The 121,896-nt window shown below is 41.5% G+C and overlaps 6 protein-coding genes across 7 annotated transcripts; 2 read left to right on the top strand and 4 right to left on the bottom strand.

Moving 5' to 3' along the window:
- Positions 1–1,358: 1,358 nt before the first annotated feature.
- Positions 1,359–20,309, bottom strand: esrp2 (epithelial splicing regulatory protein 2). Of its 2 annotated transcripts, none has more exons than XM_070832466.1 (17): positions 20,200–20,309; positions 19,878–20,030; positions 19,283–19,411; positions 13,382–13,495; positions 13,058–13,172; positions 12,824–12,919; positions 12,261–12,315; positions 11,692–11,802; positions 10,639–10,771; positions 10,280–10,322; positions 8,313–8,614; positions 7,127–7,360; positions 6,594–6,792; positions 4,270–4,474; positions 3,947–4,145; positions 2,757–2,857; positions 1,359–1,490 (listed from the first exon to the last, which is right to left on the bottom strand). In XM_070832466.1, the coding sequence occupies exons 2-16, from the start codon at positions 20,007–20,009 to the stop codon at positions 2,771–2,773; spliced, it is 2,154 nt and encodes a 717-aa protein (XP_070688567.1). In that variant the 5' UTR covers positions 20,010–20,030; positions 20,200–20,309; the 3' UTR covers positions 1,359–1,490; positions 2,757–2,770. The 2 variants fall into 2 exon arrangements, with proteins under 2 accessions (XP_070688567.1, XP_070688575.1); XM_070832474.1 differs by having other exon boundaries at positions 11,692–11,799.
- A 3,479-nt stretch (positions 20,310–23,788) lies between these two features.
- Positions 23,789–25,097, bottom strand: LOC139203708 (leukotriene B4 receptor 1). The gene has a single exon (XM_070833555.1). It carries the CDS (start codon positions 25,083–25,085, stop codon positions 24,000–24,002), a length of 1,086 nt encoding a protein of 361 aa, XP_070689656.1. The 5' UTR covers positions 25,086–25,097; the 3' UTR covers positions 23,789–23,999.
- A 1,212-nt stretch (positions 25,098–26,309) lies between these two features.
- On the bottom strand, positions 26,310–27,335 carry LOC139202850 (leukotriene B4 receptor 1-like). Its single transcript, XM_070832443.1, has one exon. The coding sequence runs from the start codon at positions 27,333–27,335 to the stop codon at positions 26,310–26,312; it is 1,026 nt and encodes a 341-aa protein (XP_070688544.1).
- A 3,844-nt stretch (positions 27,336–31,179) lies between these two features.
- On the top strand, positions 31,180–41,902 carry LOC139201043 (E3 ubiquitin-protein ligase AMFR-like). Its single transcript, XM_070830260.1, has 14 exons — positions 31,180–31,326; positions 31,853–32,176; positions 32,269–32,361; positions 32,459–32,623; positions 35,167–35,319; positions 36,159–36,199; positions 36,977–37,109; positions 37,225–37,358; positions 37,483–37,593; positions 38,014–38,210; positions 38,319–38,422; positions 38,844–38,978; positions 39,222–39,412; positions 39,842–41,902. Exons 2-14 carry the CDS (start codon positions 31,922–31,924, stop codon positions 39,996–39,998), a joined length of 1,869 nt encoding a protein of 622 aa, XP_070686361.1. The 5' UTR covers positions 31,180–31,326; positions 31,853–31,921; the 3' UTR covers positions 39,999–41,902.
- A 398-nt stretch (positions 41,903–42,300) lies between these two features.
- gnpnat1 (glucosamine-phosphate N-acetyltransferase 1) lies at positions 42,301–45,760 on the top strand. Its single transcript, XM_070831139.1, has 6 exons — positions 42,301–42,429; positions 43,339–43,502; positions 43,651–43,713; positions 43,958–44,085; positions 44,295–44,356; positions 44,559–45,760. The coding sequence occupies exons 2-6, from the start codon at positions 43,349–43,351 to the stop codon at positions 44,704–44,706; spliced, it is 555 nt and encodes a 184-aa protein (XP_070687240.1). The 5' UTR covers positions 42,301–42,429; positions 43,339–43,348; the 3' UTR covers positions 44,707–45,760.
- A 447-nt stretch (positions 45,761–46,207) lies between these two features.
- Positions 46,208–50,459, bottom strand: styx (serine/threonine/tyrosine interacting protein). Its single transcript, XM_070856470.1, has 11 exons — positions 50,273–50,459; positions 49,885–49,917; positions 49,376–49,429; positions 49,185–49,282; positions 49,038–49,098; positions 48,894–48,930; positions 48,767–48,806; positions 48,508–48,558; positions 48,317–48,389; positions 47,430–47,523; positions 46,208–46,788 (listed from the first exon to the last, which is right to left on the bottom strand). The coding sequence occupies exons 1-11, from the start codon at positions 50,330–50,332 to the stop codon at positions 46,715–46,717; spliced, it is 675 nt and encodes a 224-aa protein (XP_070712571.1). The 5' UTR covers positions 50,333–50,459; the 3' UTR covers positions 46,208–46,714.
- Positions 50,460–121,896: the final 71,437 nt, after the last annotated feature.

Raw genomic sequence — 121,896 nt, 5'->3', positions numbered from 1 at the left:
AGCTTGGCATGGAAGGGTCGGTGTCTGGCAACAGGATGAAGCCGCCGCCCAACCCGACGTGCACGAAGGTGTGGGCGTCTTTAATTATTGGTTTTATTTGCATCTCATCTCTTTAAATGAAACCAAATTAAACAGATTGTTGTTTACATTTTTATTTATACACATTGCTAAATTCATACAAGTCAAACTTGCAACAAAAATATCTCCTCTGCCACCAGAGGTTGACCTAGCCTTGTTTGGGGCCAGTATTGCACTCTGGGTAGTGTAGGCACAGTAAAGAGGAAAGAAACTAAGACTGCTGTCAGCAGGCCTGTCACAGGAGAGACTAATGCAGCTTTTACACAGTTCTCCGGTCACGAGCAGGAATTAAAGCATGCTACAGACTGATCGTTTAACTGAAACAGAAGACAACTGTAGCTCAGGTCCATCGTTAGGAAAGGCTTCAGGGTACACCTCTGTTCTTCTACATTTAATAACCAAGTCTCCACGTTTGGAAGGAGCTGGAACTAATAAAACAGAATAAATTAGTCATTCTACTCCGTTAAAAACGGTCCGTCACTTAACACTTTGATTTGAGCACATAAATGTGTTCTTTTTACAGAAAAAAAAATAATACACAAATTAGACGCTGTACGTTGAGCCGATAGTCGTTGGATAGTTTTAAATGATTCCAGCTGAGAAGTACAGTTCGATATTCCCTCTTGTTTCATTAATCAAAGTCAGTCTCAATGGCTTTTTAATCTATTTTAATGGCACCACTACACTGCTAGAGGCCATCAAACCAATAAACATCGTGCATACACACACACACTTTGAAAAGTCAAGTCCTGTAGTGGTTAAGAGTGAAAGTTTAGAAGTACATAGAAAAGACTGTAAGCAAAAGTGTTACGGTGTGTACGGCCTCAAGCATTCCAGGATGAATGTCTGTACAGATTTCTAGGGGGGGGGGGGCGGCACACATATGTAGAGCATTTAACTATACATGCATATTTGGCTATGGTTTGTACAGGCTCAACACCATCTCTTCTCCACAGCCAGCTATTACAGTAGGGGGATCCACAGGGTCAGCAGCCCCACATGAAGTTTTAATGACTTCAGCTGCTTCACCAGTGAATGTCCTCCGAAATCCAACAGTGGCTTCAGGAGTGTTAGGCCAGCAGTGTCAGATATGTGCTGATAAATGGTAGCTCATAGGAGAGGGGCATTGGCATTGGCAGTTCAGAGTGGCACTGGAACGTGTTCAGTTTGATGGAAAAACTGAGATGCATTTGGGAGGCGACCTCTTCAACAGGCAGTCGGACTGAGGGAGGAGAGATGAAGGCTAATGGTCAGTTACAGAGGACCAAGTGCACCTGCTGGCCGTAGAAAGGGTGGTTGGAGCGCTCAGCTACGGCCCGCCGGGCCATCTCCTCACTGGTGAAGGTGATTAAGGCCTCGCCGCTGCACTGGCCACTGAAGTTGTACAAGATGAGAACGGCGTCTGGCTGGAGCTGCAGAAAGAGACAAAACGTGCATGGGACAATAAGCGTCACTGGTTTGAATGCAGCTACACCATGAAAACACCAGGGCGAGCCCACAGAGCCGAGGATGGACAACGCCCTGGGGAGGATGGGCTCATCGAAGAGGTCCGGTTAGGTGGCGAAAAAGAGATTAAAAGGGCAGAGCTGAAAGAGCCAAAGCAGAGTACATGCTGTTCCCAGAGGACCTGAAACCCACGAGGCACCACACACACTTATGATCTGCTAGTTTGCATGCATCAAAATCAAGCATGATGCAAAATATTTTCCTTCAGACATGCAGATATGAAACAATTCACTGATCATGTCAACAATGACAGTAAAATCCATGAAGCCTACATGTTAGAGAATCACATGTTGGAGCAGGAGAGAGGGAGGCGGTTAGTGGGGGAATGCACTCAGAGCCTTCACTGGAAACAGTGGAGGTAGTGAGGTAGGCCCCGAGCTGAAACCATTTCTAGGACGTGTTAGGGATGATGATCTGACTCCACCTCACAGAACGTACAAATGATCAGACATCTTCATGATATGGCCTTACAACACTTTAACTTGGATCTGATCATTAGATTTCGGTGGCCTATTATTTCTTCTTTAGCTTGGTACAGACTGGTGGTCATCTCGTGCAAATCATGTGACATGCACATAATCTGCAGGAGGCAGCAGCGCCACAAGTCTGAGCTGAAAAACTGAGAAGCCTCATTTATGAATGAGGGCACAGAATCTTGGTGCTGAAATATGACTCAACTGTTGTTTGCTCCATTGTTCTTTTTTGTCGTCCCAATGTCCCTCACATTTCAAACATTCTGTGCAGTGCTGTGACTTCGGTTATGGGGCTGGTCTGGCTGACATGCCGGGTCAGGAGCTCAGAACCTTGATGGCCAGATTGGACATTCCTCGTCAGATTATACTGTCAGAGCATTACTGTGTGTAATGGTTCATATGTTGGGATTTGTTTTTGCGGCAAGGCTGACACTGCTCTAGTGTACTGTACTGGCCATCTGCTTTTAATATGGGATGTTGTGTCTCACAAATTGTCCATAGTGAGCACAATAATGTGTGACATGACATGCTATCCTTAATTAGAAGCTACGCTAAAGTGCTAAAGTGTCTCTACAAGAGGTCCATCTTGACAGTTTGCTGCCAGCCTACTCTGCATGCTGTCCATCAGCCTCAACATGCAGATGTTATTTAAGTGGAGGAAGTGCCCTCTCTGGCCTCTGGTCTGGAGGCTCTTCTTACCTTGGGGTGAGTCCCTAAAGACAGAGCCATTCTTTGGGCTGAATCAGACTCCTGGCCTGTTCGCTCATCTGAACCATGCCGCTGTACTCGTCAGGGGCGTACTACAGACAGCATAATAATGAACGGACAGTCAGGGTGGAGGCCTCACACATCACAGCACAGTTTTAGATACACGCACAATATCAAGAGTTATATACACTCTCCCTCTAGGAGGAACACACACACACGCTGAACAGGCTTCATATGAGCCACACTGTGGGATTAAGTGTTGGAATTGTGTGGTAAAGGACACCGGCACTGTTGTGGGAACTGTTTTCTCACCCAAGGCCAGTGTGAGCGACACGACAACAGCCAGAAAAAAAAAACACACTCTCACTCCATTAGGGATATAGTTACAGTAGTTCAGCCAACAGTCAGGACTGGAGTCACAGTCACACACACAGTCACACACAGACACACACAGTCACACACAGTCACACACAGTCACACACAGACACACACACACACACTAAGTTCTGCCGTGCACAACTCAAAAGAAGTTCATATTTGGTGTGAATATGATGCTGGTTACCCCTTCAGTAATGCTCCCTCTCCCTCTTTCCCATACACACACACCTACTTCAAAGTACAGGGACTGTACTAGTGCTGCCATGTGGACCAAAAGCAGACCCAAGCTCTGTGCTACACCAGCACAACTCCTCCACTTTAAACTCCACCCCTCTCCCTCCTCCCTCCCCCCTCCCAGACTTTGCACACCGTCTGGAGCCACACCTGTCAGGGTTCATACCTGCTTCAGAGGACTCCACCTATTTTGGACTGGCTGCGAAAAATACAGGCAGCACAGAGAAGGGGGGAGAACATAAGTGCAGTTAAACACTACTGTGGTGTGATTTTGCAATAGAGAGCACCAGGGGTAAATCTCTCTAAGTGGTCCAACAGCTCTAGACTGAGGCTATGCAGGCTGTGGGAAGAGTTCAATCAACAAAATGTATGCTTGTCTGCAAAGGCCCTTCTGGACACAAGGTGCAGTTTTAATCCGTGTGTGAGCATTTTAAAACCATCCCACAGCTACAATTACTTTACATGCAGAATAACACACAACACTTTTGCATGTTTGAGTGCATGTCTCATCCTTGCAAACAGCAATGCACTTTCACATCTGTGTCTTCATTGGAGTGCTACATGCTGACCTGGTATCCCTGGAAGAAGCTGAGAATGTCCTTGACTCCAGTGTTGTAGGGCAGGCCCTGCATCCTGACCAGGGCGCCGGGCTGAGGCAGCACCGAAGAGGCGCTGGCTGCAGCGTGGTGGGGTTGGGCTGCCACTGCTGCTGCCACTGCTCCTGGTGGAGCTGCAAAGTAACCAACTGTGGAAGGAGACACTGGGGGGCTGGAGAGGGAGTACGTTAGGTGAAGGAGGGGACAACAGGTAAGAAATTAGAGAAACAAAGCAAGTACAAATAAAGACAGATGTGGTACGTTTTATGGTAATCCGTGGCTGGTGATACACTAACCTGGGGTAGTAAGCTGTGTAGTTCATGTTCATATTCATGTACAGGTGTGGCTGAGGGGGGTAGTAGGCCAGAGTGTGAGCAGGGCCATGTGCTGTGGTCTGAGGAGGTCTGGGAGCTGCCAGCAGGGGGGGCTGGTACAAGGCAGCCTCAGAGAGAATGGCAGGTGGTGTGGGGAAAGCAGCATAGGCTGTGGGAGGAGACAGACCTGCAGAAAGAGACACACACACACAGTCTGATCATTTACATGTGCATGCACAGCCCTGCATATAATATGAGTGGTTACAACATGCTGCACCATGTTAAAAAAATACTCCCAATCATGATAGCACCATGAGTCACCATGAGCCCTGAGGACACATTAGATCTCAGGGTTCAGACTCCCAGCCTAACTATGACACTTCTGATGAGCAGCAGCAACAGCACCCTCTGCTGACACATTTAGAATTACAGGACACCGGCACATTTAACCCTTTATAGGGCACTCATTTGAAAATCTTAGAAAAGTCATTACAAGACTTTTTTACTTTTGTGAGTTTTTCAAAAAAAATTAATGTTATGGTGAAAATCAAGGTCAATGAAGTTACCATATATGATTTTCTTTCTGTCATGTAGCCTGAGTGTTGCTGATTGGCTTGGAGAAATCTCGTAGTTCTACTGCCTCATGGTGAGGCAAGGGGCGGCATTTTGAACTCCCACTTAAATTACTAAATACGGTGCCTTGCCCGATAAAGGGTTAATTCTGTTGATGTGTGAGTGGCGACGTGTGCTGCACTACTATGATGAGAGCAAAAATATACAGAGGGAAACACACCTTGACAGGCTGGAGAGCAAGAGAAAACAGAAAAAATCTGCACTCTCAGCAGTTCGATCTGTAATTCATACCCGCTCTACCCAAGTTAGATTAGCAGGGTGGGGAGGGGAAATGACATAGGAGCCAGTCGCCTTATTTCAAGTCTGTGTGCCATCAAAATGATTTGAAGCAGTTATTCTAAAAGCTAAACCTGCATAATGCTGCTTTTAGCTGGTCAGTTCTAAACTGTTAAAACTGCATGAAACCTCGACAAACAAAACCAGTTTAAGCTTGCAATAGATAATTACCATGCCAATGAAATTGTCCATTCTAATTGTCAGTCTACAGAATATCATTGTAAACTGGGGTTTAGATTAACAGTTAAACAAAATAATGTTCACCTAGGACATCTATCACCATTTTCTAGCACTTCAGAGATGGATTTTTATCAATGAATTAAAATATAATGAGCAGATTAAATGATTAAAAACAATCATTAATAGCAATCGTAGCATTAATTATTAATTAAACAGCCAGTGTCTTGTTATAGTTTTGGCCATCATTATGATGACAGTATGATGATTTGGGGACACAGTGACATTGCGAGCCATCTGTACACGAGGGAAAACAAGCAGTCAGACAGGTGTTAAACAAATCCCAAATGTAACCCAAAACACTTACTGTATAGTTATTAACAAGCAGTGCAAAATTAGATTCTGTCAATGACGTATAAAAATAAAAATCCAAAAATGAATAAAAACTGATTTTTCCTTTAAACATCACAACTGACAAGAAAGCCGCACAAAGCCACCTTCTGTAGGTAGACATTTTATTTCAAATGCTTAGTGTGTCCTTCAGGATGTCATACTTACACACACACTAATAACAGTATGGTCGTATTTACATACAAACAGCCACTATCCGTGCGAGGCTGTGGGCAGCTGTGGTCTACCGCAGTGGCAACACAGTGACACATGCTGCTGACCTTGTGGAGGCCGAGAGGTTTCCAGGTTAGTTGGGGTCAAGCAATATGTAAAAAGCAATCACCATAAGTCTTTTTCTAGGGAACATAAACCCTCAAAAACACTCTCAGGAGCCCATTTAATATATTTCAGAAGGGTCTGTTAATGAATTGTCATTACGGAGAAAAACACACATAGAAACACAAATTAAAAGGTGCTCTCCAGTGGCTGCCAATCCCAATCTAATCTAATCTCCAGCAGCAATGAGCCATTACAGAGCAAAGTACATGGTTCGAGTTGCATTCAGTCCGGTCTAAGCTGGCATCACTGTCTCAGAGGAAGGCAGAGATGAGAGTATGTGTTTTACTAAATACATACCAACAGGCTTTGCTGCACTGAAACATTCAAATATTGTGATGTTTCTAGGAAATTAAATTAGAGAAATAGGTTTGCTTGATTCCAAAACTGAATCCAGTATTTCAGCCTACTCATTCAGGTAGGATTTCTACGTTGCACAGCGAGCAACAGGCTGAGCTGGAGGCTGGGTGACCTGTCTGGTGGAGTTCACTTACAGGGAAGCTTGCAGGGTGGAGGGGAGAGGCCACTGCGGTTCAGGGTTCCCCCCATCAGCACGATGCTCATCTCCTCTGTGGAGCACTGGAACACCTCCACATACCGGTCCTTCATGGTCTTTTTATGGCACTTCTGGGCCACCATAAACGCCTTGTCAGGTGACTTCATTTGGATAAACGCATCACCGGAGGGCCGACCCTGCAGAGGGGAGAGAAGCAGACACAATAAGTCATGAGATGAGAGTGAGCATGAGAATACAGCAGGAACAGTTATAGCATTTTACATCAAACATTATATGATGGATTTGGCTAGTATTTAGAGAAGGATGGGGCTGGGGGATCAAGTTAAATTTGACCAAAATCTGTTAAAACTTGTACTGTATTTGGACAATATCAATACGTTTTATTTTTGTTTTGTCGTGGAAGGTTTTCTTTTCCTAAAGCTCCTTCTGATAAAGAGATACTTGACAGAGGGCCTATGGTGATGACATCTAGCGGTTTGGCAGCTGTGCCTCAGTCCCCACCAGTCTGACCTGTTGGTTGAGGACCATATGGACTCCGTGGGGTTTGATGTCAACGGTGTGATCTCCCATGAACTCGAGGATATCCTCAATGCCGGCAGTGTAGGGCAGGCCACGCAGGCGGACACAGTCGCGGGTGCTGCTGGCTGCTGGAAGGTAGGGAGGCGTGGCGAGGACTGGGACAGGCATGATGGGTGCCGGGGGTAGTGTAGAGATCAGAGGCGTGGACATGTAGCGGTTCAGGACCTGGCAAACACAAAAGAGGAACGATGATGAATCAAAAGACATCACTATTCATTTTCTCCAACTGCCTGAAGTCTCCTTTGATTAAGTGTCCCGAGACAAGGACGACAAATTTCCCACAATTCTCCAGAGGAACTCAGGAGGCCTGACTGCAATCATGGACATTTTGTGGATGTGAAAGAGACAAATGGACACACAACAAAGTTTAACAAAAACAAACTTGAAAAGATAAAAAAGGTTGAATCAAGTGTGGTCCATTTGTTAATAACAGTTCACAGCCAGCAGGAACAAGCTGAAAGACAAAGTTCACAGCAAAAAAAAACAATATACATACACATTGTGCAATAATATAAATATTATTTTCAGTTGTGTCGACTCCATGGTAATGTGATTTATGGGATGTCTTGGTAAGTCACACACTTTCAACAGCATGTTTGCTCACTTCTCTGCGTTGTCATGACATCAGTTTCTTAGAAAGCCTCTGACAGGGGAAGCAGCTGTTGTGGACCACAGTCCTTTTACAGTTTAAGGGGAACTTTGATTATTTATCGATAACTAAAAGGCTTTCTCAAGAGCCTTATCTGGAAGAAAATGCAGTGCATGGATTGTCCACATTTGATTTTTGTTAATCAAATAGTGTTTCATGTTTGCATCTAAAATACCATCTAAAGACCCCTCTCTTCATATTACCAAAATGTTATTTTGAAATGTTACACAACACAAAGCTATGTACATGAAGTGCAGAGGAGCTTAAATGCTTTTATATGACGACATCCTGTTGCATACACACCAGTGGCCTCTTCATTTCTTGCATCCATTTTAAATCCTTTGATGCTGCATGTCAGCACATTTCTCAGCAGTGGTCTTAAGAATGTGACAGGATGATTTTTTTGCATGTCATGACAAAAATTATAACTCAAAGATTTCTCCAGTTCATACAACTATAAAAACTTACCTGCTGCACCTCAGCCGCAGTACTCCGAAACAGCTCAATGTAGCGCTTCCCCAGGATCTGCTTATGCTTCTTCAGGGCATTCTGTGCGTACTCTTCACATGAGAAGAGCACAAAGGCGTCGCCAGTGGGCCGTCCGTCAGGGTACTTGACAAAGAGCAGCCCCTCAGAACCATCTGTAACTGGGCTCTCCGGACCAAGGAAGGACAGCACTTCCTGCGGTGTGGCAGTGAACGGCAACCCCCGCATGCGAATAATCACCTGGTTCTCTTTGGACAGGAACTGGGCCACCTCGTTAGATGTGCCTGGTGTAAGAGCACAGCAATGATTAAACACCTCCCACCATGGCAACATTCAAGTGACATTCATCATTTTGTTTCAAGGTTTACATTTTTCATGTAGCTGTTCGAGGGAACAAACCACCAACTAGGGATGGACGATGTGGCTTAAATGATCCATCAGGATCTAGTTTATTTTATACTGCGGCATCGATAGAAGAATACCTGCGTTGGCTAATACAGCAGATAAATACCTCACAGATTAAGCTGTTTCATCACATTGACCCTCTAACAATCATAGAAATCAAGGTTTGCAATGAAGGAATCATTCTAATTGATTTGCAGTACTGTATTTGCAGTGCCTAATACACCTTGAGATATTGACAGGAGATACACAATGGTATAAAAAAGCAAGCAAATATTTCAGTTGGCACATTTCAGTCTTCCCATGGGAGATGTATTGTCATATCTCCAAACCCTACCAGCCTCACTTCTTTCCCCAAGACAACTACAGCATGTCAGCATGTGTTCCCAGGGGGTCTAACAACTCAACAAACTCCAATGTCTATACCAAAAATATTTTCAATTATGTATTCGAGTCATTGTTAGGTTTTTTTTTCTAGTAACATATTCTTAAATGTTATGAACCATTTGGAGATGGTATGGCATATCTGACATCCCTAGAAAACAGTGCTAGGCAGCAAAGTAACAAACAATTTTACAAATCTGGTTGCAAACTAAAACTAAAAACCACTGGCTTTGCCCACTAATGCGAGCATATGTCAGATTTCTTTACCCCCCCCCCCAGCTTTATTCGCTAATCACACATTCACCTACATTTGGTTTGCGGTTTGTTACGGGCCAGGCAACTGTGCCAGTCCCCCTTGTTTTTACATGCATGAACAGAAAGTTTGCACATAGCACCATTAGCCCACACATTCATTTACATGTTCACTGTGAACTGCTTTCATTTCTATTGATAATGCAGCTGTGTCTTGTCAGCTTGAACTATTTGCCTAAAGTCCAATGTGCTGTCAGTCTGTACAGATCTTAACCCTGAGTAAAGTCCACAAACAGACTGGCAGCCACTGTAAGTTATCTGCTCCAAGTGACTGTGTTTCTTTGTCAGCTATCTCTGTCCTGTGTTTCAGCTGGCTGCCGCTCTATGGTCCAGACGCCCCAGGCCCTGGCTTTGTCTTTTCACACCCCCTTTGTACCAGCACTGAGCAAGTCCTTTCACCGGCCATCAGCCCTCTCTCCCCCAGGGGAGTGGAGTTCAAGGCTGAACTGAACAGGTGAGCTGCTGTTAGCCGAGAGTGAAATTTCTCTCCAACTGGCCTCTGAGGGGTTGGGCTGGGGATGAGGAGGTGAGGAAGTGATGGGGGGCAGTGGGGGATGCTCCTCACAAAGCGTCTTTCATTAGTCTAAGATAAGCTCCTGGGGAGTCACTGGGATGAGGCAAAGACACGGGTAATTGGAGAGAGAGCCAGAGCGCAAATGAGATCCCTTCTTTTACGGTCACTAAAGAGCTGCTCTTTTACAGATGTGGAAAGGTCTTGTTTTTCTTCAAAGATGCGGGAAAGCCATGAAATAGGAGTCTACCTCACACTAACAGAAAGCCTTTCAACATAAGTCTTCATACAAACATGGTGAGAAGAGAGGAGAGGAGAAAAAAAACTGATGAAATCTGACCTCCAGCAATCTTGAGGAATTCCTCTCCTGTGGCCTTGTAGACCTAAGACAAGAGGAAAACTGGTTTAAGCTATAAACAACAATTAAACAAACAAACAAATGTGACAAATCTCCCCTCAAACGTCAAAACTGACAAACTCCACTTCAATAAAAAACAAGGACAGCAGTGAAAAAAGGCAATGGGGTTTTTAAGTGATATTGAGCTTGAGGGAATTTGTAATATGTCTAATTTTGTTATAATTTAGTTCAGAAGACATTTTACAGACTCACACTGAATACCTAGGGGGTTCATCTAAGCATATTGTAAAACACACACAATAAAATGGCAGATTGAACAAGGATTAAGTGCTGAGTCTAACCTCGATGTAGCGGCTGCCCATGTGGTGCTTGTGGCGCTCCAGGGCCAGGTCCCTGTGCTCTGAGTTGATGAACCGAACTAAGGCCTCGCCATTTCTCCTGCCCTGGGCGTTTAGACACAGGGCCACGCCACCCCTGAAACACAGGTGTACGAGTATGAACACAGTTAGTCATGTGGAACCAGTCAGGAATAAACTTCTGCAGCTGCTACTTTACAGGATAGTTATCAGAACTGGATTCAAAGGAATATCTAATGGTCTTGTGAGGTCAGTTAAAGGAATAGTACAACAATTTGGAGAATATGTTCATTCACTTCCTTGAGTAAAGGAAGATACCGCTCTTGCACTTTTATGGTAAATATGTAGCTGCAGCCAAAGTTGTTAGTTTAGCACAAATGCTATAAACAAGTGAGATGTAACATGTTAATTATTGGGCAGTGTTGGTAGGCAGATTTTGCCATCTGTGGGCAGAGTTTCCAATCTTTATGCTAAGCTAAGCTAAATAAGCTCCAGCTACATATTAAATGCACCAGTAGTGATGCACTTGTGTCAACCTGCAGTGATTGTTTTGCCAGAGCTAATGGAGGGGAGCCATCGTAGTGATGGAGTAGGCTACGACAACTAGGAGTGTGGGCGGATTAAAAAAAAAAACCTGATGTAAACACAATATAAACAGATAAAAAGAAAGAGAATAAATAAATACAGAAATCAAATCATAAAAGTGGCATAGTTCAAGCATGCCTTTTTGACCTAGTCACTGCCAGAAGCGGGTGACTAAGGTTCCACACTGCATGTTTAAGCCCTTTTATGAGGATATTTGACTAAGATCAGAGTCAAGTTGAAATGGTATAAACCCATTTTATTTTTAACACTTCTCTTGGAAAATTACACTGGACATTATTAAGATTTATATTCTACAAACATTGGACATTTGAGCCGTTTAAAAAGAGGGGAAAAAAAAGCCTCAAATCTGCATCCTGACTAACATGCTGCAGCAGAAGTTTAAATTAAGTTCAGTGAAGTAAAGGGGCTGTTGGCCCATCAAGTCCGACCTACTTGGCAATACTGAGGCCTTTAAAGAAGCGAGCAATGTCTTGGTCTGAAGACTGCCAAGGAAGCCCGCGCGCTCTGATCACTGTCTCGCTGTCCACTGGCTCTGTCTTACTGCTGAAGAGACAGGGGGAAAAACATGAAGAAGATTCTGACTCATTTTAAATGAATGAATAATTAGAACAGATTGTTTGACTGTAGTTTTTAGAAAAAATACCAACACCATCGCTCTTAAATTTTGAACTACTCACTGTGAGGCTACTCACAGTAAGTGCTTAACACAGTAAAACAGTCCCAAGATTAAATGTCAGGGGGTTGTCAAGGTAATAGGCTTTTGACTGTCTGAGAGCAGCAGGATTTGGTGTTCTGCTACTAGATAGCTAGGTAAGCACTTGATGGCAAAGTTGGACAGCTTTAATAACACACTTGTGGTTTCCTTGTTGCTGTAATCAATGCTCAGGGCCTGAGGTCTGAATATGGCTGGGGGGGGGGGGGGGGGGGGGGGGGGGGGACCACACTGCTGGCCAACAGGTGTGGCAGTGACAATGTACATCTATTGAAAGGTTCATACATACCATGTGCCAGAGTCAAACTTGTACTTCACCGTCTCAACACACGTGAACTTGTGATCTAAAAACGGAAAAGAAAATTGGATTGGGTCTTTTTTTCTACGCATTTTAAACAATCTTGTTATTTATCACCAAAGACATGCCTGGCTGAGGCTACTGCAGTCAAGATGGATGACATCAGATCAAAGTTTGCAACATATCTGGAGACAACGTACATCCATCCATTTTTCAATCATCAGCAAACCACCACAACTTCTGATTAACATTTTAGCTTTGTTCCAGTTTTCAATTGGAAAACAAGCAAGACAGGTTCTAATACAAAGCAAACTTCGTCACAGTGTTGCTTATGTAAACCCAGTCCATCAGGTAGTCAAAGTAGGTTAACACATAACAGCTTGCAAACAGTGCATGCCACTTGGTCTTCATAAGGGCCTGGCATTTTTCTGCTTTCTCTGCACAGGTAGTTCACAATTTACAATCAGCTTCTAACAGCGCTGTAGGAGCTGATGGGCACTCAGCATCTAACTCAAAGTCAGATCATTTAAGTAAAAAGTCTGGTGGTTTCTTACTATAGGGCTCAGCCAGGACGCGGAGTGTCAGTTGCACCATGCTCCTCACCTCCCTCACCCCCATCACCTGCTCTGACACAGCAGGAAGACCCACATCTGTACACACAGTTAAGGACACTGACCAGTTTATGTGTTCCTTGTATCGTCCCTGAAATATACAGTCAAAAGGAGTATTTAACACCATATCAATAAGACTACAAAAGCTAGTTTAGAGCACAAGCGAGAAAAGGATACATTCCAGCATGGAGGCTAGCGTGAGCTTCTCCACAGGGCCAGCGTTTGGGCAGCATTTCCTAAACTCCTTCCTCACATCCACAAATGAAAAGAAACATTCTGGAAGGACCAGATTCTGAAGAGGAAGAGACAAAAGAAGTTTGGCAATCTGATATGGATATTGGATACAACAGGAAGCTACACGGTGCTGACATCGTCGTGTGTAAGTTATGACCAGGGACACAAAAGAAATGTATACAGGTCACTGGCCTGTATGAAGCTACTCACATTAAACTCCAACAGTATGTGTCTGCAGTCTTGAGACACAACAGTGGGGAATATTACCTTTTGGGAAGCTTCAGGGTGGATGGCCTGTCGGATGACCAGTGGACTGTCTACACAAAGTGTGTAAGAGCTTCTGCCAAGGCATTTCAGTTCTGTTGACACCGACTGCTGAAACTGCAGAATGAAAAAAAGTTACTTTTATTCGAAGAATATTTCAGAGTCTGTACCCATCACAGGAGAGTGGGACTGTCAGAGCAGATCTGAGCATGCCTAAAATATCAAATAAAGTATTTTTAGACAGACACAGCCAAACAAGGAGGCGATTTATTTTGAATCAATTTGCACACACGGATTTGAAACATTAAAACATTTAGTGCCTTCATAATAAACAGGTCATGGCTCATGTATCTGTTGTGCAAACACCATCCAACATGTTGAAGTGAGAATTAGTGTTCTAAAGGCAGAGAAGTGCATGTGGTTTTGCATTTGACATTTGTGTTTGTTTCTCATGAAGAATGACGCTCGTCTAACAGGTTTCAGTGTTTGCCTAGCAAGGGAGGGAGCAGGCAAAAGGGAGGAATGATCACACCACTAATCACCAGGATCACAGTTTTCTCTTAGTGCTACCAACAGTCACAGCCCCTAAGAAAAAAAACACACAACCCATACAAGTCCAACCTGTTTGACTCCGAGGGCTACAACACCTAACCCTAAATACCAGCAACTCCCACATATGTACATGTTTATTTATGACTACCTGATTCAATGAGCCCCATTCCTCGTGTTGTGTCAACCTGTTGTCGGTGGCATTTAACTGTCAGAGATCATCACTTCAAGATTAACATACACTGAGGCAATGACTGCATTTCTAAGAACATTATACATGATGATTCATCTCAAAGGACAGCCATGTTTAAATGGTTTTTTCACAGGTTGAATGTTGTGTTAAGCAATTTTGACCACTCACAGCAACAAAGCCTCCAAAAACTATTATCTTATGAAGTTGAAAAAAAAAAAAGAGATTTTATATATATATATATATATTTTTTTTTTATTGAATTTATTTTTTTTTTCCCAAAACCTTTCTGAAGTCAATACTTGCTTGAATACCACTTGTATTCACGTGCTGCTCAGTGTTTCCATGCAAGATGGAGACTACCTTTGGGTCATGTCACTGGCCTCTTCAGAAAGTGGTATTGTTGGTTTTAGCCTTCCTTTTCCATGGTCCCTCAAAGTCATCTCTGTAGCTAAGTGCAAAGTTAGACTGTCTGGGAACACCTGAAATCCAGTGACTGACTGGTTTCACATGGCCACTGGCTATGTATGACAGATCTTTAGATGGTGAGGGAGTATTAGAGGAGCGTGTTGAGGCATGCTTTGGAACAGTCAGAGAGAAATGCAGGGCTATTTGACAACGCCAACCAGCTGCTGACAAACGCTTCAGGTTAGATTAAGGGGGTTTTGAGGTGGTTGGACAGAAACCTGAAAGAATTATGGATTTGAGGAAAAACAGTTTGGGTATTTGCAGTGGGCCCATGATACCTAACCTAAACCTATAGTATAAAATGTTAAATGTCATTATTATTACTTTAACTAAGCCCCTCAGTCTCTTTCCACCTTACAGTCTTAACGTTACATTGCAACTTTCCAGGTCAAGGTCATGTGAAAACAGGAGCTGCACTTCAAGCTATTTGCAAACTCAAGGCCCTGCACAGGTTCCAAAAATGTTACCATGGCTCTGTTGAGAAGGAAAACAACAACCACACAGTTCTTGCATATAACTGTTTTACTTTGAGCAACTGAGTATATCAAGAGACGCAGATGGCTTGTGTGTTAGAGAGACTCAAACATGTGAGGCATGTTGCTTGAAAATTAAATACAAATGTTCTTTGCAGCAAGAATCACATCTACCATAATACACATTCAAGGCTAGAGAAAAAAAGAGCTGTTGAATAAATGAATAGCCATGTTGGCGTGCTACCTGGATCTGATGAAGGGGTCATTAGTTCACACGGCTGCCACAGATGAACAACAGGATACTTGAATACAACTGGTATTTTAATCCAAACCTTCAATTACTTCTCAATGTGAGGTTATGATTAACTGTGTGCGACAATCATTGAACAGGTACATTTTGGTAAAAAGCTGCACCACATGCTCAACTCTGTCACTAAATGTTATTCTTGATTAAAAGATGGATCCAAGAAATTATTTGTAAAACAATGTACACAGAGGAAAGATCTATTTTAGCTGCTTGAATGAAAAATATGAAAACCATTAAAACCACCTTTGAACATAGTTAGAAATAGTTCAGAGTATGATAAACATTTTTAGCAACTATTTGGACATCTCAACATAACTGACTTTACCTTCCCTTCAGAACGATAGACACTGACGGAGCTGTAATTGTCAAGTAAGTAGGGAAGAAGTAGTAAACAGGACGATTGCGAAATTTAAAGTCCATGACTTTGAATTCCCACCCTCAATGAATTAGTCAAGACCTCTTTTGTTGAACATGCATATATTGTGTATGTACAGTACCTGTACAGTCTTTACTGTATTTGAATTTTTTCACTGAGTTGCATGTCAGAAAGCTTACAATATCTTTTTTTCCTCATTAATCCAACTTAATATCTGAAGTTTTCATTGTGCAGTAGAGACAAAAATTTAAAACTATGGTACTCCAAAATGCTGTAGATTAATTTAGCTGCACAATTTAAGCACAGCCATACTGCACACTAATGTTTACAGTGATAACAGGACGAACATTTGGTGACAAAAAAACAGGACTAATGTTTGCTCATAGCTGTGCATGCATGCAGCCCCACCTTGGCCAATTACTAAAGCCGGATTACTGAGAGAAAAGCAAATGTTTTAGAAGATGTAGCGACACACCCTCTCCCTTTCTCCACTGTGTCACTTTAAATTGAGCAAACAAGCTGAACAGAAGACAAATCTCGCACTAACAACAGATTGGTGGTGACAAGAGGCCGCTGAGCAAAATTCAGGAACAGACCACAGAAGAATGGTCAGAGCATGTCTTCCTTAAATCAGATACATTTCATTCTCAACAAGTAGCATTGTAGTAGATGCAGTTCTTTAGCATGAAAAGACTAATGTGCACCATGTGAAATACAACACAACTACCAATTATTGGCCAATTAAGTTAAGTCATTTTTGCAACTTCTTGTCAAAGTACCTGCCAATAAACATAAGTAATTAAATAATGCACAAACACAATGGTTTTATTCTAATGATAAAATCATCATTATCATACTTTGCTGGCAAAAACTGTCAGCCATTACCAATTGTGATGTGATAACCCATGTCACACTTTCTATTTGATAATGCACTCTTACTGTCTGGTGAAAAAAAGAATTTATTTTTGTTCAATTCCAAATAAAAATCCACTCCAACATACAATGGACACATTTCTATGTCTCACTGTGCCCTATGAAAGGCATTTCCATAGCTGAGGGGGAGGAAGTGGCCTTTGAACATGGTCCTATCAGAGTTTGCTCTCCAGTGTAGCAGGACTGTTTGTATGCAGAGGTGAGGTAAGGAAACAACCTCTGATAAGGGCAGCAGGGAGTGTCAGGAGCAGTCCCTGTGGTAGATGTTTAAGGCACCTAAAGCTAAACACACACTGCCACCACAACACGTTGGCATGCCTCCTGACACGCGGGAGTTGGACAATGCTTGTATTCTCACTGATCATTTCTAACAGGTGAGATGAACACAGATATAAATTACCATACGTTCTCCTAACCCAAGGTCTTCACATTGTTTGCATGTACAACACAAGAAGAAAATCATCAACAGTGGAGTGAGACGAAAGTCCATTAATAGCTGTACACCCAAACTGGAATCTACTGTACATGTCTAAAACTGAAATAAAATAAAAGGTTTCCTGTGTTAAACAAGAGGTTACCAGCGCTTTAACAATGGGCATCATCGTAATCATCACCACCACAGGTTTGGGTTCTTACAAATCAGATGTTTGTGTGTCATATTCATGCAGTCTGTTATTCACACACCAAGGAGTGTGAATCACTGAGATGCAAATGATTTAACTGTCACAACATGGCTGCCTTTGTGAGAAGGCACCACATACCAATAATATAACGTCATGTAGAACCCAGTAGTCAGCATTTCTGGCGCAGTTTAGAAAATGATTCCAAAATAATGATATAGTGAGTATAAGAGGATGCAACGTTTCAGTTCCACAATAACAACAACAAGGTGTGTGAGGTCTCACATCACATGCAGCTCCCTGCAGGCTGCGGCATGCTGTCACTGTCCCACACTGAAGCCAAGCCTGGACAAGCAGCCTGACTGCAGCTAAATCATCCTCCAGCAGCGTGTGGGTGCACATGTCAAATTTTATTGTACAGCAGTTAGTGTGCAAGGGAAAAGCATTAAGCAAAACATACCAGTACTGGCATGTAGTGAACAATGTAAATGAAGTTCTACTTGACTTACTGATGGGGACATTATGGCACAGACGGCATGCACATGTACAAAATACAAAGCATTCACAGATCCAAGTGCAATGTGCAAGAGAAGCTCATGAAATTAAATATTACGTGTTCACAATCACAAAGTTATGCAGTTTAGCTGGCAAAAAAATACGGACGCCGAGTGGAAAACAGCCCTGCTTAGCCTTCTCTAGCTTGATGAAATCTTTCAAAGAAAACAGACAGGTGCCCTTGGGAGGGTCTAACCACATACGCAGGGCCCACCAATAAGAGGCAGCTGCTCTTTTCCCCACTATCACTGAATAAGCTGAAATGGGCTTCCCAACGTAAGGAAAAACTGTGAGCCAAACTGCAACTCTATCCAAACACTCACTCTATCTGGAAAAGTGCCCATTTCCTTTTCTTCCCTGTATCAAAAAGGACCAAAGTAATCTACAAATGACCAATGGTGAGAGAAAGCAACGGGTGAGACAAAGGTATGAAAAGAACAAACTGATTGCTTGGGTTAATATTTGAAGGCTCAGCACACAAACTAACCTAGAATGGAGCTGAAGTCTTAACAGGTCTGTGCGAGACAAAGGGGAATTCACCATTTAGACCAAACTCCCATGAACTTTTAGCTGTCTTGGGCTGTGGATAGACTGTCAAAACCTCAGCATCATCATTGCTATAATGCCCCAAAGAGAATTTTAAGGAAACCTCATTTTCAATCCATTACCCCAACAAACCTGGTTGATAAACACACAGCTGCACCAACCCCAACACACTGTTCCAGCACGGCAATGAGTGGGTATTAAACTATGAAATACTTGGAGGAGTTGGAAGGGTGTATCCAGGTATCCAGTGCAAGCAAACACTCTTGCGAGGGTGGCTGAGAAACATATTTGGCAACATAGGCACTGTGTCAAAAACACACCTCCTGACAGGATGGAACTGGAGAGCAAATCTTGGCCATAAAGAAGTGCCACTGAGGATGAAGCCCAAGACCTGAAAGCCTCCCCTCCCGTCTGTCCTGCAGCCTAAAACAGAGGCGTGGTCCCAGGTAAACATTCCACCTTCCAGATGTCTGCAGCGTGCATCAGGCTGAGACAAGACCAGACCTGTGACTCCTCCTTATCTCCAGGCCTCAGGCTGTGCCTATCCTCGCCTCCCAGCTTCTCCCGACTGTCAGCAGAGTTTAACTGTCAGGGCCAAACCAATGGCACATCTCAACCGGGCGGGGGACCGTTTTTCTTAAAAGGTCATGGGGGAAATTTGACACCCCTTAAGTTAATTTACAGCTCACTACGGAGTCAGGCTTGTCGCGTCTCATCTCGCTGAGGGCAAAAACTGTCAGAGGGAAGCGGTTTTGATTTAATTAGCTCCTGAATTTCTTGTAATGTTGCATCTGACAAAGGTGTTAAGAGCTGGTGCTGTGGTTTTCATAGTGAGCACGAGAACTCAAAGGCCTGTTTTAGATGGGAAACGATTGAAAGTAACTCACCTGTTGCAGGACTTTGTCCAGGGGTTCAGCTTTGAGGACATCATCCACAGTCAGCCCAGTCTCCTCTTTGCACTCCTCTGTCAGCTCCAAAGTGTCTGGCTTCACAAGACATCTCTGAAGCTTACCAACCTGCGAAGGGATTTAGCGTTTCATGGCGCAGAATAAAGCGTGAGGGGGGAAAAAAAGGCTAATTTATGGCAAATCATAAGCTACAACACCCACATTCAGGACACTGACTCCTAAAAAAAAAGTCTAACTATTGACAATTGGAGTCGCAAAAAGCACTTAATTGTCAATGAAGCGTTGTTTACATCGAGAAGCTGACATGCCAAACCAACAAGGTGTGTTTCCTCCATGAGCTTAACACTCCGCTCCTCACCTGCTTGGTCTCTTTTGGTCGCACACCTGTGAGAGGGGAGCTAATCACACAGGGCACTGATGTAGCGTTAGCTAGCATGAGCCAAGCAGGCTACCGAGGGCTCCGGGGGAACACACCATGTTGATTTAAATGTCTAACACACTGTTCCACTACAGCTACACACTCTGACTACATTAGAAACCGAACTACGAACGAACGGGTCACAAAGGTCCGTACCTTTTTCTCATGTAGATCCACAATTTGCCACACCAAGAGAATTATTTCCCTCTCATCCGAACCCAGTTTACCCCCATTTGCACCAGCTGTTGCCCCAAAGAACACCACCAGAGTATCACTGTGCGAAGCCATCAGGGACCACAAGGGTAAAAACTACAATTAAAGCAAAGATTAAAATAAAAATAACACGAGGGTTCACCTTTTTCCAAGTGATAAGAAGAGCGAACAAAAGGGCTGGAAACTCAATTGAGGTAAACGGAGAGAGAAAAGGGGAGATTATTTTCAGAGGAGCCACGAAAGAGTTTGCGGTCAGACACTCTACCTGTTGGAGTACTTGAGTGTGTTCTATCCAGAGATACTGGTTTAACTGGTAAAGACGGCAGGAATCCGTGTTTCTTTCACACGAACTCCATAACAAGCCCTGGAGTTTTTTTTCCGCCTCTCCTTTCTATTTTTTCTGAGTTACCTGTGTGGCTCGGCCCTTTGCGCGAGGGGAGTTACAGACGCGTCGTCTATTGGCTGGTTTGGAAAGGTGAGGGCGGGATGCTGAAGTGAGAGCTGCAATCTCATTGGTCAGACCTGTTGAATCAGGAAGTAGTGCGGCTAAATGGACTGTTAAACTTCCATGAGGCATAAAGCCGAGTGGTGTTTCACAATGATAGTGTGGGGTGGTCTGCTGAACACAGAACACCCGGCAGACACAGGGTAGCAGATGAATGTTTAGATAGTGGACCTGAACCTGTACTTCGTTCCACTCATTTCCAAAAATGTAACCGAGAGTTGAATAAATCTTTTTCTAGAAAGAGTTTAGACAACATGGAGGTGTAGATGTAGCATGTGTGTGTCCTGTTGTTGCATACCTCCTATCCCACCTTTTTGTCTGTTACTATTTGATAGATCGCAGCCCCTAACCCCAGAGAACATGTGCTATGTGCTTCCATTGTCCTGGAATACATGTTTTAGCCCTCAAATTAAATGTTCCTATCTCAGTTAGGAGTTTAAGTTTTCACTGACGGTATGCAGATGCAGAGCTACACACCTGCACTACATAAGACCGATATCCACTAAATGCTTTTAAGTTGTACACTTTGGATGATTGCTACAGCACCATCCTAATGAAGATTCCCCCTCATTTACATGTAAACGTTTCTACGGGTTTGGTTATGGTAAGGTAGAAGGGAATGCAGGAATGAAAGGAGGGAGGGCGAGAAGATGGAGAAACAGACAGACAGAAATGACGATACAGATACAGAGAGGATAAATAAAGAGTGCTGCAACCAGCCTGCTTGTAATGGAAAATTTATTGTTTCTTACATGTTTTCAATTTGTGATCCTTATTAATTACTCTGAAAACCCACAGTGCTTCACACTCACACTGTGATATGGTACAACTTACTATAACAATGCGGTATTTTTCCCTCTTTTTTCACACACTCTTTTGCATGGCTGTATATCCATCCAGTAATGGCTCTCATATGAAAATGACACAGAGCAACAATATCCAATCTAAAGTTTTCAATAGCTTCACAGGTCCTTACTGGCCTGCTGGAGTTTTCAGCAGTCTTTGGCCCAGTTCCCAGAATGCCATGTTTTGTTCCTCCTGACACTCCCATCTCTGCTTGCTATGGGCCAGCAGACTGCAGTAAATGCAAGGCCTTTTGTCTCCCCGCTGTCTTTCACTCATGTAAATCCCTCAGTTAGAAGGGTAATTCTTAAATGTCTTCTTCTTCAGGTGGACTTGTTCTTTCCAGCTGAACCAGTCTGATTAGTTGAGGGACACATGCTGGGAAACACTTCAGCTGAAATCCTAGACACACAATGATATTCCTCCACAAGAACAGCAAAGAACGTTTGTCTTTATGACATCGCAGACAAAAATGACAAGTCTTTCTTTCAGCACATGTAAATGGAAAAAAAAAGAAGTGTAATTGAGAGGGCCACCTGTACGAGCCACCACCATACCTAGAGAATAGCTTCAGTGTCAGTGGTATTATCATGTGGTGTGAGATGTTCCTCTACCAAGTCGGTGTCAAATACAGTGTGTTATGCCAACTAACACTTCTCACTGAATGTTAGAGATAGCGAAGAGTCATGGCTTAGTTATCCCTTTGGCAGGTCCCGTCCTGTGGTGTGCTTTTAGCTGGGTGAGGTATGGGTTACATTTAAATGGATTACAGTAATCTAAATATATGTGAGCACTCATACAATAGGAGCACTGGACAGCAGATTGACCCCAGCATGCCACAGCATGTTTAATACCAAGGGTATATGTGTGCCTACCTTGTTGCTTATTCGGCAATTTTATTATTTAACAAAACCTAAAAATCATTCAGAACATAAAGGACAAAGTCAATTCAGTGAAAGAGAATACACACCACAGGCATATGCTCATGATGAAAGGAATGATTAATAGGGCGCACACACCACATTACTGCTGCTGTCTCATAGACACCATGCTTCCTCATTCTGTGAGAAAACGTCCAGTGTGCCTCAGCATCAGCTGTGTTCTTGTGCCATCTTGTCTGACGCCTTTCTTTGTCACCTTTTGCTCATCTCACTTTTCATCATCTTTCACTATCACAGCTAAAACGATCCTGACCCATTAATATTGAAGGGCTCCATAGAGGCAATGAGCACTGTCACTGTGGTTTATTCAACCCTCTGTTCATGATCATCACAAACAACACCACAGGAGGACATCATTAATATGGACTGTCAGGTCCTCCAGATGTTTGGCTTTTTTTTGGTAAAATTTCTCCTTTTGACCTGTCTTATATGTCAAGAACTACATCCAGCCTAATTTGAGCTGCTGAGCCATGGTTGTTGAACATTAAGATAACATTTGTGTCAGTCAGAGATAGCTTCGAGGTCTGTCAAAGTGAAATCAACGTTACTGAGTCAGACATACAATGACATCGCTTCTTCACTTCTTCATCACATTTGTGCTTCTTGGAAGAGCTTGGCTCTTTCACCTTTAACAGGCTACTGCAGGTTTGTAAGGCTTATGACCATTCCCTGGATAGATACATTAGAAAAAGTCATACAGTGAAATAGTGGAGGAAAAATATTATCATCATTAGGGTTAGATAGGGTTATCAATATTATTTAAAAATTCCATTATTAAAGACACTGTACTACTGCCATCTACTGGTCGGATCAGTTGCAGAAAACAAAATTTGTGCAGTCATGGCAACAGACAAACTTGATATGCTATGACAGAAGTATATCGTACATTTCTGATCTGACATTTAGAAATATCAGTAAATAAGCTGACGCTGAACTCTGTCACACCAAAGTGTGGGTTTGAGTTTTATAAGACTGTGACAAACTTTAAGACACAATTCCGCTTTTTTTTTGCCAAACAAAGGGAACATGCAGTTTTTCATTTTGCAATCTTTTCATGGAGAGGAAGTTGACAGCATGACTGTTGTCTGTAGTGCGGTGCCAGGATGAGTGAGAGGACAATTGTTACCTAATTATATATATTCTAAAAACACATTAGGTGAAGTGAACAGTAGTTTTGTTACATGAATTCACAACCACACAATCAGACTATATCAAAGATGCTGTGGTTTCCCAACACAGAAAGACTGAAAAACAGCAAAACTGAAATGTAATTACAGTCCCATCTCCATCAGCACTGTGAACAAAGCTGTGTGAAATATCTCTCTATGATAATAGTCTAAAGTATAAGAAGTGGCAGACGCAACCACGGGACTTCCATCCATTCCATGTTGGCATCAACAAAATGATGAAGCAATACTTTTTACAAAAAAACGATATTGAGACATTTCAAATGCACATAAAATTATTTATTGTGCTATTTATGAATACTATATGACATTAGTCTCAGTACATAATATATAAACACATTATAAATATATGTCCACCGTTTAAAAAACATGCAAAAAAGGAAAGAAAAAGATATAAACGTTTTTTTTAAAATACATAAGACAAGTCATTTACAGAGTTGGACAAGTATTGCATAGATAAACTTTGACTTCCTGCTTTTGTTTGTCATAATTTCAAATAAAATGAACTTAATTTCAGGCAAAATCTCCTTCCTTAAAAAAATACATGTATATACACAAATATATCTACACAGCATTTACATTTTCAATATCAGGATGGATTATTTTCACACATCTTTATCAATATATCCATTTGGTCTTTAGACTCAGACACACACGTGGAGCTTTTGGTCTGATTGCTGTGTCTCTTGGACACAAAGGAAAACTCTCTGTTGCCCTCACCTGGGGAGGTGCTGGAGATGTGGTGGAAGAGCTTCTGGATGCCGGTGTCCCGCAGGGAGCTCCTAAAGGATCGAGCAGCAAACATATAGAGGATGGGATTAGCAGTGCTGCTGATGAACACCATGGCTCCAGCAATGAAGGTCATGGTGCTCCTGACGCTCTCCAGATTATCTGCTGCATCGGAGTAGGTGTCTTCAATGGCCAGGATGATAAGTGAGAGGACATTTCCAATGTGATGAGGTGTCCAGCAAATGGCAAACACAATGACTACACTGGCTATCAGGACTGTGGACTTGCGCTTGGACTTGAAGGTCATCTGAGTAATCCGGCTGCACAGGCAGCCATAGCAGACCACGAGGATGGAGAAGGGCAACATGTAGCCCACTAGTGTCTCTAGCAGGACACACACCAGCTCCTGGGTCACAGAAGTGTAGTACCGGTACAGACAATGCTCCTCACCAGAGTCCTTTCCCACAACCTGAGTTGGGATTACAGGTATGCTGAACAAGAACGCTGCAGTCCACAGAGCCAGCAGAACTTTATTCAAAGCTTTTTTCCTCTTCCAGTCAGCAGAGGCAAAGGGATAGCGCACGGCCACAAAGCGCTCCACACTCATGAGGGTAATGAGGAAAACACTGCTATACATACAAGCGTTGATCATGTACACCATCGCTTTGCAGGAGGCCTCTCCAAACACCCAGGAGTGGGCCAGGGAGTAGATCCATAGAGGCAGGGTGATGAGGACCAGCAGGTCAGCAGCAGCCAGGTGCAGGATGAGCACCACAGTGTGGGAGCGCTGCTTAACATGTTTCAGGATAGTCCAGATCACCAGCAGGTTCCCTGGAGCTCCGATCAGGAAGGACAGGCCCAGGATCACACAAGCCACCACTGTCCCACCGTCAAACTCCTCAGGGGCCATTTCCTCTAATGGAGACAGCTCAGTCGCGTGGTTCATGGTGTATGTGCTGACAGTGGTGTCTGCATGAGGAGAAAAACTCCTGCACAAGAAAAATGCTGCACAAGCAAGTCTTCACTTCCCTTTAAGAATAGACTGCACAGGAAAGGGGTGTCCTCACACATGGAGGTGATTCATACATGCCTTATGAATTCATTTTTCACCTCAGGTCATGAATTGTGGTATAAAATTGAAAAGTGTGGTCCAAGTGACTTGAGTTAAAAATGTACTGACAAATTGAAATGATCTCAGAATTGAAATGATCCCAGATGCTCAACCAGCTGTGGGAGCAAATCTATCTACTCTACAAAACCATTAAATGTGTCAATGCAACGAGCATCTGCATGAGGACGAAGGTCGTGAAACAGAATATTTCAGTTGGATAGAAAACAACAGCAACATTTCTTTCAAGCTCTGTGAATGAAAGAAAACATTACTTGACATACAGGCACTGTAACATTTTAAAAAAGATTCTAAAAATGATGTTGACATCACAGCTCATTTCTCTAGCATAAGGGCTACATGTCTGCTATGTATAGGAATGCTTTTAAGAACTGACCTGATGCCTTTTTGTTACACAGGCAGGATAAACTTTTCCTGATAATTAGGATGGGAATAATGACAGGGGTGTGTCAGGCTGCACAGAGAGAGCTTTTACAGGGGTCACTTGGGGCTTTTTAGCTTAGCTGCCATTCATTTTAATACTTTCCCCAAAGAGATAAGACATCTAGTCAAGTTGTTCTGTTTTAAATCAAAGTAAGAAGGAATGACAAACTATTCTAGTTTGAATAATCCGCAAAAATGAAACAATCCTACGAGTTTATGAGAACATTGATTTAAAGGTGTTTCATTTAACTTATGTCAGAAAACACTCATCAACTCATTAATTTTCACTTACAAAACACAGTACTCAATACAGAGGTACATCAAATCTGAAAGTTTTCCCATTTTTACACTGTACATAAATTCTCAATACTGAAAAACACAAAGATTGCAGTCATATGTTTGCCTGCACTGACACACAAGGGTGAATGTGACACAAGGATAGCATGGTATGCTACGTTAATAATATGAATCATCAACACATTACTATTGTCAGCACTATTTTACATGTTACATACAGGCTTCCACGACCTTACATCACACAGAGGGCCTTCATTGTAAAGAAGGGTCTCTTAATTAATTGCAGAAGTCACATTTTCCCATTGTCACAGTCTCAGTGATTCAGTGTTTCACACAGTCAGACAGCAGCTTTACTTGTGTATTTGCTGCCCTCTGGCCAGCCTGCTGTTGTACTACCTCCTCCCTGAGTTTGTTGGTGTGAGTGGCCATTTCCTGGAACAGCCTGACCAGTCGAGACTCCTCGAAACTCCCTTGTAAGTTCCTCGCGAAGAGGGCGTATAACACAGGATTCATTGAGCTGCTGATGAAAACGAGGGCACCACAGCTAAAGACAACACTCTGCGGCACACATTCACGGTCTGTGCCTGGTCCTAGGATGCAAACCAGATCAATAATGTTGATGATATGGTAAGGCAACCAGCACAGTGTGAAGGCTATTACCACAGCATGCACAAGAACCATGGATTTCTGTTTGGAGTTGAAACTCATTTTCCTGAGCTTGGCAGCAACTAGACAGTAAGAAGTACTCAGAATGATAAAAGGAACTATAAAGCCCCCCAAGGTCTCCACGCATAACAAGATGATTGCTTGAGTCACAGAGGTGAATTCCTTAATAAAACACTGTTCAGTTGCATTGATTTCATCCAAAGGCTTGGTCAGCAATGCAGGTGCTGCAAGGAGCAAGGCAAGGACCCACAACAGCAGAAGACATCTGTCCATAATGGTCTTGGTCCTCCAGCGCAGCATCACAAATGGATGGCAGATGGCTAAAAAGCGCTCCACACTCATGAGAGTTATGAGGAAAACACTGCTATACATACAAGCGTTGATCATGTACACCATTGCTTTGCAGGAGGCCTCTCCAAACACCCAGGAGTGGGCCAGGGAGTAGATCCATAGAGGCAGGGTGATGAGGACCAGCAGGTCAGCAGCAGCCAGGTGCAGGATGAGCACCACAGTGTGGGAGCGTTGCTTAACATGTTTCAGGATAGTCCAGATCACCAGCAGGTTCCCCGGAGCTCCGATCAGGAAGGACAGGCCCAGGATCACACAAGCCACCGCTATCCCACCACTGAACTCTCCTGGGGCCGTTTCCTCTGAAAATGAGTGCTCAGTTGACTGGTTCATGGTGCAAGTGTATCTGCTGACAGTGGTGTCTGCATTAAAAGAAAACTAAAAAGTGTTGCACAAACTAGTCTTCACTTCCCTATATGGATATAGTGCTGATCTACTGTTAGGGAAAATTCTCTCTGTGTCAGTTCTGCTCCCACGTCAGGAACAGCTGAAGCACATACACATATATCAGATTACAATGTAATGAATAAAAGTCAGTGGTCTTTTATTGTCCCTTTATCCAAATCACTGACTCAATCTCATCTTTCCTACCTGTGAGTGAATCTGCTCTTACATTTTGTAGTTCTATGATGGATGACACATCCAGACTCATGCGCATTGCTGCGGTCCTCCGCTCAAGAGTGTTTCTGAAACAACATTTTGTTAATAAAAGTTCTGCTTTGTTTTTTTTTTCCTATGTTTGAGCTGGCTGTGGCTCAGAGGTAGAGTGGGTCGTCCATCTAATCATGAGGTTTGATCCCCGGCGCCTCCATGTCAACATGTCGAAGTGTCCTTGGGCACATTAAACCCCAAATTACCTGTGAATGAGGATGTAATGTAAAAGTGCTTTGATTAGTCACAACGACTAGAAAGGCGCTATACAAATACAGACCATTTACATTTGCTACCTAAAAATATCTTGGACTATGTCGAACTTCCCAGGAAGAGGCTGCAGACACTGCCACTCTGCAATAATCACTACTGCCATGTACAGTACATTAAATCACTTCCTGTTCTTTCCGTACAGCATGCTACAGTATGTCTTTCTCTTTTCATGCAGGTTATCAAAATTGGCAGACACTGACCATCCTACAACTGCCTGTGCTTGAGAAACACCATTGAATATAATGGGAAGCAGTAATGGACGGACCACACTGCCTACTGTAACAGTCCAGCTGACCTGAAAGGAACACAGGAATTATTCTCTCCTTGTTCCAACATTTTGGAGAGGTCTAGTCAAAACAACATTTGCATTTGCACATGCAACAGTGCTGCCCCATACTTAAACTTTGGACTCTTTGTCAACTCCATCCATTGCATGTATGGCAACCATTTGAATACTTAATGATTACCATCACTTGCCTTTTCACTGATACAGTCAGAATAATTCCTGAGCCAAGAACACCACATGGAATTTTTGGTCTCATATACAACCCCTTGTCCTCCACTGTCTTTAACTTTGTTAAGGAAAGGTTGGAAGTATTGTTAATTTGACCCTTCCACTGATATCATTCTGATTTGATGTGGTGGAGTGTTTCCCTGTGATCTCCTAATCGTCTTGTTATAGACTGATTGTAGAGCTACAGAAGTTTATAATGCTTTCAGTTTCACTTTTGGCATTTAGTAATCTTCAGGAAAGTAATCTGTGACCTGCCTTAAAATGGATGATTCAGTTATGCCAGTGCTACATCTTGCTCCACACATTAGTAATGTTTTACATCAGATTGTAATCTGCCTGTGATACAGAAGTTTAAAACTATAATTTAGTCACATTATTTATGAATTCCTCTTGAAGCTGGTTGTGTGGCAAAAAAACTCACAATTCTATGATTTACAGACATCATGTTGTTAATTAAAAAGAATAAATCAACACTGATTGCTGCTGTGCTGCACCCAGACATCACAAACTCTAGCTATGTCACGGCAGATGTGATGGCTGAAAAACACCTGCTGTCACACTTTCTTTTTATACTTGGTTAAATGGACCATGTGATGGAATTCTAATTTCACACACAACATATTTTAGAGCTGAATGATGAAGCAGAATATTACATTTAAATTTTTACAACATTTTTAAACTAGTGGAAGCACATACTGCGCATGTACTCACTTAATAATGGACAGCAATGTCATCACCCATCAAGACTAATCAGACAGCTGTAAAAAATTCAATGGATCAGAGGTGGACATTGTGGATGACTACAAATAGTTCACATAGACAATAAATTGGACTGGTCAAAAAACACTCATGCCGTCTACAAGAAAGGTCAGAGCCGACTGTACTTCCTCAGGAGGCTCAGATCTTTCAACGTCTGCAGAACCATGCTGCAGATGTTCTATCATTCGGTGGTAGCCAGCGTCATCTTCTATGCTGTAGTGTGCTGGGGCAGCAGGCTTGAAGACAGCTGACGCTAACAGACTCAACAAGCTCATCAGGAGAGCTGGTTCTGTCCTGGGAGTCGAGTTGGAGTCTGTGGTGGAGGTGTCAGAGAGGAGGATGCTGAGGTAGCTGCTCAGCATCATGGACAACACCTCTCACCCCCTGCATGCCACACTGACGCCCTGTCTGAGCACCTTCAGCCGTAGACTGAGACCACCGAGGTGCACCACAGAACGCCACAGGTCTTTCCTACCTGTGGCAATCAAACTGTATAATTCCTCCTTCTTCTGCAGGAGGGATACTTCAAGGACTCAATCAATCATGTGCAATATCATCATGTGCAATACTTGTCAAAGGTTTACTGTTTACCCTCAATTTCACTTTGTTCTTTATTCGTTATTTATCCGCTTCTTGTTTACATTTTGTACTTATTTTATTTAATTTGTTAGGCACTATTCTCTGCTTTTTCAGTTAAGACACTTTACACACTTAGAGACACTTTACACTTTGTACTTTGTACTTTGTACTTTTTATGTTGTATTCAACTTTTGTATTGTTGCTTCAACTTTTGTATTGTATTGTACTCTGGCAAAGTAATTTCCTTCGGGATCAATAAAGTTGATCTTATCTTATCTTAAAATGAACATTCTGTCTGCAAAACTCAAAGTGCAGCACTTGAAAATAAAAACAATAAAAATCATAATCACAGTTTGAGCAAAAACAAGCATAAGATGATATTTATTTCATATATAATGCTGAAATGCAGCATTATAGAATTTCATTCTATAATGGCAAGAGGTTCCTGTTATTGTGCCCCTGGTCACAATGGGTCCCTTGCTTCTTCTGGCATCTGCTGCTGGACTCTCATATTATGCATAGGATCAGTAACATCTTCACACCACTGTGCAGAAAACTGCTCCCAGAGATGCAGCAAATAGTGACTTGGGAGTGTCCAACTGTGATATGGCCTGTAATCCCTGTGTGGTTATTAGAAACTATGTCGGAGGGTTTGGAATTACTTCAAATGGAGGCACATAATACTTATAAGGGGTGTAAATATACAGACCAGGTGTTGGCTATGGGTTGAAAGATCCAATAACATACCATACAGGTTGTGCGATGGCAGTTCCTAACTGCAGAGCTGAAAACCTCACATTCAATATGTGTGTTTAACGTTGAGTTGTTCGCCATTTTACTGGCTTTAGAATGGGTTGACCACATCAAACCAAACAAAGTGCTAGTCTGTATTGACTCTGTGATCTGTGATCTGTCCAGTCTTATGCCAGGTGCATCCAGTAATCACCAGGACATAATAAAGGCACTGAGGTCACAATGATTGGCAGAGGGAAGGGGCTGTATGGGACAGTGGAAGCAGCACTGGGACACAGAAAAGAGAAGTCAGTAACAGCAAGATTAAGAATAGGGCACCGTAATCTGGATGGCACACTTCACATTATAGCCAAGCATCCAACCGCTCCATGTCAGTGCTGCCAGACACTGTAGAACACGTGCTTGTTGGTTGCAGGAAACAAACGGCTCAGAGAAAGGAGGTGAAAGAAGAAATGAAAGGACTCAGGCCAACAGGAGCAGGACGAAAGAGCACACTGGACTGTGGTGATGGAGATGTCCATCCAGCAGGGCTGATGGGAACACTGTCAGAATGAACTAACCCCAGAAGATGGCGGTAACGCAGCACTGAGGATGCCAGCTGCCGTTAAACCACAAAGCTGAAGAAGAAGAGGAAGCGCCCCCCTCCCCTCCCACACCCCCCCGGCCAGCTGCCTGCTCGGTGAAACATGACGATGTTGTCATCTATGATGTCCTCAACGCAGCTGTATTAAAAGTACAATACTGGTTACAACAGGGGACGTTGTATATCGGGTTCGATCAAATTTGTAACAAACTGTAAGTAACTATTTAATGCTAGCTTCATGTCTGTTGCTTGCTAGCATTGCCTAGCTACGTAGCTAGCCAGTAAGCTAGTATTAGGTAACGCTAGCCAGGTAAATAGCTAACGTCAGGGGCGTGAACTCCTACTATTAATGAGCGTTAGCCCCACTGGAGTATTAATATCTGCCAGTTTGGTCGCTGGCCCGTGGTTTTCACTTTCCTGGGCCGAGTTAACTCATTACATTTCACCAAAAACAGTCTAAGCCAGGAGTAATTTGCACATTTATCAACTGTTGTGAGCTAATGTGAAGTTAGCCTTGCTGGAAAACTAAGAGAAGATTAGCCAACATCCGGCTAGCTAAGGCTACTCATCTAACTTCTTGGGAACTAGCATGTTTCAACTGGCTAATTAAAAATCATTACTAAAGCATTGACACGATTGAGCCACAATCCTATGCTAACACTTCTATATCCATGAGTTTCACGCTCAGCGTCAGGTTAGCACAGTTTGGCCAGGGCTAACTCACTTGTACCCTCACAGGTTGCCTGACTTCTTGGAGCGGGACAAAAACCATTTTCACACGTTGACAAGTGGACCAGAGAGACTGACATGCCTCTGCTGTTCCTGGAGAGGTTTCCGTGGCCCAGCCTGCAGACGTACACCGCACTGAGTGTGGCTTTGCTGGCTGGCAGCATCTTCAGTGCCTACACCACAGTGACTGACCCGGGGTTTGGGGCCTTGGACACTGATGAAACACCAGCTCCCTCTGACGTGGATCTTCAGCATCTAAACAATGATATTAGCAGCACAGAACTGGCAACCACTGTGCTGTGGTATCTTGTCACCGACAGTCTCTTTGTATGGGTGAGTGTCATCCATTGTAGGATTTTGATTTGTACAATAAGACGATGTTCTTTCAAAGCCTGATTGTCACCTTATTCTGTGTTCTCCCGTAGGTCTTGGTCAACACGTTCTGCTGCTCTTTGATGTTAATTGCTAAAATGATCCAGTATGTGGTGTTCGGCCCTCTCAGGGTCAGTGAGAAGCAGGTGAGTTCGTGCCTTCTTATTGTCTTGAAACAATGGCCGCTGCTGCTTTCCTGTCTGGGGTTTCCAACCTCTACTTTTGTCTATGCTTTTTCCTCAGCACCTCAAGGATAAGTTCTGGAACTTCATCTTCTACAAGTTCATTTTCATCTTTGGCGTGTTGAACGTGCAGACTGTAGAGGAGGTGGTCATGTGGTGTTTGTGGTTCTCTGCCCTGGTCTTCCTCCACCTAATGGTTCAGCTCTGCAAAGATCGCTTTGAATATGTAAGTATTAGAAACTACGCTCACTTTTTGGTTTTTACTCATTCTAGTGATACTGTAGGAGCCATGAGTGAATTGTTGTTGTAAGGTTGGGGGGCATATTGATTGTTGTTAGTGATGGTTTTGGTTATGATATTATTTTGTGATCATATTGAATAGGGGGATAGCGGGTCACATGGATATGGGCGAGGATATTAAGCTAATAGACTCATCTGTTCACTTTTCATTGTCTGAGGGAGGGGGGGTGAGCTGGGTTGCCACATTTTTTGTTGGCCGCTATTTTTCTTTGGTCGCTGTGATTACTTTGATTATGAGTCTGCGCACGTTATCATGAGTTGATCATCTTTTTTCTCAAATAAAAGGCTAAATGTATTCTTTGAAATCTCCGTGAATTCTTTTGTTTTGCGCATCAGACAAACAGGCCCAGCCTCAGTCCCTCAGCGACTCTTGTTCTCTGAAGTCGCTACAGATACAGTGCATGGTTTACCCCCTGTATGGTAAACCAATGTTACTGGAATACTGACAGACATACTCTCATCACAGCTACTGATACTATACCAGAAGTTCAACTAATCAGTCAGCCTACAGTACAAAACAGTAGTCTAAAAACTTTCATGGCCACGTGGTAACGAATCAACAAACATGATCAGAAATATGCAAATAAGTAACACCTGATCATTTTTGAACCAGCCACATTGTTAGGTCATTTTATGGTGAGCTTAGCTTAAGGCTCTTTTTAAAAGCATTTCCTTTCTGACCCGAAAGGAAACACCTCTGAAATGGATTTATCATGGTGAAGTCCATGTTGTGTTATTATTATGTGCATCTGAAAATGATGGGGTTTTTTTTGCAGAGCCTTCAAGCTCTTTGAGTGCTCATTTATTACAAACAGAGCTCTTTTAAATGAACAACTATGTATGTAGGTACAGGCACAGGAAATGGAATGGAATTAAGAAGATGTAGGGATTTATAGAGTTAACACAAATTACTCTAGAGAGTTTTTACAAAGTGTACATTTGCAACGGGTATTATCTGTGTCTTTGCTATGAGATATTCTATTATAAGATATAGGTAGAAATATTACGTTACGTTATGTTATATTATATTATATTATATTATTATAATAAATAGGCCTTACTGTGCCTACATGAAACATGTTCCTTTGTACACTCCACATTAAACAGGATTGGAGTAGACTTTATTGTGGCTGGCTTGTTGCTCCTAAGGATAAGCGTCTGAATAATGTTTCCATCATATATAAAATGATCGTTAAAAGGTGTGGTGGGTGTCCTCCAGAAGTCTGAAAGTAGCTGTACTCTTTTCAGCTCCTGACCTATTAATAGCTCCTTGTATCAGCTTGTTGGGCCACTGATACCTTTCCAGTTGCTACACTGATATGCCCCTGTATCAGATTGTACTCTGCATGGAGGGGAAAACAAAATATCAGATTTAATCACCTCCTTGCAAGCAGTGAAACTTTAAATGGGCAATAAGTCGGTATGCTGTCTAAGATGGAATAGTGGCTGTGTCTGTAGTAGCTTTGTTTTTAGGTTGAAGTCTGTCAGTTATGTTACTCCCGCTGTCTTGCTTCCTGTCTCCCTGTTTCTGTGGGTTCTAGCTTTGGGGTGCAGCTCGCACATGTAGGGTAAACTGCTAAAGATGATATGCCATGTCGTGAGTGTGCTGAGGAAACTATGTGCTAGTTAAGTTTTACAGAATTGTTGGAGCCTATTTTAATTCTCTCAGCTCAGCTGTTGTAATGCTCGTAATGAGGTCCTAAATTGTGTTCTATTCACTGTCAGCGATGTCCGTCAGTTACAGTACTAAGCAATGTTTTGCCAGTTCATAGAAGTGTGTGTGTGTGTGTGGTTGGGGGGTGGGGGGGTGGGGGGGTTGTGTGTGAGAAGTTTATTGATTTTGAATTGGTTGTGTAAAATCTGGAAGAGAATAGTTCAAACCCATTTTCCTCTCAGTTACTACAGCAGAAATGTCCTTTGCGTATGGTACCAAGCCCGATACTACAACATTCTTATTGATCTGTGTTTGCATGTGTGAAGATCAGCAGGTCTGCAGAATACATCCATTGTGTTCTTTGATGGTGGAAATAATTGTAGGGATACCCCCCGTTTTTAAGAGTACTGTTTTCATATTTCATTTAGCTGTTTGCCATAAATGCCTGCACATTTCAGGAACATCTCCTTGCAGATTTTGTATTGTTTGATTTGTTTTATCCTTTAAATGCCAGATCAGTTTGTCCTATCAGCCTGTGAACATTTAAATAAAACACTTGTTCTAAATCTTTTGCCAACTGAAGTCCACCATCAATTCCCAACGAGTTATGAGTAGTCAATTTTATTTGTGCACTTGTGTCACACTTTTGTCCTTTTGGCCTTTGGGGGCTGTAAGGGCCCACAGCAGCACCACCAAACCAGTACAAGCTCTCAAAGAAGACATGGGAAAAACCTCCCCAGATACCTTAGAACATAATGAAAAGGAAAAATTTTGAGAGAGACTCAATCTTCTAACCAACATGTTTGCCCCTACAGCTGTCTTTCTCGCCCTCGACTCCCATGAACAGTCATGTGCGAGTGCTTTGCCTGCTGGTCTCCCTGCTGCTGGACTGCTGCGGCCTGGCTGTGGTCTGCGGTCTGCTGGGAGCTTCCCATGGCATGCACACCCTCTCCTTTATGGCAGCAGAGGTGAGACACATTTTGACCACGCTGAGCACAAATGATTGTGGACTTTTTGTATCACCGAAGCGGTTTCTTAGGACGAGGCATTTCTTAAAGAGTTCTCTTATTTGACATGCTTACACCCTAGGGAGGACTGGGGAAATCAGTAATGTGTTTCAGATTCTGCTTACCAGTTTTTGGCATACTAGTTCAGCAAAGAAACCCCAAAAAACATGGTAAAATAGGGACAGGGACATCAGCAACACTGTGTTCCTACCATGCAACAGGAAAAGTCTCCTCATGTTAGAAGAACTTGTTCCATTGCATGAAATTGTTTTCACACAGAAATCACATTTTGCTGCTTCACTACTGTCTGTTGTGACTTTGGTCACAGTGTTGGTGTGTCAAATTGCAAAGACTGCAAGCCGTTTTTTTATGGCAGACAGTTTGACATTATAACAGAAAAAGGCAGTTGTAATTCATAACTCATAATCATGACTGTATTTCATTTAGATGTGCCAGTTCCAGGGCCCCCCAGTATTGTGAATGCTGGCTTACAAGCATGGCTTACAGAGGCACTGGAATCATCCCTAATGTTTTCAATTACAACTAAGCTCTCTCTGCCATGACAAGTAATAATGTGTACTGTGATAAAAGGCATATGGATTTGATACAGAAACTGTTTCTATAAGGGCAAAAGAGGTATAGTGTAATAAACACAGAAATGATCAGTGTACAGTCTCTTTTCCTCAAAGCAGTGATGGTTTTTTAAAAGTCACAAGTCTGATTTCAAATTTTGGATTGTTCTATATAAAAAGTAGAATAGAAGAATTACATCATGTTCCCTCTTGCACTTTTGCCTTCAGTGTCTGCTGGTGACTGTGCGCACTGGGCATGTCATTATGCGGTAAGTCCCTTTTAATGCCTCCTCACACGTGTGCACACACACACACACACACACACACACACACACACACACACACACACACACACACACACACACACACTGCAGCAGTATGGATGACATGGCCTGTGCAGATTTAGAATCAAGGGCTAATGTTAGCGACAGCATTTGTTTTGCTCTGGTTCACTTAGAGCAGTGTGAAAGGCTCCTTTGTCCCAAAGAGGGGGGTGGTCAGGGTTATACAAGCAGCAGAAACAACTCTAATCAGCTGAAGCTCTCATTGATACAGCTGCTGTAGCCTAACATTAAAACTTCAGTTGTCAGCTACAGAGCTGTGGTTTGGCACCTAGCAGCATAATGTTTGTGGTGACTACCTGCCCTGTACTTTAACAATAGAACATGCATTGATCATATATTGTTATCTTGGTTTGTTTAACGTGTGTTAGTACATACAGTAGATTAGGAGGTCAGTGGTGTTGGATGAAGCTATTTCACATTGGAAAATCATGTGGAAAATGTAAACTTTGATTCTCTGTCATTACATTGATATTCTCTCTTATTTGTTTCTTAATCTCAAATTAGAAATCTGAATAGAACTGGATACATTTGACGCTGTCTGTTCCTTCTAATTGCATTATTGTGCCATCATATTTTTACATCATCTGTCTTCCAGTCATTAATTTTTTCAGAATTGCCAAAGATGAGGGCCACAGCGTCCACCATACTGTGAAAATATCACCTGTGGCTCATGGCCTGACAGAGCTGTCCCTGTCCCCTCAGATACTCCATTCATCTGTGGGACCTGAACCACCCAGGGACCTGGGAGAGTAAGGGAACATATGTCTACTACACAGATTTCATCATGGAGTTGGCTATGCTCTTCCTGGACCTCATGCATCACGTCCATATGCTGGTAAGACACACAGGGAACAAGTGTTGGCAATGTGAGGATATGAAATTTTAGTCTGTCTGTGTCTTTTTCCACTCCCCTGATCTTTAATCTTTTCTCGCCATACGTCTGTCTTCAGCTTTTTGGTAACATCTGGCTGTCCATGGCAAGCTTGGTTATCTTCATGCAGCTGCGGTATCTCTTCCATGAGGTCCAGCGCCGCGTCCGCCGCCACAAGAACTACCTTCGCGTCATCAACAATATGGAGGCCAGGTAATTACATATTAGTTTAATTTATTTAGTGTTACTGTTATTATCTAATGGAAGCTTTGTGTTTTCCATGAATCATTACTTGTGTCAACCCTATTAGTATAACCTGTGAAATGTATATGTGCAGATTTGCTGTTGCCACGGCAGAGGAGCTGGCAGCTAATGATGATGATTGTGCCATCTGCTGGGACACCATGCTGACAGCACGCAAACTACCCTGCGGCCATCTCTTCCACAAGTACAGTGTTTTTTCAAACAGCATCATCATAGTTGCTTCTATGCATAGCACCGTCCATGCGAGGAATGTTTTACTGGGACCACTGACCCGTGGCTCCATAGCCTAGAAAAAGTTTATCCTTTCTTACAGATGGCGAAAGGGGAGACTGTGGAAATAGCACACAACCAGATATACCAAACTTGAATGAAGTGTCCTTAGTTTGGCTAGTGCCTGAAGCCCTGCAAACATTTATATAAGCTGTAAACCTGACTGCAGAACAGCCACTAACTTCTATGATATGATTTTCTTTGTCTGGATGTTCATGTTATGATTTAGCTTGATTTATAGCAGTTTGGTTCCGTAAGATGAACTGAGGTGTGTGTGTGTGTGTGTGTGTGTGTGTGTGTGTGTGTGTGTGTGTGTGTGTGTGTGTGTTTCCAGCTCTTGTTTGCGCTCATGGCTCGAGCAGGATACCTCGTGTCCAACATGTCGGACCTCCCTGAACATTAATGGGGACGAGAGCCAGGCAAGAGGCCAACAGCAAGGAGGGGGTTTAGAAGACAATATTGGCCCGGTAGGAGCTGCTGCAGATGCTAGACCACATATCAACCAGCACAATCACTTCTTTCACTTTGACGGTAAGTCTGTCCGACACTAATCCAAGGACAAGTCTGGCTGTGGAGCTACCTTACATCAGGGAGGCTGTTTGTGACAAGGAATTCTAAGATTCATATATTCTCACACAGGATCTCGCATTGCCAGCTGGCTGCCCAGTTTCTCAGTGGAAGTAATGCACACCACCAATATTTTGGGCATTGCTCAGGCAAACAACTCCCAGCTCATGGCCATGGTGAGTTCATGTTTACAGCCTGATCAGCCTTGCTAGTTTTATTGTAAACTGATAGCAATTTGAGGCCAGTTATATAGTTTTTCAATGCAGCCATCATTTGTCCCACTCGTCATTCCCCGTCTTGCTGTTTACATGTAGTCATTGTCTATGTAACCTTGTGCCCATGGTGTTTGAGTTCCTAGTAAATGCTTGTTGACATAGTGATAGGCTCTTCATTTAACCAGCAGATTTAGGAACTGTTACTGATGCAAAATATGCCACGTATATATTTACACAAGAGACTTGTAAATCATTAATACACTATGTTTAAAACCTGCTTGTGCCAAGCTTTAAAAAAAAAGTTTTGACTTCCAGTTTATGATGTTCTGCTCTTCCCTCTCCAACATTTCTCTATTGCTCTCTTTGCCTTCAATGTCATCAGGCCCACCAGATCCAGGAGATGTTCCCTCAGGTGCCCTCCTACCTGGTAATGCAGGACCTGCAGCTGACCCGCTCTGTGGAGGTCACCACTGACAACATCCTGGAGGGACGCATCCAGGTGCCTTTCCCGACACAGGTCAGTCAACTAGGTTAATAAAGTCTTTTTTAATAGTTTTTTTTTTTTAGTTTTTTCATTTTTAATTATTTCACTGAAGCCACTAAAAAGGCTAACCTTGTTTTGTTAACATGATGCTCTCGTGATTTCTCCAACAACTCTGTCAATGTTTCCTGGCTTGTTGATCATGTCATTCCTATGGTTTTCTGTGAAAAGACAGAATGCAACAATCTGTCACATATATCACCTGTGTTTCTTTCTCAGGCCATAGAGCGTGGCCCTATACAGATGAGCGCTTCGTCAGATGAGCAGGCAGGCTCCAGTGGAGCAGCAGAGCAGGGCCTCAGTGAGTCAGACAACATGGAGGCCAGAGGGGGTCGCTTCTCTAAGTCAGCTGAGGAGAGGCAGAAGATGTTAAAGCAGAGGAAAGAAGAGATGCTCCAGCAGGCGCGCAGGTTGGTTGGAGCTTCCTACCTCCACAGGAAGACGTGCTAAGCAGTGTTTCATATTCGAAATAACTTAGACTCCAAACCAAATGTGTTTTTGTCTTGCTGTTTGGGGAAATGATTTTTTGAGGTCAGGAGTGTGATCACACTTGATTGCACATCACAGCTCAACTGTACAATTAATGTTTTGTGAGAACAGACATTTCCATGTCAAGTCACTCTGTCTGTGAACCAAGACCAGACAAATATATGCATATAGGCCATCTTTGCTACCAGAGTAGCTGAAAGGCTCGGTTGTACAGACCTAAAATGAGACATGTTTTTAAAAAAAAATAAAAATTTGCAAACTAATGGTAGGCATTCCTGGTTGCCCTCTTTTCCCCATTATGCTTCATTTTCTGCTCACATAATCATGTGTTATTCATTGCTTCCCTGTAGGAGATATCTGAACAAGAGTCCCGAGGACCAGGATGAGGATTTGCCTGGACTGGAGGAGGACAGTGTTCTAGAATTGGACTCGTCCGTGCTGAGACGTAGAACCATGGCAGCAGCTGCTGAGAGACGCATACAAAATCATCCAGATCCTGCACCCTGATCCGCAGATTGTCTTCAGCAGCAGAGTCTACCACATCATCATCATCACAAGAGGCACCGCCAGAGCTATTTTACCCCCCCCCCCCCCCCCCCCCCCCCCCCCTTTCCCCCATTTAGTGTACAATCGATGGTCATTACCTATTCAAAACAATAATTAAGAAGCATCGCTAACATGGCCTTTGGATTGTTTTTGGCTGCCTAAATAAGTGGGACTATTGTGAATGCCGTCTGCTTCACTGATTCCAGAGTATTTGGAGCATTATGTCAACTGAAGGGTGCAAGTCGAGAAATGCAAGGTTGTATTGCCCTTAATTCACGTGCCATTGCAACCACCAGCGTCAGTGGGGAGTCAGTATCTGCCGTGATTGGGACTGGCCGCTAAAACCGAGCATGCTTTGCTTTCAGGACAGGGCTTTGAAGGTGTCATTATTGGATAAAGTTATTTAGGTCCTTGTTTTTTTCCTTTTTATCAGATTTCTTTTCATTGATTTTGCTCATGGCAGAAAGCTACATATTCTGGATGAAGAAACTCATCTGATGTATTCGTGTGTTTTTATTTTTTTGAGTTTGAACTGTGAATTAAGTGTAGGCAAAATAACATGTTTTTATTTCTTACCTTGGAGTAAGAGAATGTCACTTTAGTATTGTTCAGCCTTTCTGTCAAATATGAATGTTTCTATCAAATTAATGCTGCAAAGTGTTTTTGACCCACATGGGTTGTTCTGTATTTAGTGTGTAATATCGCCCATTGCAAACAGTTTGCATTTTGTTATTTAACAAGTGGGGTGTGGGCATGTAAATCTTTTTCTAACATTGTTCCCTTGAGATGCATAGGCAACAAAGGGGATGTATTACATTTTGTACAATGGGTATCATCCTCACAGTCTTTCTTAGATTACTCTGTGTTAATGAGCAGTTCTCTCTGAATAAGAAAATATTTTTCTGAGTATAGTATTGGGGTCCTTGGTGTCCATCATTTTGGGGTATGTAGAAAATGTTAAGTGTGCGACAGCTGAATTTGCTGTCCCGTGTTTTGAAGACGTTTTGCCACTCATTCGCGAGGCTTCGGCAGTAAATTGAGAAACAGCACAACGTTTTCAAGCTCTAACGACAAAGCCAGTTGCCTTTGACTTAATACTTCTGGATTATTCTGTGACCCCAATGAGAGTGAGGGAATGTAGAAGGTGTTTTATTTGTGAGGCTTTTGTCTACTCACATTGAGGAGTGCTAATTCAAAAATCAGAAGTCGGAGGAACATAATCATCCTCTGCTCTTATTTCCGTAATGCACAGGAGAGTACAACGTGGACTTGGCCCTTAAACATTTTGGAATTGTCAATTTTGACTGAATCTGTAGCTGGTTGAGGCATATGGATGGACACAATGATGGAGTGTAATATAAGTGTTTGATTTCCTGTGGTTACAGCGCGAGGGCAGTTTGTGGTGAGATATGCATGAATCTAGACAAGTGCTTTTGTTTCCTTCCACTTAATCCCAAAGAGCAGCCCACAAACTTCCACTGCAAGCTGAAGTGTTGTGATCTCTGTTGTGCGTTTTATTTTATTGCTCAAATTCTGTTTGGGGGTGTTGTAAGTAAAGTAGGATTTAGATTTGCAATTTCAGTTAATGGAGATGTATAAAAGAAATTTGACAGTTTTATTTCCATGTTTCCAGTTATTTAACAACTCTTGATATCTGTGATATATTTTCCTATTCATGGGTTATCTTTCATAAACATTACTTATTTAATCAGAACTAATTTACTTTTTGGACTGAGCTTTTCCTGTATTTTTGTGCCTAAATCAAGAACAGTTCAGTTATGAATAATTTCTGTAAATCTAGTTTTTGTAAAATATGTTAATACAAAAGACTCAATAAACAGAGCTTCTACAGCTTTTTAAGAAAATATCGTTGTTTTCCTCTTGAGACCAACCCACTTCTGCTTGGACTTGGCTTTGTCCTGATGAAACCCACAGATGCTGCTGCAGACCTGCTGACTTTAAGATCAAATGCAGCAGTCATGGTGCAGCCTGCCCATCATGTAGTGACCAGCATCCAGCACACTGCTCTTCAAGTTACTTGGTCCAATAAATGCATTCTGCTGTGTGATAATCGCTGGATTTAGATTTAGATAAAACAGTCTGTCTGGATTAGAGTCGGACATCACCTTCACACATAATATGCAATGATCTATTTAAATCAGATTGGGATCAGTGACGTCATTGGGCTGCGCCCCCTACGTTCAGCTTCTCTGCCACGTCATACAGAAGGGCTCCTGCTAGGCGGAAACAGCAGCCGAAAACACCCACGCTGTCCAGCCTAATGATGTGGCCCAACCTCATACAGAACTAGGAGAACTTCCCGGTTGTCAGTGAACGCTGCCTCATTCTGTGTATTCAACTGGGCCATCTCTTCTTGTCTGTTTTTGTGCCGGTGAGTAGTTAAGCCAACTAGCTAGCTGCTTAGCATGGCAGGCGGTTTCTGTAACGTTAATGAAGCTACAGTTCTGACACTGGCTTGGCTGGACGCTTTCCTAGAGTGAAGGTGGCCTCAGGTAGCTATTTGTCATGACAGTAGAAAACATACATGGTGTTATAGCTTATTACTTAATTAGATATGACCGTAATTAGGCTAATGAATTATTTCTAACGCTAAAATGTGAACAGTGTAATATAATTTGATACATTTCGTCAACTCGAACAGTGTGAAATGTAACACAGGAAACTGCACGTGAATACTAACTACTTAACAAGCTCTTAAAACAGTCATACTCTGGTTTATGTGTCCTGGTATTTACGACATGACATCAGTAAAGTGTAATTGTGTTTTGCTGCCATGGAAACCAGAGCTAGGACGCGTCTAGCTCCAGCTAATTACGTGAACTGATTAAAACTACCACCGAAACTTTTAGATTCCTAATTAGATTAGTTTCTGCCCAAAGCGACCACCAACAGCACTGGTAATGTTGTTACCTGTTGGCTGTGTAATATGAGTGGGCCTCCTCATATTCCATATCCTGGACTATATCCTGGACTATATCCTGGACTATATCCTGGACTATATCCTGACTGAGGGCTTCTGAATGGTGGGACCTCACAGTGTATTGTAACGTGCTCATGTACCACTGAAGCGTAGCAGTGAAGAGATGGCAGCTTTTACCAAGTGACATTGTTTGTTCTAAGTTTCACAGAACTTTGACCTGACAAACACAGATTTCCAGTCCAGACTGTCAGAATGCCCATGTTAGCTCACAGTGTCTGGCCTGGAGTTCATAATGTCAGTATATCATGGGCGTGTGTGTGTGGACTTACCTGTGTGTGTGCTTGTATGTTCCCCATGCAGCGGTTGTGGAATGCTGCTGGACGAGACTCCCCTTTTTGAGCCCTCCCTGCTGCAGGAGTTAGATTGGAGTAGCAACACAGTTCCCTTCTCTCCCTCCATCTCCCCGTCCAGCCCTGGGGAGGGCCTGGTGCTCAGGCCGCTCTGTACAGCAGACTTCAAAAGGGGTGAGTCAGATGGACAACATGTTCCAGGCCAGTACTTGTACTCTCACAAGAATATGACTCTGGTGAGCACATTGTGATAGAAGGTCTTGGTAATTGAATAAAAATCTCAACTTAACAGCAACTTAACAGTTTCATTTTTGTGTCCCAGGATTCTTTAAGGTTTTATCTCAGCTCACTCAGACAGGCGATGTCACACCAGAGCAGTTCACAAGTAAGTCATGCTTAGCATAATGCTGCTTCTATATAAGCCCTGATTATTTTGGTTAGAACATTGACCATCAACACGTCCAAAGTGTTCCCAAGTTTTTAAAGCATTTAAAGCTTAGAATTTGTGACAAAACAGTTGTTTTTATATTTGTATGTCATATTCTGTAAGCTACAACATAAAGTTTGATGAATGAAATAAAATATAAATTAAGATTTCTAACACAGGAAAATTGTCTGTTGGCTTCTAGAAAAGTTTGAGCATATGAAGAAGACAGGAGACTACTACATCATCGTGGTGGAGGACACAAATCTAGAACAGATTGTTGCCACGGCCACGTTGATCACAGAACACAAATTCATCCACTCTTGTGCTAAGGTAAAGTATTCCAGCAAGCAGTTTGTGTATATAAGTAACAATGGGTACAAAGTATTAACATAGTTCACCACCACTAACTAAAAACGTTACATATTTATTTCCCTAAAAACTAAATCTGCATAGGTAACAGAAGTCCTTTTTTTAGTGCTGAAAACAATTGAATTCATATGACTGAAGTGAAAACCGTCTCTGTTCTGTTCTGTGTGCAGAGAGGCCGGGTGGAGGAGGTGGTAGTGAGCGACGTGTGCAGAGGGAAGCAGCTGGGGAAACTGTGAGTAGACCTGAGCTAGTCTGACACAAAGACAGTCTGTTTTGGCTTGTTTTTATATAGAAGACCTTGTATTTGTCGCACAAATACCAACAGACTTAAAAAGGTTGTTCGTATGAGAGACTTATGTAGGAAATCTCTCGTCATTTGTGCTGATTTATTTTTTTTCTAAACTTTCCCCCTCCTCTCTTTTCTGTCCTTATAGGTTAGTTTCAACTCTTACTCTCCTCAGCAAAAGACTGAACTGCTATAAAATCACACTGGAATGTGCACCCAAAAATGTGGCTTTCTACCAAAAGTTTGGTTACAGCGCTTCAGATGAGACTTACATGCAGTGTCGATTCTTCGACTGAGGACAACAGTAGCTTTAAAGCTCCATTTTGGGGGGCGCGGAACACACCTTTACACGGCCACTGAGGTCACGACTCGCACCCATAAAGTGTCGTAAGAATCGGGAGAGCTGCCCAAGGATGCATCTGTGGCTGTGGTGCAGTTGAGTCGCTCCTGAAAACCCGTCGTGATCTCAGCACACTTGAGGACTGAGCCCTCCGCTCGGTCTGAAATCATCCTTTGCCCCTTTGGTAACCATGGCTACCTCACCAGGGTGGAGCTCTGTCATCTCACACTACCCCCCCCCCCCCCCCCCATTTGAAGAAAGGAATGTCAGTTACTGTTAATGTAAGATCTCACTGTGGTACATTAAGTAATTCAGTAACAGAGAACATAAATTATTTCTGCGACTACAATGCAGCTGTATGTAAATATAATTCCTTGGGATATCAAGACGGTACGAAATAAGTAGCATTTGTGAAGCAACTAAATGATTACATCATCTACTACAGGCAATAACTTCTCAAAATCACTACAGAACCAAGTATGTTTGAAGGATTTACCTTAGGTCATGATTAAAGCTTAAGTCTCACTCCTAACTCTCTGTTGCATTGATCAAGGGCACGTAACCAAAGAAAGCAGTTTTTTGTTCTTTAAATCTGATTTGCTTCTCCAAGAGACTGTGGGTTTTACTTGGGTTTCATTTTTCTAATTTGTCCTCTTTGCTCCAAAGTGCTGTCCATCTTAGCAGGACTTTGTTCCTTTGACAGTTGTGTTGCTAGAGATCTACAATGAAGGACGTGACGCATTACCATCAATTCAAGAGTGTTTCTAGTGAACAAAAAGGTTTATATTTCGTGAGGCAGTGCTGAGGAATTACGTTAAGTTCTTAAAAGTTTTGCTTTTGAAATTTGATCACAACTGTGAGACTGATGGAAGCATTTTGCGCTGGTTAATAGATAAAAATGACTTTTGTAAATGAACTATTTAAGTTTTACAATTATGCGGTTGTTCTGGAGAACAGGGGAACATATTTAATGTAATTTATTTCCAAATATGCAATAGTCACATAAAGAAATTCTATGATCCACTGTGTTTCTTGCTTATTTGTTGTAGAAATAGGTGTTTTATGGGACGGGCAGGTCTACTACTCATAGTTGTAGCAAAACATCCTTAGGTGTGATGAAGAGTGAAGAGCCTTTCAGCCTAACAAGAACAGCACAGGTAGGCCATTTTTTAGAACCCAGCCAGCCTCAAGATTTGAAAACTAATTCTAATGTAACTTTATTTCCATAGCTATTGTCACAGCAATTTTGTTTCTAAATGAATTCCTCCAAATTTCAGCCTTATGGATAGTCACATTCTCACACTCTTACAATAAAAAGTATAAGAAGCATTATTTGTGTGCAGCTGCAATATGTGTTAAAATTCTGACGTTCAGTAATACTTTAATTACTGGAGAGAATGTAAACCTGTGAAGCATTGCACAGCATTACATGATATAGAAGCACAGCTCGACAGGACTGAGTCAGACTTCTTTTTATTAAGCAGTGAGTTGTTATTTTTCCATTCCTTACTATCCCACGTTAAGCCTGATATATTAGTCCATAGTCCTATTACTCCCGAAACAAAGGCGTTAGCTATCCTTCTTCTCGTGTCCTCTGCTGGGCGACGTCTGGCTACTTTCCCTTTTGCCGACTGCCCCATCCTGGTCGTCTACACAAATTCAAGTATCGAAAGTGCATTATTGCAATACTGTCCCGCTGCAAATGCAAAATGCTTTAAATACTATAAAACTGCAAAAAATCTCCCATCAGTGCATACAGCTCAAGAAAAGAAAAAAAAAAAAAAAAGGAGTTATTAAATTTGCCCATTCCCCATCAGTACTCCATGTCTCAGACATGAGTGGTCACGCTCCCACCCCAGTCCCTTCCCCTTAGAAAAAGTTCAAATATGTACATTTTTAATCCCATTAAAAATGTAAAAAAAAAATTGAGTGCACTCTGCCACACGGCTAAATATCAGCGAAGCTCATCCGTTCTGTGCTGCTGTGACCTGCATTGCTCCAAAGTCCTCATCTTCCTCCAGGCTGCGTTTGCGGCTTCCTGTTGAAGAAATGTGGAGGCAAAAAAACATCGGAACATCAGTAACCGCATGCTGCATACATTGACACAAGCAGGTTCCCCCTTCATGATTAAGAGCGTTGACTTTAGAAAGGTTTTTAATACGGTAGCTGTAAAACCTCCTGGATAAAAAAAACCCCTGAACACTTCATAGTCTGTGCTGGATGAAGTTAGCATTATTCCAGGACAACAACAGCCTGGAGGGAGATCAGCAGCCAGGGCTCCAAGAGACTCAATGTTAGAGTCGGTTTGTGTCTATTACATAGAAACATTCATGAAACTGAGAAGACATGAATGAGGTTATGAAATCGTTTACAGTGAAGCTGGCTCTCATTTGCAGCAAAGACTCAAAGAAAAACTACTGTCAGTCATTTTGTATGAATGTGCACCTCACCTCTACAACACTGGTGTTAAATACTGTCAGCTATCTACTAACAAACAGCTAAGTCAGCCAGTGTGCTAATGCTTTTCTCTCATGAGAAACATTAAGGCTCTGCATTTCATTTTCTACTTTTAGTCCTACACAGCTTCAAGCTAACTTTCCTCTTCTGCAGCTCCAGTGGCAAAAAGAAACTGAGGAGACAAGGTGTGGTTAAGCAGGACTTGGTACAGTATGTACAAACCTGGCATCCCAGCTTGTAAGGAGAAGGACCTGCCCAACTGCATTGGTGACATCATTTTAATTGTCAGTTTGGCTAGGTAGATCGCTTCATATTCCTGGGAAACAGACACTCATTATTGAAGCTACAACAGCTACCATGAGTATGGAGTGATATACACTGTACGTTAACACACTGCAACAGCAAAACAAAACAAATGCCCCATTTATCTGACATCAAACTTAAACAATATGCATAACATGACGACATGATTGAAAAAGAGATGTTCCTTCCACGCCAGATGTCAGAATACTGAACAAACACTGGCTAAAAGAAAACTGCAGAGATGGCATATGTTTAATATGGGAAAATTATTTCTGCAGAGTCACATCAGAGTTGCATGTTGCAATAAATTGACACTTTGACTGTGTCCCTGTTGCTATGGTTACACATTTTTGATACATATTGGCACTCTGTGGCCAGCACATTCATTTAAAACTGAACAGACAATTTAACTGGAGCTGCTTCGAAGGCGTCCGTTACCAAATAATAATGGGCACCCTGCAGCTAATCAGAATTGAGCATTCACCCAGACCACAGTATACTTATACAGCGTTTTTAGATGTAAACATGCAAACATAGCACATGATCTGCTGCAATATTGCTGCTGTCCTTGTACAAGGGAATGAAAGGTTTAGAACCCTAGGTGCTGGTCCATTTTGCTACAGTCATCATAAAGACCGACACACCCTAGCCTTTAAGCCTTTTAAAGTCCAGGAACTCTAGATGCTACAGCCTGTTCAATAACAAGATGGCGGTGCCTTTACTTATAGTAATACTGAGTGAGTTGTACATGGTCACGTTTTAATTGATCAGATTTTGAAGCTCTGCGTCTTGAAGTCCAGACTAACCTGTAACTGATGCACAAAGCCCACATTGGGGTTGATGCAGAACCTCCTCTCCTGGACGTGGCTGAAAGCATCCCTATAGAGTGACCAAAGCAGAGAGACACAACCAAAGTTGTGAAGCACCGAAAAACATACAGTTGTATCCATTTATTTAAAATCATAAATCTGTAAAAAATAGAGAGCCATAATATCACCTGTATTTCATCCCAAATGTTTCCATAAGGTATGCAATCACTAAGGCAGCACTGGAAGAAAGAATACAGGAGACACACCTTTATATTGACAGCTGGAATTTAGGCTCCTCTGGGCTAGTCTCAGAATGTAGTCAAGGAAATTAGAAATGCAATACAAAAGGGTATTTAGAATACTTTAGCAGTTACATGTTGTGGTAATTCAGAGCATAGTGACATACAATACACAAAGTAAAATCATTAATAACATAACAAACCTCACCTTCTTGATATCCCTGCATTACCATGGACCAGTACCTTTCCTGAAAGAGCAACACAAAACATTGTAAGGACTTTTTTTCTACTTGACATTCTAAGTATGAAAAAGCGAAGCCTGCATACACACTCACCGCCTGTTGCTAAGCAGCTATCGATAAATTCTTTAGTCTGTTAGGAGAGAAGTGACATACAGCGCATCAGATGTAATGTAAATGTCACACCATTCAGTCAATGAAAGGCTTGCCAAGGACCAAAAAGCCCAGTTAGTAACTCACCGTAGGGAAAAATCTTATTATATTTTCCACTGGATTGTCAGCAATATCTAACACAAGGTATCTGCAAGACAACAAGTTAGTTGAAAACACTTTTTTCAAGCAGTTAGCAGTTCGCATCAAACACAGATGAGTTGTGGGAGTTCTTACCTAAATGTATGAGGAAAATTAGGTTTGATAAAATTGGCTTCGATGTCTTGGCGGACACACACAATATGCGTTACGCCCTGTGTCTCAAGAATTGGCAGCTGCACAAAGAGGAAGACGACAAATAATATGAGCTTCTAAAATTGGATCAAATAATGTCTTCATATACCAATGATTGAATTCTGCAGAATTACCTTGCTTTTCATTGCAGCCGAGTAGGGACCTAAAAACAGTCCCGGTAATATCTCCTGAAAATACAGATAAAGTAGGACATCATGAACATGAATCGTGTTCAAAGAATCACCCAAACCTATGATAATTCAACTGTATGCTGCCGTTATACTTAATATCAACAGAACTCTTCATCATGTCCAACATCTTCAGTAACACTGTTTCATTATCATCGTTACTTTCTGGGAAAACATGAGAGGAAACGTGGCGAACCCTCCTACAAGCAGGCGGCTGAGACACATTTTCTAGAACATTTTGCCTTGAGCTGAATGTCATCACCGTAGCTAGGGATTGTGACATTAACTATACTTTCAGGAGCATGGCTTCAGACACAGCTCTAAAATGTGGGAGGAATAAACCCGGTGAATGCACAGCTCCTGCAGCACAGTGACCCACAGCCAAGCTCAGACATGACAACAAGGACACCGTGCTGTCAGGGAGGCTCTTCCCTCTTCCCTCATCACTGACATACCTGCATGTCTCGTCTCATTGGATAAGCCCAGTCCTGTGAGGGGAGCATTAAAAAGCAAGGTTAGAAGCTGAGGGACCTTCAGTGTTTCTACCATGTGAGGCTGCTGGAGGTTTCTGAGCCAGCAGACAGGGCTAGACATGAGAACCGGTTTGCTCAGTGTGACTACATACGTGGCTCCTCAGTGTTGGTACAGAGGACAGTAGTTAGCCATGAAGACAGACACCGACACGAACGTATTCAAAGGAAAGACACGAGGCTATTTCACATATTCACGTTACGTGTTCTGCTTAGAAATACACCGAATTTCCAGCTGGGCGCATATTTTAGCAGGAGTGGCGGTTAGCTCAGATTAGCCAGACGGACTGTGGACATGTCGGCTAACGCTCACCAGAAGGTCCTCCTTGGTCGCGGGCAGAGACGGGAACTGAAGTTTGTTGTCCTCGTCCATCCTGCTGTGTGTTCGGCCGCCGCCGGCCCGGCTCCGCTCGCTGTATCGACGTTCCTCACGGCGGGGTTAGCTGGACAATCGATGCAATTTGTTTTGAGGCTCCACATGCATGTCCGCCATGCTGTCCCCTGACAGATGTGTCACGTGACTGCACGGTAGATGGCAAACAGGCTCGCGGGGGGAAGGAGAGCAACGGCGGCGTCTCGCGGTGGGTTTAAGAATCGCACCCAGTACGGAGTCCTGGTGGAGGAGGCGGCGGGGCTGCATGGGAGGTGTGTGAGGCCCTGTGAAAACTAAACCTCAGACATTTTCTTTTAAGGTAACAGTGTCCTATTTAGGTTGGGGTCGAGAATACAATCTACCACCTTGTTTTCAGTGGAAACTTTCTCAATACCACGTCATATCAAGTTCAGACTTGCGTACTTGGTAATTCGGTCTCCGCAAGTCTGACTGGAGGTCCAGACTCCGGAGGAGGCACGACGTCACTCTGCATTTGAAACGGCAGCGGACTTGATGACGTCACCATCTCAGCTCTCAATACGTACTACTCCGGTTATCGCCATTAAAATATACATTTACAATAAAACGAAATATGATATTAAACACAACTCTGTCTCGTTTGTTTCCGCTTTAAAAACCACATTAACATTTAAAACATTAAAAACAAAAAAAGTTAAAGTAGGGTGCATGTTGTCAAATCGACCATAGATTTGAATTTTAAAAGCTATAAACTCGCATACAAATCTTAAAACTACACCCCGTAACATAACAAATGTAGTGTTTTCAAAATTAAAACTGTTATATGTTTTGTCCGCCATTTCCACTATTGCCGCTGGTTGGTACGAAAAGCATTCTGGGATACGTCACTGTCAGAAGTCACCACCCGATGCATCCTCGATAAAATGGGCGAAGCAAGAACGCATCCGGGCATTTGGACCGTACTTAGCTTGATGCGGACTTTGAATTAGACCAGTACTGCGAATGATGACTTGTTACAAGTCTACAAGAACACAAGTTGGAGAAGGGCTTAGTGGGAAAGGCCCGCTAGAAGGGTCCAGTACTTCTGTCAGGTCATCACATGAAAGAACAGTAAATGAAGGAATGTACGAGTTTCTTTCGTCTGTTGTTTGAATATATGCAATGCTTTGTAATTTCATGCAGATGCACCCAAAGCTAACATTAGAGCTAGCCTTAGCTAACACGGCTATTGCTAGCCTATCCACTGTCACCAAGTAGTTAATTAATAACTGCATTATTTTTACATGTTAATTGGTAGAGTGCGAAACCTTTTAGAGCATATCAAAGTCCACATCACAGAACATCAACCAGGCAAACATCTGGAATATTATTCACCAGAAGCACTTGGAGTGAGTGACTGGTTGTGTTTCGTGGCATAACCTTAAGCTGTTTCCCACTGACAGACATGTCCATTAGAAGAAGACATGTTATTCTCTCATGGTGATCTGTCTTTATGTAGTCTGAAATGACCATGTGTATTGATTATCTGTGACAGTAGAAAATGTCTAAGTTATGCCACAGTGATAGCATCCTTAAATCATGGTTAGTCCTTGTTTAACACGGTTGGACAGCTTTAAATAAGCTAGCTAGCTCAGGTGAAGAAGTGATCAAACAGAAGTGATGCACAAAAAGACTGAAGTTGACCAGCTGTTACCTCCAAACTCCAAAGGTGGATATGTGAGGAATAAAGTAGTGACTTTTCCTCCAACAATTGTACATATTGAACTTTACAGAAATGTGGCTACCATGTATTCATTGGTTTTTCTTTTATTCTTTGAATTTTAATTTTTACGAATAATTGATTTTAATTACTGTACCTACTTTATGTTTAATAATTTATGTTTAATAAATTTAATAACAATGAACATTTCTGAAAACAGGTAAAACAGCAACAACAATAGCAAAACATAAATTGATAAAATGATAAAATATATGAACGTTACTAATTAGGCCTACGTATTCTTTTGAAATCAAATTTACCTTTAAATCAAATTGTCTTTAGTTAATGGCAACTACTTCAAAATGATTTATGCAGGATGAGAGTAAACAATAACACATTTTGAATTATTTTTTGCGACCATTCTGAAAAACCCCTTAATTGCTGACTCCTCGTTAATTAAATAACAATAACACCACAACTGTTGCTAGAAATACAAGCAGAAATGTGTCAGCTTCTCCTGTTTTTTCAGGTCCATATGAGACACTTACATTACATAATTATTACAGCCGTCTAGCGGCTTGGCTTAAGTAATTAAATTAAAGAAACCTTTAATGTGCATTGTTGGTTAATAGATTTTAAAGTCTACTTGAAATGAATTTAAAATAAATGTATTCAGTCACTTCAGTATCATTAGTAAAAGCATGCAGCACTTTAAGACGATGCTGTAGCTCCGTGTGTGTGCAGTCCTGATGTGCAGGTGTGTTCATGTCAGTGCTCAGCTCTGTTGTAAGTAATCAGAGATAGTAAATTCACATCAGGGAAAATCACAGCCTGATATCATCTAAATGTAGATTACATTCATTATTTACCCACACACTTTGACTGAACTGTCTGATTTTTCTTTCTCTTATCATATCTCTCTCTTCTTCCTCAAATCTCTCTACAGCTCTCCCGTCTTTTATTTCTTCTGCCCTCGTCCCTCTCTACCATCCACCCCTGTTCTATAATCACTTCAACAAAGACTGATAATGAGAGAAGGAAAATGAAAAATGTAGATGCTTGTTTGGTCTCTCAGACGTGTCATCATCTGTTTGTTGTTGTGTGACAGTGTGACAGTATTTCTGATTTTTGTTTACCGTCTGGTCCGTGGGAGGGGACGCCACTTTTTTCCCAGATCAGAGGGAGATGTAATCTCACAGTAGAACTACTCCAGTCGCCAAAGCCATATATGTGTGTGTGTTTTTCTGAGTGCTCACAGTGTGTTTATGTGCTTTGCAGCACGATTAATCAGCTTGCAAGGTGCCACTAAAAGTCATTTCTTATCAGTGGCAGATACATCCCCTACTGCTGCTGCACACACTTTGAAAAAGAAGCTTTGAGGAATGTCAATTTCATGCATTTTAGTTTGAAAAACTTCTATCATTTTATCTATCTTATCAACTTTATTTCCCTCTGTGAAATCTTCATCAGCTTGCTTAAAAATACCACACCACTGGGGTCTCCCTCTGAGATGGTCTCCCTGTTGTGCTGACATCCTGGTGACAACGGCTCTTTGATATTCTGCTGTTCCAGGCTGAGTCACAAATTAGCAGCCATGCCAAAATCCTTTGGCAGAAATGTTGTGGCACGAGATGAAGGAGGAAACAGAGTCGGAATGAAAAGGAGAAAGCAAAAAGCGATACATGGAAAAGATAAGTCAAAAAAAAGAAGCTAAGCTGCTCCTGAGCTAATTCAAACACAGGAGGAGCAATATAGGGTTTAGTGTGTTGCCCCAGGAGCCGGTCTACTGCGTTAAACTCATGCTATTACATTATTATTACAGCAGCAAGTGCCTCATCATTTTCTGCAGTCACACAATTACCTGAGCTTCATAACATACTTGTTATTGTAATAGCCTCTTTGGATACAACAGGGCAAATCATTAGACCAAAGTCAGTCTCCCTGTACTTCCTGACTTCCCCTGTTTGCCTGTAGTTCTCAGTCTTAAGCCCATTCCTGCCTGTTACATTTTTAAAAACAAGTCAAAAATATACTGTTTTATTTAAAAGAAAGATCAAGTATTGTATTTTTTAAAGCATTCTAAGTTCGTGTTCTGCTTTCAGTCTATAGACTGCAGCAGATAGCTGAAAGGAAATGTGGAGTGACGTGCAACAAAGATCCCCTGATGGACTCGGACCAGGCATGATGCATTTATTTTTCTAAAACAGCTGGGCACTGAAACAGGTGTCAGCAGTGCATTTTTTCAGGAGAAAGCACCAGTGAGCAGCGTTTGTTCATGCAGGTCACTCATGGCAGGACGAGAAGCCAGGGTAAAGGTGTTCCCTGAGGCACAAACGCTCCACTACTGACCCCCACTGGCCTGGACAGGTTCCAGCACTGGTCCCGTTTACAGTGAACAAACAGAATGTTAATCCCTAAACAGTTCATTTTAAATCAGTGTAAGATAAAGAAAGACACATTCTGTGTGGGTCACACATAGATGGCGTATGGACAACTGTAGCCGCTGGTTTAAGCCAAAACGATGTCAGATCAAAGAGTGTCCTCATTGATTAAAGCATCAGACTGTGCTTCAATCAAGGCCTTACACAGGCAGTAAGCGCCTTATGTCTGCCTGTGTTAGACCTTGATTGAAGCACAGCCTGATGCAGTGTTCAGTACTGGGCAGAGTTATGGGTTAGACTTATCTCCAACAGAAAGACTGTGCAGCTCCTGCCTGTGCTCAGTGGCTGATTTAAGTACAGTCTGATGTGTTGATCAATAACAGGGACTCCTTGATCTGACGTATTCCATTTAAATTAGTTACTGCAGTTGTCAAGATGTCATCTGTGCATGCTGGCACGGCACTGCTGATCTCTGATAAACACTGTGAGTAATAAGAGGAAAAAACCTTTTGTTTTCTTGTGATAACGGGTTGATTATCTCGAGATAACAGAGCTTGTTTTCTCGAGATAACCAAATAATTAGCATTAAGAAATAACTGCATGGAGCTTACGTAGTTTGGAGCTCTGTGACACTGAGGAATAAGCTAGATCAGGCTGTGATTACACAGACAATTGTTACTAGGACAATGCAACATTTAATATGTTGATAGTCATCCACGCTCAGGCAGCCCAGGAGACACTGGAGTCATGTCCTAAAAATAATATTTGATATAATATTCATTTATATTCGTTTTAGAATATCATCATGACATTACGTACAGTATGTACTGTTATCTTTCTGTCTTAATAAAGGGCTTACTTACTTGACTGAGACACCAAATGCTCTCCATCTTGTCCTCAGTCGTCCCTCTGATCTGGTTGGGAGTGAGCATTTGTTTTCCCTCATCATCCTGGATGTACTGAGCAAAAGTCGCTGTCTTATCTCTGTGGCGATCTGCCCCAGAGTAAAACTACAACTGACTGAATTAGTTAAAGAATCACTGAGGTATTAATAATAAGACCTGCAAGACTCTTTTGATAATGTTTGTAATGATTTCCACACCTGTGTCTAGTAAAGTCAATGTCACCTAAATGAAAAGAGTGAGTTATCTTTAACCTAGTGATATTAAATGAATAAACAGGTATATCATGTGTAAGCTGCCATACATTTCCTCCTGTGTCTTTATATGAAGTCACTTTCTTTCCAAGTCAGAACCTTGTGCTAACCTTTTCTCCCACATGATGTGAATGACAGGAGCTCAGGTGGAAGAACGCCTCCTCCATTCATTTCAGGGCTATTGTTCTTTTTTAACCGTGGCTCCTGCTATTAGCATGACCACCTCTGAACCCCAGACCAGCACAGGTTTGAGCTATTTCAGTCAAATATCTTAAGTGGCTCCTAGCAACACAAAGGAGCAGTCAGACCTGGATCAGGAAGAGAGATCCCCTCTTAAAACCAGGCGTGGGAGAATAGTCCTGTCTATGTGCTATATCTATGATGATGGAACAGCTAGTGCTGGAGATGAGATTTCTTTCTACGTCAAAGGCATTTACACTGAGCCTTACTGCTAGACTAGATGTTAACAAGCCACATGAATAACAAAGAAGACTTTAAGTTTGGTCACTAACAACAGTTAAAACCAAAAAAGCAGACTGAGACATTTTCCCGCCCCTAAAGTAATGAAGGTCAAATAATGTTGGAGATTTCAAGAGAGCTGTTAATGCACAAAAAGCATTGGCAGACAGCACTTTTATAAACGGTTCCTAAGTGATTTACAAGGTTGAATCAGGATTAAAACATTTCAGGACTGAAGTACCGACAATTAATTGAATAAAGAGAATGATAAAACTGAATAAAATAATATGTTATAAAAGCAACAACAATAAAGCAGAAGATATGTGGGAAATAAAACGGCATGCTAGAATTCATAAGCTTTTTAAACAGATACGTTTTGAGAAGTGATTTAAAATGACTCCTTTCGTGTCATTCTCTGGGGCTACTTATTCCCCAGAAAGGATAGAATTTAATGAATGTAATTTTTCAGACCACAAACACTACCGCGAGCAACACCTAGTCATAAACAGGCTGTTGTGAAGGCCATTCAACATTACTCCTCTCAGACGCTTTTTTTTTCAACCATATGCATAAAGTCACTGTAATATAATACTTGAAATAAAGAGAATAAGACTTTTATTCAGTCGTGTTTAGCTACACAGCTGGGTGTCTGCAACACACCGATGGTATGCAATAACTGGTGTAAAATAATATTCTCCCACTTTATACAGTTTTATTCGCGGTTCATGGAGACAGCGGTATCCTGCAGGCAGGAGCGCACATACAGTCACACACAGTTGTATGACAAACCACTGAAGCGCCACCCTTTTTTCACTCAAATGAAATACAACTACATGGAGCTGACATTTTTGTGTTACAATAAATCTGCTGAGGTGTTTCCTCTGTTTAATTCTACATGATTAAAAGAATAAACACAACTTTACAGGCAAATCAGGACAATCAAAATAGTTTTAAATGACTCAACATTTAATAGGCCTCTAAATAAGAAATGTAGTGTCCCCTTAAAGTAGAAGGGGGGGGGGTTGATTAGGTTTGACTTTTAAGAAAACCTCCCTGTCTATTTGACACTGAGAGACAGTTCAGTGGGACTCATCAACAAACATCTGTCCATGATGTTGCCAGTGGTGCCAACACAAGTTAATGGGATTTCACACTGACAGATTAACACTTGGAATATTTCTTTATTCTCTGAGTACGGCTCGCTTGAACCTGTTAAAGTGTCATCGTATTTCACAGATTAAAACCATAAGATACACTTAACCCTGGGTCGGCTGAGAATCAATACAATCTATGGATCATAAAGCCTGCGTGCTGCTCTGACAGCCTGATGTGCCTTTTGAAAGAAGTTTCATTCTATGTGAAACAAACAACTCGGCGCCCCTTTTAACGCAACATAAACTGCATTTTCATCATCAGGACGTATTATGGGATAGGCGACGAAAAGACAAATTAAAACCTCTGCAAGTAATGACTTTTTTACTGAGATCAGCTGATATTAGACAAGCATATGTGCTGTGAGTCACTTTGAACTGAAATATACTGTATGTCTACAACCGATATAGCTCTGTTTGTCCTCTACTAGTCATGTCTCCACAGAAAGTGGAACTCGAGACTCTAGAATTTATTTTCTATCAGGTCAAACTGGTCCTGCAGAACGTGCATTCATACCTATGTGGCAATTTCTAATCTAAATGATTGTAGATACCAGCATGGATTTATGAACTAGCTGATGAAGGGGCATCTTAAATGTTCTTTCAGATCATAATATGTATAATGAATAATTTTAAATGCAGTAAATGACATGTCTGAACCCAGCTGGTCACTTGAAGGGTGCATCACTTTACTGATCTACATATCTTTACATTCTTATTTACATGTCTGAATGTTATTGTCAGGTTATTCATCCATGTACCTGGTGACAGTCAGTCGCCATGTTTGGTCGGACACCTGTGAGGCCTGTCTGCTACAGAGTGGATGGCTGATAACAAAGTGTTCCTGTTAAATTATGCCAGAACACTTATATTTTTCAGCTGACATACTGTGAACATGAACATGCTGCCCCCAGGGTGCCCCGCACAGAAGAGCTCCCAGTTAAACTTTGAACCTGGATGATGAAGACTAAGCATTGATGTTTTGTTGAGCTTTCTGATGAAAAACAGATACAAATTTTAACTTGAACACAAACAGAAAAACAATAGTGACCATCTTATTTGCCCATATCTACTGAATCATGCTTTTATAGTCAATAAAATTGTGACAGTGATACAACAGCTGCTATGAACAGAGCCCACAGAGGTAGAGGAAGCATTATACCTAAACCTAAATATCTGTCTCAAACTTTGCACACTATCCCAAAGGGGGCCTGTTCAGAGTGGCATTACTTTTCATAAATCATATTCATGGTCATTGATAGCACATTGGGAGAAAAAACTCAAACCCTAGAAAATAATAAAACACAAAAACTTCTACATCTTCGACTATTAAATGCCATCAGTGTCAGACACGTTATTTACTTGGGAAATTGTGGCATCCCAGTGTTCTCGCTGATAATGCACTCATGAGTGCAGCTGCTTAGGGTGTATAGGTGGGTGTTCCTTTGGGTGCTGCAGTGGCACTCAATAGGACTGAGATCAGGAGAACACAGCGGCTAGATAATTACTGTAATTTTATCTGAATGTTCCTCGAGCCCCATTCTTGGATGAATCTAGCACTCTGACAGGGTGAATTAGCTTTAAGACATTACCCATAAGGCCCCTGGGGATACATGCATAATGGCCAAGATAGTAAAGATTTATATTAGTTTACTGTACCCTACAGCTGGAGTAGCTTCATGCTCTGAGGGAATGTGACAGACTTAATGTAAAGTCACTTTATAAAAGTGACCTTCTCTGATGGGTTCTTTATAAATATTCATGTTTCCCACACACATAGATGTAGGAAGCTCATTGTGCTCCAGTAGAGCCGCTGCATTCTATAAGGACAGCCCTAGGGTGGCAAGTGTCTTGCTTGTTTAGTCCCCACCTGACTCTTTGCTTCTATAGTAACAATGAAAGAGATTATTCAAAAAGTACCATCGTGACAAATGTGCTTATAGAACCTGCCTTTTGTGTTATTCTACAAATCTTACATGTTTGCCTGCACGTCTGATCATCAGCTACTCACTTTCAAATAGTTTGCACTAGATGGCAGTCAAAGATTAACATTGGGGAGCCAAAGGGAGCACTGGCAGCAGCTGGTGTTTGGTGCGTTTGGTTCAGGTGATGGGTGAATCTTTTCAGTGAATATTCACAGCTCTTTGTTTGAGACAAGGTGCTGAAAACAGATCATAGATGCACGCTCACTCGCTCCAGTGCACCTTTCATTTTGACACTGCCTTCAGCCCAAGGGCTTTTGAGTTTGGCTTGATGAAAAAAAGCCTGGAGCTTGAAACATTATCAATATTAAAGTGGATGTCAGAGCAGATTAGCACACTGGTTTGCTTTTGTTGGCCCATACAGTAGATATACTGTTTGCCCGTGGTTGTTTAGAATGACTGGAGACACTTTGGATAATTAGAACAACTTAAACATTTCTTCCATAAAAAAAGTTTTGTTTTAAACAGACACTTTAAACACACCATCATTCAACCTCTCACTGGTTATTCAGTCTGTGGCTGAGGCTCAGCACATCGTTACTAAATTGCTGATTACAGACGTAAAGCGATACAAATGAGGAGGTTGCCCCTGATGCTTAATTGGTAGGATGTAATAATGGCGCGGTGATATGTGGGCCCTTAATTGTATGTTTACTGCACTATTTATTGGAGAGCGTCCCTCCCCTGGCTGGTCGCTGATGAGGTGATCTGTGTTTCCGCTGGCGTGCTATCAATCCTGCTTCATTAAGGACACACAGGATAGGAAGTGAGAAGAACACAGAGTCTGCCTTTCAGCTTGACGTGGGCAGAGGAGTCAGCCCTGTTAATGAATTTCAAATTCCCACTGACAGGAGACGCAAGTAGGAAAGCAATCATGAAAAAAAATAGAGATCAGAGCCCCTCGGTTGATTTGTGTGTTTAGATACTGCCAAATGAAGTTATTGAGTAAGGAAATAAAGTTGGTGATTTTAAACTAAACAACCTCTCTTTCTGGTCATGACAACCTAAATAAATCATACAGATACTATAATGTGTGTGTGTGTGTGTGTGTGTGTGTGACTGTGTGCGGATACAGGTGGCAAGTTCACCTTGTTATTTGAAAAAGGAATGACTGGTGCTGCACAGCTATATTCTGACAGGATTTGAATCTAAAACTACCCTACAGAAACCCTGACAGAATCTGTCAGTCAACAACATTCACTTGACAAATTGTGGTCTAAATGTCTCAATGATGATTTATTTTTGTGGGAACTTTCCTCCCTCTACTATTCTGGCACAAGTGTGGAGGCTGAAATGGAGACTATTTGTGACATCCTCACCCTCCCAGCATGGATACAAGAACGTCAAACTTTAGAGAAATTGAAGTAAAAGTAGTCAATTCAGGGGGGGTGCTCGTTCCATCACGATGCTCCAGCATACATGTCTTTATGTAGTCCAGCTTCATTTGATAAACTTTAAAAAAGTCAAAAAATTGCCTGGTGTGTGCTTTATTCACATCCTTAACAAGGACAATGATTCTGGCCTTACTACATTGTGGCAGATTTGGTTAAATTTGTCTTTTCATTCTAGAAAGTAACTCTCTGAGGTCTGTTTCTCTGAGGGCATTAGTGATGATGGTCTCATGTCATCTTCTGATGAGAAGGTGGTTTCTTTAATCATAAGGCCACCATAGACCTTCATGGTGAATTTCCTAAAAATCTCCAAAAAGATTTTTGTTTTCTTTCATTTCCTTTGAGGAAGTGAACGCTTTCTGTCTGTCCAGCAGCGACTGCATGGGACTATATACACATGTCTAATTTAGATCTGCAGTCTGGTATTTGATCAGGGACACTAGTGATCATTAGCCATGCAAATGTATTCAACTTCAAGGTGATTTGGGTTGTCAGGGTAACCACAGCTTTTACTGTCAATTAATCACACATCTACACCTATGGAGAGTTCACACCGATCAGACGGATTGTGCCGTTTAACGTGGATAAAGCACACGTGGATCTACAGACGGCAGGGTGGCGGTGAGGCTGCAGATGAGGATCACGCTGAGGTCCACACCTCTGCAGAAAGCTTACCGCGAGGGTCCAAGTCTGATTCATCACGTTAGAGACTGAATTAGTTTCTGCTGAAGGATTTTTAAGGATCCTCAATTATGTTCTCACCAGGCTAATTGCTCTCAATTTCAAAACTAGCACTAAACATCAATCAGCTGTGGAGAAAGTGATTAATTGACACTCTGTTTAGATTCATTTATCTGGCTGCTGTGGAGATGCCTTCATGACCGTATATACAGTATATCTGCAGAACGTATTCATGGAGTAAACCTTATCGGTTACACACATCACAAGTGTTTACATAGCCTCTCATTACATTAGTCAGTTTTGATGTCACACTGTACTCAGAGACCTTATTGATGTAAAAATGACACCAGCTGTTAAAAGCAAAGATAACAGTGTTGGCCCTCAAAAACACAGTGTGGCTGACACCTGATAGACACGTCCGCTCCGATCTTACTTCTGCTTTCATTTCCAGCTTCTGCTTGTAGGAATCACGCATTTTGAATTTCCCAGTCTTAGCGAGGATGCATACTTGCCCGCATGGGAAATCTACCCGAAGCTTGCATAAAGCAAGGCCAATCAAAATAAATTGGGAAGGCTCCTGTCACATCAAGTGCAGCTGCTCCACAGTCATGTGTTCATTCCTGACCTCCCTGTAGAGAGATAAAAAAGGACTTTATGCAGGGCTCCCACTCACTAAAGTGCTACTACATCTTTTTTGGGACTTATGTGTCCATGTTATATTTGATATGAAAAATTCATCCGCAAATATGTTTTCATCAAAGTTTAAAATGTTGAAATAAATAAAAAAGTTTTCAGTCAGTGATGGGAAGTAACTGAGCACATTTATTCAACTACTGTACAATTATGAGTATTTGTACTTTATTTGAGTATTTCCATCTGATGCTACTTTATACTTCTTCTCCACTGCATCTCAGGGAGGGAACGTTTTACTTTGCAGATCAAGTTAATAGGAAACCTATAATGAGCTTATACAATATGATGCATTGCTATTGATCTAATCTAATGATTAATCTATCCTACAGTACATATGATAGCTCTCCCTAAACCAGCTGCAATGTAAAAGGCTGCATACATAGTGATGCATACATAATATCAATATAACAACACTGACAGGAGCTTTTGTAATGCAAGTACTTATTTTTATTTTTGATACTTCAAATACATTTTACTGATAATACTTTCGTACTTTGAATGTAGGAATTTAATGTGTAACCAAGTATTTCTACACTGTGGTATTGATATTTAAGTTTAGGATATATCCAATATGAAAATATCAGCACATCATAATAATACAGTCCAACAAAGCAAGAGTCGAGGAGGTGTAGTCTTTGGCTGAAGCGGTGATTTATACTGTACACCCTATTTTATTTGTGAAATACAGTGTACGGAATATTAACAAATGCTTTGTGACAAAGGAAATAAATGTTATCTATAATTCAGCTAAATATTATCAAATACCAGATGTGAATGTAGTATTCAGCTCTGACACAAACACGGTCCAGATACAAGCCACACTAACGCAGGGTGCAAATGCAACCATAAGCCATAGAGTAGCATGCAAACTCACACTTTTAATTGATCTTAATTGCATTTGAGGTCACATTCTTGGCTTCCTGAGTATGAGAAAGACACATCAATGGACTATACAAGAATAACAAAGAACAGACAAAAATGGAAGCAGCACACTTATTAAACTGAACAAAGACCACTATGCTGCTATGAAAGAAAAGAGAAGCTGATAGAAAGAATAAAACACATTAGTGGAGGAATGAGTGGAAAATGACCATTCCTTTTCACAATCTATCATTTTTCTATGATTCTTCTCTTGTGATTTTTTCTTTGTATTCAGCCTCAATTCATCCTATTGTCCATTCTTTCTATCATTCCCTACTACTCCTCTCCTCTCCTCTCCTCTCCTCTCCTCTCCTCTCCTCTTCTCTCCAGGCAGACATTTCTTTGATCCAAGGATCCCACGCCTTTCTCCCCCTCTCCAATCCTCTCGGGGTCTTATTAACAGACACGCAGTTCTCATGTTTTATTGCCTATGATAAAACCTCGCCTCTGATCTCTCATTACAGGCCGGCTCTTTGGAAATGGGCCCTGCACCCTTCGGCTTAATATTGCCCGTAATGGGGCAAAAAGCTAAATGCACAATCTGAATGTGTCGGGTACATACCAGGTCCCTGTGCATTAATAAGTCATTAGCTCTTCCTGGGTTTGGCCTGATTCTGGTCTCACTGCACATTTAACATGGGAATGTGGTGGTTTCTTCTGATAAAGTGCACTGTGGTTTCTAATTCACACATGTAACCACTGTGTATAAACACAGGGACAAACACTTGCAAGCCTGCACTTACATGCGCACATTTACACATATGCAAATGCACAAAAGATGCACTGAATTTGTGCAGACACATAGAAAATTGGTGTGCCTCACATGTTTGCACAAATATCTTCCATGATGTATCTCATGCTGAGTCTATCTACCACCTCTCTGGGGGAAAACTGCTATACTCTTCCAGTCTTTCACGTCCTTCAAGTCCCTCTGGGCAACAGAATGACAAGACACCACTGGCTTCAGAAACAACAGTTGGCCATCTTCTTCCTCTTCCTCCTCTCTGCTCCTTTTTCGTCCCCATGGGTTTTGATTGTGTACATTTGTAGGTCACACACATGAAACAAGTACGATTATTATTCATCCTAAAGACAGGTCATCCATCAGATGGCCTGATCCCATTATTTTTTTCTTTAAAGCAGAACAGTGTCTTAGTTTTGCAACATGGGAATTATATTACACTTTGGCTGATACAGATAGCAATCTTTTCATTTTTCATTATTTCTATTCCAATTAAAGGGTAAATAAAATGGCCAGATTTTGGACTAGCAATGTCAGCAGCACTCTGGACAACCTATCATTACTAAATGCTCAAAGAAAAGAACTTTGAAGTTTGAACTGCTACCTTCATCTTGCCTTTTACCATTCTAGTTTTTAGTGTACAGCTTATTTCCCCACTAATATCATAGCATGGGGGGTAATTCTCCTGCTGCCTCTGTTAGAATAAAGGAAATCTGAAAATCACTGTCACATGAAAACAGAAGGATGCTTACGTTTTCAATCATCAAAATCAAAGTGTTGGACATCAAAATCATTCACGTGGAAAAAAGCTAAAATGTGCAGTTGTGCTGCAGCTGGACAAAACGGACATTTAGCAGGTTTCATGTGGAGTTCAGCTGGACAACAATCCAAAACATAGACACAGAAATATGTCGCATTATGTGTTGCAATGTTTATATGTACATTCCAGTCCTGTAAAAATAAGAGCGAGAGCTGCCTGTCCTACGTCTCCTCATCGACAGGGTAAGATAGCACATCACACAGAGACTGCAGGGGGCAGAGGAATGTCCTGTACCTGGAGTAATGGGGACACTTATCATAGTGAGAGCCTGACACACATGCAGTGGACACTCCATCACCCTGCTCTTATTTCCAGCCACTTGCTTGCACAGCTGTCCCTTTACTAACTAGGCTCTCAGTTAAAAGAAGGCAGTTTGATGCACACTTTTGCCAGATTGTTTATGTTGCCTCCTTGTTAGCTAGAGAGCCATTCATGTCTACCTGTTCCGTGTGTTTGCAAATGCTAATAGCTAATTTTTGGTTGCTAATTGCTAATTTAATGCTCATTAGCCAATATTATTCTTTCATGGCAAACAAGCACAACAATATTAATGATAGATCCATTCCATTTAGGTGGACCAGTAAGCTACAGGACCCTGGCACATCTAAATGGAATACAGCCATTATTAATGCATGTGTGTTTTTGCAGAGAATAACGTCTACTTAGCACAGGTGGGCAGCACAGCCCTGCGGTGTGTTTGGCGAATGGAGCTACTACAGCTTAGAGGTGCTAATAGATGGATTCTGTTACCGTCTTTATGCTAGGCTAAGCTGTCCAGCTTCATATTTATTGGACAGACCGAGAGTATCAGCAGTCTTCTCATCTAATCTCATCTAATCAATAAGCATATGTTTGAAAATGTCAAACTATTCCTTTAATCTTAGTTTATTTATTCTTAATAATGCTATTAGTTCCACCTGTTAATGAACCCATTGGCTGCACAAGGTCCAGTTCAGCATTCAGCTTTGCCTTTGCTCCGTCCTCCTCCGACTCCGATGTATGAGCCTTTTTAGGCTTATGTATATTTTTATTCATATTTTTTTCTCCTAGTCTGGCCTATTGTCTGTCTGCCAGCAGGAAAGGAGAAGTAGACATGTTGGAATTAATTAAACTGGATTTGACAGGCTGCTTCCTCTGAGCGTTTGCTCTCGATGTCTGACTGACAACAAGAGTGTGAGGGTCACACTTGTGTTACCTCTGCTTTTTCTCTCTTTCTGGTCCCTCTTGCTTTGCTGCTCTTATTCTTTAAAATTGTTGGGAGTTGGAGCGGCAACAAAAAGACAATCCACAAAGGTCTAAACCCAAAAAGAATTTGATACTTGCTTGGATCTGAGGTGTGTGGTCCTGTTTGTTTCACAAGCAGACAGGCAAAGAACAAATTCAAAGTCACAAGGCTCCTTCAAACACAAACCCATACTCCCTGTGTCCCAGCAAGCCTCTCTGCTCCTTTTATGCACCTGGTTCAAACACAGTCCACTGTTATGGCTTATCTGTTCTTCTGCAGGTATTGTTGACTTGCTTGTTGTCATTATTGCGCTTTTTTCCCTCAAAGGGAATAAAAGAAATTGATGGCGAAAGGCCACTGAGAAGTCCCACACCAACTCCACCCGCCCAGCACCAGCGGCTTTAACAAACCGTCTATTCCCCTGCTCTCGCTGTGGTATATAAAGTCCCCAGCTCTGAATAAGTGCTCGTGTAATGCTTTATCTTTTGGAAATATCTCATAATTCATCATTATCACCTCCACTTACATGCTACCAAAAGCACAATGCAATATCACAGGGGCGGTGAGCTCAAAACAAATAAGCAAGCTGCACCGAAGATCCACTCCCCTTAAGTTTTTTTGTCTCTGATTAATAAAGGCAATTAAATCAGGGAGTAAAACACATCCATAGAAGAGGGCTTGGCTTTAATTATTACTGCTGGCACACAGTCCGAGCAGCACAATAAAGTCGGGGAACCTGAAGACTTAATTAGAAGGGGTGCCATATTTACAGGCGCCCACCCGTCCACTGCCACCTGAGACTTGCTTGATTGCGGTTAGATTGGAGAAGAAAATGAGAAATGAAGGGGGGCCTTTAGTCTCACAATTACTTTCTGGCTTTCATTAGGCCAGTGTGGTGATACGGGGGCATATCTTAGTAGCATCCACATCACCCAGGGGCCCTCGAAATTTATAGTTACATGCAACAAGAGAGAGTAGAGTAATTCCCACCCAGCTACACACAGACATTTATGCATACACATAATAAGAGGGAGCACACACCTCGAGGAGATGTGATTTTAAGTTCTATAGCGATGAGGGGTCTTAAATCATATGAGAGGACTGTGGACACACACACACACACACACACACAGGCATAGTCGTAGACACTTACATAGAAGAAATACATTCACACACACACACACACTGTCTCGTCCTCTTTATCTCAACATATTATGTGTGTGTGTGTCCAGCATATAACTACTAATTACTGGAACCTCGGCCGCTGACCGCTGCTAGCTGTAGATAATTTCACCCCCCCTTTCAGGCCAGTGATCTCTGTGGTTTGTGTGCTTTGTTTTCATTTATGCATATATGCATGCATTGATTGGTGCAAATTCACAGCACACAAAGCGTGCAAGGAGTGCATGTGTGCCATTGTGTTTTGCATGCTGCCAGTATGTGCTTGTGTGTGTGTGTGTGTGTGTGCATTCATGAATGCACCATGGCGTGTTCAGAGATTGCAGAGATAGTTGTTCTGCAGTTCTGTCATCAGCATGACCTTGGTGCTTGCAATCAGAGGTGTAATTGCACTACAGGACTCTTGTCTAACATGGGCGTGGAGACTCTGCTGAGTTTCTGTTCACTTTTGTTTTCACTTTCTAAGGAGGGAGACATGCCAACTGCCCACTCACGCTAATCATACATTTAAATGTAGCCAAACAGCATGCATTCAAACACACAGCATGCACGCACACACAGACGTACCCTTCTCTCTGTTCCGTGGCACCTGCCCACATTTTTGTGCATTCCTAACACTGAGCAGCACTGGCTCTCCCCCACTGCTAACATCTGAACCCACACTGTGAAGTTTGAGAATAATACAAACAGGTGGTACACAGTGTTTGCCAATGACATTTTGCTCTAAAAGAACTTTGAAGGAATTTGTCTTGATGGCGTAAAAATGCTGCTGAACAGAACAACCAGAAGCCTGCACATTCAGGGTCAGCAAGGCAAGAGTGTGAGGAATCAGGTCAGATGTCTAATTTGGATGAGTTTATTCTTCTCTCTGCTTGAAACTGTGCTCATTGGTGAAATGATCTGGTGTTTATGTCTAACTCAGTCAGCTCACTGCTTAAAAGTAGGCATTCAGTCGTTAGCAAGTCAAAAAGGTTTGGAATCACTTATCTTCACCGATAAAACATCCAACACATTATAATGAAGAACAAAGCAGCATCTAAACGCTCTTACTTCAGACAAAAATATGGATGAATAGTTGTTCCTTGGATCAGTAACAGTACAAACATGAATGTTAAGTTTACAGTTTATTGATAGATAGCTGGGAGATGCAATCATCATATAATCCACTTCTATTATACAAAATTGACCTGGTTGCAAAGTTTTCAGTATCTAGAACCATTATAAACCATTTTTCAACCATCATATAGCAAATGAGGAGATGATGGCTACTATTAGCTATACTGGGGTGCCCATGCTAATCAGTTGATATGAACTGATTTTACTGATATTATATTTCTGTAATACATCTACAAGCAACTGTTTGTTCCCAAAGCAATTTAAACATTGCGATTAATCACATGAGTGTGCTACTAGTATGGTTGTATATCTGTCTTTTTGACATTATCTCGAGAAGAATCAGTTCAATCACAGGCAGAACACATAAAAAACCTTTGTGTGTCTGATGGGACAGCCAGAAGGGTGTCAGTTATGTGTAGCACGGTATAAAATTCACATCTCAAAATAGCACTATTGCAAATTTCTGTGGAAATTTCACCGTGAATCTCAGCTTCTGCTGTCTAGTTCTAGGACTCTGACGTCCCTTCTTGAACTACAATTCAAGGCATCGTTAGCTTGATTGATCGCTCGCATCAGGCAGGCTGTTTTAGAGTCAAAACTTTAGGCAGAGAAGATTGATAGGCCTGGTGAAGGAGGGAAAAATGCTACAGAGGCAAAGAGGCTCTGCAGCTCTGTTGCTGTCCCCCATACTGACACTCTTGTCATTCGATGAACAGCTTCCCACAATGCTCAAGCAGTCACTTCTTGAACTTTGAGGACATTGCAGTCACTGAGATTTGAACAAAGTGTGTATAGGAATTTGCCACACTGAATATGTTCAGCTGTGCAAACCCAGTTCTTGATTTATTCCAAGCTCCCTTTTTCACTGTGAATATATTAGCAATCTGAAGTGTTTTCCTTAAACCTAATTAATCTGAATGTTTGATAAAATCCTAGCCAGCATTAATTTGCATACCAGAGTTTTATATCAGAATACATGATTAGTAAACAGAGACATCCAGGTCTTGAACAAAAGACAAATGACACAAATTGTCTTGACACAAATTGTCTGGAGTAGTTAACATAGGCTGGAGATATTCTATTAAAAAAAGCCCTAATCAATTTTGGAAATAAATCACATCATACTGCTTACATCAGTATAAGCAGATCTCAGTGAATTTGCTTGAATGATCCTCTCGCACTGTTCAGATGAGACTGTCCCCCCCATGTCTCCAGCTTTACTCTTCTTGGATCTTGCTGTTTGGCCAAAGAGTAAAAAGTACAGTATAAAAATTCTACTACTAAGCTGCAGTAATTTAAGTTCAATACCACCACATTTAAGAAATTGTATGTGTTATTGCTTTGGTCTACATTTGCCCAATTAATATTAATGAACATGAACAACTTTCAGCCAAAGCCAGAGGCTAAAGAGCTAAGATTCACCAAGATGTAAAACCTAGAGCTCCCTTGGTGAGAGTTGCTTCAGAATTTACTGTATTTTCTACTAGAAAATTCAACATTGAAGGTACGCTCTGTTACTCCCTTGGGGAGATTGAACTGGGCAAATTACTTTCTGAACTTTCAGGCCTTAAACAAGAGTGCTGGAGCTGATGCATTTCCAAACAACTTTTACATATTGCCTTAGAGGGCAGGAAGTAAATCATCCGCCCTGCAAATGTGCCTAAATGTGGCAGTGTGGATGAGATGTCAGCTTAAGGCCAAGCACTATCCTCTCACTGAACCCTGCTGCCTTGACAGTTTTAAGGTGCAAATAGATGTAAATGATTGGGATGCAGTTTTCAAAAAACGTCACACTTAGCAAAAAAATGCAAGATTTGAGTCCATGCTTTAGAGTCAAATGACTTATTATAGCTGGTCCAACAGAGATATTGGTGGATGTGATAAAGTGACTGACCAAACAGACGTTTTGTCGGCAGCCAACAATTTGTGTCAACCACTGAGCTGTTCTGAATTATTGCCACTTAAAAAGGGAAACAAGCAACAGTAAGCTCCACAGAAATGTATTACTCAGCTGTCTGAGTGTATGTCCTGTGGACCCTACAAGAATTCACACATGCAGTTTAGAAACAAGAAACCAATGTAAAGTGCAGTATAACAGCCAAGAGGGCCAAGAGGAGATCCAAACTGTTTTAATGATGTTAAAAAGGTTTGTGGATGCTGGAAGCAGTCAGTGTTGAAGGTGCAGTAAACATTATGCAAACATGTCTCACGTTAACTTTATTATAGCTAACTCACAAGCTCAAAGCATCCTCTATCACTTTACATAATCAGTTTGAATCACCATCATCACAACAGATACTCAGAGAGGCATAGCAGTACATCAGGAAGCTGCCTCCTCCTCTTCAGCATCATGCAGACTAGATAACAGTGCAGAGTGTGATATAAAGACATTTTAAAATCTGTAACTGCTTTTTGTTTCCTTCAAAGAACCTTCTTGTGTGTCTGCATAGACAGAAGGTTTGGGAGCACTAAATCTGCCTTGGTTTAACATTGCCTGAAAAAACCAAACATCTGCAAGTCATCCATTAAACACATGTGGCTTTAAGGTACACTGTCTCTGTTCACATTGCAGGAAACTGCCACTGCAGCCGAGTGAGTGTGGCACATGGCACGACGAACGGGTGAACGGAAAGTTATTAGTTTTTCAAGTATGTGGACATAAACCAGTTGTACAACTTACAACTTTGAGCTGCTGATGACACTAGAGCAAACATTAGGGGATCATCAAAGCCCTTAGGATTCACTGTCCAATAGTCCATCCATGTAGTGATGCTGCTAGCATGGCTGAAAAAGATGCTCAATGATTTTTCTTTCTGTGCAGGCGGTAGAGTTTTAGTCATCCTAAACAGAACTACTTCATACAATCAATGGTCTGTTGGAAATAGTGTAATAATAGGAAAAAGTGTCCCAAACATCCGCACACTGAGGTGGGGTGACAAGCTGGCTGTCACTGAGAGTAACAGTGTGATCATAGAAAGGTGTGGGGCAGGGAGTTTTCAAACCTTTGACCCTCTAACAAACAGTTGTGATGCAGCATGCTGGCAGCTGTACGCCTCATTTGCAGGAGACCCACAGATGAAATCTTCAGATTCCAGAGAGAGAAGAGAGAGTGTTACCTGCTTGTGTCTGTCAGCCATTAGTGGAGCTCGCTACGAGTGTTCTTGCAGTGAACCCTCCCCCTCGTAACAGAAGGCCCCCTGCATGCTAAAACACGGCATCCTCCACAATTAGCATGATGATAGAATCCACCATAATGAGACGATTTATTGCCAGCAACACATGCTAATGATAATTGTAATAGCAGCAATCATTTCCGTGATACTCTCCACTCTCATTTACATTCTCTGTTTGCCTCTTCCCTTCTCCACTGTCTGCCTTTTTGCTCTTTTACCTTTTCTTCACTATTTTGTCTTTGTGCTCCTCTGTACTTTTTAAAAAACTTTATTTATTCCCGTCTCTCTGTGTTTCTCTCCCTGTCGCTCCCCTAACCTTCTCATTCCTATTGTTTTCATTCATTATTACTTCCCTTGACACAAACTGCCAGCCAGGCAACAAATCAACATCTCTTTAACTTTAGCACCACTTAACTCACATTGTGCTTATTCTGCAGCTTGTTTTGTTGTGGGAGACGGATACAGGGTGTGATAAAGTGATACAGGGCTGCAGTGTGTGCGTTGGCTGGTTCAGACAGGGACTTAAATCAGTGTTATTGTGCCTTGCGTGGCTGGGTCGTTATGAAATACAGCTGTCAAGTTGGTGTAACTCAGCTGAATTTCCACCGAGACCCGACATTACACTCAGTCATTGAGGAAATCATGATTTGTTAACTGCTTGTTAGTCATAAATAAAACCCTAACACATGTAATGCATTGTTAATTGCTCAACTTATGAGCGGCTGAGGGAAGCTGAGGGATGCTGGGTGCTCATCATTCTGTATTACAGTGATGTTTCAAGGGAGGGGATACTTTTTATGCTGATAACAAAGGGCTTTAAATGGGCTGTGTTGGGAACAGGAGGTGGTTCTGTTATACAGTGTACACTGAGTTACCAGTTTATTTGGCACACCTGCACAGTCTATTGCAATCCAATAAGATTTACCCTGCAATAAACCCTGTTTACAAAGCTTTAAGCTACTATTCATTGTTCCTTCAAATAAGGCCACATTTGGTGATGTTGAACTGCCCCTAATGGATATAAATGGAATGGAAGTTTGCTTACACCTTAAACCTGTCATTGTGAAACCTCAGAAGTGTGATCTTGGCTGCAGTAAGACCTGATCTCCAAAATGTGTAGAACTAAAGTTGTCTACAGTCTGGATATTGTTGGGGATTTCATTTATTGCAATCAATCCAGTGTTCATGTAAACATTCAGATACTGACACTGGTTCAGTGTCTCTTGGTTCTGCACTGTAAAGAGAAAAACAATGCAAAGGATGCAGTCTTCTCTGGATGGGAACCAAAGGACAGAAGCAACGTTTATGCTGGGCTCTCTGATCTAAAACTGCTGTGGGGAAACAGACAATAATGAGGCTAACCATGGAGCTCTGGCCCATTTTTACCTGAAGATTAGTTGGAATATTTATTGGGAAAAATAGGCCTGATAACAGATACACACAGAGTGTACATTAAAGTGTTATGTGGCCAGTCATTTGTCTAGGTCTGGCACATTTAAAGCACTATAATGCATTATGCATTGGCACTAAAACCTGATGTGGTCAAAGAAATATATTTGAATTGAGATGAGGCAAACAAGTGGAAACTGACTATAGCATTCTGAGCCCAAAACTAGTGAAATCATGAATCACAATTTTTTATACATAATTCCAAATCATAAGTGGTTAATACAATCAATTAACAACAGATCTATGACACGAGGCTTCAATAAAGAGGTCACAACAGTCAATGTGGGTCAACTGCCATGAGTGGATATTTATTAAGAACATGTACTAAAAGGAGGAGGAGAGGACAGACTTACACACTTATATTTATACCACTTACTTATACCACAGCCGAGAAGCCAACACTGGGAGTATTCTACCTGTGAAATATAACACAAGCCAAAATCCACACAAAAAAACACCTCACTAATAACATGTATCAGCACAAACTAAAAGAGGGAGAACTCCCAGCACACCGACTGTCACTTCCTGATCACATAATTAGCAGGAGATGCGAGGGCACATGTGTGTAGAGATGAGTTGAATGAAGTGGTTCCTTGAAGTTTCCATTGCAGACTGAAGGATTTGTGTCGTATCTAGTTAATATAAAACACATCTGTGACCCCTGGCCTCTGCCCCTGTAAAAGTCCCCCAGCTACACGTGGCTGGAATGTGTGTCCCCATATCTATACATCATCCATCGGCCATGAGGATGATCATTTTGACTTAGGTCTTCAAGAAAGATGGACAACTCCTTGCCAGAGTTTGGCTGCTATACTGAGCCTGCCATGCTGGGACAAGATGGCTGACAGCATTTGAGCTGTACGAGCAGGGAAAAGGTTTGATTCTGTCTGACAGCTTGGAAGCATCGGTGAGCCAAAGACGAATGGCCCGTCTTCTACATCATGCAGGTACTGACGTACAGGATGTTTTTTCAGCTTTGGCCAACAGTGGAGGACCAGTGGATTACGATGTGGCAGTTGTAGAATGAGTGCCTACTTTGTACCACAACATCGCATTCACAAACATCACAGAAACCAGCAGTTACAAAACAAATCTGCCAGGCTGCTAGTAGGCTTCAGTTGTGCTTTCAATGCTGACATTGATAATTAAATAAGAGATGCAGTGCTAAGCAGAGCTCCAGGAACACCACATTTGTCAAAAAGTACCACACTGAGGACCCTTCTCTACAATCAGCCAACAAAACACAAATGATGGGCCGAGCATGAGGAGCACCTCAACAAATACCCTGCAAAGTCCAGCACAGAGACTCACACTGAGAGGGTCATACCTAAGACTGTCACACTGTCCCTGCCAAACTCTTTAATTAAGAGAGACACACAACGATTCAGGAATTAAAAATGAAGGATTCAAGAATCCCCACATGAGCAGTATCAGATATTATATTAGGAAACAGTGACAGGAAAAACTCCCCTTTAACAGGAAACACTCCTCTTTAACAAGAAATAACCTTGAACAGAACCAGGCTCAGGGGTGGGCGGCTTTCTGTCAGGGTCTGTGGTGGGTGGAGAGAGAGAGAGAGAGACTAAACAAACAGCAACCAGAATACTAACAGCAACTATAGGACTGACAATAGGAATGACTAATACTGATCAATATGGTAACATTGAAAAACATGACAATAGTTAATATCTGAATAATAATAACAGGACTAATATTAGTAAAAAAGTGTCAGCAGCAGTGATTCATGAAGCCAGAGAACCACAGCAGGAGAACCAGGACCAGGATCCACAGGAACCAGAGAACCACAGCAGGAGATCCAGGACCATCACCGACACTTACTGCAGGGGATAATGCGGCACGTGTGTATAGAGATGAGTTCAATAAGGTGGTTCATTGTTTCCATTCCAGACTAGAGGATTTAGTTTGTGTCATATCCAGTTAATATAAAACACTGACTACATATGTGACCTCTGACCTCTTCACCTGCAAAAATCCTAGTGTTCCCGTGATACTCCTGGCTGTCAGGGTTGTGTATCCTTTTATCCTTACACTGTATTCTGCCAGTGGCCAAGGCTCTCTACACACTAGAAGCAGCAGAGTCACTTTGCAGCAATGTGAGCCATTGTTTTCCGTTGGAGAGAAATGCCCATTCTCATGTTATAATGCTGGATTTTAAGCCTTGCCTCTGCATTCAGGGTGAAATCAGCCTCAGCTATGACCATGTTCGCTGGTGACTTTTCAGTCCACAAACAATGAGATGAGAAATGGTTTCATTCACCAAAACCCCTCTTGATTGTTCATCCAAATATAATAGTTAATAGTTTCTTTTGTTTCAAATGTTAAAACATACCGTGTTTCACAGAAGGTTTGCTAGGCTTGTTTTCTCTTTCCCTGGCACTGTTTGTCCCTGGCACAGGTCGGTGCACCTCACACATTTTGTCCTCATTCGTCCTTCAGTTACAACAGCAAACAGTTTCAGTATTCTGCGATACCTCAGGACAGTATTATGGTAATAAATGATAGTAATAATGAAATAAATTGGCACCAAATGTTCAAAATGAAGAATCCAGGGTTTGCAAAACTCTCCATCATCAGAGTGTGTTTACATAGACATAAGTATCCTGTTTTTGTATTTGTGTATGTAAACATCATATCCTGATCTTTGAAACCTAGATAAGCCCTTACTCTGGTTTTGAGAAACCTAAATATGCTAGCTACTCAGTACTCAGAAAGAAGCCATGATAACAGTACCATGTATATATCTTGCTGCCAGCTCCTGTAACAGGAGTGATGCAACACAAACACAAACACTGGCTGCAGTGACAGTGTCTCACCTCTGGGGCACTGAAGAAAATGTTGGTAATGTGAGAGTTGAATACACTTGGCAGTTTATCTGACCTATTCACAACCTGATGACACGAAAATACATGAACTGACCACAGCCTCTTACATGCTGGCACCATGGAAACCAGTGACAGGCATACTGCACCTACACTGGCGTGGCAGCAATGATATACACGTGGCTAACATTATGAAATGGGCACAGCTTGGGTTCAGGCACCAAAACTATTTGGTTATGTAAAGGAAGTGACATGACTTAAGTTAAGTGACATTAGTTATATACATGAAGTAAGTTAAGAATGTTATGTGAGTTAACTCAGTTAAGTTATCAGTGTTAACTTTCAGTGGTCCCCTGGGTAAAAGTCCTGCTTTTGGCCCATCCATGTACCCTGACCTGCTCCCTATGTGGACCTGGTTGCTCTTTATACAACACACCTGACCACCATTGCCCATTGTGTGATGCAGTTAAACCAGGGCATCCATCTGTCCGCCATGATAAAGGCTCCTGATTGACTTTCAGTTGGTATTTTTTCTGTGGTGCCGGAACGTAATTGAACCACTAGAGCGGTGTAAAGAGGTCATGGCCATTTCATGCATTTCTTTGACACTGGGTTCCCTTTTCCAGTCTGTAGTCTACAGGTTACATGTTCCCAACATGTGTAATATAAAAATTGTCAGTTTGTGTTCAAACATCACAGGAGCCTGTGCAAATAGCACGTAGTACAGTACAGTAACTGGGATACTAGTGTTTATCGTGTATTTGAGGAAATGAATAACCATATTTCTCTGTGTTCCATGTAAATGCCATATCCCAAATATGCTAAAATCTGGGATAAACCTCTCACTCATGTCCATGTGAGCACACTCAGTGTTCCCTCTGGAAATAGAGCTAGACAATCGTAGAATATTTTGTGTAACCAAGGACTCCCCACTGACTGTTATTGTGTGCCTTCTCCTCTTCTCAATAAAAAATCACTTTTTCCTGCTTATTGTCTCTTGTTTTATCATTTTCCTTTCTTCTCTGTTACTATTTATTTTACTATTTGCTTAGTCAACTTTTGCCACAACAAAGTAAACAGTCTGAATCTTAAATTTGATTTCTCTATTTGATGTCAAAGATGTCAAGGGCGTCACTGACGTCAACGGACATAATGACAAAAGTGGAATTTGTTGATCAAAATAGCCTCTCTGCCCTTTCTCCACATGATTTCTAGGTCTGCTGGCACATTGGACTACACTCTCTTTTTCAAATCTAATTTATTTCTAGCAGAACTCAAATTTTCCAGGCTGTGAGCTCGTGACTCCACTTCTGCTCTGAAGCGCTCCTCGAGGACGCAGAAGACAACCGACTCCTTCCCCCTTGTAATGGAATCTTTCTCCCTCTCTCTCCAGTCATGACCCCTCTCTCGCTCTCCCTCCCCCCCCTCCCCCTGTTGCCTGATGATGTCTCTCTCTTTTCCCTTTTTTCCTCAACTCATCAACCACCGACTGCACTAAGTTGTCCTCCTCGCCACTCTTCTCTCCCCACTCATCTCCATCTCCCCTCCTCCCTTGAACCTCTCCATCACTGTCACCCTCCGCTCTACTTCACTGGACAACAGCCATCAACACCACACACACACATGCACACACACACACACACTCACGCGCGCGTGAGCATGCACACTTCTTTCTCTTATTCACACGCACGTCCAAAAATCATTCTTCTCTTTCTCTTGCAGTCACTCTCCCTCTCTCATACACACAAAATGCCCATCTCTGTCTCTCTCTGTCAATGTTGTGGAACGCCTCAACTCGCTTTGGGATGCCTGGACTCATCCATCACAGTGGGCCACACTGTGGATGTGTTATGTCACCTCCCCTCTAGCATATTGCTGCATTTCTGTTTGTGTAGAAGTGTGTCAGTGTTTGTCTTTACTGTTTTGGGGTATTTGTGCTGTGTGTTTGTGCACAGCTGCATGTGTATATGCATATGTGAAAGTTTATAGTCTGTGTGTGTGTATGTGTGTGTGTCTGATCCTGAGACACTGTCCTTTGCAATAATAGTAGAGGGTTGATGGATGGAAGGTTACAGGCTCTTTATAAATCAGGGTGAGAGGTTAAAAGTCCAGTTCCAGTTCCATCATCATACTCAGTTATCACATACTGTAAAGAATACATTTATTTGATATTTTAGAGGACGGAATTGAATTAACCCCGCATTGATTTCGTTTTTGTCCACTAGGGGGCAGCAACACTAACTTGCTGTCATGGTGAACACGCTGCGGTTGTCTATTTAAAAATCTAGCAGATATGGAATTTGTGTCATAAAATGTCTTTCTGGCCACCTGGCAAATCTAAGTCCAGACCATCCTTGCCCGTCTTTGACACTGAACCCCACATTGTGGATGTGTTATAATTGTTTGTCTCCCCCTTGCATGGTAACCCCACTTTGAGTGGGCGAAAAGACTAGAAAAGTGCTATACAAGCACCACCCATTGACATTATACATTTCTTCCAACACAAGACAAATAGTCTGCAGTAGGGGTGTAAAGATCCAGCGATACGAACTACATCGATCAGCAAACTTCGGAATTGATCTAAACTCACCATGAACTGGTTCTAAAGAGACAAACCAGTTCATTGGGATTTAGTGGTTGAATATGGTCTCTCCAATCTCCCACAGCGACATTTACGAGACAAACGTTCACGTAACATCATTTTGGAGGCGGCGACATAAACAAAGTTCACAGAGCACCATCAAATCTAAAATCTAAAGTTAGTAAGACATTTGGATCTTTGAAGAAGGACGGAAAATTGGACAAAAGTCTGGCAAAATGTAAAGTTTGTAGAACAGCGTGCTAGTGCTAGCATAGCTAGATGGTCCAAGGTAATCATGGCATCTGTAGCCTGTTTCATTGTTAATGACATAAGACCTTACAGTGCAGCTGAAAGTGATGACACGATAAATACGCTAGAGCCGAGGTATGAGATACTTAGTAGACAGCATTTCACCAACAAATGCGTTTCACACCAAAGTAAGGAACAAAGCTAAACAAGAACTTTCCAATGCAGAATGAGTGGGGAACTGAGGAGATCACGAGGTACAGAGAGCAGATTCCTCTGTCCCTGAATGAAAACCCACTACAACAGTTAGAAGCACAGGTGGACTTGTCTCTGTGCAGCAGCCACCAGTGTGGCATCAGAAAGAGTGTTCAGCACTGCAGAAGATATTGTCTCCACACAGTGCAGTGAACTGCAGCATGGTCATGCTGATCAACTCATTTTCCTTAAAAAGAATCTCGACAAGTAAAGGCGCACATGAACTTCTTCACTGTGTGTGAGATATGTTATATTTCACATCAGTATAATGAGGTGAAAGAAAGTGTCTGCATGTGCAAGGATACATTCATATTTTGTCTCACAGAAGAATCACTAAAAAAAGGAAACTAATGAGTGAATAATAAGAAAGGGGGATAATGTGATCTTGTTATTGTGTTTCCATTGTTTGTGCAGATTTTGCTCTGTTCATAGTACTAAAGACCTAGATACACAGTAAACAGCAGAATGGCACTTAGGGTTAGGATGCTTACATTGTTAATTAGCAGTTAACACAAAGTACAGCTAAGGCTGATGGGAAGGTCATTAGTTTTGCAGCTATCTGGTCATAAACTAAAGTACTGGACAAATAAAATCTGTATCTGTCTGGATCACAGTGGTGGACTGCTGCTGGTGTGGCTTGAAAAACTGGTTAGAACAACCTCAAAGTCTGTTAAGCACGTATTTACAGTAATTGTATGAGCAATTTTGCAAAAGACTGTGTATTCACAGCCTAACCAAAGCTATTGTCATTTGCATGCTAAATTGCACACTCAGTACAACATGCACCATTACTCCAGTTTACATTTCAAATGATATTCCTCAGGGGAATTATGCAGCATTCTCCCAGTTTGTCTTCATCAGTTTAAGCAGTCTGAGGTTTGGATAAAGGAGCTGCTAGTTTATGTATCTGTCCTGTGCCTCTCTCATGGTTGAGCGCTGTCCTGTCTATTACTGTGGGGCTCTGTAGAATAGAAATGTGTTACGATTAGTTCAAAACATGACATGTTTTCCTCTTGCCTCAGTGAGTGGCACAACAATTATTGCTGTTTTGTGCACATATTTTACACTGCCATTGGATCTCATGAGTTGGTTCTTTCCTTCCAGTATTTTGATAAAGAAATCAGTGTTATTGTGTGTACCATGTTGATGACCCATCAAAAAGTCAGCAATAAAAGTGCCTATAGTAACCAGTCTACGATGCATTCACTCCTACATGTGATATAATGTGTATTAGATGTGTATCATTTATACTATTTATACACGTTGCAATATTTTCCACTTCCACTTTGTTTTTACAATCAGTTAGATAAATGTTAATGTAATAATCATACTTGTAACATGTTCCATACATACCCTTTGGCCAGTTATCATCTGCATTCAGAGGTTGCTCATTCGCTTTACACTTTAGTCTCCAACCTCTCACCATCCATCATTGTCCATACCACTGTTCCTGTAACACCTTTTTTAAATGTTCAAAAAAATGAATAATGTGATAATGTGTCAGGTAGAGCAGCACAGAAGGCTGTACCTCACTCTGTGCCACTGGGGTCACACGGTTATAAATATATATGGTCACTGTTCTTTTTAAGCCTCTAATAACTGTATGACTCAGTAACACGAAAAACAGGCAGCCACATAGGGAGACTGATAATTAATGGGAGACAGAAGATAAAAAGAGTGAGACACACACAAAAAAGGAAAGTAAGGGAAAAATATACCAAAAGACAAGAGAAGGAGACAGACTGCATTTGTCTTCATGCACTATAGTCTTGGTGAGTGAGAATTAGCCTAACAGCAAGCAATCGAGACAGCAACAGCTATTAGAAATGTTTCAAATCTCTGTTGAGAAAATGCAATAGAAAGGATAAAATGCATAATGGAACAAGATGTATCTAATCACACCAACAGTCAAGCAGGAGAACCTAGATTGCTTTTGCTGTAAAGAGCGCGGCTACCTACCTCCCTTCCCCACTCCTCCTTTCGATTCCCTGCCTTTTTAATCTTGCTGAGTGATTTTGAAATGCTGATTTGGATGTCGAGCAGCAGCTTGAGGTGAGGCCTTCACTTTTCCCTGACCTCGCCATCCCTCCATAGGTCTCTGGTGGGTGTAATACATCTTAATAGATCAGCTTGGCTGGTACTGAATCATAGCCATATACTGCCTGCCTGGATGTTTTTAAATAGGTGCAGTAGCCTAATGAACTAACCAAGTGTCCACGGGAAGTTATTAGTCTGTTGAACCACCCTGCAGCTCTGCTAGAAGGTTCCGACCATAAATAAACAATATTGTCTCTTTTTTCGGCCCTGTTGTCCTTATTTAAAAGCCTTCAGTGTGATATAGTGTAAATGTTTCTTCGCTGTCACAACAGTATTTCTCAAAGATTATATCAAAAGAAAAGGTGGGCCACAGGAAGGTTAAACCAGGACCCCAAATTACTCTGTGAGAACTGCTATCTGGTGTAAATGGCCTTTGTCTGTGCCCTGTTATCCTCAAATAGAGCTCCACGGTGCTGGCAGTTGTGGTTAGTGAGAGATTTGTGAGGCAACTACAAAGTGTCTACACAGCGAGAGCTGACCAAATTACTTTAAGCCTAAATAAGATATAAACTGGGCAACCCGGTTTACATCCTATTTATCCCATTTATCCTTATTTTGCTTTGCCAAATATGCTTTTGAAGGAAATGTAATTACCATGTTGATTGTGTTCCCCATACCCAAGGCACCTAGCTCTAGCAAGAATTCCTCTTGTGGTGCTTAATTAGTTGCTGGTTTACATGAATACTAAGGACTAAGTGCAGACGTGTGGCAAACACTTCTGTGTCCACACATCTGCATTTAGTCTAACAAGAACAACTGAAATAATTATCAGGGCAGGATTGTTAGATAGGGCACAAGTGCAGACAGAGGAGAGGCAGATGCTAGAATAGCTTCTACGTGGAATAGCAAACTAACAACTGATGAACAAACTACACACAGGACATGTCATGAAATGACATGAAGCCATACGTTGTATCCATAGTGACAGAGTATTCCAGCCAGGGGCGCAACTCATCCCAACGTCTGGTTCCTCTCGACGTTGTGTAATTTGGAAACAAAGCATTTTCATCATGCTTCTCAGGTGATCCCTCAATGAGGTCGCTGTGGCCATATTCTGGAGGTGTTCTTTGACCTGAACAAGTGAGAATGGGGCATAAATGAAGCATAATGTTAGTTCAGTCAGATCACTCATGAAGGCTGATTGGCATCAGCTCTCGGCAATGTGCTTCACAATGGCTATTGCCTCTGCACATGTAAAGGTAAGGTTTGCTACAATGTGCTTTGCTGAATCTCTTTTAATCATTTGCAATTTACGTGTATTTATTTTTTGGATTGGTATTAATACAAACAATAGTTCTTGTTGCAGTTGAGTTAATTGTCTCTGTCAGGCAGAGAAGTGGACTGAATCATGAGCTTGGTCATATATGTGAATGTGTTCTTGTGCACATTCAGAATGCCTTGTTTCCAGATGTCGGGATGAGTTGTGCTCCTGGCTGGAATACTGAAGCTGCAACGTATGGCTTCATGTCATTTCATGGCTCGTCCTGTCTGTTGCCTCACAAATCTCTCACTAATTGACTGTTTATACCCTCGTTGACTTCCGACTCCTCACCAAACCCTCTTATCTGATCAACAGCTGCTTCAGTTTGATGTCACAGCAGAAAAGGCATTTCTGGCAACCATCTAGGCTAAAAACAACCGTATGCAGTCATTTTGAATTGCAGCATCTGCAGATTAATTCTCTAGCTGATATGTTATGATCCACTAAAGTTATGTATGATACAACACGAATAAATCTCAGTTTCTGTCATGTTTGCCACCATCTTGACTGGTGTTATCAGCTGTTGTTGTGTCCACGTCCAGGCTCCCATCAGATAGTGTTTCTCCTAGCTGTGCCCTCCACAGTTGGATTAGCCAAACGTAGCAGAGAAGGCCTGGCAGAAATGTCTTTTCTAGCAAATTCTCCAAAGTCATAATGTGAATAGTCCTGTATGGACTGAATTGTTCCTGGACATACTGTGTCCTGGCAGTTTGTTTTCTAATAACTCATGATGATATTTAGCTGACCACTGGAGAATACTTTTGGTTGTTTGTATCAATGGGATCTATGGATAAAACTATTTTAGTAATATTTTTTAGAGGAGGCCTGGTTTGCCTTAAAGCAACATGAGCTGCTGTTCAAGGTCTAGGTATATTTTAGTTGTAGAATATTTCAACTGTATCAAGATCCTATTAGTATTTTGCCCTTCATTCATTTGAGAGTAATCAATATTATCGAGTTCCATCTTAGATAAGAGGATCTTTGCTGGCATTCAAGGGAATTCGGCCCCTGGGCAAGCAGGGTGTACCAACGCTAACCGTAACCATACTATAGTTGCCATGCACAGATGAGAACATAAAAAAAGCCAACATTGTGATTTAATGTATTCCAGGACTCTGTGGAATCATTCAGAATTCATCTTCTTTCCCTGACAAAGGGTTGCTTGATCAAGAAAACAAGATATTTTGGTTTTATGGAGTGTGGCGACTATTTCATTGACATCTAAACATACTTAAGAATTCAGTTCAGAAGGTGTGTGTTGTTCGTAATCTCCCGACCACAGTGTAATTGTTCAGGCATGAAACGAAACATTTGTACTGCCTCATGCTTCACATCTTATGTTAGGTACAACATTGGCCTGTGGCTGTGAAACCTCGCTGATAACACCATGAGACTATGTAACACATAAAGGCAGACTCAGACACATTATTTAGACTGGGTGGATACAATCACATCCATGTTCACAATCATATTATGTGCTCCAGGAAGTGGAACCACGGTGACACAGTGGGGTTTACACTCTTTATTGTCAGCCACAGTGTGGATGCAGCTTTTTAAAATCTGTGGCAATAACAGTAATCTGGGTGGCTCCGACTGCTAGTCAAGTGTAAGCTGCGATAACGTCTCTCTCTTTCCCTCTCACGGCTCTTTTCTCTCCTAATCTCCTCCTTGCTGACGGGCTGGTGGTTAAGTGGCGGTTTCTCTTTTCGTTTGAGGTCCCTACAGGGCTTGGCAACAGTGGCGATGGACCCTACTAAGAAATGATGTGGAAATTGCTTTCTGCTTTTCTTCAGCCATTGCAAGCTGAGCAATTTACACCCAGGTGTCCCCTACCTTCCACTTGACACAGGGTGAGAATACTGAATTTACAAAAACAGGAGTGAGAGAGGCATGTGGAGAAAGAGAGGGGAGAAGGGAAGACATATCTGTGACAGAGGAAAACATAGGAGGCTGAGAGTGTGGTTGGAAAAGAAAGAAGAGTAAACATGAGATGGAGGGACAGAGAAAATAGGTGAAAAGAGAGAGAGATAGCAATGAGTAAAGAGAGAAAAAGGGCAGTGTCACAGTGAGAAACACTCTTTTGCTCAGCTCTTAAACTGTCTTGTTTTCTATGTGACACTGTGTGTCTATGCATCTCTGCATTTATATTCAGCATTTTCCTCATTTACAAGATCCCCTCCATTCCGACTCATTTCCCCAGACACGCTTACTGTTTTTCCTTGAGTGTGAAACAACCTCAGTAATGTTGCCCAAACAGTCTGTCGCCAGCATCGAAGCCCTGGACAGCAAGCGAAAACACCTGTCACTAATCATAAGTCATTTGTTTTGTGGGTCGTCTTATTTTGTGGTGTGAATTCATGGGTATGTTATTGCTGCCAAGGGACCGACCAAATCAGCCTCTCATCAACTGTTGGTGGAACAGATCCAGGATTTGCTTCTTGAGGATGTCGGCCCACCGTACACCTGCAGCAGCTGTGACTTTTTCCTGTAATTTCACTTTTCTTTGCCAAGCTATTCTTTTTAATTAGCGTGATGAGCTTATGGCAGATCGGTCCAGTTCACTTGCATACAATACGACACTTCATTTCACAGCTTTGAGCATGCTCTCTTTAGTATATAAATAAATAAATCAAGTTACACACCATTAGATGGCTGTTTGGTTGTTCCCTTCCTGATGACAATGCAGGCTTTAAAGGTCAGAGCTGTTTCCCTGCCCTGCTTCAGGTGTCGTGTCTGAGCGCCACCACTAGCTGGACATGGTGCAAAGCTGCAGTCACACTATTCTGCCCTTTTTTGGACCAGAGCACTCCACTTGTTTGTATTTTAAACTATAAAATTGAAACACTGGGTAGAGTATTGCCATGAAACTGTACCTCTTGATCCTCATTGGTCCACTCATCGTTGACCTTAAAGGCACCAGCAGCTCAAAAATGATATAACAGCAAGTGAGAGAAATGTAGACAGTGCAGTCACTATAGCTGGCCTGGAGATTAATGACAGACTAGACACCCCCACCTACCTTATTTCTAAGGGCTTATTTCAGACTTTGGGGGGAATTAGTGTGGAGTGGGTGAGAGTGTCTATGTGTGTGTGTGGTGTGTGTGTGTGTGTGTGTGTGTGTGTGTGTGTGTATGGTGTCATGGTGCTGTATTGAAGAAGACTGTAAACTAGCGCCTGAGACCATAAATTCATTGGGAGGTAACAAATCTAAAGAGAAGTCCTATGGACTTTCATACAATCAGTCTTCCACACTGCTTCACTTTTCGGGAAGCTATGTCCACTTCTTTTTTATTCAAATAAGTTTTTGGTTTTGTCAGAAAGAAACAAAATCAAACAATCAAATAAATAAACTGAGCAACAGGTAGACTACAATTAGAGATATTTATGGGGTCCCCAGGTGCATGAATGACTGCACAAAAACAAAAACAGACATCCATCTTTAAGAAACACACTACACTGAACTATGTGAGAGTGAACTGAGCGTCAGCTGAGCTGTGGTTCTGCACTGAAACCAGGATGAACTGGATTATAAAACTTGTACTTGGTACAAACACATTATTTTCCCTTGTGTTCGCCATCCTCGCCAGTCTTTAAAGTAGTTATTTCCCCCACAATATGATGCCACACTCCTGAATCCAGTTGTAAATAATCAAACGGGAAACATTTTCAAAAGGCAAAAGATTGCATTCCTTAAACATCACACACCAATTTTAACCCTCAGCTGCCAACAGAGCCTCCCCCAAACTATAGAGAAAATGATGAGTGTTGATTTGAATAAATTTTTCACTTTAGTTTGAAGACTCAGTGACTATATCATTAGTTTGTAGTTTTTATGCTGAAGGCGCTCTCCCTTGTAAGCACTACATCTGTGTAGAGCCGTATAATACAGGCCGTTGTTATTAAATCTAATCCAAGTAAAGAAAATGGCGAGCAGTATAGCAAGTTGTTGTGCTAAGTAACATCACAAACATTGTTGGGCTAGACAAGGTAATTAACAGCTGTTGCTCCAGGACTGCTTCTTTTCACTGACGTGTTCGTTCACTTTAGGTGAGGGGGGTACACTTTACTATTATAACTAGATAACTGTGATACCATAAAATCTACTCCTGCATTAATCTGTATGTTGTGGATTCAGTCGGTGACACTGATGATTCCGTATACATAGTTCCTGAGGATTGGATGCCATGGTTGGGCTCAGGGTGTGGGGGAGCGCATACAATGTTGTGTCTTAATAATCTGGGTACAAAACATGACAGACAAACATGAATCCAAAACAGGCATTCCCATTTATCCTGTTTTATGCAAGATGCCCATGACAAAAACAAAAATGAGCCAAAGACTGCCACAAAAAACAGACAGAAAAGACTTCAGGTGGGAGACTAAAAGATACACAGCCGTTTCATCAGTACAATAACCCACTGCCACAGGACTCAGAGCCAACCAGATAATTGTGGATATTATGCAGCAGTTTTGCACAAAGCTGTTTTGTTTAAGCATGTGCTTCACACATTCATGCCTATGTAATATGATATTACAGATAAATAATATAAAGTGGCATCCGACTATTTCAATATTAAAAGAAGTCTGAATATTCAGCATGTCTTTGTGAGGAGGAAACGAAAGAAAGAGAAACAACAACAAAAAATGCTGAGCAGGACAGAGCAGCCAGCAGTGCTATTCAGTCAGAAGATGAGCCAGCTTAACAACACTGGAGGGGAAGCGCAGTCGGAGCTTTCAGCTTCAGCTGTACACACGGGTATGTAAAATCCTGTTCCGTATTTCTCTTTAATGAGCACTTAACTTTGATTTCCTTGATATTATCATCATAGAAATTATTGCTAAACACAATCCTGTGCGGGCTGAATTCTTGTGGAAGTCTTGTCCATGATTCCAGTGTGAATTAAGTGAAGGACAGTGATTAGGTTTTAATACAATGTCTGCAGTGTTGTTCCTGCTGCTGTTTGAGTCTGACAGAGTATGCCAGAGCAGAAGCAACCTTGCACACCATGTGTCCATGCCAAAGGAGGGCTGCAGAGCAGAAGCTCTCACTGAGCTTGTACGCAGGAAGACAATACCCAGCCCCACCCTCTCCTTCAGTTTCTACACAGCCACACACAGACAGGACTGGGGACTGGGGGTGGTCAGGAATTCAGTTATTTATATTTTGTGTTGATTATAGATTTGTCAGAAAGATTCAGGGCTTGATCCTGATAAAGCCCTGTGCACAAATGTTGATGCCGATGTTGGATGTTAAATATATATCTCTATATATCTCCAGTAGACTGTAAACTCTGTACTACTCTGTAAGCATACCTGTATTCCTATGGATTGGACTAAACATGACGAGAGCAGGGATGAAGTTGGCTTTGTGTATGTGTGTGGCATTAAACTCTGATGTAAATGGATGAGCTGTGATTGGCCATGTTGTTTATTCATAATCAGAGTGATCTGAGCCAAATGTAAAACACAGCACGCCATCAGTTGGAAATCTGAGTAGAATAGTAATGACCGGGGTAAATCAGGAGGATAATAAGAAAGCAAAACTCTGAGGGTAGTTGTATGTGTGTGTGTGTGTGTGTGTGTGAGAGAGAGAGAGAGAGAGAGAGAGAGAAAGAGGGAGATCAAATATAAACTTGACTGACGAGCAAGGGTGAGCAGGAAGGAGTGGAGAAAGAGATCAACACATGCATATTCTCTGCTGGTACTCACACAGTACACAAGGACACAGTTGAATTAGTACATATGATTGAACATACATATGCATGTGCGATTGACATGATGTAGTAATATTATGAGTGGATCTGGATGGCTGCATGCATGAGACACCACAACACACCAGCACTATAAACAAAGAGACGTGGATGAAACAGAACAGCTGATTCTAGAAAACTAAATAGTCTGTTTCAGTTTCGCTGTATCTATGCTGCCAGCCACAGAGATAAACAGTGAAATATCTTTTTCTGGGCACGTTGGGGATCCCTGCAGCAAGCGTCTCTGAAGGCCCTTTAAAGCATGCTTCAATCTCCAGCTGGTTTCAGAGCACCTAATAAGATGAGGCAACCTAGCAGACAGAATCTCAGAGAAGCAAATCTGAACATTCAGTCTGATCGAACAGAAATTAAAAAGAGAGGAACCAAGATGAGGAGCAAAGAAAAAGACAAAGGCAAGAAGAGAGAGAGATTCTCTTAACTGAGAGGCAAAGTGAAACAAAGTCAACATCATCAGTTGACAGCGTGAGAGAGAGAGGAAGTGGGGGAGAGAAACAGAGAGACGGCGCATGGATAAATAACATCTCAGAAAGGCAGGAGGCAGGGAAAAGCCTCACAGCAAAGACCTCCTGGAAGAAAAGCAAGACAGGGAGGAGCAGAACATCTTTGCAAGGATAAAAGAAGAAGTGTAATCGCCCAGTTGTTTCTTTTTCTCCCAGAGGCCCCTTAGAAAACAACTGGCGCTTTAAGCTTGGACAGATAGCAGACAGAGGGATGACGGTTAGAGAGAGGGAGAATACCACAGAGGTTTGGGAGGCTCATACACATGCATGCACACACACACACACACACACACACACACGTGCACACACACGTGCACACACACACACACACACACACACACACACACACCTTCCTCCACTTGCAAAAGATGCATGAGCATGAAAACACACACAAAGACAAGCATGCATTATTTTAAGCGTGCACGCACGCATGCACGCACGCACACACACACACACACACACACACACACACACACACACACACACACACACACACACTGTCTTTCTAGCTTTCTTTGGTACAAAGGCAGCTACATCCATACAAACACACAGATACACACAGGCAAAAACAGTGTATCCCTCTCTCTTCTTCCTTCCAAGTCCCTGTGGAGCTGTGATGATGGAGATGGAGAGCAGTGTGTATTGACTGTGACTGTGACACAAAGCTGCATCCAGCACAAGAACCTCAGAGGAAAAAGGCTCCGCTTCAGAAACACGACCAGTCTCCAGTCTGCCGCCCCAGCTCTCTCATAAAATGCTGTGATGTGAGCAGAAACTCTCAGGTGCAGCTTCCACGCTGTGAGCAGAAATAATGTGATGATTAAATCCTTCAGTCAGATCACACGACCGATGACAAAACAAACATGAACATCACGGATTTCTGATTTATTATTAAATTACAATATAACGTCAGTACTTTTAAATTCAGGCCCTTTTTTTTTTAGATATTTTCGGTTGGTAGCTACAAAACCATATGAACTTGGTCCAATAGATCGGCTCAGCCGGCACTGCAAAGGGGCTACAATGGCTATAATGTAATCCTTTGGGGCAACCACTAAAAGTGCATGTTGACTAGCTCAGAATGTCATTGGAAGTGTCTGGCAACATCAAATAAAGGATCCCTGCAGAGATAGACCTGTTAGATCCCTTTTGTTTCGCTGTTATATCGCTCTCTTTAAAGCCACCAGGCTCCATTGACAAACAGTCATTTTACCTCACAGAACATAGGAGCTGCTGGTCTAACGTTTCCTCGTTAGTTAGTTAGTGTTATAGTGTGTTCCACAAATATTGTGTTGGATCTGAACTAACCCTTTAAAACACAAATAACACAAACAAACTAACATCATGCTCATTTCACAGCCAGGCTGTCTTTCTGTCTGTCTGCCTGCACAGTGCATCTGTCTCTGTCCCTGCCTGTCTGACAAGCCTACACATGGCAGTCTGCTTAGTCTTCAGTGTGATTCTTTTATTATCTGCTCACACATTCTTACGAGAAGAGAAGAGAAGAGAAGAGAAGAGAAGAGAAGAGAAGAGAAGAGAAGAGAAGAGAAGCAAATAAATTGCTGCGATTAGCAAGAAAATTTGAATCCTGTTGAGAAACCTTACACAGTGGCTGTCCTTTTATGGCAGTTAAGTTACCTTTTCTGATAAAATCCCTGTTTGGACTAGTTAGTGACTCCATCTGCACTGTATGACTGAAGTCCATGTGACAAACCCCACTTTTAATTAGCATCAGGCCTTGAATACTTTCACTTTGTCTTCCCAATGTCAACATAAGCTATAAAAACTCAATTTCTAGCCACATTTAGTGTCCACAGGGCATTTTTCCACTATGTTGTACAAATACATTTTTATTCTGGTGGCCTTTTGCTGCACCAGCAACTCCTACCACTACTCTGCACAGTGGCTGGTTAAACTCTGGGGGAGGGGGTGTGAATGTTTCACAACCTCCTGCTTCTGGTTTTCATACAAGTGTGACAAACCCAAGGCAGAATCTTCTTTATCATTTTTCACCTTGAAACGATAAGACTATAAACTACTTGTAAAATCCTTGTAACCCCCTTCATAATTTAGACTACTAATCAAGCTACGTTGATGACTATATGAGTAACTCCAGGCATACGAACAACATGAGCTAAAATAGCTAGCAAGCATGCATGTAAGAAATATTCTGATATCTCCATCCTTAAGAACGTCTCCATGACCCTGCTAATGTCAGATGGCAACACAGTGAGGAGCTCTCCAGTCCTCATTGGAGGCATTACACCAAACCGATCAGACTCTTGCCATGACTTGTTGTTGAAGACATGGAGCCCATTCCCTCACTCACATCACACACAGCAAATGTCAACTGACAAAGCTATTATATGTTCATAACTTATTATTACTAGTATTTCTTTTATTTACTGTGAATGTATGCTGATAAATCTTCTCTTCTGCTCACAGCGCCATGGTCTCTCCCTCTCCTCTGCACTGCACTGTGTAGAGCTTTGGGACAGGCCTTCATTTTCTGATACAGTTTCATGGGTTCTTTACTAACTTTAAAATGAGAAATTTAGCATTACATCATATTGGACTTAATACATTCATTTCATAGCAGTCTTGGTGTTACCTAAGGTGCTATAGCCTGCTGTTAGACTGGTACGTTACCTAGCCGACCGCTTCACACATTCCAAACAAATAAAACCCACATTTGACATCTACCACCCACATAGAATACTGTTGTCTCTCACTACGAGGGCGCAGCACATGGGCTGTACAGACTAGAACTATGCCTGCCTCAGCTCCACCTCTTTTAGATTGGCGGGGGGCAGAACTGGGGCGGCTGTGGCTCAACGGTAGAGTGGGTCGCCCCTCAATGAGAAGGTCAGGGGTTTGATCCCCAGCTCCTATGGGTCAACATGTCGAAGTGTCCTTGGGCAAGACGCTGAACCCCAACTTGCTCCTGAAGCATGGCTTCAGTGTGTGAATGAGTATGAAAGAATAGTCTCCTCCAAATTACAGTCCTCCTTCAGAAAACTATGGGTGACGTCACAGAGAATACGCCCATGTTTTATACAGTCTGTGCTTAGCTTACACGCTTTGACAAGCAAGAAAGAAGTTAGACTTATGCTTGATTGTTAATATGTTTAAACAGTATGTTTTATGATCAAAAGAAAAGGCTCTGAGGATGAGGATGAGCCAGAATGTGCATGCGTATGGCGAATGTAGCACTCAGACATTGACTTTGACTGTGGTTTCTTAAGTGTAAACTTATCCAAATCAACACAGAGCAGATTTTGGTATGGTTTTTAGTTTTGGAAAGCAAAATATAAAGACACAACCCTCTAAACTATTCATATACAGAGTATTGCTCTTGCTAAAGCATGGCATGGCATGTGGAGAAATTCAAGGCTTGACAGGACTACCACGCCTTGTGGTGAAGCTCTGATTGGAAAACCGCTGAGTTTTGAGTCACTAATGAAGACATGCACAGAAATGGCTCATGTGTGGTATGTTCTGTAGACTGATGAAATCAGTAATGGGGATAAACACTGTAAGATATATAAACAAATCCTTCAGCAGGTGTTTGACAACATTTTTATACTCTGGCAGCATCTCAAACCTCTGCTATTGAACCACAAATGGATCAGCCGACAGATGTTCCCCATAATTGCAGCATTTAGTGCTCCTGTTCTGAGATGCAGCACTGGTAATTATGATAGAGCCGCTGACGGAATAAAACCTCGCATCCCAGCTAAGGAAGTGGTTTTGGAAGATGGTTTGGTTACAGTCCTCGGTCCTGCTGTGAAACATTTGCTCCTCCACATCTGGTAGATATTGTTAACTGCCAGTTACCATCAACAGCCCTCTGCCCAGGCAATATTTATGCCACAGTCTTTCCCCTGAGCTGCAGAGGACCACATTACCATGTTTAATGCAACAATGAAAAAAAAAAAAAAAAAGAATTTCCTGTAAGTGCACTGGGAGGGACATTGGGGGAAGTAAGCAAATGTGAAAGATATTCTGTTCATTTCCTAGGGTGACAGATGAGTGATAAGTGTTGGAATAACAAGGGATCAGAGGCGAGAGGAGGAATAATGAGGATCTGCCCTGACTATCCACCTCATCCCTCTACCAATCTCCACACTGCTAATGTTGCTACATCTCAGCTTATTATTACTAAGAATAAAAACGTCTCACTCTTTCAGTGATCCCCTTAGGAAATTCTTGTTTTTCTCTTGACCCTTGCTAGGAGGCCGTGGTGCAATCAGCAACAGCCCAGCGCCCTGCTGCTAAAAGGGAATCAGTGTCTTATTGTTGAACACCTCTGCAATGTGAATGCAAGCTAACATGGGCTCTTCTGCCCAGGTCCTCAAGCTGAAAGGCAACCTCACTACTCATTATTCTTTCATGGACAAGGACTGTCGGTTTTTAAGAGTTCAAACTTCCAAAATGAACTGAACACAAAATAAATAGAAAATATGACTCATTCCTGATCTTCACCTTTCCATCCACAGTAAGCAATATTTCCCCTCCCTTTTTCTTTCTGCATTTAATTGTTTCATAATTACAAATCCTCACCTATTAATTTCTGTGTTTCTATAGTCAACTAACGTAGTGAAGCTATCTAACAGAGGAGCCAGCTCTATAGTTGAAAGGTTGAGAAAGTGACAAATGTTTTAAAAAGACAACAGAGACTTTAAATCTTATTGAAATTATGTTTCAGCATTTTAGTCAGCAAAGTCAATTACAGGAGACAATTACAATTACAGCCTCTTTAAATTGTCCTGAGAAATAAAGTAGCTCATTCTTGCACAATAAATATGATGATATCACAGCATCTACAGTAATTCTATCCGCAGTATCTACGGTAGATAATAGGAAGTTCAGATTTAAAGACCAACTGAACAGCAGGGAGGAAAACAATGGTTCACTGCCCTCTGCTGAAAGACTCAAGTCTGTTATGACCAAACCCAACAGTGATGTGTGGAGTACAGTTTTACATTGCTACAGCAATGTGACAAATCAAACCGATGGAGGCCACCAAAACTTTTAGCTGCTGTCTCTTTGCTTTTTAAAGTTTAAAGAGCTGGTTCGGTCTGATACTACAGCTCCCAGAATTCTGTGGTGCATGCTAATTGAAAAGCTTACCATGTTATCGATTAAAAAGATCGGCTTGAAGAAAGGACCCACCTCATGTTCAACTGCTTCATGATTCTTCAAAGGCAGAAAAGCTGAGCGACGGCGTCCCGCCACTTAAAAACCAAGTTGTTGCTGTTTGTGTCAAAGTAACAGCAATTGTTAATATTAGTTAGATATTACATAAAAAACCCTCTCAGCACTAGTTTTTAGTTGCTGAAGTAATTTTTTTAATGAGAGAACTGTTATCAGAGATTGCTATTATTGTTTTTGCTTGCTTCTAACATTCAATATGTGGATATTTAAGGCTCTAATTGGGCTCAAAGGCATTGAGTTTTCTCAACGGTTGAATATATTGACACATGACAACATGCCTTTTACTAGATGTCCAACTAAAGATGTCACAGCTCACTCTCTTAATGTCATTCCTATTCTTCCAAAATAATGTCTCCGGCCTCAGCTGTGAATCTGTGGCGCACCTCTCACCTCTTGCCGATCGAATTATTTTTTACAATAAGCACATCAAGATATCTTTCTCTTCATTTCACTTTAACAAATCTCAAACAGAATTATTCAGTCATCGCCTGTGGCTATGAAGACAATGCAAGAGGCAGAAGGGGGGGAGTGTGGGGGTGGGGTGGGGGGGGGTATTCATTTTAGTAGGCTTGACTATTGTAACGGTGTCTTTACAGGTCCCACTAAAAAGTCCATCAGACAGCTGCAGCTGATTCAAAACGCTGCTGCTCGAGTCCTCACTAACACCAAGAAAGTGGACCACATCACCCCAGTCCTCAGATCTTTGCACTGGCTTCCAGTTTCTCACAGAATAGATTTCAAAATCCTGCTGATGGTTTATAAAGCATTAAATGGTTTAGGGCCGAAATACATCTCTGACCTCCTACTCAACTACGAGCCGTCCCGAACTCTTAGATCATCTGGTACTGGTCTTCTAACTGTGCTTAGAGTCAGAGGTAAACAGGGTGAGGCAGCATTTAGTTTCTATGCACCCACTATCTGGAACAAACTCCCAGAAACCTGCAGGTCTGCCAGAACCCTCAGTGCCTTTAAATCAACACTGAAGACCTTTTTGTTCGCTGACGCCTTTTATTAACTGTACTGTAACATTATTTTATTATTTTATATCTTTTTAATCTGTTTTATCTCCCTTCTATTTTACTTCTTTTTATATCTGTTTTAATGCTCTTGTTTGTTTTTAAATAATGTATGTTTAAATTTGCTTTTATGTTCTCGTTTTGCTAATATGTAAAGCACTTTGAGTTGCCTTGTTGCGGAAATGTGCTATACAAATAAACCTGCCTTGCCTTGCCTATATTCCTTATCTAATACCTTCTATTAATAAACAGCTGGTTTGTGAGAAGGTTAATTTGATTTTGAGGAAATGCTTCAGCTAATTCAAATAACTAGAGAACTGTGAGTGTTGAAATAGCATAGTAGTAGAGTAGTAGAGTAGAGTTCTCTCTCTCTCTCTCAATTCAATTCCATTCAATTGAATTCAGTTTGGTTTGTTGCCATGAGAGTTTTGGGAAAAATGTTGCCAAAGCATCTAAAAAATAGAAAAAAAAAAGTCAAATACAATTTGAACACTATGCAATATCCCAAATATTAATATGATATTAACGTTGATTAGGTAATTATATATACACTCTATACAGCATATCCTATATCCATATCCTCTCATTACATTTCAGCAGGTGCCATCACACTGTGCGTGTGTGTGTGCGTGTCTGTGTGTGTGTCTTGGTCATTCACTGCCCCTCAGGTTGTAGCATGCCCTGTCTCCTTCTTCTGGGACTATTTATAGTTTTGAGAGCTCATTAAGCTCTTTGTAAAATGAAGTGAACTTGTTAAAGTAAGTGTTCCTTGTATCACTGAACCTTTTACATTATAGCAGAGAGTGCCTCTCTGTCTCAGCCTCACCTGTCGAACAGTGACCACATATTCTGTGTTCTCTTGGCTTCCACGATATTTGTGCCTTCCTTTTTTGGATTTCTAGTTTGTGGCCACTGAGCCTGTACTCTGTTAGGATCTGTGTCTGCTAGATATTCTGCATAATCTGTGTTTAGGGACAGATAACATTCAGTTTCTTCTTTTCAATATTCTAAATAGGCTTCTTTACATTGCTTTATAATGATGGATTCTGTCTAACTAATCACGAGCGTGTAACATCTCTCTCTCTGTCTCTCTCTCTGTTCACTCACGGCATTGTCTCACTCCTCTCTGTCTCTGTCACCCTGCTTTAAAGAATGGCTTGTGGAAGTGAAGCAACAGTCTTTGTCATATGTAGCGCCTTTAAAGCCTTTTTTATAGCATGGGTTACATTTAAACCTTGAAATCAGAGGTAGGGTTTCTAATTGTTTGTCAGGCTTGGGTGCTCTCAACCCCAGGGAGCCACATATTCCAGTTAAAATACCCAGCAGGGGGCAGGAGAGACCCTCAACAATGCAACTAGCAGCCTCCATCCCTCTAGTTGAGAGGAGTTTGGGAATTGTCATCACTCCACATTTCTTCATTTCCTTCCTTTTTTTTTCTCTTTACAATCAAATGTGGGACTCTGTGAGAAGACAGAAGCCAGATTAAAAGATGGCCATCTTGATTATCCCTCCCTCAGTGTAGTTCTGGAGAAATTCTTGTCATTAAACGCAGGATAATGATTTTGGAAATGCTGTTTTCGTTTTCTGCCCAGGTAGATCTCCTTTTGATCATCATCTTAGCAGCAATGCAAGGTTATATTTGTGTTTTGATTAATAAAGGCTCTAACCATCTCCATCTCCCTCTGCCACTTTGATCATTACAAAAAATGTGCTCTTTGTTTTTTTTTTTTATTTCCAAGCAAAGCAGATGTAAAAATCAGTTCAAACTTTGTAGCTCCATTAGACCATCACATACAGTAGATATAATACGTCTCTAACACCACCCACAATCAAACCAGCACAGCGTGAACCATTAAACAAGTGGCTTTCAGTGTACAAGTTCATCATGTCCATGTTCCCTGTGTTCCTTTTTCTCTGTGCAGGAGTCCCAGGCTGAAGATGAGGTGAGGAGATTAAGATTGTTTGCTGAATACACAGCCACACAGTGCCTCGCAATTTCGAGATGGGTGTCAGTGATTGAGAGGGAGATGGAGAGAGTGATTACAAGCATGCACACTTGCATGTCAGATTAGATGTCTTAGCTGTAACAAACAATACAACAGACACAGAAATGTGTTGCAGATGATTGATGCCATATAGCAACAAAACACTTGTAATGCGACCGCCAAGAGGCTCTGAACTGTAAATATTTACTGGCTGGGATGGTCTAATGAAGGATACCACAATCTTGGATCAGATGTTCATGACCTTGGATGTAATGCTGCTTCAGGGAGCTCTCCTCTATCTCTCCCTCTCATCATCTGTCCTCCTTCCATCTCTGCCTTCTCATCACCTTGTCAGCGCACAGAGTTTGTGTCTGCCGGGTCAACTGTCAGGACAGGGATGTAATGCCAGATTTTGTAGTGCAACTTTTGACAGTTTCATATAGTTTGACAGCTCTCTGGATATATTTGGTTTATTGTAGTTTTTGTGCTATCATTAAGAGTCTGGCTTATTTAGATCGGTCGATGATCAAAAGAACACACTGTCAGAATATTAGTCACTTTTTAAAAAAATATGTCTAATTGGACAGCCTACAGTGGCCAGTGAGAGTGACAGAGAAGATGGGAGTCAAACAGAGTGGATGACATCCCACAATGGCTATCAGCCGGGTTCAAAGACATTGCAAGCACGTATCAAGTGCTACAGTCCACTGAGACGTCAACATCTCCAAACAGAAAAGAGGACGCTGGGCTCTCCTGTGACTTCTCCAAACCTCTGATCTCATTCACTCTAATGTTAAATGGATTCACATGGAACGTCCAGTGGCTGAATCGCCTAAATTGCATACTGTTGCTAATAGTCACCACTGGGATTGGTATTAAAAACTGGATCCATATTGCACTTACTTTCCCAGCTGCAGATGTATTGATAGAAACTAGATACAGTGAGCTGTAATGCATCACATTTAAATGAGCTGATATTAGCTTTTTAAACGGCAGGCTAAAGAGACGTAGCTCTGATTATTCATGCATTGAGGGGAGATGTGGATGTTACAATTACATGTGGCAATAATGAGGTCGATACACCTGGGTGATGAGATTATGAGATCACAAATCAGAAGTGAACTGGCTTTGGCTTCTTTAGTACTTGTGATGCAATCATGTACCAACCAAACAACTGAGTGAGTGATTATTTTCCATACATTGATTCTTTTTAGTGCGTTCAGCAAGAGGATGAACAAGTTCTATTTATCAAGGAAAACATAGAAAACATTAGAGGATACGCTTACAGGGAGAGTAATTCATTATGACGCTTTACATTACAACACGTCTGTAAATTATACTCACCCATTGTCTAGCTTCAGTTGTTGCTCACAGTCAGATCCATCATGAATTCTTCTCTCAAATAATGGTTTGTATGATATCATCTGTTCTACAACATGTTGAGGAGCCTGCATATTTACAAATTAAATATTACATTAGGTAAATTTTTTCAGTTTTTATCCTAATTGTCATCAATATCAGCTCTATTATATCAGTTTTTAATCTTGGATGAGATAAGTGCCAGTTATTGTGCTCTGACAGAACTCCTGGTCAAATGGTTGAACAGCTTTCGTAACCCTGAGTCTGACAATTAACATGACAATTAACATGAGGAGAAATTAAGCACTCTCTTGTTCATTAGACAGCTATTTCTGTCACTCTTTCTGTGTACAAACAAGTGCACACTACGAATGCCTTCCAGCTTATCCCCATGTGAATGCTGGCTGTTATTCCTCTTTGAACACTGACGATTTAGAACAGCTATCAACACTTTTGCCTTCAAACATGGTTGGACGTCACGTTGAGAAGGGTACAGGACACACTTGTTTTCACACACAACACACCTACCTAAAGGACCAGACACACTCACACACAGTGATCTCGACATTCATCCCTCCTCCTGTCACACACACACACGCACACACATTCATCAGTTCTGCCATCCTGAGCTGTCCCCGGCTGCTGGCTTTCCTCAGATATTGGTGGTATTTGTAAAGAGCCTAATTGCCCAAGTGTCTAGAAAGTGGCAGTTGAGAGTGTGGCTGGCTAATGAGCTCCCTGGGAGGGGGTCAGTAGTTAGCTGAAGCAACACAGGGCTCTGCTCCTTGATAAAGGTCATACACCTCCAGGGGAAAATGCCACAGCATGATGTGATGACCGAAGAAATAGGACTGGCCAGTATTTCGCTTGCCATTAAATGAAATGAGTGAATCATAGAGGGGATGAAAGTCTTTTGATTGAGGTGGCAGGTCTTCTAAACAGCACAGTCCACTACAAATGCTCAGAGCCACACAGAACAGACAAACTGCAGTGCAGTAGTGATGGCCTGACAGGCAGAACATGAGATAATAAGGACAGGAAACTTAGATGAACAGAAACAAGAGGAGAAATAAGACCAGGTAACACTAAAGTCCTGGTGTCTGATCTGTTGAAGTGATGATTTGGACACCTGATACCTCCATTCTGGCCTTCACAGTAAGCTGTCTATCAAATGTTTCACAAGATGCATATACTTGAACTTTCTTGTGACATTTCTTTGAGTTGTGAAGAAACCACTGTAAAACTACCATGTAATTTCCTTCAGGTTCTCATAGAATTCTTTTGTGATTTTTGGACAAAAACTTTACATCTCAATGTCATATATAGGACCTTTAAAGTCAAGTCACAACTAAGTTATGTAATGGTGCAGAAATTACCAGACCAAACACAGCTATGAAAGTGTAATGTAAATGTCAAAAGACAAAAACAACCAGAATCGACTGTCATTGCATACTTTTGACACTGTTCAAAGAAAAAACACTATTATAAGCACTTCCAATACTTTAGGAACCCGCAGGCTGTGTAAATAATCCTGCTGAAACCCACCATGTTTAAGACTCAGTAATGACTTCCAGAGAAAACGTAAAGAAAAAGCCTAAAAGCCACTCACTTTATCCCGTGCATGTGTGTTCCATCTCAGCCCAACCAAAGGTGAAGGAGGGACATAATCCTTCACAGTCAATAAACCCATTAAGTCCATTAGCATAGGACATAGGTGCTCTTTCTTTTATTATTTGTTAGTCTCACTTTTTCTCCTAATTAGGATCTCACACATGATAAGCTAGAGAAAGAAAAAACAGAAGTTTCTTAAGCATTGGTGTATGCGAGCAGACAAGAGAAATGGGAAAAGTAAAAGCATCAGCAGCTCATGCTAATGGAACAAGTGGAAAACACTAATGAATCTCTAACCTCCTCCTCTAAACTCACTTTTGTTGCTGGCTCTCCCTTTATAATTTGTTCGCCCTTGTACTCTGTCACAGATTTTAATTCTCAGGTACAGAAACTCCATTAACAACTGTAGCCAGCCAACAGGAACACATCCTCACAGATTGTTCAAACATTATTCTTTACAAAGTCTTTAAGCATTATTTAAATTTGACTTGAAAACACAGAGTCCACTGGAATTCACTTTTGTCCTGCTTCTCTTTAAAGACCATACATGCTAATTCATGTTCATGTTGATTAGCCCTATAATTTTATCTATACTCCTACTTTCCAAAGTCACCGGTGTTTTGTCGTAGAACACCATGTAAATGAACTTGCAAACACTTCAGTGTTAATCAGAGTACTCGATGCCCCACCAAAATGGTGAGAACGACATGTTTCTCTGTCTTTTGAACAAAGGGCTCCCTCTCTGAACTCAGTTTCCCAGGGTCCTTTACTTTCACACATATGTACTAAATGCACCCCTGGACCCAGCTTTACAGCCACCATTGGTCAATGTGGGACACATGACTGTACAACCTCAGGCCACAAAACCAAAGCTCCTCCACTGATCTCTCTCTCTCTCTCTCTCTCCGATCTCTCATCTGGAGTCCAGCTCTCTTCCTCTGGACCTCTGAGGGTCCAGCTCTGTTCCACCTAGGGCTCTGCTGGAGACCAGTTCAGCGCTGCACCTCATCTCAGTCGAACCCCTGAGAGTCCATTTACAGGCCTGCCGCTTACTCCTCCAGTCCCAGCCTCAGTGTGGCCTGTACCAGAGCAGACCACCTTTTTCATGGCAGCGACACAAAGTCCTGCCTGAACCAAGTTTCTCAGCACCAGCAGGTATGACCCAAAGTGTGCCAGCTGATCTTCAGAGCAACAGGAGCACACCAGCAAGTTAGCAACAAACTGCTAACTATCAAGGAACAAAGGAGCGATCAGATTCCTCCAGGACAACCAGGAAGGCAAGGACTAAAAACCACACCCTTCTTCTAGCCTGGCTCATCAACAGGCTAAGAAAGAAGCACACTGAAGGACCTTCTTCTCCTCTTGAAAGGACTGGTAACAAACTGTGATTATTGTGATGTGTTGTAGTTTACTGTGCAGCCATAAAGTTAAGTTGAGGTTAGTTTGCTCACACAGAAACAGGGTCTTGCATGCAACTAACCAACCTTTCCTAACCTGGCACGTTTATCCTACACACTCACACATAGACAGAGGACGTCTCTCTGTACTTGTCTAGTTAGATCTGAGTGCTGCGCTTGATACCATTGACCATCACATCCTATAACAAAGACTGGAACACTTAATTGGTATAAAAGGAACCGCATTAAGCTGGTTTAAGTCCTAGTTATGTGATCGATTAAGTTTGTACATGTTAACAATGAGTCCTATGTCCACACTCAAGTTAGACATGGAGTTCCACAAGGTTTGGTGCTTGGGCCGATATTATTTACCTTATATATGCTTCCTCTGGGTAATATTATCAGGAAACACTCAATTAATTTCCACTGTTATGTAGATGATACCCAATTATACTTATCAGTAAAGCCAGATGAATCCAATCAGTTGACTAAACTCCAAGTCTGCCTACAGGACATAAAGTCCTGGATGATCAGGAATTTCTGCTGCTAAATTCACACAAAACTTATTTTGCTTGGCCCTAAACACCTTAGAGAAACATTTTCTAACAATATAGCTACTTTGGATGGCATTACTCTGGCCTCCAGCTCCACTATGAGTTATCTTTGATTAGGATTTGTCCTTTAACTCCCACATAAAACATATTTCCGGGACTGTCTTTTTTTCCATTTACATAATATTAATAAAATCAGGCCCATCTTGTCTATAGATGAGGCAGAAAAACTAGTCCACGCATTTCTTACTTCTAGGTTGGACTATTGCAACTCCTTATCATCAGGCTGCCCCAAGAAGTCCTTAAAGACTTGGTCAAGAATGCTGCTGCTTGTGTACTGACGAGAACTAAGAGAAGAGATCATATTTCTCCCGTACTGGCTTCCCTTCACTGGCTTCCAGTAAAATCCAGATTCGAGTTTAAAATCCTTCTTACCTTCAAGGCTCTTAATGGTCAGGCTCCATCATATCTTAAAGAACTCGTAGTACCGTACTACCCCACTAGAGCACTGTGCTCCCAGAATGCAGGCGGACTGGTGTTTCCTAAAGTCCTCTAAAGTAGTGATGGAGGCAGAGCTTTCAGCTATCAGGCAGACACTCTCTCTACATTTAAGAGTAAACTAAAAACTTTCCTTTTTGATAGAGCCTATAGTTTAGGGCTGGCTCAGGCCTGGGACCAGCCCATAATTATGCTGCTATAGGCTTAGACTGCCGGGGGACTCCCCGTGATGCCTTCCTCTTCATCATCATGTCTCATGTCTCTTTAATGTCTGTTACTAACTTGGTATCTTCCCTGGAGCCTTTCTGTGCTTATCTCCCAGGTTCCTGTAGATCCTGGTCCTGGTTCTCCTGCTGTGGTTCTCTGGCTTCATGAATCATTGCTGTGGATCGTCAGCTGCCGCCACTTTTTACCAATATTAGTTGTGCTATTATTATTCATATATTAATTATTGTCATGTTTTTCAGTGTTACCATATTGGTAATTATTAGTCAAATTCCTATCGTCAGTACTATAGTTGCTGTTAGTATTTTGGTTGCTGTTTGTTTTGCCCCTCTCTCTCTCTCTCTCTCTCTCTCTCTCTCTCCACCCACCACTGACCCCGACAGAAAGCTGCCCACCTCTGAGCCTGGTTCCGTTCAAGGGGAATTTTTCATGCCACTGTTTCCTAATATAATATCTGATGCTTGCTCATGTGGGGATTCTTGAATCCTTAATTTTGAATTCCTGAATCGTTGTGTCTCTCTCTTAATTAAAGAGTTTGGTCTAGACCTGCTCTTTATGGAAAGCATCTTGAGATAATGCTGTTATGAATTGGCGCTATATAAATAAAGATTGATTGATTGATTGATTGATGCAGTTTTACAAATAGGCCTCGACCGAGAGATGAATCTAAGCTACAGCACATGGCCTTCCTTTGTCTGCCTCTGGCCCAAACACCAGGGGGTCTGGTGGCCATTTTGTAGGGAGTCACCATTTGTTCTCCCACATTTTGTAGCCCTCCATGTTAAGTTTTTCATGCACGCACGCACACACTCACTCTCCCCATTGTTTGTTAGCTAGTCACACTTAGTTAGATTGTTTGTATGTTTAACTTTATGTCTTCATAAATGTTTTAATCCATATGCTGTCTTCTTTAATATTGTATAAGACTCCAAATCTGAAATCCTTCAACTAGCTGTCAATGTGGTAATTTTGGTTGTAATAATTAAGTTAATTATTAAGCATACCAAATTGATAGTTTAGTATTTTATGAGACTGAATCATTTAAATTGGCTATTTTATTGAGGTGGTGCCCTGGTCGAGGTGGACTTTACTCTAAGTCCCATTAATCAATATAATTATTAATTATTTCCGACAGCCAAATTGCCCCAGAAATGGTGCAAACCCCAACATTTATTGGTGTCCCAGAGTACTGAGCACAAGAACAGTGAAAATTGTATTTTAATAGTAATAGTAATACTTTTATTTGTAGAGAAGAGATTTTCTTCAAAAGTTTCAGTCAAAAGACTGGCAGTTCCACTGAACATTGGAATGCACATGTGCAGCTCATACATGTTCAGTCCAGCTGCTGTGCAGTTTACTTACTGTAATGAACTGCTTTCTTCTTCTTGGTTTCAACTCAAAGAACCATAGAGAGAAGGAAGAAGAGTGAATTAAACAAATATTTTTGTCCATGCCCTAGAGAACACATACAGTGGGGCAAAAAAGTATTTAGTCAGCCACCAATTGTGCAAGGTCTCCCACTTAAAAAGACGAGAGAGGCCTGTAATTTTCATCATAGGTATACCTCAACTATGAGAGACAAAATGAGAAAAAAAAATCCAGAAAATCACATTGTCTGATTTTTAAAGAATTTATTTGCAAATTATGGTGGAAAATAAGTATTTGGTCAATAACAAAAGTTCATCTCAATACTTATTGTTATATACCCTTTGTTGGCAATGACAGAGGTCAAACGTTTTCTGTAAGTCTTCACAAGGTTTTCACACACTGTTGCTGGTATTTTGGCCCATTCCTCCATGCAGATCTCCTCTAGAGCAGTGATGTTTTGGGGCTGTTGCTGGGCAACACGGACTTTCAACTCCCTCCAAAGATTTTCTATGGGGTTGAGATCTGGAGACTGGCTAGGCCACTCCAGGACCTTGAAATGCTTCTTACAAAGCCACTCCTTCGTTGCCCGGGCGGTGTGTTTGGGATCATTGTCATGCTGAAAGACCCAGCCATGTTTCATCTTCAATGCCCTTGCTGATGGAAGAAGGTTTTCACTCAAAATCTCACGATACATGGCCCCATTCATTCTTTCCTTTACACGGATCAGTCGTCCTGGTCCCTTTGCAGAAAAACAGCCCCAAAGCATGATGTTTCCACCCCCATGCTTCACAGTAGGTATGGTGTTCTTTGGATGCAACTCAGCATTCTTCTCCAAACACGACAAGTTGAGTTTTTACCAAAAAGTTCTATTTTGGTTTCATCTGACCATATGACATTCTCCCAATCCTCTTCTGGATCATCCAAATGCTCTCTAGCAAACTTCAGATTGGCCTGGACATGTACTGGCTTAAGCAGGGGGACACGTCTGGCACTGCAGGATTTGAGTCCCTGGCGGCGTAGTGTGTTGCTGATGGTAGCCTTTGTTACTTTGGTCCCAGCTCTCTGCAGGTCATTCACTAGTTCCCCCCGTGTGGTTCTGGGATTTTTGCTCACCGTTCTTGTGATCATTTTGAGGGGTGAGATCTTGCGTGGAGCCCCAGATCGAGGGAGATTATCAGTGGTCTTGTATGTCTTCCATTTTCTAATAATTGCTCCCACAGTTGATTTCTTCACACTATGCTGCTTACCTATTGCAGATTCAGTCTTCCCAGCCTGGTGCAGGTCTACAATTTTGTTTCTGGTGTCCTTTGACAGCTCTGTGGTCTTGGCCATAGTGGAGTTTGGAGTGTGACTGTTTGAGGTTGTGGACAGGTGTCTTTTATTCTGATAACCAGTTCAAACAAGTGCCATTAATACAGGTAACGAGTGGAGGACAGAGGAGCCTCTTAAAGAAGAAGTTACAGGTCTGTGAGAGCCAGAAATCTTGCTTTTTTGTAGGTAAACAAATGTGATTTCCTGGATTCTCCCCCCCCCATTCTGTCTCTCATAGTTGAAGTGTACCTATGATGAAAATTACAGGCCTCTCTCATCTTTTTAAGTGGGAGAACTTGCACAATTCGTGGCTGACTAAATACTTTTTTGCCCCACTGTAAAAGTGTTGATCCGATGTCCTTACAGACAGAGTGACAGCATTCGTTTGTGCTGTTACAAAACACTGCTGAAACGAATGTGTTTCATGATGTGACAGCGCTATGGGTTTTGGTTAGGTTTAGGCGTAAAAATGATGTGGTTAGATTTGGGGAGTGATCTGATCTGATTTTGGTAATCATGGCAAGCCTTGGAGGCCACAAGATGTTTGTACATTAAATTCTGACCTCTTGAAGGACAGAAAGCCTCACGATTGACAAAGAGACAGGGTGAGAGAGAGAGAAAGGGATAAAGACAAAGAGAAAGAAGGCAAGACATTGGGAGAATAAGAGCCATTGGTGAGGAAAAGCGAGAGGGAGAGGTTGCTGCAGAGGTTGATACAGATCGTAAAATTGATGTATGACAGAACAGATAGGTGTTGCCTCTCAGATACATCTGAATTGAATCTTGTCAGGAGGAGGCACATTACGGCAGACTTGCACACAAACACACAAAACTGTTAATAGTCAGTGCTGTGTTGGGCAGTCCTGAAAGTTAACAGTTAACTATTACATTTGGCATTAGGACCATAGTCTGTCAGCAAACTGATGAATTAGTCAAACTCTTGCATGTTTGTTGCAACTCTTGCAAGTATTTGTTCTACATTATGATACGCTGAAGTGTGAAACAGTGATGCGCAGTAAGTCTTTAGTTGCCGGAGGCCAACACTCAAAGAAAAGCAGCATCTTTACCTCCCATTGTCCTGCTGCAAAGAGTTTTATCTTTAGAGAAACAAAAATATGTGCCCTAAGACACAAAATGTAATATTCTTTAAAATTGTATAAAACAGTCATTTGATGCAGGATTTGGGCAATGAAGGTTGTATGAGATTTCATTTGGTCTTAAAACGTAAACGCAAAAGTACCTAACAGGTCTCTAGTGGAGAGTTCTGAAAGCAGCAACACATGCTGCATTTCTAGACAAGCAGATGTTTTTCTAATTACCCATAGTCTAATCAACCACAGCTCCTTTTAGAATCTCATCTGGTCCAATTTCATCTGCATCTCTGCAGGTTTGAGTTGAATTATTTTGGGTTTGATTGGTGTCCATTCAAAATTAATGGTAGATGGTCATGGCTCATTTGGGTTCATTTCTGACTCATGAAGAGCTTTGTTTAAATGGCCATCACTGACAATTACATCACTATTAAATTTAATGTAGTGTCAAGTTTTGATACACGCTAAAAACAGGATTTAAGTCCATCTTTGATGGCTGGACTTGTTCTTTGGCTTCTCCCTTTCACAACATTTTCAGTGTGATCTGATGGAACTGATACAATTCTACAATCTTACAATGCTAAATCTTCAATTAGAAGCAGATTCACACCAAAGGAAATGAAACACCAAGTCCCTTTTACTCAGTGTAGCTACAAGATTATGTAATAAAGGCTGATCCTAACTAAAACTGGGCCTACATTAATTGTTTATTGTATCGTCAAACCTCACATTTGCTGATCACCATGGCAGCACAGAGACAAGCTGTCATATTTGCTGAACAAAACTCAGGAAAAGCAGCGGCAAGTTATTTCTCTGTTGATCCCAAGAGAGTAAGAGAATGATGAAAAAATAAAGTTGAACTTCAACGTCTGTCTGAGGAAGATGGTAAAAGTGCCAGACTGCATGGTGGTGTGAAGAAGAAGGCTCGCAATGAGCTGGAGGTAAACGCGTGCCAGTGGATCCACAGCATGCAGGCATGACGGTCAGGATGAAGGAAATCTACGCCATCATGAGTGACAGCAAGGATGGAGAGGACTTTCCTACTAGCGCTGGCAGGCTTGACAGATTCCTCAACCGCTTTATACTAGGTAGTTCAATTCACATTTTTAATGTGGATGATTATGAAAAAAAAGATACAAGAAAGGAGCATCATAGCTATGGATGAAACAGCGGTGTGGTTGGATACGGTCGGCTCAGCTACGGCGGATATGAGAGGTGCACACAGTGTTCTGTTTCTACAGGTCATGAGGAGAATAACTTAACCAGCAAGGCAGAACAAAACTAAGCCTTATGTGGTGTTCAAAGGGGGGGCATCAGGGAAGGCAAGGCAATGCAAAAACATCAGTGGAGTGGAGGTAGCCTCCTCCAGAAATGGCTGGATGAAGATGATCGACAGACTGGCTGCAAAAAGTGGTGAAAACTCAACTTCTCCTGGACTGAGATTCTCATCGATGTCACATCAGCACTGCCACCAAAGCAGAGCTCAAGCAGGGATACAAGATAATCACGGCTGTCATACCAGAAGGTTGTACAAAATACATACAGGCCCCTGATGTCATGAATGCACGACGTATGACATGAGTTGTATGACAGCTGGATGTCAGGGAATGTGGACAAAGAGTACAGCGCAGGAGGAAACATGAGAGTCTTAGTTTGTTTTTAGTAACCTTAAAGCGTGGGACAAACTGGATACTGAGGTGGTGAAAAAATCCTTCAAGGTGTGTTTGTATGTGTGTATGTAAAAAGGTGTGGGAAAACCAAACTTTAAAATTAGTTTAGATGTGTGTATGTGTGTGTAAATTAATTAGGTAGGTTACATTGTATGCAGTTTGTTAAACAATGCAAATAAGGTATGTAAGGCAATTTATTGTTGTTAAGACAGTTGATTTAAGAGGCAATGTTTGTACCTTTTTTCACTCCCAGTGCAAATAAGGTTGAAACAATGTGATAGTGCTCCCTTTTTTTTGCTGAGAACAAAAGTTTTGTACAAAGGGAATTAAAGGCCTGTCCCATGTAGACGTCTATCCCACATATTGGCTGTTTGAGTACAGTGACTGAAGCACATAAGAAATATTGATTAAGTTTTTACAGTACATTTAGCTCACTTTTTACACACACACACAAGCACACACAGAATGAATGCTTGCTTCATGCTCAAGCTGTGGTCCCGGTTTAATTGGAGCTGAGCTGATGTAGTAGAGACAGACAGGAGATGTTGGAAGGGAGGACAGAGATTCCTTGAGGAAAAGGTTGACTGGCAGAAACAGTCTGTGAAAAATCCTCACAGTGACAGCGATTCACTTACAACCACAACTTCACAAAGTATAAACCGAGTTCATTTATTTCCATCCATCACAACATTCACATCATTCATTTGTTCCAATTCTACAGAGCGTCAGCCATAATTTAATCCAGCTTGTGTTCAGTGCAGCGTAATGCACTCATAACTTGCATTTAATCAATGTAGAAATGACAAGTTGATTTTTCCTGATTAGGGGCTTTTTTCTCTATAGCATACATCAGTAAATGTAGAGAGGACTTGCTTGCAACATGAAAAACTTGCTTTGTTTTAGTCATCAGTGGGGCACATTAGAGGGACAGTTACACATCTGCACTACCAATCAACAATAAATCCATAATGCAATAAATGAATTAGTAAAAACAAGACTATTACTTCACTGCAGTGATCATTTTGACAAGGATTTTAAATTTAGTTTTAGCTGCTCACTAAAAATGTAGTTAGTTTAAAGTCACATTTTGGTCTGTTTGCTGAGGGATATTTCTCCTGTTTTCCAATTCCATACCTTCAACTATGTGTTTAGTCACCCAGGCTGAGAATGTTTGAACTAATTTACTGAACATTTTCACATCATATAAAAATGAATGGCTAAAAGTGTACAATACAATTTTATTTCCAACATTTAGTATCCAGCTGATCTGTTCCCATGGAGGGTTTTTCTGTTTCTGTTGTAATAGTTTCTGTCTGAGACATCACAAGGCTCTGGATAGACAGACATGGCCAGAACAAGCATCTCTTCCATTTTTCACTTACCATGGCCATGAGTCCCACGCCATATGATTATTGTCTGAAAAGGAGCGACAATGACCAGTGGCTTTCTAAAAAGTTCAGAGATTTTCAAATAGAAGCGCTTAGAGCAGCTGCACGACAACAATTGGGATGCTCTGTAAAAAGCAGCACTTTTTCTGCTGCTGCTTTCAACTATGTCTGTATCTGTGTAATGAACAGAGATTTTGCTGTAATTTTTGTTATCAACATTTTTGCCATTTACGTTGTTTCAATTTAGACATGAAAATAAAGGACGCCAACAAATACTTATCAAAACTTTCTTTGACAGAATCAGGACAGAATGGCAGACAAAGAAGCAGAAGCAGAGTTCTTAACCCTGCAATGCTTAACAACTTGCCTCTAACTTGATTTTGTGCATGCATTTCACAAGTTGAAATGTTCTTCATAGTATAACATCTGTCCAGTCATCCATCAGTTTTTACACCTGGTCATCCCGTTCCAAGTCACACTCCCCACCATGTACTCGGAGAAAAGCAGGGCAAATCCAGGACAGGTCACCAGCAACACTGAGAGCAGACAAACACTTTTACACCCACATTCCAGGACATTCTAGCTGACAGTCACTGAACTTTAGCCACACCCAGGAGCCTTTGGCTAGTGTTAGCAGGAGGCTTAACTGTTAGCAACAGTCAACATAGCCACTCATTGTCTGCTGTCATGATAAATCTACATATGGATGTATTAAAATATCATGACCTCCATGACACAACCTAACTGGCCAATGAAAAACATTAAGATATTACAGTAAAATGAAGTCAGCAGCTTCATCGCTCTCTTCATCTCTGAGACACTTTGCCAATATGGACTTTTGATGTTTTATTGCATTTATTGATTGATTTGATAATTCTGCCTCCCTTCGTTTAGGATGCTTTACAGTTTAAACAGTTGTTGCCAAAGCTGGAATAGCAACTTTTTCTGCAGGACAACTGAACCAGACTTTTACCTACATCACCATTGACGGAGGGGACGTGCACGCGCATCTGCATTTGTAGAACAGCCGATAGGAACCAATAGGACAGCCAATGAGAGCGCTCATACGCCAAGTTTTCTAAAGCCTGAAAACAGGGCCAAGAGGAGGTGAAGAAGTCGAGTTTTCTCTCAGACAACTTGAGGGTTATTATGTTTTTTTCCCAACAATAAACTGCCTACCCTAGCTTCAATCTAAAGTTTGGTTGACAGACACACATTTAAAGTTGATAATACAATAATAATTGAACAACTAAATGATAGAATGATTAAATGCATTTTCTGTGCCAGTATTATAAGATTTAAGCCACTTTGTTTAGGCTGATACTCAGAATTGCATTTTTCTGTAGATGTAAATACCATTGGCAGCTCAGTTTGCACCACATTTCACTGTGCAGCCGCTATACTCAAATTAGAAGCTAAAAAATCGCCCTCCACAGAGTTTGTCCAAATCATAGCAGACTTCAGCAGATATAAAACAACACCAATCACATCCCACACCCCTTCACACTCATCACTCAGTGCTCACAATCCTGATTACTAACAAACCATTTTTGTATTCGCTTGGGAAATTGATGTGTGGTGTTGAACTCTCCAATACGTGCTGACAGAGAGCTCCATTCTGAGCGCAGTGTTTTACAGTGCAATGACATGTTAACTCTAATAACAATGGTTTGAAATAACAGAGTTAAGGCAATTATGCAGTCTTGATGATGTGAGCTTTTTCAGAAATGTCCTCCTGATTTTGACATGGATGCTGTCAATAAAGCTCACAATGAGAACAAGCAGAGATTTCTGTTTATGGCTCAGAAATGCCTCATCCAATTACTGCGCAGAAAATACCCTCATCACATTGATGTACTGTTTCATCAAATCAATTTACTGACATCAAGAAAATGTCTGTGATATTACAAGGTAATGAATAGATTAGCCATCATTCTTTTCTTTTGTGTACTCAGGGTTTCATACCAACATTACTAACCTTGGATAGCAGGCTCTCACAAAAACACTCACAGCACAGCTTTCCAGCCGAGTACGGCTTTTAATAGTCTTGTTCACTTCCTTTATAGCTGTTTTACCACGATACAGCTCATCTCTCTCACTCTCTCTCTCTCACACACACACACACACACACACACTCCCACACGCGATGTTGGCTGCAGTACCTTCCACTCCCAGGGGTGTGTGCGGCGGTCGGAGAAGTGGTCCTAGACTCCCAGCTCCAATTAAGCGAACAGACAGTTGCTGTGAGGGAGAGGGAGAGTACGGCCTCCTCGCAGACGCAGAAACACTCCAGCAGAATTTTAATAACAACTAACATTTTAGCCGTATCCTGCTATCTCCAACTGCAGCTTTGTTTATGGTAATTCACTGCTGAACAGACTGCCTGACTCTTGCAGGTGTAAAAAATGTTTCATGACCCTATGACCAGGCAACGTAATTTGAAGAGACATTCTCAAATGTCAAAGACACAAAAAAGTCACAAGAGAAAAAAGGATAGTCACTCGTGTTGCCATTTGGAGCAAAAGTTCTACTTGTGTGCACAGAATTTGAGCAACTGAGATGAAAAAAGTTATCTGTTGAGCTTTCAGGTAATAATCTGTGGTGCGGCACGTGGTATGAATAATGATGACTCTGCTTTATTTTTTAAGCTTAGTGATACTTTTCAGTATCAGGATCCACAAATAGTCTCGGCTGGGGATTTTAATACCCCCCCTGTTTTTAAACAGAGATCGCCTTGATATCCATTACTATAAATGTGATGCTATTAAAAGAAATAATGACTGCTTTGGATTTAATTGATGTCTGGAGATTTGAAGAACAAGAACAAATTAGATATACAAGGCTTATTTGAAGTCACTATTTAAAAGCCATTTCTGGAAAATTTCATGCTGACTGCTGGCTGACTGTTGGAAAACCTACTTTTAGTCAGACTCATAAGGGGGCAAAGTGTTGTAAATTTAATCAGTCATTAATAGAAGATGCAATATTTATTTTAAAACAAAATAATTTATTGCAGATTGCTTTAACTTTAATATGAATTTAAGTAGCATATAGTCTTATATAGATTTAAATGTGCTTTTTTCAAGGCTCTGTTATTTAATACGCATCCTTTAGGCATAAACAAAGGATCGCCAGGGAAAAATGCCTTTGGAAAAAAATAGAAAACATGCGGAATCATTTAGATAATTCAGATAACTCCTCGGGTCTAGGAGATTTGGTTTTGTTGGATTTGGAAGAGATTATGAGAGAGAGGGTTTGTCAGCATGAGGTCAGTGCTGTTATTTACGAGTCCAAGGCTGTATGACTCAGAGTTTTTAAGTCTTCTAAAACAAGTCAAGTCTCAAGTCTTTGAAACATAACATGACTTGATGCTTGAAGCTGATTTACACGTGAAAAACAAGCATTGATGGAAGTCAAGCTTAAGCTCTTGTCAGTATAGAGAGAGTAAGAGACAGAGAGAGGAACACGCTCCCCTCTTCATCAATGGGACTACGGTGGAGAGAGTCAGCAGCTTCAGGTTCCTCGGGGTTCACATCAGCGAGGACTTGGCCTGGTCTCACCACACTGACTTCATCACCAAGTCAGCGAGACAGCGGCTCTTCTTCCTCCGCCATAAGACTTTTAAACTGCCCATAATCTGCACAAACAATTTTGCACTGCCCTATTTTGCACCTCTATTTATCTATTATCTATTTAGCTGTACATTTTATTTTATTTTATTTTATTATTATTTTTTTTGTTGTATATACGTTATTTATATTTCTTACTTACTTACTTGTTGGTGTGTTTTTCTTTGATACTGTTAGCAGTGTTACCGGGAACCAGAGACACAAGAATTTCACTGCCAGTGATTGCTTCATGTAACTGCTGAGCATGTGACCATAAAGTCTTTGAATCTTGAATCTTATAACTCTTGTTTATTACTTCATTTTAAATGTCAGAGAAATCAGATTTACAGAGGGAAGGAAAGTAGCATCAGACTCTGACAAAGATCAGCTGGATTATATGGAGCCACATACAGGCTTGTGTTATGATAGACAAAAACACAGACATGCTGCATTGAACTTAAGTCACAAGTTTCAGCTTCAGTTTTAACAACTGCAGTCTGAGGATTCTGACTAGATGATGTTTACAGGACTAACTAAACAGAACCCTGACCCTTAGAAAGCCATTTCGATTCTGTAACTTCTGCTTATGGAACAATTATACAGTATTATATATTAATAGTTCTAGATGTTTTTTATAACAATCTCCTCATACAGTATGTGGCTGTCCCCCTCCGATGTTATTCCTAATATTTAATACAATGGATCAAACATTTTAGGCTAATTTCTCTACCCAAATTTAGAGGTTAAGCTATCTATTATCCATGACAGTTTGGCGGAGCTTAAAAAGGCTTCAAAACAACAACAACAATAATAATAATTATTATTATTACTATTGCTATGGAGAATGCTCTGTCGCCCCAAACCAACACATAATATTGCACTTTGCAATGTTTATGGTCCACAAAATCAAGTCTCCTCAGTGTTTTGCCTTCAAAAGCTTGCCTTCAAATTTTTGTGACTCGAATCTGAAACAATACTCGAAACAATACTTGGTGAAAAAGTGACCGCCTAAGCAGACACTTTAAAGACAATAGCTTGATATTCTAATTTTTTTCATACGTTTAAATACATTAAATCTGTATATTGCTATTGTCACTCACTTTGGATGTTGTCACTATCATTAGAACGCTACAGATGGGGCCAACTGCACCTACCAGTTGTTCAGAAGATACATATCATGTCTTATTATCTTATTATCTTATCACCTATGATCTGCTAAAGCACCTTCGTTGTCATGTTAATGGTAATAAACACATGGTTAATGCTGTGAAACAGCCACAGTTTGGTTAGCTTTGGCCACCAAAACTACTTGTTTAGGTTTAGAAAAAAAAGATACAATACTACAATAATTCAGGAAGTGAAGTTACGGCATGTGACATAATTCACGCCAGTTAAAACAAGTCAACGCTGACTTTTGGTTTCCCCTGTGTTTGACCCATCTGACCACCATGTCCCTCTCTCTATGTGGACTTAATCGCTCCTTATAGTGCGTCACCTTACTTCCTCCTCTGCCTTGCTCAGTTCATAATTACTATGGCCATTAGACATTGTCATCTATGGCAATATAAAATAACAGCCTACTGAGCCAATTAGGAGGTAGAGTAAGCCATGCTTCCTTACATTTAGCTCCTAATGACAGCTGATAACTGCCATTTAGTGGGCTGATAACACTCAAATCAGGTACTATTGCCCACACCTACTCTGTGCTACTTAAAATACAATATGGCTGCCATTGAATAGTACCTCCAATTGTCTTTTTCTAACTGCTTTTCCTTAACCTTGATGGAAAACGTCATGGAAAAGGAAAAGATGTGAGGGAGAGTTCATAAGGACATAGGAAAAGAGAACCGCCATGCTGAGAGAATCCGGCTGCACTTTCACTAGGCAACCTCATTATACATGGCAGATGTTACTGATGTGGGTCTGCCTGGTGAAACTGCAATGTTCTGAAACCCAGTGAAAATTATTTATTAATTCACTGGATTCCAGTCACACACCAGCCTACAGTTGGATAAGTTCTGAGTAAATAGTCCCCATTTTACTATACCAATCAATGGACAGGTTATTCCCTGTACTTAGACAGGTTAAATTATTGTCATACATCTCAATGATATAAGTGACAGTGCAATGAATAATAGGCTACATGTGCTGCCACAAGGGGACACTAATGACCTTGGTAATTTTTCCTGTCACTTACAGTAAGCTATAGAGATGCCCAACATACCTTGTATGTTGTACACTTGTTGACCAGTGCTGCTTTAATATTGTATAATATTGGTATACAGAAATTATATCCTTTCCACTTTATTATGATCAGAAGAAATAGCATTATCATCATTCTGATTGTATTATAATTTTGACCCGTATTTTGTCATTCACTCCTTAAATTACAACGATATTTCTCTTCATATAAACTACTCCTACCGATGATGCATTTTCTTGCAACCTTTATATCAGAGTTACTGCAATAAATATGAGAAAGTACCCACCTCCTGTGTCCTGACCCACACTCACCCAGACTGTTTTCATTCATATTCATGAACAGGACTGTAAAATAGTTGTTACACTGAGATACGCATGACGTGTTAGGCCTACAAATCTACCACTGCACATATCATTCGTATGTTTCCAACATACTGACATTAATATTTTTCAGATAAAAACATCTCATGTCCCTTTATCTGTCACGGAACGGGAAAGAGGCTCGAGCACAGACAACAAGCGCACAGTGCACCTTTACTGGTTTCAAAGGTTTTATTTACAAAGGAGGGGGAAAACAGAAAACGATCCAATAATGGACGAAACCCAAACTTAACAAAAGATCCTCCACACCACAGCCCGCAACAGAGCCAAGAATGCCGGGACCAAACCCGGCATGGGAGGCTACTTAACTTGGCAGCGGGGGAAGACAGGGACATGGTGAGGAATGCGGGTGGCGTGAGACTGGGAGACAGGAGCTGGAGCAGGCAGAGGACAGGCACTGGAAGACGGAGGCTGGAGCGGGACGGTGACTGGTACCGGAGCTGCAGGGGCGCCCCCAGAAATTTTTCACAGGGGGGGCCAGATAGGGCCAGTGAAAATCCTGGGGTGGCACACCAAAACCAAAAACAATAACGGAATTTCAAGAAGAAAAGCTGTTGTAAGTATTGAGGCTAGTCAAAATCGATGTCAGTATGAGAGTTAAGGAATCACGTACTCATATACTTTCTAATTTTACAGTTAATGTTACTTGGATGTACATGGACTAATACAAGCCTGTTTTATTAAGTGTTGGTTTATTTATGAGTTAGGAAATTCATTATTCTAATAGGGTAGTTGTATATTCAGCTTTACTATTAGGGAGTACATTCATGTAATGAACTAAACAGTTACAGGGAACAAGTCTACTCAAGTTTAAAAGCACCACACAGAGGCCTTTGATTATTTTCAATACAGCTTTATTCTGCTGTAAACATGTAAACAAAGCATTGTCTTTGACAATAGACATTTTACCATAGCTCTGAGAGTATTGTAACCATGCGTGTGCACTGTGCCAGTCTTTCTTGAAGCCTCGTCTTCTGTCCCCTTGAAGAGTACGAGGGAAAAACTCGAGATGCTGCTGTTTGGGCCCTCTGATGTTGACTGGGAAATATCTGTGATGAAACATGAGGAAAATAAGTTACTCTGAATTTAAAATAGCAGCAGCAAAACCAACGGTAATAACATGAGTAGCTGTCCATAGTAATCCCAGATTACAGTTGTATTATGGACCCACAGTCAGTTCTGTTCTGACTGTTCAAACTCATCTACCAGTAAACATGAATAAGAAGCTTTCTGTTGTTGCACCAGGGTTCATAACTCAGTGTTGACACCTTGTTACCACACGTTTATCCAGGTAAAGTTACTCTCTTGCCATTCATTTCCTCATGAGGGACACTGTTCTCAACTCACCTGTTGGTCCAGCAGTAGGATGAACAGCTGTGTCCTGTCCTGCCTGCTGCTGTTACTTCTTCCCTGTTCTCTGGACCTGTCGTTGCCTGACCCTGCTCCTCTGCACTGCCCTGCTCTGTCTCTGTCCCTGTCTGCTCATGGGTTTGCTCGGCGGTGTTATCTTGGCCTGCATCATCACACATATGGAAGAGATGTCCGTAGACTTTCTCTTCATTGTCTGAAAATTGCAGTAGCATCAGGCACAGGTACTGGTGATCCGACGCTAGTGGCCCCCCCTTGACGGCGCCTCTGCGGAGCTGGCGGATGAGGAACTGGAGCAGGTAGGTAGCAGGTACCAGGGCGAGTGGCTGACAGGAGCTGGAACTGGGGCACGCAGGAGACTGATGGCAGAGCGGGAGGAGTGGTCACAAAAAACAGAGGTAGGTCAGGAATCGCAAATGCATACGAATGAGGAACTGAGCTGGAGCAGACTAACGTCTTGTGGATCTACGGTCCGGCGTCGCGTAGTGGGCAGCCTGGTTCTTATGGAGAGAGCTTGATGGGTACATTGGAAGACCACTCCCCACCGCAGGTGAACTCGATCCAGCAACACACACACACACACACACACACACACACACACACACACACACAAGGGCAGAGGAAGGAGGGGGGAAAACAGAAAGACTGTGGCTATCCCATGCCGGACGTGGAGGCCATAACATTATCCCTTCTTTGTTTTATGGCCTATGCATGTAATAGCTTAAGAACCACCACACTATTCAGTAAACTCCTTAAAATGTTGACTTGATTATGCTTTAAAGTTGCTATGGCTGATAAAGGCTTCCTTTTTTAGCAAACATCCCAGAATCTTTGTTCAGTTTACTACTACACACACTCAAAAAAAAAAAGATTCAAGCCTTTCTTAGATGTGGCACATTGATATATCATTTGCCTCATGAAAACATATTTAATTCAGACGAAACCAAATATGTTTAACGAGCGTAAACTAAAATGTATTCATCATCTCACCAACGACTAGAGATCGGATTTATGGCTCTTTGAAGGGAGCCGGATCTTGAGGAGCCGTTCCTTTGAAAGAGCCATTCAAAAGACTGGCTCGTTGTTATATATATTTATTTTTTAGAAGTCAACCAGGGGTAACTCGTTTTTATCAAGGAAACAATCACTAATAGCAGTTATAAGATAAGATTTGGATCAGAATAATTCAAACTTATACATCCTGCCAATATATACTCTATTGGTGGGAATTATTCTGAAATATTGATTATAATTTCATTTGGCTTGTGTTTTCATTGTAAACATTCCATAAGATGGTGCCATATCCCCATGCTTTGATTACTATTTTGAATTTTCCCTTCACCTAAAAAACTTTGTGGCACAATGAAAACTATGCAGGCTACAGATAACTTCCATGCAAAACAACTTTAATGTAAAAATGTCCACACAAGAACATTTTATACAGCAAATGTCTTCAGTCTGGTCGGGCGGCGCTCACTAATATCTCCTCCCCTAATGCTGCTCATCTATAGCTGCGTTCACGTGAATGGAGCGTGCTGTGGACAACTCAAACTCGGAGATGTCATTAGTCGTTCACGTGAAGGCAGCGTGGACAACTCAGACTCATGGGGCACACAGGTGACACATGAAGGCAGCGCGGGGCATATAAGAACGGCTCGCAACTGCGAATTGGTTCTCATCGTTCACTTAAAAGAGTCAGTCAAAAGACTCGAGTCGTTCGTGAACGTCACATCTCTACCGACGACATGGATCAACCCAAAAATAAAGAGTTCAGTTTGGGAGCACTGTTTGCACATGTGTGAGAGCAACAGAGTAACCGTGCCCACCGTTTTGCTTCCGATGCAACAGGAGGTCCTGAGGACGCACCGCGGCAGGTGCAGATCCTCTCCTTGGTAAGTTTGAATTTTTTCAGTAGTTTATTACATTGCTGTGAAATAATATTTTTTTTAATAATATTGTATTATACCAGTAATATTATACAGCTGTCGTGATAATGTTAAGAAGTTAGCAGAATGTCACTGGTTCTGTGAGGTCAGAGTTGGCGGGCAGTGGTTAGTTAGCTAACTTAGGTAACCGAGTCTTCTCCCCTTGAACTGTAGGCTGAGTGAGGCCTCATTTTATTGTGAGCTTTGAAAGGCTGTAAGTACTGATCTTTTTCCTTTTGCCACTTATTGCCACCACTTAATATATAGTAGCAAACTAACTGCTCCATCACTCACATGGGCACCTGACACAGCACATGGCGGTGGATGACTTTTTAACTAGATTTAACGACTTTTCAGAGGCTCTTATCGATTTTATTTGTTGTTCAAAAGCCACTTTTTTTTGCCCTGAATGAACTAATGGTGTGAATGGAGGTGCACATTGCCAGCACAGAAAAATTTGTTTGACATGTTTTCATGTTTTGATGATATGTAGCCTTAGTGTTGTTGTAAAAGTGACTGTTCCTATTTACGCTGGCTAGTTGGTTGGCTAGTGCAGTTTGGAACTAGTTACCAGGTATTTGTTGCTGCAGCATTTTAGGCAGGTCCATGGGCATCTTCGGAGGAGTTATTGATATCCATGTCCATACACAGATTGCCCATGTACATTTAATACATGGAGTAAGCTACTAAATCACACATACAAAAATCATGGCAAAGTCCAATGGCAGTAGAAGCATCGCCATTCAAATGTCATGTGTAGCATGTAGCAACAGAGAGGGGTTTTTTTTCAACACATAAATGGACATCTCAGGCATTATGAAACAGTCCAGGATGCACGTTTCAAACAACCATTTACAGTACATTCAACACACATGACAATAGGAAACACAACAAACATTAACTAAGAGACTTTAAAGCTAATGTCTTCAGTACAAGCAGTCAGTTGGATCAGTCAGACCAACAGGGTCTGTGGATATAGAATATGAAACACCGAGTTGTGGTGATGCTGCAGAATGACAGCTGCCTAATGTTACTGAAGAAAATATTGTAATATTGTTCACGTTCATATTAAATACAGAAGCTTTACCTGCCACAAAAGCTGTAGTTTCTGATGTATTCCAAAGTCATAAACTTGTCATAAAGTGGAAGAGTCAGTAGTTGGTGAGCTTTCCACTGACTACGACACCATCTATTGGCCACGTACAATGCTGTCCTGAGCACCCTCCACAGGCAGCTTAATGGAAGAAATATTTTTCAAAGTATAAGAACCATAAACAATGACTTACTTACAGTAATATGAGTAGATGTAACGAGTTACTTCCACCGGTGTTGTTGATGGTTTTTATTTAAACTTAATTTCAATGGTCATTAATGGCTGTTTCAGTGTGACGACAGCAGGAGGGAGTGCGCCCCTAAAAAGCCTGACCACATACCTCAATGAAGATCCAATCTCTCCCTTCAAGGAACATCTGGTGAGTTTATCATTGTTTCCCATATAATGCTGAGCTGTGTTATCCAGGTATTTCCCCAAATAGCACACTAGTATGAACTCAAATGAGTCTTGGTATTAATGAATGAAAGCTTCTCAAATGTGTTTTGTTGTACATATATATATATATATAAATAACACTATCAAATCAATATCTATTTCTCAAAGAAACATAGATTGACATGCACAAAAGGTTCACAGATGTATTTCTATTGCACACCAATATTTTCTCTCAATGTAATATAAGTTGACAAATATATTTTAAAGTATTTTAAAATTATCTTTAAGACATATTAGGCTGTTACATTTGATAAAAAAACCCATTTGAACCTGTGTGAGACTCCCCTGTTTCAGCTTCATCTACAAATACAGTTTATTTGGAGCCCATCAGATGTCTCAGTCTGTTTCAAGCTATCACAAGAGTGTTGCATGTTTCCCCTTTTCAGCCCACCGCTATTGAGGATGCAGAGAAGGACATTGCCACCACAGTTATTTTACATTTACATATTCCGAAGAGATGAGTGTGAGGAGCCAGATGATGTGGTGGTCGTCGTTGAAGGCATCAAAGTCCTCATCAATGTGGGAAGTGTCATAATGGCGTTCATCTGACTGTTTGGGCTAATTTATGTCAGAGATCTCAGCTTCTTGGACAAGTTTAAGTTCATGTTTGAGTTTGTCCAGAAAATGATTTTGAATCTGGATGGACACAGGCTCAACACTAAGGTACAGCAGCTGAAAACCAAACTGTTCTCTTAAGAGGGCACAGGTGACAAATAACAGTGGGAATGGGGACTTGTCTTTGTTTTGTTGAACTGAACTTTACATTGTCTGAACTGAGCTTTATCTGAAGCTGGTGTGAACTGATCCCAGTGGTGTCTGAGCTTCACTTGCATCAAACTGAACTCAGCTAGGCCTGGACTGATCCTGGTCTGGTCTGAACTCAACCTGGTCTGATATAAACTGAGCTGATCGTGGTCCTATTTAAAATGATCAGGTTTGAACCGAACTGAAGCGGGTCTGGTCTGAACTGAAGCTGGTCTTAATGATCCAGTCAAAACCACAGATCTCCAAAATGTCACATTTCCTGGAGCTAAATGAAACAGCTTTATGGTGATGCATTTCTCAGACGATTCAGTGGCTTTGTAAATTGCTTGTTTGACATGACAACATGCAGAATTGGCTCAAATCATAAAGGAGCACTCCGTCCTTCAGTTTTACAAAAAAAATTCCCAAACCCTAAATTTGGAGATAAGTGGTTTGGCCACGGGGGGTGAAGGATTGTTCTGTAATTGCTCCTTCCTGACATTTTTCTGCTTGGAGCATTCGTCTTAGCCTGTTGAATTGCATGTATAAAATGGGAAGTATTTTCCAAAAAAATTTCTAAATTTGAGTTGTACAGTTGTTTTTATTCTGAGTATTTTATAATATTTTAAATGTGCAAGGGTCCACATCTGTAATGTCACTGTTATTTGCATTGCTGGAAGATTTGGACTAGTACTAGTTTGCCATTAATTTTTCACCAGCTATTGAACTGTTCTTGTAGTCTAAGCCTATTTACAGAGTACTTGATGATGAGTAACACCGTTCTTAAAGTGTTCTTCATTTAAAAGAACACTTTAATCAATAAGGTTAAATTACACCACCAATGCATTCCAAATACATTTTGAGGTCTTCCTGGTTCTTTGCAAAAATCTGTCAGCAGCACTGTAAGATCCTGAGTTGAGTTGGTAGTACTTTTAAATAGTTCAGTTCATGACACCAGGGTGCCAAGAAACAGTCAAATGTATTAAGACCTGAGGCTCAGGAACATGAAGGACTCAAACGCAGGACACCAGGAAGCTTTCAGTCAGTTGAAGCACGTTTTAATAATACACAAGTTCAAACAATACTTACTATGACATGAAACAAGGAGTAATAATACTTTCCTAGATTGGACGGACCACATGAACACTCGAGACTAGACAAGACGATCTGGCACAGGACAAAAAGGAAGACGCAGACTATTTATACATGAGGTAATGGGAAACGGGTGGAAACAATCAGGGCTGGGCAGAGAGGAGAAGAGAGGAGAGTTTGTTTTCAAAATAAAACAGGAAGTGACAGACAAGACTAGGCACGAGTGAACTTGACAAACTTAACAGACACGACGAGGCATA

Source organism: Pempheris klunzingeri, chromosome 1 (assembly GCF_042242105.1).
Source record: "Pempheris klunzingeri isolate RE-2024b chromosome 1, fPemKlu1.hap1, whole genome shotgun sequence".
Taxonomy (NCBI): Eukaryota; Metazoa; Chordata; class Actinopteri; order Acropomatiformes; family Pempheridae; genus Pempheris; species Pempheris klunzingeri.
This window is presented reverse-complemented; position numbering and strand designations above follow the sequence as displayed.

Coding starts and splice junctions, on each gene's coding strand:
- esrp2 (XM_070832466.1), bottom strand. CDS start 20,009: ATGGCTTCGCACAGTGATACTCTGGTGGTGTTCTTTGGGGCAACAGCT. Junction 19,412..19,877: donor TGGATCTACATGAGAAAAAG/GTACGGACCTTT, acceptor ATCCCTTCGCAG/GTTGGTAAGCTTCAGAGATG. Junction 6,793..7,126: donor ATATGGTCCTCAACCAACAG/GTCAGACTGGTG, acceptor TCCCCTCTGCAG/GGTCGGCCCTCCGGTGATGC.
- LOC139203708 (XM_070833555.1), bottom strand. CDS start 25,085: ATGAACCACGCGACTGAGCTGTCTCCATTAGAGGAAATGGCCCCTGAG.
- LOC139202850 (XM_070832443.1), bottom strand. CDS start 27,335: ATGAACCAGTCAACTGAGCACTCATTTTCAGAGGAAACGGCCCCAGGA.
- LOC139201043 (XM_070830260.1), top strand. CDS start 31,922: ATGCCTCTGCTGTTCCTGGAGAGGTTTCCGTGGCCCAGCCTGCAGACG. Junction 36,200..36,976: donor ACTGGGCATGTCATTATGCG/GTAAGTCCCTTT, acceptor CTGTCCCCTCAG/ATACTCCATTCATCTGTGGG. Junction 38,423..38,843: donor ACTCCCAGCTCATGGCCATG/GTGAGTTCATGT, acceptor CAATGTCATCAG/GCCCACCAGATCCAGGAGAT.
- gnpnat1 (XM_070831139.1), top strand. CDS start 43,349: ATGCTGCTGGACGAGACTCCCCTTTTTGAGCCCTCCCTGCTGCAGGAG. Junction 43,503..43,650: donor TACAGCAGACTTCAAAAGGG/GTGAGTCAGATG, acceptor TTTGTGTCCCAG/GATTCTTTAAGGTTTTATCT. Junction 44,086..44,294: donor TCATCCACTCTTGTGCTAAG/GTAAAGTATTCC, acceptor TTCTGTGTGCAG/AGAGGCCGGGTGGAGGAGGT.
- styx (XM_070856470.1), bottom strand. CDS start 50,332: ATGGACGAGGACAACAAACTTCAGTTCCCGTCTCTGCCCGCGACCAAG. Junction 49,430..49,884: donor CAATGAGACGAGACATGCAG/GTATGTCAGTGA, acceptor CTGTATTTTCAG/GAGATATTACCGGGACTGTT. Junction 48,807..48,893: donor TAGCTGCTTAGCAACAGGCG/GTGAGTGTGTAT, acceptor TTGCTCTTTCAG/GAAAGGTACTGGTCCATGGT.